At 39.8% G+C, this 144,179-nt stretch overlaps 1 protein-coding gene and 1 long non-coding RNA gene across 5 annotated transcripts; one reads left to right on the top strand and one right to left on the bottom strand.

Moving 5' to 3' along the window:
- Positions 1-35,895: 35,895 nt before the first annotated feature.
- On the top strand, positions 35,896-141,920 carry SGK1 (serum/glucocorticoid regulated kinase 1). Of its 4 annotated transcripts, XM_006188457.2 has the most exons (14): positions 35,896-36,362; positions 78,528-78,743; positions 112,881-112,956; positions 136,590-136,665; positions 137,105-137,180; positions 137,581-137,685; positions 137,789-137,872; positions 137,986-138,117; positions 138,388-138,500; positions 138,818-138,941; positions 139,381-139,476; positions 139,944-140,099; positions 140,204-140,293; positions 140,709-141,920. In XM_006188457.2, exons 1-14 carry the CDS (start codon positions 36,294-36,296, stop codon positions 140,874-140,876), a joined length of 1,581 nt encoding a protein of 526 aa, XP_006188519.1. In that variant the 5' UTR covers positions 35,896-36,293; the 3' UTR covers positions 140,877-141,920. The 4 variants fall into 4 exon arrangements, with proteins under 4 accessions (XP_006188519.1, XP_006188522.1, XP_006188520.1 ...); XM_006188460.3 differs by lacking the exons at positions 35,896-36,362; positions 78,528-78,743; positions 112,881-112,956 and adding an exon at positions 133,469-133,806; XM_006188458.3 differs by lacking the exons at positions 35,896-36,362; positions 78,528-78,743; positions 112,881-112,956 and adding an exon at positions 135,209-135,524.
- Positions 56,054-74,213, bottom strand: LOC116665412. The gene is made up of 3 exons (XR_004322008.1): positions 74,129-74,213; positions 56,919-56,922; positions 56,054-56,065 (listed from the first exon to the last, which is right to left on the bottom strand). It is a non-coding gene; the product is annotated as an uncharacterized LOC116665412 (long non-coding RNA).
- Positions 141,921-144,179: the final 2,259 nt, after the last annotated feature.

Raw genomic sequence — 144,179 nt, 5'->3', positions numbered from 1 at the left:
TAAAACACTGGGATTAAACGTCATTTCCTTGATGAAAATTATCTTCCTTGAAGTAGGAATCATTCGGTTTTATGATGTCTCTAAATCTAGATTCAAAACTCTCTAGGCTTGTAATATTTTATAGCTATTTTGTCCTTGGATAATTGACACAAAATCTTGTGGTGTTGGAAAATCAGCTTTTATGCTGAGACCATTTATTTCTGCTCATGTTCAAGGAAAGGGCTCTATGCTACAACCTCTAGGGAGGAGGGAGATTTCCAGTGGTCTGAATAGTAAACTGAAGACATGGAACTTTCTTTCTTTTAGACTTTTTTTTGGGGGGGGAGGGAGTAATTAGGTTTATTTACTTTTTAATGGAGATACTGTGGACTGAACCCAGGACTTCATGCATGCTAAGCACGCACTCTGCCACTGAGCTATACCCTCCCTGACACGGAACTTTCTTTAACATGAATATTTGCATCCATGTCCCCATGAAAAACAGTGAATACAGCTGTGGGATGGCAGATCAGCCTAGAAGTCAGCCACACGAGATTGGTATCATCATGCTGATTGATTCATTTTCAGAATGTTGTTCCCATGTCTCAGATACAAGTCTCCTAAACTGTCTTTTTTTCCTCCCCCTCCCAGTGACAAAAACAAAGGACAATAAAATGACAGTTGTCATCATCTCATTTTTCACCCTGATTTATACAACCCTTAGCAACCAGAGCCTACACGTTGCAATGGTTGTCTTAACTTCAAAGAAACCAAATCTCTGATCCTTTCCAGAAAGATGTGTCAATTCTTTGTTGGTTAAAAGCATTAAAACCTAAAACCAAAAGGCAAAATACACCATCTCCCACTAAAAACTTTGTGAGCCAGACAGTTTACGGTGCATAGAGTTGATAATGGTAATAATAACTAGTGACCACTGAGTGCCATGTGTTAAGACTTCTAAATATATAATTTTATTTAATCTTGCAATGATAAATGGTAATATAAGGGGAACTGTGTTTTGTTTTGATGTTACACATGTTTTTGCTTCACCCAACGTAAAAAGCTATTATTAATTCTTTAGCACAATGTCTATCACATAGGAGGCACTCAATGTATTCATTTATTCAAGCAAGTGTTCATAAATAAAAGTCTTATAGGTGTCTTTCAACTGAATTCCTTCTGATATGGCTATTTAGATGTCTCTAAAGAAAAAAGCAAATTTTGAGAAGCACTGCCAAGATGACGTTCTCCTTCCTGCTCTTAGAGGCCGCCACATTCACTATGACAAACTCGTCAAGAGGAAAGTCAATCATGGGAGGCATATGTGGTTGAGTGGAAACAACCAGAAGCACTGGCTTTGAAAGCCCCATCCACCTCCTGCTCTTGAGTCCTGGCCAGGAGCTGGTGGTTGGGTACAGGAAGGTGGGACAAGAAGATGTCCCCTCCCCCCAGGAAAATCCAGACAGATGCTAGGGTCACATTCCAGTGGACTGGGGTTGAGGGCAGAGCGGCAGGTCCCTGGGGGCACCCAGACAGTGCCTGTGGGTGTCTGTGCAGGATGTGACTCAGGGCAGCCAGGTGTTTGGAGCTTACCACAGGCACACTGAGTGCCACCTGTGGAAGGTGGAGCCAGACAGGGTATTCCCTGCTCTGGAAAGTCTGGGATCCATATCTCTTTGAACCTGGGCATCTAAACTCCTTAGCTTGACATCAGTTTGTTCTCAGGATCTTGCTCTCTTAGAACTTACTTCTCACTGGCTTCAGATGCATGCACCGTGTCACAACCAGCTAGTTTATGGTTCCAAAAGGTGCTCAGTATTTCCCTAGGGCTATGAATTTGCTCCTGCTACTTCCACCACCTGGGGCGCCCCACCTCCACCCACGCACCCACCATTGCTTGTTCAAACCCTCACCTTCAGAACCCAGTGCAAAAAGCATCTGCTCCATAGAACACGCCCTGACTGCCCCCAACCCAAGTGAGACATTATCTCACTGTCCTCAGAAAACTCACAGCACTTTCTTTACATTCCACATTTGGCACTTCCTACTTTGAATTAGTTTTTTGTATCTGTGGCTTAATCTCCTTTACTAGAATAGAAGCCCCTGGGAAAGGATGCAAGCCTTAAACATTTTTGTACTCACCCCCGTACCTGGGCTCAGTGCCTCCAACAAAGCTGTTACCCAGTAAACGCCTATTGCGTTGACATTGTCTATATCATTGCCTTGCTTGTTACACTGAGAGTGGATAAATATCTATAATTTAATGGTCACACGTTATTGGAGAAGAATGACAAAAATGGAGAAAGCAGACTATTATACTACGAAGAATAAATGGTGATATGTATGTGTATTTAAATTGATATAAAAATATATCCCCCAATAATATTGCTCTCCGTGGAAGGTAACCATAGATCAATGCATTATTAACTACATAGTACAGATTTTCTGACGATCTCAAAGCAATAAAAGGAGTGAGGTGAGCAGAGGGCTTGAAGGCAGTAATTTCAGACCTCCCTGGGAGTGGGCCCATGAGAAGCAAGAAAGCCTGGCTCCCTCCTGCAGTGGAAATCTACCCTATTATGAAATGCATTGTCCTGGGACTTCAGTCATTCCTCCTTTACTGAGAGCCAATGAGTGAAAGATTATGGGGAGGCAGGCTGCCTCCTTCAGCCTCTCCTGGGGCCTCCTCTGGGGCTCAGCAGGAACTGCCCCCTCCCTCCCCCTCAGCATTTCTTCACCAGCACAGGCTGCTCTGCCTGACTTCCTCCTTTAAGGGAAACACCACGGCCAAGGGATGTCCCAGTGTAGTTCAGAAGGAATCCACCCACCATGTCATCAACACAGCTAATGAGAGCTCTGACTAGTTGGTTCCATTTATCTGCTTTTTGTGGTTGGGAAGACAGTATCTTATTGCACCGCAAGACTGATTTTCGTTCTGGGAATGAACACTTAGTTCTCATGGGATATGTTGTCAGAGTCCCCATGGCTTTTGCCCCCGGGAGTGTTGGGTGCCCTTGAGAGGCTGTATCCTGCTGCACAGGCGATGCCGGCTCCCATGGCTACCGAACCCCCAGAGGCTCAGAAAGGGGAGCCTTCACACTGCTGCTCAGAGACATCAGGGCAGCACGAGAGCTTTCCAAGTCCATCCAGGAGCTCACACTCCATGACTCTACCAACAGTGCAGGGAAGAGAGCGCCTGTGACAGGACCTGGCTCAGTCACCTGGGCTCAGGGCGAGGGCACAGCAGGGCTTTGAAGGAGAGGTGAACAGACCTCCATTACTTTATATTAGGAAAACCTTGCCTTTTGAATGAAGGCCAGGGATTCAAAGTATAAATGGAAACACAGGCAATTTAAATGAGATAATCTGAAGTATAAGTTTAACTGAATTAGGTAAATCAAATCTTGTGCACTTTCATTCTAAAACTCCATTTCCATTAAATCCAATTACTTCCCTCTATGACTTTGGCTTTAAATGGATGTCAGCAATGATTACATTGAATTCCTGTACCGCCACCCCTCCCCTCCAGCTTTCATGGTCAAGGTGCAGTTATCTAATGATTGCAGCTGCCAAATGCAAGTGCCTTCTTTCCAACCTAAGGGCAGACACTAGCTAAGGACGCCATCTAAATGAATGCACTGACTTCTTTTGTTCGTCATGACCTCTTGTTCACTTTGCCCCCCACCCTCCAGGAAAGGTTTAGATGTGTGTGCTCCTCAGACTTTCTGAGGGGTAAGCAGCTTAGCTCTTGTACACTTTTTACAAGTATCTTTCACCAGCATCAGAGGCCAGTCATTCAGTTCATGAAATTCCTTCCATCAAATTGATGGGTGTATCATTAGGTAGAAAGGACACACCACTTGCCCCTTCTCAGCTGACTGGGCAGGTGTCCAGTGAACCTCCCTCTATCAAATAGAACCTGGTGGAATCATCTCAGACAGTCACTGTCCCCAGAAGCCAAGCCAGCCTTATTCTTGCCCACTATCGCTCTCATGAACATTATTAACCTTGCTTATGAATGGAGATAAACACATGTGACAAGACGGCAGTCTCACAACTTTGACTGGCTCTGTGGATGGAAATCTGCTCTGGAATGAAGTCCGCCAATCAATCAAATGTAAGGTAAATGCAAAGACATCACAGTTGATTTTGTTACACGTATTGGACTTTCTATGGATTAAATTCTCTAAAGCTTGGAGGTTAGACATTTTATGGACAAAAGGAGAAAACAAGTTTCGCTAGCAATTTTACTGACTGAATTTGACAGGGAGGTGTAGCAACACGTGGCCCTGCTAACATTGGGATCTTTAACTTTCATTAGCCTCCACGTGGGTCACAAACACATTGTTTAGACATTTTGTAATTTGCATTTTAAAAACCTTGTGTACACGCAAACTAGTTTAACTTAATGGAGATTATTATTATTGTTGTTGTTATCATCATAGTTAACTTTATTTATTTTACTTATTTATTTATTTTTTTTATCGAAGTACAGTCAATTACATTGGGCCAATTTCTGCACCGTTTATTTGTGCCCTCAGTGTGATTGTGAATTTGACAGCAGGGGTGCGGTAAGATGCACTTAACTTAGGACATTCCTATGTTGTGAGCTATCTTTTCTTCAGTTCTAAAGCAGAGTAGTTAAGCCCTCCCTGTTTCTGTCCCCCTCTGACTCTGTCTCTGTCTTTATTTCTTTATCTATCCAAACCCAGTTCCCTCAGACCAGGGGTGGGCTGAGAGAAGAGGTCCTCCTCCTGTCCTGACAGTGACCTTCAGGTGGCTTACACGGACCCAATTCTATTCCCTTTCCATTATGAAAAGCAGTCTTTTTGTTTGTTTATGGAACACCCTTAGCTTCCCGTTCGCATCTCTCCATGTCACAGATAACTGCTTCCTTGATGAACCTTTTCTTCACCACCACTGTTTTTTTTCTTCACGTCTCTGACCTTTTCTACAATCGGGTCCTGAACTTCATCTGCAGTCCCCTGTTCTCTACCAAGATTTTTCAGACGCCGCGCAAAACTTTTAGTCAAATCTCTTCTTTGACAAGCAATCAATTCACAAATATTTATAGGAGTGTCCTCATGTTCAAACCACCAAAAACTGCACTTCTTGTCTTCCTAAAACCAACATTTAAAGTCAACTATGTGAATATGTATGTATATTCATGACTGGGACATTGTGCTATACACTAGAAATTGGCACAATGTAATTGACTGTACTTCAATAAAAAAAATAAAATAAAATAAATAAAGTTAAATATGATGATTTGAAATTGGCAGTAAGGATCAAGAAGCAGCTACTTCCTCTTCAGACCAGGGGTACACAAGGTATGGGAAAAACCACTCCCACCTGAGCGAAATGCACGCACATCAATGTCCGGAGGAAAAGCGAAGTTTCAGTTAGAACTAGAGGATGACGTGTGGATCCTGAAAAGACGTCAAATATACAAGGTGTACAAGGTGTTTGGTTGATGACAGTGATTGATAAAGCACCAAGGAGAAGTGTTGAGAGGCAAGAAAGGGTAACAGGTTGGGTCAACCTCATTGTGTTGGACCAAAGAGGAAAATAAAACTCATATGTATGTGTGTGTGTGTTCACTAGTCAGTTCAAAGTTGGCTTAGGTATAGAGAATCTCATCTGTGGTAGAGTTCTATTCCTTAAATGTGCCTTTTGCTTGTTATCCTTCTACAGAATGATTGGGTCTCCAGGTAACTTTCAAGATGGTACCTGTCTCCCTTCATCATTCGCCATCACCATATTTGACAACAGTAAAGGCCCTGTCTGAATTTGCTCAGTTCTGCTAGAATGAAATTCCCCCTCCTCTCTGAGAATCCCCTCAGACTCTGGACACTTTCCCACATCCATAAAAAACTCCACCCAAGATACACCTACAGGACCAGCACTAGCCAACCAACATGCTATCTTACAGGACTGGAAACAAGTTCTAAAACCTTCAAGTCCTCTCCTCACCTGCTCCACCAAGCTTTTTATTTTCTGATGCTTCCGGATTGCTGAGAATGGGCAATTACCTGGCAAAAGTTAAAATATACCCTCTGGAATAGGAGTTACTCTTCCATATACAGAACTCTTCAAGCCACTCTTCAATTGGACAATAAACTACGTTGTCCGAAACTGCGGCTTGTACCGGGTAGCCTACAAAATAGATGACTCCATTCTTTTCAGGCTATCAGATTCACTTATCTTATTTGGTCCCCACAAGAATCCAGTGAAAGACACTGATATAGAAACTGAGGTCAGAGGGTTAAGTCACTGGCTCACAGTCACATCAGATCACAGGTGATTCATCATAAAGCTGATGAAGGTTAAACCTCAGGGCTCTCCTCTTGCCTGGGCTCCTTCTAAGATGCTGAAAGAGATAGAAGACTGCCAATATGTTCACATCCTCACAAATTTCTGTAAAATGTGTAAGAGCAAGACATTTTATTCACAATTGGTGAATAAATTACAATTGGTAAATACTACTCTTTCTTTCCACTCTAATTTTCCCTGCATCAGATTTCTCTTCATGTTGGACAGCCTTGAACATGTTTAAAGTCCAGCTAAAAAAATTGATTTGAGAATACATATATATTTTAAGTTTTATAGGATCCATTTATGTGATCCAAAGTCACTCATGTGTGTAGTTACATTACTGCAAGCCTTCCTGGTGTAGGACTGGCTTTGAGGCATCGCCTCTCCAACCCCCTACACAAACAGAGACATACACGGACACACACACACCCGTGCCTGGTTTCTACATAAGAGTATAAGGTTACAGGTTGTCCTATAGTAACTGACACTGGAAATATGAGGGTATGGGTATAGAATTAATTTTCACATTTAAATAAAGGATTAGTAGGGTAGGTAATAGCTCAGTGGTAAAGCACATGTTTAGCATGCACAAGGTCCTGGGTTTAATCCCCAGTATCTCCATTTAAAAAATAATAATAATAAATTATTCCATTCTTTATAGGAAATACTACAAAACTGTCATCTTTTGAAGAAGCAACTGAAGAGTATGCAGCCAAAAAATGTGGAAAAAAGAGCACTATAGGAGTGTGTCAGGCTAATAAAGATATTGTGTTGTTTTTATAGATTTCGTAACATACATGGCATTTGCCAACTTCTTAAAATTTGTAATCTTTAGTATTTCTTTTCTTATTATAAATAGATATGCACTTTCATACCTAATTTTGCATTTCTAATTCATATTCTTTTTCCTAAAGATCTTTGCCAAATTGTATAAGCCCTCAAAATACTTGCAAAGAAACTAAGAATTCTAACTAGTCTGACTAACCTTTCAGCCCCTCAGATCTACCCAGCCCATCCACATACACAGTGCAGAATCAGAAGTTACAGTGGAGAATCTGACCAGTGGTAATTTCCACTAAGAGTAGGTTTTTTTTTTTTTTTCCTAATGACTTATCCATGCTGAACATTTTGATGCCATAAAAACATTGAGAAACCCCTCTCCCCCACCCCTAAGCCTCCACCCCAGTAGTTTTCCTTTCCCCACATGCCTCTTCATTTCCTGATTCTAGTCTGGGCTTGAAGCAAAGGCACCTGAATCTAGCCAGAAAAGCTGTTATGATAATAGTTTTGGCCTCACAGGGGCAGGAAATACCAACAACCTTATGTGAGCTATTCCCCAATGAAGACCAATCTGAATGCATAATGTGGGACCCTGGCTTAAGTCAGATGATGCTCAGATAAGGTCCAGAGAGTTGGAAACACCTTTCCTCCTAACCCTTGGAGGCCACTGGGTAGGTATGGCTCTCTTACAATGAAATGCTGAAATAAAAGACTGTATTAACAATTTTTTTAAATGCAGGCCCCCAAGAAATAACAAGTAACATTTCTATTGGAAATATTGTTCTAAATATTAACTTGATTGTCAAATAAGTAGAAAAAAAAATAAGATTGTCAACAAAACCACCGAAGATTCAGTCTTATTCCTTGAGAAAAAAGGATTATTAGATTCACTGTTCAGTGCTTGCACAATTACGTATGTTCAGTTCAATCAGGCTTCAAGGTAAAACAAAACAGAGTTCCTTTCCCTGGTCCATTATCAGAAAGAAATAAGAGACAGAGGAAAAGAGAGAGCGATTACCCAGCAAACTGCCTGATCCTCCTGCAAAGACCACAAGCCAATATATAAAACATATAAAGCACACATAACATCTAATATATTCTACATCTTTCTTTCAGTGAAACATAAAACTAATAAACTGATGTTATCAATATCTGGATTGTAAAGTTTGCGACTTAAGCCTCCTCTTCAACTGTCCTTTAAATCCCTGAAGGTATTCATGCTAATCTCTCTCTCACTTCCACCTTGGGCACTTCTCAAATTTGTATTGTTTGCAGGACTTGTTCTGTAGTCCTGTTTACTACATTAGGAGCAGCATTCAAGCGAAACAAACATTTTAGAATTTGCACTATCCTTGCTATGACCCGCCCAATGACTCAGCCTTGGTCTACCTCCCCGCGGTTTCCCAGAACTGCCACAAGGCTCTACTTCCCCATTAATTGGAGAACCCTGTTTACACTGATTCAAATACATGTCCGGGCTGGGCTGTTTGAACCTCTTCAGGGAAGAGCACTGAGGCAAGGCCCATAGGTAGCTAGCCCTCTCTCTAAAGTCTAGTTGGTCGGAAGAGGGTATGATATGAGATTTTTCAAAACAACTCCCTCTGCAGAAAGCCTGAGGGTTCTTTGCTTTGAAAGGTTGGTTCTGAGCATTATTCCATGACTTCTATTTGCTTCGCTCCCAACTAATTTATGGCCGTTGAGGACGGGCACAAAACAGAGGAGGTGAGACTGGGCAGAAGGATGCTTGATGACTGAGACCCAGCTACTGCACATCTCCTGCAAAGTCCTTCACATAGAATAGGAGCTCAGGTCTGTGTCTGTCAATAGATAATTAAATAAATGAATGAACACACTAAGGAGTGAGCAGAAACAGAATACGTAGCTAAATTTTATGGGGAATGAGGTCCTGCCAACCCCTGAGGCTCACTTAGACAAGAGTTTGCTAATCCTAATGGCATGTGGTTTGATGAATTTCCTGGCGCTGATCAAGCCCCACCAACCAACCCAGGTCAGATGTTAAAGATGTGACCTTTATTCATTGTGTTACTGCTAAATCAATACGTATATCACTGATCATCAATTCTACTGAAATCTCTATTTTATGCTATTTTATTAATCATTCTTGCTTCTGGCCACTGTTCCTCCACTCACCCACCCACTCCCTACCTTTTAGCCTTTTGACTATTCATTTCAATCTCCTCCCAAATTAAAAGGATTAGGGAGGAGCCTTAAAACCAGTTTTTCTCGTAATTAAACACTCTGATGAAACTGAGACCAGGAAATGGGGGCGAAGAAAATGGTCGAGAGAAGAGGTTGAAAAGCAACTGTGATGTGGCTGTGGATTTAATCCCAATACTCTTACAACTAACACTCCAAACCTGGTGACGGGGGGGCAGGGTAAAAAGGAATACACACATTAACAAATGAACCTCAGCATATTACAAATGAATAACAAAACCACACTGAAAGGGGGGTGGGGAAGGACAGAATTACCCTGAATGATTCTGGGAACTAGTATTCTGTCTAAATGGCTCACAGGCTACAGATGAAAAGAACGGTGCACAAATATACTCAAGTACATTGTGTCTCTCACGGGCTGGCACTTCTGAAACCATCTTCTGTATGTGTTAGGACTGAACAAAAGGTAAGTCTATTGTGGATAATAAAAGAAAGGTCTCTCACTGTTGGAAAAAAAGAGTTAAAATTAGGAAAGGGAAGATTAGATAGAATACATCCTGTAGTGTTGGATCAGAAACAGAGGTATCAGTATGAACTCGTGTGTGTGTGTGTGTGTGTGTGTGTGTGTGTGTGTGTGTGTGTGTGTATGTGTGTGTGGGTGTGTGTGTGTATACACAAATGGGCTACTCTTAGGAGCGATGACCTAGAACTCTGGTCCCTCCTCTTTTTGTTTGTTTGTTTGCTTGTTTTTGATGGCTCATGCAGGGTCCTTAAAGAGAGAAGGAAAAAAAATTCTCAATGTTTTTAAGGGAAGTAAACACCAGGCTCACACTAAAAAATGCTATTCCGGATGGGGCCAACAAGAGTGTTAACCCCAAAGTAAAGAATTCGGGCAGAACTGAACTAGGGGTAGGGGAAGCAGTAAGAAAATACCAGTAACAGCTATGAAGGACCCTGTTCTCAAATGTCTTAATCCAAGAGCCATGTTCTAGGGACAGCAAACTCCATTTAGTCCTTTTAACTCTCATAAAATAGTCACACATTCAGAGGCTACAGCTTAATTTTAGGGTATCTGTAGAATTTCTTTAAAGGCAGAAGTTCTCTTGTTTAAAATTTGCAGAGGAGCAAATCTAAATTTTTAGGGCACTTTTAAGCCATTTTTGAATGAACAATGTCTGATCAAAATGGAAAGCACAACAATTCAAGAGCAGAGCTCAGGGATTCTTCAGACAGACTCAGGAAACTTCCAAGCAACCAGCTTACTTTCTCCAGAAAACTTTCCTTTCTGTTAGTCACCTGCACAACTTCAATGAGACATTAGTCAAACGAAAAGGCTTGACGCCACATGGAATGAATCACTCCCAGTTCAGTGAAGTCTCCGAGGGGGGACTGACAAACAATCCACTTCTCCGTTTCCAAGGAAAGATTTATTTATGCAGGAGATCAAGAAGGAGAGAAGCCGACTGTGTCACTTCACATCCAATAGAGACATGAATCAGAGAATTAACAGGTACCGAAAGACTTATGTTGATGGAGAGTGTGATGACAGCTACTCCACAACGTTCTCTGACCTAGGATTTTTTGTTTCTGTTTTACCACTGACTGTGTTGTAGTATCACTGTCTGTAAAAAACTTGTACCCCACTAAATCTCTCTGTCCTGTAACTTCTGTCTTAATCTGACCAGAAGACCCAAGAGACCAAGAAAGTTTACATCAGATTTCAATGTGTTTGCTTCCATTGCCTGATCAAGCTTCCTGAGAGGTTCACAATAGGAATATAATGGATTTGAAAGATATAACCATAAATAATTATAGGATCAAAGACCTACCTATCCAGAAGCCAAAATGATTGTGCAGTCCTGTTTTGACCCTCAAAGCTATGGATCTAGAAAGAGCACCTCTATTTACAAAGTTTATTCTACAGTGCAGCTGACAGTTCAGGCTTTTGAAATTTATTGAATAATTTATTTTAATTAAATGAATTGATATTTATTGAATATTGAATAATTGCTAAACCTAAAATCTAGGATTCATTCATCCAACAAATACTGATTGTTATGATGCACAAGACTCCATTTAGTTACTGGGAAAATAGAGACAGATAAAAAGATAGACACTGTTCTCCTCAAGCTGATGGATGAAAGAGGCTGTATGAAAAAAATGAACAATTAATCTGATGTAACATAAGATGTGAGAAGGATGCAGAAATAGCAAAAGGAGAGGGTTTTTAATCCTGGAAGTGTCAGGAGTCTTAAAGAGAGGGTCCTTCAGAAACTGACATTTCAGCTCATTCTGATGGAGAATCAGAAGGTCATCATGTAACTTTAGGGAAAGTTGAGGAAGAAGGAGTACAGGGCTTTCTTAGAAGCAAAGAAAACAGCAGGTGAAAATGAAAGCATGAAATAGGATCTTGTCCTATAAAACTCAAAGACAGCGTTACTGAGTTAGATGGACGAGGTGATAGGAGGCAGGCAGGTGCCTGGCCCAGTGGGAGCAGATCCTGGCAGAGGTCCTTAGCTGGCCAGGGCCACCTGCATCACACCCATTCTCATGCCAAGCCTTGAACCAACAGCCAACAGGATGCCAGGGAGAGATCTTCAGAAGAGATGTGGAGAGATACATTTCAGATGGATGTCTCTGGGTGAAAAAAAATGAGAGAAACTATGGTGGCAGCATATAGTTTACACAGTCTGGTTAGAAATGTTTCTCCCCAGGGTTGTCTTAATCTTCTAAGTCATGTTTACAGAGCACTAGCCTTTCTCTTCTGATCCTTCAGACTCCATTCCAACTGCTCATGACATCAGCAGCAATGGCATGGCGTGTGTGGGTGGGTGGGGAGGATTTAGACTGCCGCCACCATCCATTTGTTACCTGTTCCTTCAGCTACCCCAGATAAACATCCATCTAAGTAAAGACACTGGATTTGCTTTGAAAGGGCAGCTTCAAGACAAGGCTCTAAGCTACCCCTTTCCAGCCACCTGGAACCCTAAGAAACCTCTCAATCTACAAATCCTACAGCAGCTATTGAATATCAGCAAATGACTCACAAATGACCCTTTGGTTCTTCCAGACCTTAGAGATCTCATAGTGCCTTCTTGTATAGAGACCTATGGGAAACCTCTCTCAGAACCCCACTGGTCTACAAATGGTTGGGAGAGGCTTCTGCAGGTGGGGCCAAGGGAGAGAGTCTCCATTCCTTAACCATCAGTACCATTGCTCTTGGCAACAGATGGTTTTGCCATTGGCTAGATCCTCAGCAGAATCTTCCAAGAGTCTTTTCAGGTATGAGCTATCACAATCATATTCTATGTGAAAAGCCAAAAGCCTAGAACAGCCCCACAAAACACAATCAGTACTGATGATCATCTGCAAAACCAGAATGACTTTCCCACAGCACTTTCAAAACATCAAACTAATAGCTACTCATAAAAAACTTTTTTAATATACATTTTAATTTCTATTTATTTATTTTCTTAAATGGAGGCACTGGGGATTGAACCCAGGACCTTGTACATGCTAAGCATGAGCTCTACCATTGAGCTATACCCACCCCCACTCACCCCCTATTTTATACATTTTAGATAACCTTAGTTAGGTGCAATATGATTACTTCAATTTACCTTTTTAAGACTATTATGTACCTGTTTTTCTTTTCTTTCCTTCTTTCTTACTTATTTCTGTTATCACTTCTATTTTCTGCTTAGCTGTAAGCAAGTAATAGATTGTTCATAAGAAATTAAAGCTACTTTCTTTTTTGTAAAACATTAATATCCATTAGGCAGGGTAGACAGATCCTCTCCCTCTCGCTCATCTCACTCATAGAGTTGCCAGATTTAACAAATAGAAATGCAGATGGCCCAGTTAAATTTGAATTTCAGATAAACAACAAATAGATTTTAGTATAAATAAATTCCATGCAATGTTTGAGACATACTTACACCAAAACAAAGTCTTGTTATTTCTCTGAAATTCAGATTTAGCTAGGGATTCTGCAACCCATTCAAAAAGCCTTGAGCTCCATTTCATGATATTTTGGTTAGTAAATTTAGCCTGGGGAAAAAAAAATCTTCCACCTAGTTTTATGGAATGAAACATGGAAAGATGTCACTTCTCTCACTAAAAAATAATTTGACTCCACAGAATATTAAACACCCATTACAGAAGACATTTTGTGATAAGCGTATCGTAGCATGGGAAAATGCACATCATAGGCTAAGTAAAAAGAGCAGGATACACGATTATGGAACAGCAGTAAAATAATAACAACCTTTATAGAGTGCAAAGTATGTTCCAGCTGCTCTTTTATATTAACTTGTTCAACATTTACTACATTATGAGATAGGTTCTATGATTATTCCCAGTGTAAAGATAAAAACCTGGAGCCCCATAAAGGTTTACTTGCCCACTAAATATTATGTGTTCACACATATACATACATCACCATATGTATATATGTATATGCACAAGTATGTTACCAAAAACCTACATGGAAAAAAAAAAAAGACTAGAAGGAAATACATAAGCTGTAATGCTCATTATTTTGGGTAAGAATATAGTGACTTCTAAAATCTCATTCCTGTGTTTTTTTGTTTTCCATAAGAGCATACATTACTTTTCAAATAAAATAATTTACGTGGAAAATAAGACAATTTAAATGGAAAAATGCAGGCAATTGGAAAAACTCAAATCCCATTTTTAGTGCCCATGTTACTTGCCCACCTTGTACGTTACAAAGCTAGTCTCGGGGGGTTATGTCACTCCAAGTTTTAAAACATTCAAATCTTCACTGGGCCAATATGACCGTCTGTCTTTTCAGTTGAAGGCCAGTTTGTAATCAATTGACTAATTCAATCTCATGTTGCTAGTAGTCGGTACACATTTCAAAATTCTCTCAAATAGGACCTGCTGTAGAAGATGAACTAGGAAATGTATCTGGCAAATAAATGAATGAGTGAATGAATGAACAAATGAATGAATGGGGTTCCTGTGGCTTTTTGTAGACATTCCATTAGATGGGGAAATGCTGGCTTCAGAGCCAGCAAGGGAAAGCAGAAGCAATTTCGAAAGTAGAATCAACCCTTTCAGAAAATCGCAGACTCACACAAGGTGAGGTAGTTATGCTGGTGTTGGCACTTTTAGTGAGAGGTTTTGTCAGCCATGCACCAGAAAGAAGAGCTCAGGAGGACATGGGGCAGGCTCCAAGCTACCCATAAGCTGAGATTTCTCCCGTCGCTCTTACGTTATTACTAATAAGAAATTTATTTTTACAGGAAACTATCACTAGCAAAGTACAAACTTCTGGCTTTTACTTTAAAGCAAAGATGCCAGCTTTTAAGCTCATCCTTTAATTGCCTTATACGTAATAGAAGAGATTGTTAGTGTTGTGAACAAGCCAGAATGGGAATGCGGAAGCCAACAGTTCTCTAGTCCCGCCATGGAAAGTTCACTGGGACGTGTGGTATGAAGCCAATGCAGGAGGATGCAGGAGACAGGAGAAGAGCTCCCTTTCCTTTCAGGCCCACAGCGAAGTACACTGCCTTCTTTCCTTTGCAAAGCAACCACAGTCTTTCTCAGATGCTGCAAAGATGTTTCAGCCTAGAGCAAGAGTGAATCATGGTTTGTACAACTCCAAGGTGCTGCCAACCCGCCTCTGCTCTCCCTCACAGTTTTTGTTTTCTTGGTATGATAATTAGTTGTTGGCATTATGAATGTGTCTTCTGAGGAAAAAAAAAAATGCGGGCACCTGTTATTTCTAGAATGAGTGTTCTCTGCATCCAGTTGAGGTAAGTTATCCACTCAGGGTCCTAGGACTGGCCAAAATGTGGTCACCTAACCCGGAGCTCCACTTCCCTCACATCATGTTTGTACCAGGGAATGTGATTTCCAGCTGGTGCTCACTGGCTTCTGCTCAGTTACACAGACAGCAAACTCTCTGCAGGAGAAGCAGGAGTTCTAAAGTTACCCCAAACTTGAAATTTATCGTCTAGTGGTTCTCAACCTTGGCTACACACTAAAATCACCTTGAGAGCTTTATTTAAAAAATATCATTGCTAGGATCCTCCCCAGAGCAAGTTAGGCAGAATCTCTGGGACTGGAGCCAGCCATGGCATTTGTGTTCTTTCAAAGCCCCTCAAAGTGCTTCCGAAGGATAGCCAAGTTTGAGAAACATTGATATCCTCCATCCAGGCCCTTCCAGATGAAACTGAGATCCAGAGAGGCAGATGGACTGTCCCAAGGCCTGTAGCTTGTTAGTCAGCATGCCCTCATCTGTCTGTCTGTCTGTCTTCTGCTGGACTATGAAGTCCTTCAACACTAAAACCATGGTGCTGACATTTAAACCCGCAGTGCCAGTGCCTACTACACTAAACCCTGTTGAGGGCCCAGAGCCAGGGAGGACAGGAAGGACCAGAAGCTGTCCTTCCCTTTGTCTCACAGCCTCTCACTAAGAAAAACTGTCATTAGGATAAATTACTATGAGCTTCTTCACCCCCCCAAACTGAATCATTAAATATCAGATTCTCCAAATTTATGACCTATTCATTTCTGGAAAAATTCTCAGAGTCAGGTTGCCCCTAAAATCCCAAGCCAAATGATTGTACCTTAGCAAATCCAGCTGTTTAAAGCTAAGTGCTTGATCTTATTTAATACCCCGTGTCTCACTGAATTCTCATTTTGTGGGGTCTCATTTATTTGCCCAGTTAAACTTGACACTTTCCCATTAAGAGGCCACTCAAATGACATGTTTTCCTTCCATATCGTGACTCCAAAGTGAATAAAATTACAGGACACCTGTGCTGTGATTAAGGAGACGTAGCCCTAAAGCCTCAGAACTGCTAAGTTCTCAGCACAGAATTCCAGAGAGTTCTATGGCTTTGCTGCCTCTCTCCACTGCCAGCTGTACCTCTGTTACCTGCTAGTCAAGTGCAATTTCAAAAGAAATCCAGCCAGCGTGGTGTGGTCTAAGGGCTCAGAACTGGGGCAGAGGTGTCGGGGCCTTGGAACAGTGCAACGGTATTACGGTCCACCGCCCACGTCCTTGACCTTGAAACTTTGATGCATGCTGACCAGTTTCCAAATGCCAGCATCTCCACATTGTATTCCTTGGCCTGAAGCATCTCCACATTGTATTCCTTGGCCTGAAGGTGTTCTTTGGACCCTGAAGCCCACTCCGCCCACCCAGGTGATAGACCAGAAGCACCACAGAATGAACGCCTCCCCCAACTCCCACTGTGGCCTTCAACCCCAAACGGACAGAAATTGGGCTTTCCAGCTCCCATAACCCTCAGGCGTGTGCTGAGGCTCCCCCGCGGATTAAGGCCCAGTTGCCTAGTTGTTACCTGGCTTGGGAATGCACTTTTTATCAACAGCCTTCTCTTCTTACTCCCTTTCCCAGTTCCCTGCTGGTGTTTCCTCAGCTTATCCCTTAAATAAGGAAGCCCTGTGTCAAGGTCTGACCCTGGGGGAACCCAGAGAAGACACAGCAGCCTTGTCAATATATAGTCATTTGATTTTAGGAAAGCCATTTAAACTCTGAGAGTTGATGGCCTTGAATGGAAAATAAGAAAAGGATGATGTCCTACTTGGTCATAGCAGCAGGTAAAGGGCAGCTTCATTTGGCTGCCAAAGCCCTCCCTGACCCGCCCCGGTCCCCTTCCTGCTCTCATCCCCTCATCTCTAAGTGTCCCCATCCCCCATGCTCCTCTCCAGCCGGAGAGTGTCTTTGAATTCTTGCAAGTGGCACCCGGCCCACTTGCCTTCGGGACTCTTACTCATGCTGTCCCTCTGCCTGGAATACTCTTCTTCCTTCTGTTTGTTTGGCTCTTGCCTACACATCCTCCAGCTCTCCACTGAAATGTCAGTTCCCACAGGGAAGCCTTTTCTGACGCCCCGTCTAGGATCGTGCTCTTACGTGCTACCAAATATAGTGTTTCCATCGTCACATTTGGCATGCTTTATAGTAATTCCTATTTCCTTCTCCAAGTCTACCTCCCTCGCCAACCACCCCATCACTGGCCTTTATTATGCTCCTTGGGGGCAGAAACCCAATTTTTCTGGCTCCCCACTGCATCCCTGATACCAGCCCAGTGCCTGCACATAGTAGGTCCTCAATAAATAATTGTTAATTAAGATGCATACATGTTTACTAAACATTACAACTGATGAATAGGAGGATTTTGGAATAGAAGTTAAGGCAAAGTTTCCCAACCAGAGAGTCATGGTGCTGCCTCAAATAGTTTGCCCTCAAGATAGGACCTTTCCCTCAGCCCTCGCACTTGAAGCCTTGGGGGAAGGGAGTGTAAAGGACAGGGTTCCCTTCAGACGAGAGCAGCTTTATCTCTTTATCCTAGTGAAGACTGCCACCATTTTTAACATGAAAATTTAAGAAGTTGGAAAGCACTGTGTTAAAATAATGCAGCCCAGTACTCAGAAAAATGTGGAGTTGAAATTTGGAAAAGAAAATTTAGTAGGCAGATTTGTAGTTGAGCAACGTCTGGAAGTGGAAGGCACCCAGTTTCTCAGCCGTTAAGGTCAATGCAGCCTTCCTAGGTGTGGGCCTTTTTGACATTCTTTGACATTTGGTGGCCTGAGGGGCTTTATCTCAGAAATTCCTTGATCCTCCTGGGATGGGGCCAAGTACAGAGAGTCACTCCCAAGCCTTTCTCACCACCATCTGTCCTGAGTACAAACTAAATTCCCTCCTGGGACCCAGTTTTGCCTCCCTTCTCTCCAGGCTTATCTTCCTCCGTGTCCTGCCTCACACTTTCGTTGTGCATCTATTTCCAGGCATAATGTTGTTTCATGTGCTGTTGGCCCTGCTAGCCTCCAGCCGCAGACTCCTACCCTTCTTCTTGCCTCCTTGCCACTGCTATTCAACCTCGGAGATGCCACTCAAGCCCCAGGGCAGCCCTCTCTGAACTTGCACAGTGAAAGCTCCAGTCTTGGCTTCCACTGCCCCCTGAGCTTTCTTCCAGCACATTTACATATGCCAGCTCCACCCTCAACCACTTTCTAAGCTTTCTGAAGACCAGATCCATGTCATATTCTACCTAGTCGCCTCAATGCCACTCGCAGTGCCTGTAACTGAGCAGGCATTCCATAAGAGTTTGCTCAGAGGCTCTAAACAGGATGATTCTTTTTCATGTAACTAAGCCCTTGTCTGACCAACGGTAGGCAAACCTTAAATAAACTACAAATAATTTACATCCAAATTAGAATTTTAAAGAAGTTTTTGCCATGTGCAGTTTAAGGGCTGTTCAATACTTTGCACAGACTGGAAATAGCAAACATCTTGTCTTAAAAATAAAAACAAAAACCAAGTTCCTGTAACGTCTGCAATTCTCTAATTTTGAGTGCAGTGATGGCGGACAACCGTCCTGGTGTGAAACACCTGGGAGAAGGGACAGCATTGCGGGGTCGGGGGTGGGGGGTGGGGGGTGAGGCCTTGAACAGCAAAGAGTAACCCACTGTTCCTCAGATGTCTCACAGATGCAAATGTGTGGCAAATATGACTCTATGTTGATAATTCCTAAGAAGTCTGTTTTCTATTTTAACCAAGCTGAATAGAAGTAGTCAGTAGTCTTTTATTAAGATAAATGAAATCTGCAATTAGGCATTAGACCTCACTTCTGAGGGAGGGGTTAGCCTAGAAGCCTTGTTCCATCCAGTACCGACCTGGTGCCTGCCCTAAGCAGGAGGCCAGCTGTCCACATCTGGGCAGGAAAGGGAGGGGCTGCCTGCATGGGGTTGGAGGAGGAGGGGGAGAAACAAGGGGAGGGCGAAGGAGGAGGGGGAGGTGCCACCCCACTGCCCTATTCCAGGCTTTCAGCACAGCCTGAGATCTCTCAAGGTTGGGTTTGTGGGGTTCTGGCTCCTTCAAACATTTGACACACATGCCTTGCAAACCACAATACTCCTATTTATTGAGCTGTTATCAGATAATGTGTTGCATGTTTGCATAAGACCTATCTTCCTCTCACAGGTCGAGTAACTGAAATAATTTTTGAAATAAGCTTCCCAAAGCTGGTGAGTAGCAGCTAGGGGAGATGGGGGAAGGGCAGTAACTGATGTATTAAACCTGTGATAATACTTATAGTTTCTATGTTTTTCACATATCTCAACTCATTTTATTCCCACAAAAGCCCTTTTAAGCACAAGGTATCCTCCTTTTACTTATGAGGAACCTGAGACAGAGATTAAGTGAAGGATGGAGAAACGCACCAGTAACCATGTAGTGCGGGCGGGCAGAAGCCCACTTCCTGTCTTCCATTCAGAGCTCTGCCCACCCCCTTACATGCACACACAGACACACAGACACACAGACACACAGACACACAGACACACACACACACACACACACACACACACACACACACACACACACACACAGAAAGACTTCACTTCTGGGAAAAAGGAGACAGGTGGGAAAAGACCTCAAGGAACCAGATGTGTAATTTATATAACGCTGGTTCTTCGTAAACATTCCAGGCACCCTAAGAAATAAATTATGAGATCGTTCACGGATAATTTACAAGCTAGGAGGTCTGGTAGACCCCCAAAATTGGCTCGCAGTAAGGATGACTGAGTTCTTCCCTGTTTTCTATCCTACTTTGCCCTAAAGTATAGATTACAATTATGAAAATACAAATGTGTTTGCAATTTACCTCCACCAACAAAAGCATTCAAACTGAATTCCCTGCTAGCAACAGGAATGTGACTTCAGATGAAGACTGATCATCTCTTGCTGTGAAGTACGATATGCAGTCTCCAGATATCTGAAGATCTCAACCGTTCACTTAGTCTGAAGGCCGAACTATAACTGCACTGTAGTAGCAGGATTGAGGATGAGAATAGGGTTTGAAAGTGGCCCTTGTAAGAATGAGTTATTGGTTTCATGAGACCTGCGGAGGGCATAAAGTACATTAAGGCATAAATAAAACTTGCAATCAAAAGTGTCACCTTCAACCGTGAAACAATAATGTCGGTCCCTACCACTTGCCCTATTGTAATAGTTCTTCGTAAATTAACATCACATTGATAATACTAGTTAAAAGACAAAGCATGCTGAGTACTGACCTCCATGAAAGATGGCAAAACTATGTAAATCTTAAAGGGGACATGGGAAGAGAGCTTGACACTGGAAATAGTTTCCTTGTTGCTACAGTAGTCACAGATTTAGTCTAGAATGAGGTCAGATCATGACAATTTCTCATTTGTCAGTAGGCATCACGAATTGTAGGTGATCACAAATTGTAGTCATTGGCTGCCATCACCGCCGACTTCCTAGGTACCAGTATTAGAGAAACTGCCAATCCTGCTGGAATGACTTAATACTCTATTGCCAAAGTAGAACATAACATACTATATTTTTAAATAATTAGGTCAATATTTAGCTTAAATATCTTCTGGCAGTAGATGACTTCCCTGCTGTTCTTTTTAAATCTAAGCTTTCTCTCCACCAACCCTGGCACTTCCTGTGGCCCTATCACATTTTCTTTTTCTCCACAATCTGCTTTATTGTATACCGATTTATTTTGTTCCTTGTCTATCCACCTCCACTAAAATATAAGCACTGGGGAATTTTCTCTTTTCTCCCCACTGCTAAAATCCCTTCACTTAGATAAATTTCTAGTACATAGTTATTCAATTGGCCAGATGGGTGGGTGGGTGGAGGGATAGTTGGATGGAAGAATTGACTGGGTGGATGGATGGATGATCATTGGACCCATGAACTCTTTCAGTTGGCTGGAATGTGATACAGAAGATACAGGTCCATACGTAAATAAAGGACAAGATGCTGTCTCAGCTCTTCTCTTTCCGCTTGTTGGCAGTTGATAAACTATCTGCTCTACAAGCCACCTAACCTTACCCTAGTTTGTTTTATTGTTTTTTAATATGTTTTAAATTCAGTTTTTGTTTTGTCTTTCTAACTATATATTTTGCTCCTTCAGAGAAAGGAAAATTTCTAAAGATATTCTACGAACTGCTGGGCCTTACGCAGAGTGGGTATTCAGTAAAAATCTGCTGAGGCATTGATGGAGTCCCAGACTGGAAGCATCGGTGAGGTACACATGCCTGAGAGACGAGGAAAACTAGTCGGTATGAAGTGATATTCTGAAGCTTTGACGTAAACACTCCTGTCCTGGTGTCACTAGAGGTCCTGAGACAAAACGCAAGGTAGACATCACAGTCTATAAAAGCAAAGTAAAAAAACTCTAGAGGAAGTTTATGTTGATGATGACAATGATGTAAAAATTTAACTACTAGCTTTGAAATTTGCAGACACTACCTACTATACATAAAATAGACAAACAAGTTTCTACTGTACAGCACAGGGAACTATATATATTCAATAACTTTTAGTAACCTATAATGAAGAAGAATATGAAAAGGAATATACGTATGTATGTGTATGACTGAAACATTATGCTCTGCGTCAAAAATTGGCACAACGTTGTAAACTGACTATACTTCAATTTAAATATATATATATATGTATATATAAATTTGATTATTAGTTATATTCTGGATACTGTTCTAGGCCCTTTACATGTATGTACGAATTTAATCCTTACAATAAATAGTCTATGTGATCTACATTCATGTAGAAAACATTTGTGTGAGACATGAGAGAACGGACTCAATATGAAAGAGAAGAAGAGAAATTGTAAAAGATTAAGTTTTCGAATTAGTGTCACTTTCCCATTAAAAGTCTTAACACTCACCCCAGGGAAACAGCATATTGCATAATATTAAAGACATTTGCGTTTCTTGTCGTGCTCTAAAGCTCTCCATTACCAAGGAGAAGGATTTCCACTCAATTAGATGGTGAAGCAAAGGATTATGCAGGTTGAGTCCCAAGATGTAAAAGACTTGTGTAGAGAAAAACTAGTTGAGGACGAGAAGGACCGTTTGCCCTGGAGTGTCTATTGTGAACGGTTGGGTATTTCTCCCTCTTCCTTTGTCCCTGTGTGTGGCTGCCTTGAATGGTACAACTCATTTCCGGGAGAAATGAATCATGCATCCTCAAACTGGATGTGGCTAGCTGGGTCTAGAGGGTTTCTTTCAGTCCCTGAGTCTTATACTCTCTAATGTCAGCACTGTATTTACTTAGAATGTAAATTAAATTCCTGAGCTGGGACAAGCCAGAGGAGAGACAGCGAGCTGAAGTCGCTGCAGTAGGAAAGAGTAACACCCGGCACAACCTCAAAAAACATGTTAAAGATGTAAATTTGGGTAGGAGAGATGCTGTGTTGTTGTTGATTATCAAATGTAGTCTTTTAATTTGATTTTTCAGGAAATTTGAATTTATGGAGTTATAGGACTCCATGGAATCAGGAAAAGCTGAAGGAAGTAATGTTAAATTCTCAATTCAGTTTGGTTGTGGATTTCTTTTTTAGATGTGGGGTAAATGTAATAACCTCTTGGTGGTTTATTTTATTCTCTATTTGAACTATAGTAATAAAATTGTGGACAGTTTTGGTGGTTCGTTTTCCAAACGAGGTTTTGCTGATTGGATCTTTTAATAAAGTCATGGACTCATTAGATCAAAATTTCATGCCCCAAGATTCATGTGAGCCCCTTTGCCTTTGCTGTCCCACTTTGAACCCCCACATATAGTCGCACTGCTTGTCACAAGGAGAACCAGAGGAAAGACTATAAATAAGGGAGCATGTAGCTGATGCTCAATAAATAGTGGTAAAATGAATGTTGGTTGAAATCACAGCCTCAAATGCTACCTTTGACAGCAGTTATCAATAAATGTCAGCCCTTTTAGCTACATCTGGTTCTTCCATATTGTAGAGTACGTCTGAGGATGAAGCAATGAGTCTGAACGATACTAAAATTAGTCATTTACATGTGTGACCAATATGGGTTGTTCCTTGACACTTGAAATGCAATAAATTTCACCATCTGTGGGACATTCACACACACACACACACACACACACACACACACACACACACGCACGCGGAAGGTTCCAGATCTAGCTTGCACCCTACCCCAGGCTACACTGCTCGAGGGACCCAGACTTGAGAGAACCACAGCTCTTTTGAAATCATCTTCCCAGAGCCTAGCAATCTCTTTCTTTTTGTTGGAGAACTTGAAAGAAGAAGCTGTCATACATCCCCTGAAGCAACAGAGAACCTAGAAGGAAATTCAAAAGGCTATAGATCCAGCCTATAGACAATTTTTTGTATTATAGAAAATTTCAAAATTTAGAAAATTTTTTCATAAATATATGTTTGCATGGCTTCTCCAAAATTCTAAAGATCTGGCATCACTGGGCTGACATTTCCATGAGTGATCACTTGTTGGGGCTGAGCAGCCACTGCCCTTTTCAGATGGCCCTGTTCACTTCAGTTTCCAACCATACCCAACTGTCTCACTCATTTCCGTAGCCCACCTGGCCCCTAACAAGTTTTAAGTTTTTGACCTGGCCTAAACATTGAGGGTGAGGGTGGGAGGTCTAAAACAGGGAGAGAAACCTCAAAAATATAAATTCATTTATCAATATGATTGTAGAGCTGACTCCTTGCCTATTTCACTCATAACTTCCATCCTGCAACTTCCCATAGCAACAGGCAAATAATTACACAGACCTTATCGTGGGTCAGGAAATATTTTCAAATTCATAGATTAACTCATTTCAATCTTCACAAAAACTCTATGAGATAGTTCTAATTTTACCTCCATTTTTAGATGAGGAAACTAAGAAACCGAAGTTAAGTGACACGTTCAAGATCACATTGCTAGAACACAGTGCCAAGTGAAGAAATAAACCCAAGTAGTCTGACACCAGAGTCTTTGTTTTTAGTCACTATAATATGCTCTCATACCCTGAATCCACTCAGTTAAAAATTCTGTTCTTGAAAACATCTTCCCATGTCTACAAAAGGTACTCTGGCTAGTTATGCCTCCTATGGGCTCCCAGACACCCTGGGTGTATTACCACCAGAATCTCCATGACACAGCACTGGAATTGCCACATGAACTTTCTGTCTAGCTTTGAAATAAGGATGGTGTCTTAATCACCATTATCAAATATATAGCAGATATTTAAAATGTGTTTGCTGAATCATAAAATAGAATACGTGCTTTTAAAACTTTATCTTGGCTACCCTCCTGGATCAAATGATCATCATGTCAAAATTGGACCCATTAACATTCTACTGAATTGTCTCATTGCCTCTGGGCTCCCATCTTTCCATTGCAAGTTTCTCCTCCACAAAGGCAGACATTAACGGCTTAAGCTCAGGGGTATTGTGAGGATTAAATGAGATGTTTATAAAGTGCCTAACCCAGTGTCTGGCAGTTAAAAAACACTCACAATATAATACCTGCTGTTGTAATGCTGCTAGAATATTTCATTTGACATCCTTTTTATAAAGTTACCCCCAAGTCCAACTTAAACTCATGCCTCCAGCCTGCATGTGACATCTTTCTCATCTTCCCCTTGTGTTTCTCCATCTGGCATAAAGGACAGAGTGCCAGAAGCCACAAAATAAGTAGGTCTCAGCCCCCAGGAGCAGAAATTGTACTTGAGGACTTGGGATGCAAGGTGAAGGAAGGACATTACTCTAATATTAACACCTATGAATATATTATGGAATATAATATATATTATGGAATATAATACAAAAGTCACATGCATTTTTCAAAAAATAAAACGTAAGACTTAAAGAAAATTTCTACTTGCTGGTGATTGCTTTAGATTAATACCCTCAGACCCCTCTAGAAACTAGGTTCACAGTCTTATGAAAGTATTGTCCAGCACCCAACAGAACACTCATAACACTTCCTGTCTTCTGTGTTCTGAATAATCTTGTAGCCACTGGTTTCAATGACAACCTCTTCTGTGAATGTTTTCAGGTAATAACAGCAGTAGCCAACACTTACTGATCTCCTAGAGTTTGCCATTGCCAAGCACCCTGTTAAACAACTCACATTTGTGTTTTTTTGATGATTAAAAAAAATTTTTATTGAAGTACAGTTGGTTTACAATGTTGTGTTAATTTTTATTGTATAGCATAGTGATTCAGTTGTACATATATATATATGTGTGTTCCTTTTCATATTCTTTTTCATTATAGGCCATTTTAAGATATTGAGTATAGTTCCCTGTGCTATACAGTAGGAACATGCTGTTTATCTATTTTACATATGGCCGTGTGTAGCTATTATGTCTTTTAATTAGTCTAAGAACTCAAAGAGATAGGTACAACTATGATCTCATCTTTAAAGACCAGAAACAGCCTCGGAAGGCTTAAATCATGTGTCCCAAGTCACACAGCTAGGAAATGGTGAAGACATTCAAGCCCAGGCTTCTCACTCTTAGCCATTAGGTCACACTGCTTCTCGCACAATAACCCGTTGTTTCATTATTACTCTGTTGTTGATTTAAATGTGCATATTGAATTCTTGAGCTAAAGAGGTGAAGCTTATTTATTTGGACCTTCATTTAGTCCTTTATTTAGGCTGTTTCTCCTTCCTCAGCCAAACTGTGGTGATACATATCTAGTAGACAAAGTAAATGCAGCTTAGTGCATAGACCCTTAAAAATAGTTTTATTTTCCTTGAGAGTTCACATTTGTGCTCTATCTAGAATGACTTGCAATAAAATAGAAATCTACACTACATTTTAAACGCCTTTTTTAATGGTCCATTTTATTATAAAAATAGCACACAGTGAGTCAAATAAGAATATTCTACTGAAAGTAAACTTTAAGTCCTTCCAGAAAAGCTAAAATATTGGTATTTTGTTCAGCCAAAGCTGAGAAGAGATTCTAGGCAGAAGTCTCCAGTAAAACCCTATATTAAAAATTAAAAATAGAAGTATAAAATGATAGGCTAGATAAGGAAGAAGTATTTTTAATTTATAAATAAATAAATAGGGGAATTTTAAAAGAACATATTGGTCTTTCCCCACCCCACTCAACAGCTTCTGTCCAAATGTCAAGTCTGTGCTTCACTGACAAGGTGGTATGCAAAGAAAGGCCAAATCAAACGAGAAACACAGTCACTAAAATGTATTTAACCATTTACAATATCCGACCTTTCACAATTCAAGTGATTTTTGATCGCACATAACTTGCCAAAATAGCCAGCTTCTCTTCAGAATTTGTTACTATATTTTGAACTAACCACTATTTTTTCCCATTCCATCTGAAAAAGTCTAGACCATCCACTCAACTTCTTACAGATCTCTTTACTTTAGGAACTTAGGGAAAATTTCTTGAAAATCTTATGACGCAAATTCAATCAAATTCTCAGTCAGTTACCAGAATCCTGTTTGTCTGCGTTTATCTCTTTTGATTACGAAGGTTACTTACAGGGAGAGGTTGTTTGATTTTGTAATCAGTAATGAAAAAAGAAAAAGAATAGTTACTAAAAGGAGGAGCTACACCTTCTCATGCAAATTTTGTTACAGAGTCCGTTATAACAATAGGCATTGGTAGCTGAAGGCTAGGTCTAGAGAAATGAGACAGAGCCTAAGGAAATGTGACAGATACTCAACCCTGAACCAGTGCCCAATGAATGATTGGACTGTCAACAAGTACTTGCTGTCCTATTGCTTGATGGATACATTTTACTATATTTTCTATCCTCTTTTGTATAGATTTCGTATATTCCTGTGATCCTATGGCTAGATTCAAAATGGGAGTATCATTAACTATCTTGCGACTTTGGGCAAGTCAGTCTTTCTCTGGGCCTCACTGTCATCATCCAGAGAATGAAGGGCTTGATTAGAAGATCTCTAAGGCCCCTTTCAGCTCTAAGGTATAGTCCACAATTCTAGGTGCTGGCTGTGATCAAATGCTATTCTTTACAAATATCCTAGCAACAAGCATAGCACTTAAAAATTACAAAGTACATAGTCAGAGATGAGGGTATGGAAGCTTTCAAAGGAAGGCAGTAAAGTATCTGATAAAAATGAGATGATCTGTGTACATCTGGTAAGCCATAGGATTTTTAATGATTTTCAACCTGATTGTAAGAAGTGCTTGTTGTAATAAGTATAATATTGTAGAGGTTTATAAAGAAAAAGGCTAATTTTCTCCCCAGTTTATCTCCTAAAGTAACCAATTTCAATTTTTTTGGTGTGTAACTATCTATCCCTTTCTGTACGTGCATACAAAAAAAAGAGGTTTTTTTTCCTTTAGAAAACATTAGAATTATACTTTCCTTTTACTTTCTTTTTTTTACTGAAGTATAGTTGACTTAGAATATTGTTAGTTTCTGGTGTACAGCATAGTGATCACATATATATATATATATATATATATATATATATATTCTTTTTCATATCCTTTTCCATTATGGTTTATTTTAGGATATTGAATATAGTTCCCTGGGCTATACAGTAAGACCTTGTTGTTTATCTATTTTATATATACTAGTTTGTATCTGCTAATCCCAAACTTCTAATTTATCCTTCCCCTACTCGCTTTTCCCTTTGGTAACCATAAGTTTGTTTTCTAGGTCTGTGAATCTGTATCTGTTTTGTAAATAAGTTCATTTGTAACAATTTTTGGATTCCACATATAAGTGATATCATATGACATTTGTCTTTCTCTGTCTGCTTTACATTACTGAGTGTGATAATCTCCAGGTCCATGCATGTTGCTGCAAATGGCATTATTTCATTCTTTTTTATGACTGAGTAGTATTCCATTATATACCATCCCACATCTCCTTTACCCATTAGGATTATACATTTTTTAATTTGACAATATATTAAGCATGTTTTTTATTAACTGTGTAATACTCTTTAATATGTTTGTATAAAGCATTTAATTATGTCCCTATATCCTCCAATTTTTGTTACTATAAGCACTCTCATAATAAACATCCCTATACATAGAGTCTTGCATACTGGGTGTGTATATTTTCAAAAAGTTTATTCTCAGAAGAAAGATTGCTAAGGCAGTGGATAGGTACATTGTAAGTTTGTACAAATATTGCTAAATTATTTTCAAAAATATTCATACTCTCCCTAACTATCTGAAAGTACCTATTTCCCCAGAGTCTTGCCTAGTTTGACTACACAACTTCTTTTTAATATTTTCCAGTCTGATAAGTGAAAAATAGTATTTTTTTATTTTAAATTGCATTTTCCTAATTACCAGGAATTTTAGCATCTTTACATACATTTATTTGCATATGTTTCGGGGTTTTTGTTTTTTTTTTTTTTTTTTTTTTTTTTGCACTATACCTTTACTAATTTGCTTTCTGTATCCTAAGCATCTTTTCTATTAAGTTTATTGTCTTTCTTATAAATGTATAGTTGCTTTTTTGTACAGAAGTTATATCAACTCTTTGTCACACACATTGACATGAATTTTGGAAAATTTCCCCATCTATTACTTAATAAGAAATGTCATAATATTCATCTTTTAGAATTGTTATGGAAATTGAGAGTGCATCAGTACCAGAAGTAATTTTACATCTCAAAAGAATTGCTTTGGACTGAATTGTGTGTCCCCAAAATTCATATGTTAAAGTCTAACCTCCAATGTGATGGTATTTGGAAGTGGGGCCTTTGGGAGATAATCAGGTTTAGATAAGACCATGAAGGTGGGGCCCTCACCATAAGATGAGCACCCTTAGAAGAAAAGATACCAAAGAGCTTGCTCTTTCTCTCTCTCCTCTTACCAAATGAGGACACAGCAAGAAGGCAGCCAGCTACAAACCAAGAGAAGAGATCTCACCAGAAATTGACCATCCTGGCAACTTGATCTCGGACTTGTAGCCTTCAGGACTGTGAGGAAATAAGTTTCTCTTGTTTAAGCTACCCAGTCTATGGTATTTTGCTAGAGCAGTTTAAGCTGATCAAGACAAAAACATTATACAAAACTCAAAGGATAATGTTTCCTAAAAGAGAGCATTATCCTTCAGCATCACCAATTATTGATGTATATTTAAACATTTTCCATCCAAATTGTTAACCATTACTAATTGAACTTTTTTTTAGCATTAAGGGTTTCCTTGTGCTCTAACTTTATTAAGAATGGACCATGTTCCCAGAGGTGAGGCGATGGGTGCGGGGAATATATATCTAGAGCTGCATAACGAACTACCTCAAACTTAGTTACATTAAACCACACTATTTTGTTATGCTCACAGAGTCTATCTCTGCTCCACAAAGTCTGGGACCTCAGCTGAAAAATCTCAAACAGCTGAGGTGACTCAGACACTTTAGGGCTGGAATTATCTGAAGCATTTCCACTCCCATGTCTGGCTCCTGGACTGGGATGACCCAAAGGCTGGGCTCAGTTGGGACCACCCACCAGAGTGCCTACTCCTGTCCTCTTTATGTAGCTTGGGCTTCCTCACATCATCATGGTCTTTGGGTCATAGTCAAACTTCTTACATGGCAGCTCAGGGCTCCAAGTGAGGCAGTTTCAGTGAACAAAGCAAAGCAACTTGGCTTTATGACCTAACCTCAGAAGTCATAACATCACTTCCACTGTAACATATTGGCTAAAGCAGTCACAAGCCCACTCAGATTCAAAGTGGGAAGTCATAAATACCACTCATCAGTGAGAGCAGAATGGAAGAATTAGCAACCATGTTTTAAAATTGTCATCTATAAACATATTAATAGATACAGATATATGTACACATGTGTGAGTATTAAATCTCCTTTAATTTTCACAACCAATCAATTAGATAGGTAGTATGAAGTCTAGTTTTAGCTTGCCAGGTGTCATATAACTAGTAAGTTTCAGAGGCAGGCTTCAAATCCATCTACACAAAGCCATGCTAATTCTACTAAAGCCATTTTAACTGGAGGGGAGATCCCATTCATTTCAGTGCTTGTTATCTCCACTCCAATAATTTTGAGTTGACAGTATATTCGTGGTGGCTGATTTCCCTTGAAAACAAAATAAATCAGATGAGATGAAATTGTGTTCAATTTAAATAAGTATAGAGGGGAGGGTATAGTGCAGTGGTAGAATGTGTGCCTAGCATGCACAAGGTCCTGGGTTCAATCCCCAGTACCTCCATTAAAATGAATAAAACTTAATCACCCTCAAAAAGAATAAAAGATAAATTCAAAAAAAATTTTAAGCATAATCTGCAAAGCATAAACCCCAGGCAAACTTGGAAAGAGTTTCAAATTGAAGCCGGTCACATTCAGGGATCAATTCACCCTAAAGCACGGCATTTTCTAGAATACTGGGATGTGAAGCTTCGGTTCTTTGTCTCAGCCGGAGCCGTTCCTGCCACTGGACCTATCTACCCAGCTCACACTCTTGCCTCTGCAAGCCTCAGCTATTTGAATTATCTGAGAAACTGACTCAGCTTTTCATTTCCCAGCGCAGGTAGAGATGAAGCCAAAGATCATGGTTATAAAATGGAGAAAATAGGACTGTGGTACAGGCTACTAATTTCCCTCTAGCGTCTTCTCAATCAATACCAATCCCAATAGCCTACTGCATCACATACACAGCAGGGTGAGATGGCTGACAGGAGCAGCCCTCCATGCCGCAGTTCATTTGTGCTCTACGTAGGTAAGTGGCTGGTGAACATCTTTCGGACGAGTCAAGTTGAGACTATGACTTCTGACCTCAGTGAAGGAGTTATGTTGAACCTGATCGCAAAGGTTGAAATGTTGAAAAAAAAGAAAAGAGGAATCACTGAAAACACCCCTGCCCCAAAATAACATCTTATTAAAAGGCTATAAAATCCATTACCATCTAGAGTTTCTACTTCATTTCTCAAAGTCATTCAGAGGGCAATCTAATTCATAGAGGATAATGACCTTTGCAGAACGCTCTGCTGATCTGCTCTATTTATTCCCCCTGAGTGTGTACATGTGTGGGGGCGGAAGTGTGTATGCCTATGTTTTCCAGGTCTCCATCAATGTGATTTACACAATGACCAAGTCTTGCTACACGTGGAAAATATCCTGATTGAGGAGACAAGAGATCACTGTAATTAGGACTGTCAAGTCTAAAGGAGTTCAAAGGAATATATTGTCTTTAAATAATCTTTGTATGGTTTAAAGGAGGAAGCAGAGATCAATGCATACATTTGAAATCTGGGAGAGCTGTGAAATTCACTGTTTATGTGGAATGGATTATCATGAATACTCAAATGATCAATTAGTAATAAATTGATTTGTCCCATTGGACTACATATTGTCACTTTTTTCACAAGGGAAGAGATGATTTTTTTATGCCTTTGTGTCAAAAGAGGCTATGTCATAAATATGTTTGAATACCATTTTATTATATCAAAACAATGAGAGAAAAAGCAGAGAAAGAGAGGTCTGTGGGGGGGCAGTGCCTGCGCGGGTGAGCAGGCTCAGGTAAAAAACAAGTGACAGAGAAATATGGGGAGGTGGCTTGAATTTTCCATCAGCTTTCTCTCGAACTAAGGAGCTCAATTTTGTAATTCCACCTGAAAATGCTTCAAATAGCAGAGATAAATAAAAGTCCAGTTTATTTGGTGAGCTGGCTAAAACTATATCCCTAGGGAAAAAATCTTAAATGTGAATTAACTACGAGATTTGCCAAGACAAATACAGGTCTTTTTAGTGGTTTGTTCTTTTTCTTAGAAGTGTAATGACTAGCACATACTTGACATTCAATAAATAGTGTCAAATCAATTAACACTGAAAATATTTTTTGACCTTTTTGCCAATTAGAAGAACATAGCTGCTAAGTACTGTCTGTATAAGGAAGCTGTATATCTGTAAACTGCATGACTTTTTGGTTTTTTTAACATAGTAAAAACGAAAACCAACTGCAAAAATGCAGCTCTTAGTCTCTTATCTATAAAAGGGAGAGCAATCCTTAGCTACTGGCATCTCTTCTGCAAAATTCCGTGAATCCATTCTGGTATTGATTTTTTTATACGTACATAATTCTTCCTTTCAAAGAAAAATACAATGAATTGATAGTCTAGGTCTGGGTTTTCTTTTGTAACTTTTCCTTTGATATATGTATGAATTAAATGAAAAGAAATCTAATGTGGTGAAACCAAAGAATTCTAATTTAAAAAACAAGTTCTTTCATAGGTACAAAAACAAACCCATAAAATTCCCAACAGGCTTTCGTAATTCTTAATTGCATACATCACTTCCGCTGCGGCTGGTGTTTTAAGCATATGATCAAGTCATCTGGGCCAAAGAGGAATGTAAAACATTTCTCATGATGTAGTCTGTGTCCTTGTCTCCTTAGGGACATTTGTCATTAGATAGATATTTTGTTGTTTTTCACCTTTTGTGTTTTCCAGGTTGCTATAGAAAAAAAAATCACATTCCATTTAACAACTAATGGTGTGACACAAAAAAAAAAACACTTTAATCTATGGGAAGAGCAACTTTCTGAAAAGTACTACAGCAGCATGTGTCTCTTGCTTTAGTGAAACCAAAAATGTAGGATTATTTACCATTTTGCAAGGCCCTTTTACATGAAGTTTGATACTGACAATTGCCTTATGAGGTAAATGGGGAGCATTTTGTTATTATTTTAAAGATGAGGAAACCGAGGCTCAGTGAGTTGAAGGGATTTGTTCAGGGTCACACAATTAGAGAAGGGAGGTACCAGATCTTCCAAATCAGCATAGCCTCTCTCCATGTCATATGCATATTGGTAATCAGTCCTACCTAGTTACTTGTTTATTCTTTGTATTATGGTTTAAACATAATTCTTGGGAGGAAAAGTAAATATGCTACAAAAAAAAAAAAGCAAATAGAGGTTCAAGGGATTCTTTTTAATATGATAGCTTTTATAAAAAAAAAAAAAAAAAAAAAAAAAAAAAAAAAAGATGTGTCATCCCAGGATAGCAATGTCACTGAAGCTTAAAGAAGAAATGAGACTTAAAGGTCATCGGCTCTAACTAGAGCTCAGCACCTTAGTTATGATGGGAGTTTACTTAATGGTTTAAGAATCTCAAAGATATTTAACAATTCTTACACACAGCCTGGTGCCAGGGTCACGGCTGTTAGCTTTACAAAATTTTTTATTTAATTCATTTAAAAACCATTCCCTGAAAGCCTCACAAGGCCCAGGCTCCACTGTGTGTTGGGGCTACAGAAGTGAATAAGCATGTTTAATAAGAGAAAAAAAAAAAAAAAGGTAAGTAAGTAAATTATTGACATTAAAACAAGTCACCTGTGTAAACAGGATATTATAAGAGTCCAGGAGTTGGTTTCCTTTCTCCCATCAGCAGTGGTCTGTGCTCCTTTGTAAGTATTAACGAGCCTAGTAAAGGAGACATTTAGTAAAGATTAGTTACTCTGAGCCTTCCTGCAAGCAGCCTTATTTATGAAAATAGAGGAAATAGAGAGATCAGAGATGCTTTCCTATCCCTGGGAAGCCAACACAGTGCATTTAACCGATTGCTGTTTTATTACAGTTACCAAAATACAGTCCCAATGATAGGCTACCTGGTCAGACCAGAACCCCTGCCCTGTACTTCTTCTCCTCCTTCTGGCCAGCCTCTATTCATTCTTAAAGACTCTACTCTAAGCTACTCTGCCACGCCTCCAAACTAAGATGAGGTTCATACTTGTACATATATAATGATCTATAATATATCATTCTTCCAACAGTGTGTGTTTCTCCACTAGGCTGTGACTTCCTTACGGACAAAAATTACTGATATTTGTATTCACAGGGCCTTCCATAGGATCTAGCAGAGACTCAGTGACAGTGATAGCATGTCCAAGGGGTGGCATATAGTGGGGAGGAGGGCTCGGATTTAACTTTATCTTCATCTCCTCCTCAATGGTTTCTATTAACCATCCCTCCTTCATCCCAAATAGACATACAGTGCACTTCAAACCAGTATGCATGCTGGACCAGTGGAACCAAGGCAAGGCCCCTACCTTCCACTTCCAATAGGATAGAGGCCCTCCTATTTTTGACTGAAACTTGAGCTGCTAAAATACTTTTAGGGGAGAGGCAAGGTGAGAAACAGGAAAGAACCTGAATGGTCATGATTTTTTTTTTAAATCAAGTTTAAACTGTAATTTACCTATAGCAAAATTTGCCTTATTGTATATAGAGTCTGATGAGTTTTGACAAATGCATGGACTTATAACAGAGGGGACACTTCCCCCATCCTCAAAAATTCTGTTCGAACTACCAGAATTTTACATGAACTCTTTAGAAGAACCACAAAAAGCTATCAAGATTGGAGATTAAGTAATGTAGCCTTGCATCTTGAACAACTTAACATATCTCTTCAAAATGAATTGCTTATTTTCCCTCGATCATAATGCCATCATTTGGTTGTGTTGCATTTTTCTTATGAGAATCTCAAAGCATTTAGCTATCAAGATTTCATTCTTATTCCCCCCAAACCTGGTCCAGCTATAAAGATTTATACTCCAGTTCAATGAAATAGGTGTATCTCTTCCCCAGTTAACCTGTATGTTTCTCTTCTTGCCATAGACTGCCCTGTAAATATGTTAACAGTGGTTAGGAGTATTGTTTTTGATGAGCTAGCCATTGGTTTTATCGTGGACATTGTGCCTTTCCCTTATTCCTCATTATATTCCTTTGTGGTGACATTGAAAAGACTCTGCATCCTGGGGACACTTGCTACATTTGGACTTGATTTAATGCATACGTGGAATGACACAGGAAACAGGTGAACGACTAAATAAAGGCATGAGTGAAAGAATGAGTGAGTGAGTGCCTCCATTTCATGGACAGGCACCGTGAGGCCAGGAGACTGGCGGGAAGCTGCACACGGATGTTGCCGCAGTGCCCAATGGGATGCCAAGATTATTTTCTTTACTCTGTTTAGCTATCAACTCTAATTTTTAAAAATCCCCATGAGTATCAACATAGAAAAGTAAAAATGGGAAAATAGGCCAAAAACAAATTACATTGCTTTTTGAAGTGAATTTAATTTGCAAAGAATAACATTGAGTAAAACTGGGGGGGGGGGGGGGCGGGAGTAGATTTTCACTTTTTAGGAAAGAAACGCTCTCCTTTCTTATTCACTGTGAGTCCTTCCTCTCCATCAAATGGATTCACTAATACTTTTTGGTAATGCTCCTTGTATTTTTTTTGCATAAAATACTTCGTATATGTGCCCATTGTGTTCTTTTTTCAACAGACTTCTTTAACGGAACACACACACACACAATTACCTTCAGTTGCCCACTGTATTCTGACAAGTAGGAAGAGGAGGCTAGAAGAGGTCCTACGTAGTGAGGGAGCACCCGTTGTTATACCTGCACTTGCGCTTTATTTCATTTTTTCCACATTTGAACAGATCAGGAATAAATTTGATTAAATTTCCATTGAGAGGCGTTTTCCCCCCTCATTCTGTATCAACAGAATTTCAATGAGCATAAAATAAAAACGTTCTACATTTTATACGAAAGTCTGATTTCAGTGGTCCTAACAAGAAAAACAAAAGAAAAAAGCTCTTGAAGTGACCCTCCCAAGGGGCGTCAACTGCTTTTCGGTGCGTCCTGAGCTGCTGCCTTCTCTCCATCCGCTGCTCAGATTATTCATGAATTGCGTCTTCAGCCCAGCTTTCTCTCTCCCTCCGCTTTTCTGGCGCGGCTCTCCCTCCCTCCCTCTGGCTTCTGCTCTTTCTTACTCCTCTCAGCTGCTTAACTACAGCTCCCATTGGAACTTGCACAGTCAAAACCAGCTCTCCGCTGGAGCAGCCTCCAGAAGCGCATCACCTGGAGCGGAGAGACTCTGCCGGCGCACCCGCCGCAGAGCCGCCAGGTAGCTGGGGGCGCGCAGAGGGTGCCCTTCTCCCGCTCGGCAGCAGCAGGAGCCTCTCCCGGGAATCCGCTGCATCCCGGGGTCCTGCAGCGGTGATGCCTGCGCTTCGGAGCAACGATGGAAAAAGAAAAGCCGCTGCTCGCGGCAACTGAGAGTGGGAATCGGTTGCTGCAGTAGCCGGTGCTGCAGAATGTGTGGGTGAAGACCTGAGCCCCGCTAGATTCTCCATCCCGCTCTTCGTTAACTATCTCCAGGAGGCAAACCGGGAACCAGATGCACTGACCAGGCGGGTGCCACCCTGGATCTATAACTGTGAACTCCCCACTGTGGAAAATGGTAAACAAAGACATGAATGGATTCCCAGTCAAGAAGTGCTCAGCCTTCCAGTTTTTTAAGAAGCGGGTAAGGACAGGTTTTTGTTTGTTTCTTTTGTTTTCTGCTCTTCTCTCAAATGCCTTTGATTGCTTGCCCGAGGTAAGCCTACGATTTTGTTGCAGAACCCTGAATGGAAACCGTGCTTCTGGTAGCAGTGGTCCGGCTGGGAAATCTACCTGCCTTGATGCAAATTTGTGGGTGGGGGCGCCTAGGAAGAGCCGCTTTGGGAGGAGGGGGTTGGGCTGGGATGTCTTGAGGGTTTGAGCTGGGAATGGGAGTTCCTCAGTCAAAGCCACAAGATTACAAGCAGTTTCCAAGAGAATTAGCCTGGGTACAGTTACCGCTGGTAATTCAGTCAGGGACTAATTCAGTAGCGCGCTCTCGCTCTTATCTTTGAAGGGTTCAACTTTTCCCACATCTTTCATTCACTCAGTCTCAAGTGCTGCATTATCATCTTCCTTCGTCAAAATCAGCAGCGTCTGGCTTCCCAAAGCCATCTAGCCAATAACTTACTGGGTAAAAATAGCAAAGGACTAGAATGACCTTTTCCAGAAATGGTGGAATCAAGCATTTTTAAATCCTTCTCTTTCAAGTTGCCTCAATGTTCCTCAGTATGACCGCCTTTATTTTAGTGGGCGGTCTGAATTCAAGTGATAATGTGAGGTTATGCTGCTGTATATGTTTATTTCTTAAATGCCTGTTCTATTCACAGCATGAAAGTCACATTGCTTGTAAATGAGAAGAAAAGGTTGAGGTCCTTTTTTGTGTGTGTCTCAAAATGAACTCAGTTCATTGTAGTGGTCACACCGGTGGTCTGCGTAAATCTGCAAATTTATACACAACTGGGAGAGACAAAATGAATGATTAAGTGACTGATGACTGACACCCTCTGGAGAGTTTCTTAAGTCACAGAAGCTTCCTCCAGCCCCCAGCTATCCCAGCCTGTTTAATGGACTTTAGGGCAAGTCCATCAAAAGGTCTCTCTCCATTCATTCTTCTGTCCCTTCATTCAGGTCCATTCTGAAGCCCAGCCCTTCATTTTATCCACCAGCAGAACACAATGAATGACACTCTGGGCTGGACTCCCTCCTGCACCAAATGGGCAAGCTGGGAATGGGAAGGCTGGGCTAGACCCAGCATGCCAGGTCCAGCCAGAGGGCTAACACGGGTTTCCACTTGCCTGTGATTGAGTTCTCATCTGTAACGCAAAATCCTCCCTGAAGTCCAGGAGCCAAAACATAAGCATTAAAACCAAAGCCAGACCTACCGAGTCCTGGCCACTCCTCCTGGAGCCCAACTAGAGGGGACTCCAGCTAAATCAAAGTAAGTCACTGCAGCCTTTCAGAGTCCACCATGTTTCTTGGTTTCCCCTGTAGCCAAAATATTTCTTTCCAAGGAAAGGGCCTTTTGTGAATACTAATTTCCAACAGTAAACAAATGTTTTGCTAATAAAAAAAAAAAGTGCCATAGACCATAATTCAGTATTTAAACTCTTTACTCTCTTTTAATTAATTAATTTATTTGGTGGTACCAGGGGAAATAGGGGCAAGGGTGAGACTTAAAAACTCCTTAGTCAGGTATCTTTAACAACCAAGTAGCTGTCAAGTCAATTTTTTTTAAGGTTTTCTCTTATTTTCCTTGCTATGGAAATATACTAATAACTGTATTAATTTACCATCTGGTTTCTTTTTGCTTAAAACCATAATTTACCAATAGCTTTTTCTTGGTGCCTCTGTTGATGCCTCCTTAGACCTGGGTTTTGCAAAGAACTAGCCAGGGTACTGATGTCTAATCTGAGTACTTGCAGAGAGAGAGAACTTTACACCAAGATATCTGGCTGGCAGTTTCATCTGCCTTCGAACCTGGGTCTGTCACTTACTGGAGATAAGATCAGAAATCCCCCATCCTCCTGTCCTGACTGCTCAAGGATGGAAACTAAGCAGAATATTACTTTGTGTCAAGTTTGGATTGCCCCAAGGGATAAATTCCTTGATTCTTGTCCATGAGTTCTCTTTTCTGAAAGTTCATTCCAGTTTGTACCATGACTTTGCTTTGGCTTTTGCTTGTTCATTTGTTTGGAGTTTTTAATTACACAGCTAATAGGTAAATGTGTAAAACATCAAGACAATACCCAGGTAACCCCCACCTCCTCACTAATCTCCCTTCCTTCCCCAGAGGTTGTTAACCCTGTTGGTATCTATACTTTCCAGACCTTTTCTATATATTTGCATACACACTCATATACTAGAATGTCTTTGTTTTCAGCTAAGAATAATCCATTTTCTCTCTATTCTATTGTTGAAGTTCCACACATTTCTGCATATTTTTATTTTTAACCTAGCTAGAGAGTCTCACAAAGTGAACCTTTGTTGGGTGCCCACATTAAATTAATGAATAGATCTTGGGGGAAAAAAAAGAACACACACACACACATAGGTTTTTTAGGGCTTACTAAAAATATGGAGGTTAGGACCCAGATTTTGATTACACAAAGCTTAACTAGTGTTTCCTGTGCCTCTGAGAAAATTCAAAATGTTGCTGACAGAGGATGTGGATGATCTGCCCTATGATGCATTTAGCAGAATAAGTGTAGCCACCATTTATTGAGTGCTGTGTTCTAGAAGTTATGGGTCAAGTGCTTTACATGTATTATCTTATTTAATTCTCACAGTCTCCCTATGAAGTAAGAAAAGTTATTAAATGTACAAAGTGTGGCTTAGAGAGATTAAACAACCAGCCCAACATCCCTTAGCTAAAAAGTAACAGAGCCAACATTTAAACTTTCTTTGACCCAAAGCCTATATTCTAAATCCAGAATGTCTATTTCAACACACACTCCCCCCACTTTTTTTTCTCCCCTATAGCAGTATCTTTTTCTCCTCAAGTGAAATCTTGATGCCATTACCCAATTTACAAAAGCTACGAAGGCAGCCAGTCCTCAGCAGACAAGCATCTCAAAGCTCCTTTCCAACCCTCAGTGGTGACTGAGGCAGCTCTGGGAACCCAGCTTCTAGGAACATGATCTGAAGAAAGACAGTCCCTGTGCTTGTTCTCCAAATCCTCTGGACTAATGCATTCTACCCTCACGTCTTAAAAGCTCAACTAAATCAGCTTAATTTCATTTAGTTGAGGATTGCTCAGCCAAACTCGATAAGAGTTCTACTTTCGTTCTCTACGTGTTAACGTGTTAACGTGTTAACGATAAGTTAACATTAGATGCCTATGGATTATGTTTTATTCTTAAAGTCTCTGAAAATTCATTTAAGATGAATGGGAAAATGTCCTTATCAGTCTTACACTCTCACAATCCCAGAGCTTTAAAAAGTTATCAATTGTGCCAAAGATAATCCATTTTCATGGATTTAAAGATTTGTTCCATGGTTCAGATTCTTGCACTATGACTCAGAAAACACCAACAAATGACATTATCTTTGACTTGATAATCCATTTTGGAAATTCCTTAAGTAGGTTAAAAAAAAAAAAGATTTCTATGGACATAATTAAGTTATCTTTTGTAAAATTTCTAAGGAAAACTAGCCAGTATGGAATTTTGGATTTGAAATGAACCTTAGAAATCCTCTCGTCGACCTCCCTATGTTAAAGATGAGGAAACTGAGTGTCTGGCAGGTAAAGCACCTACTCAGACTTCAAGGAGGCTAAGCCATCCCTCACTGGTAGAATTTTCACATCCAGATGAAATGTGCTGTCCTCTTTATTATGTTCTCAAACAAGTTCAGTGCTTCATGCCTCATTCATTCATTTCTTTTTTTTAGCAGATAGAGTAGGAACAAAACCCAGTTCTTGTCTTCATAGAGCTAACTGCCTCATGACCACCAACTTCGACATCTCCTGTCAAACTTGTCTCGACCCAGATATGTCATGATTTTGCACATTTGCACAATTCCTTGTGCTGTTCCTTACTAACAATACATTTCATATTAACTGTCACTTATGCAGCACTAGATTGCTGAACACTGTTTTAAGAGGCTTCAGTCTATTACATATTTAAATTCTCAAACATGAAAATCCTAAGGAAGATGCTACTGTTATCCCGATTTCACAGATGAAAAAGGAAAGGTGAACCGAGGTGAAGGAAGTCCAAAGTCACACAGCTAGCTTGTGGCAAAGTCAGGGGTGGGATCAAAGTGTGTGGCTGCAGAGTCTGTATCCTTAACCACTGCACATCCTCTCTGTGTCTTTAAACAACCCAACATGGTCAGAGGAGACTTGGAGAGGTCTGACAGCCTTAGGGTTCTCCTTTCTCTAAAACTCATCAGGAACAAAGCAAAGGCTTTCAACCTGGTTATGATGTTTACTCTAGCAGAGCTGAGAAGTGAAATTAACCTCCTCCGAAGTGGTTATTCTCCACAACTGTCCCATAAACTGCTCCCTTTATGTTTTATTTCCCTTTACTGTTCTATTATGTCTGCTTAAAGCATCTGAATTGGGATGATAACAAAGGTTCTTTTCTTAGGTGAAGCCCTCGATGTCTTCTCAGAGGGCTGGCATTTACTGCGTGTTTACTAAGGGTCCAGCCTTACTATGGTAGCACTTTACTAGAGTCATCCTCACATCGCTCCATCATGCCCATTTTACAGCCAAGGAAACTGAGGGTCAGAGAGGTTAAGGAACTGGTCCAAGGTCATGGTGCTAGGAAGAGGTGTAGCCAGAATCCAACTCAGGCAGTCAACTTTAGTATTTCCATTTGCATCACTGGAGTGCTCTGCTAAGAGTTGAACACTGCTGCAGGGTTGGCTCTCCCCACTGGAAATTACCTGTGAAGACGATTCAGAGAGGATTACACACGTGTGTGGTGGGGTGGTCATGTGGTCATCGCTACGGAATTGTTTCCCACATGACTCCTGAGGGAGGTAGGAATACTTCCCAACAAATCAGAAGTGTGTCTCTGATTTCTCCAAGACTTATTTGATCATACTTCCTGGAACCATAGTGATGATTCCAATGGCTTCTACTCTGCTTTCTTTAGAAGTTGCTAAAATCTGATCTGTTTGAGTCCCTCCTGTGTTCACTCAACAGCATAGTACATGGCCCCAGTCACACTGTGCTGTAATATTAGGACCCACCTGAAGCTCCGATACGGCAGGAAGGTCCTTGAGGACAGAGAATCTGTTACCTTGTTCACTAGATCCTCTACTGGTCACCATATTTGTTCAATGAAATTATGAAAAAAAACAAATGAACAAGTCCCTTATTAACTTGTCCCAAAATCTTTGCCTTGTCCTCCTCCTCCCCACTTCTTCTGTCTTGATTAATAGCTTAGGAATCAAATGCTTTCTAATTATGTGTTTGAATATGGATTATATATAAATAAAGACTTTGAAAAATAACTTAAATCTTGTTCAAAGACAAGTTGTTGCTACCCTTAACAGCTGGCAGCTGCTTAGGGAAACTTGACCTCAGCTCATTCAGTGATCACTGCCCACCTCACAACATCTTTTCTGTAATTCTTTTCCTATCAGGACTAACAAGACAGATGTAGTCATGATTCACTCATCTCTTTTGGTTTGATTTTAACAGAAATCACTGACTTCAGTACAATACAGTTCTGCATCATGTACTCTCCCACCTAGAATCCTTAAAACATTTATTCAATTATTGTTTTTCCTCATTTTTCAGTGTGGTCTGGGAGCCACTGAGTGTGAAGAAAAATTGAACTCAAGGTCTGATAGCTGAGTCTTAGAGGGTTTAGACTGGAGAAGAGAGTGGCTAGATTTGGCTAGGCTAGAGGATTACACTTGGGTACCACAGAACGCAGGTGAGGAGTATCAGATGTTTGTCACCCCAGCAGCTCTCAGGAAAGCCCTAGGACAGTTAGGCTCTCATCCTGCTACAATACAGCGCTTGGAAAATATTTTGAATGGAAAGTGTAGCAGGGTTCCTTGAAAGTTTCATTTTTTGATAAACTGGTGCTAACGTGTCAGTGCCGTATATAACACTGGAGTCAGCAACGTCCTGAGCACACCCATATTTTATAACCTGTAAATGCGTAACAAGATAAAGGAAGTCTACAGTGGGGCGTGGAGAGAGCCACTGAAACACAGGTCCTCAGCTGAAGATTTCTGATTAGAAAAGCATACGGGGAAGAACTGTACGGGAATTGAATCAACAGAAAAGCTTAATCAGTAATTTAGGTAAAGCTAAAGATATTTCTTTAGAGGAAATACTGTGAAGGCATCTTTTTAAAGTGTGATTTTATTTTTAATGCACACTAGTTAATTTTTTAGAAGTAAGTCCAAAAAGTTAAATAGTAGATATCAACATTCTTAACATTTTTGGGTAAGAAGTCTCCTGACGTGCAGTGGGAGGCTGCTTCCTGCCTGCTGAATAGAGCCTTAGTTCCTAGCTTGGAGCCTGGAATCATTGGCTCCCCACCAAGCAGGGGATAAGGACTTTTATGCCTTCCATGGGGTTTAAGAAGGTTAAATTCACAGGGCAAACAGCTTCCCAAAGAGCTTTAACTGAAGCCGTGTGCACCAGCTCTCTGGAGATCTGCATCCCTCCCAGCAGGAAGGCAGGCTGCTCTGGCCCTTAGTTTCAATGCCTCTGCCCTGTCCAGGACGTGAAGGGCACTTGCAGTGACCTCCCCAAGTCCTTGGTCTAAGGGCAGGCGGATCCAGAAACTGGCCAGGTTTCTCTGGCAGGCGGCACAGTGAGCTGGCAAATCTTTAGAGATGATATGTGGGAGGAAGAAGAGAAGGAGGTGGGAGGAGGACCACGAGGGAGAGCAGACAGCCCAGCGAGTTAGGTGCTGCTCGGGATCGCTTCTGCAGCGGCTCCGGCTTTGCAGACAGGGTTGCTGTTAGAGTTTGTTTTCTTTCACACCTATTTCTTCGCAGCATTCTCAAATGATTTCATAAGTATTTACAACAAAGGGAAGTGAAACTCAAGGCTGTAACTAGGGCGGTAGGAGAGTCTTCCCCTTGGTGGTGCAAGATGCCAAAATATTGCTCTAATTGCTTTCCAGAGCCTGCTGTGGCATTTTTCTGGGAAGAGTTGGCTTAGCTATTTTTATAGCATCAGGGTCACCTTGGTCTCTTTTCTCTTCCTAGGTCAGGGCACTCACCAAAAATGCCTTTGTTTGGGGAATGACTGGTCACATTGTTCTTTCCTTTTCTCTTCTTTCTTCCTCTGTCTCCTCCTCCTCTTTCCCTTTTTCTTTTTCTTTTCTCTCTTTCTCTTCTCCTCTCCCTGTATCCCTCTCCCCCATCTCTTTCTCCTGTCTTTGGAGGATAAGCTCACATCAAGGTCAAAGAGAGAAAAGCCTGACATGAGACACTCCTAGACGCATGTTCCATGGAACCTACTAACTCAGTGGCTTCAGGAATATCTTGTCATCTCTGAGTCCGTGAGAGTGAAATCGGCCAGGATGGAAGACACTGACAGCTCAGATTTTAGTTTCTAGAAATAGCAAGATAAAAAGGGCCCCAAAATAGTTAAAACATTTTAATGCTCAAGTTTCTGTAGAACCAACATGAAACTATACCAAGAAGGAAAAAAAAAAATTAAGTGACTTGTTTGAGAATTAAGAATAAATAAGAAGATATATTTTCCATCTTTTTTAGTCACAAATACCATCTTTTCCATAGAATGATCTTTCTGAAAACTGACTGAATTTCCTTTGAATCCTGAATCTTTGTAGACCAGTATAAATTGGGTTATACGGTAGGAGAAAAATATAAAAAAAAAAAAAACTGTGAGTATATAGCTTCTAGAGTGGTTAAAAAGATCTAAGTAAAGCTAAGTAGCAAAACAGTAGAAAGGTAGTGTAAAAGCAAAGACATTAAACACTGAACTCTGTTTACAGTCTCATATAGCTTCTCTGAAACCTAGAATATAAGCTCCCTGAGGGCAAAGATCTTGTCTGTGTTGTTCACAGCTTGGTCCAAGTGCCTGGAACATGGTACTACAATATCTATGTGTAGTAAACATATATCAATAATATATGTTTAACAAATCAATACAAACAATTAAATCAAAGGGCTTGGGAGGAGGTATCGTGTAATTGTGATGTCATTATTTGGTTAAATAGAGAGGATACTGATAAAGAGAGGAAGTAAGACTTTAAAGAAAATCTTGATGTGATTTCCACTGCTTTCAGGTAGTGCCGTCCGGCATTCCAATAAGTAAGACTGAGGGAAAACTAGAACCCAAGACCTTGATGAATAAAATATGCTAATGCAGGTAACGAAATGATGTGTTTGTTTGCTCAGGCTTGGTAGGAACTAGATTTGAGCACTGAGCTTTCTAAACTGGGTTCTAGTGTTTGGCTTTTTTTTTTTTCTCCTTTTTTTTTTCTTTTTTCAGTTTTATTAGATAGAATTGTTACAATTTGACTGCACAGATACAATGTATTGCATATAAATACATATACACAATATACTGCACATATTTTTTAATTTACATATATGTACTGTTCATTGTTTCTAAGAACGTTTAGAGCTTCAGCTTTTTAAACTTACGTAGTTATTAAGGGAATAAATCGAACCACAAAATAAGAATTCAGAAAGATACATACACCCTGCTATTAACAACAGTATTTATAATTGCCAAGATATGGAAGCATCATAAATGCATATCAATAGATGAATGGATAAAGAAAATGCAGCGTAAGCCACAAAAGGTCAAAGAGTGGGAAATGGCCAACTTTCTGGGAATCCCAGCCCCTTCCCTAGGCTAGTTAGACTGGTCCTTCCACTTATTAGCATATGAAGCTACCCAGCCCATAAAAACTGGCAACACGGTGCCTTCCGCCATCCCTCACTCTCTCCCTCTTCGGAGACAGCCCTCACTCTGTCTATGGAGTGTGTACCTACTTTTACTCTAATCTGAGCACCCAACCCCATCACCTTGTGGCCTTTCTCTTGCCCTTTGATGTATCTCTCTAAATAAATCAACCTTTACTCAAAAAAAGAAAAAGAAAAAGAAGATACAGTATATACAGTTTCGCATTTTTATGGTGCTAGATGTAAATGATTTTTTTAAATCCTTGTAACAAGTTGAGGGCTTGATTTATGAATACCCATAACTTGTACATCAGTTTTACAGTGATTAACAAGAAAAGATTAATGCATCTATCAGTAGTTTTCTGAAGATGTTTATAATGGAATGACGAAGCTTAAGGAGATAAGAGATCACAAAGACATTTATGGCACTGAAATTTCTAATTCATCTCTGAGTGAGTTTTGAGAGAAGCTTCCAGAAACTCTCTTCAATTTTCATGGGGACCTAGAGTTTGTATTAATTTGTTAGGGCTGCCATAATAAAGTACCACAAACTGAGTGGCTTAACAATAGAAATGTATTGCCTGACATTTCTGGAAGCAGCAAGTTTCAGAGGAAGGTGTCAGCAGAGTTGGTTCCTCTTAAGGGCTGTGGGGAATGAGGGATCTAGGTCCAGGCCTCTCTCCTGGGCTGGTAGATGGCTGTCTTTGCTATGTATCTCCCCTCTGTATCTATCTGTCCAAATTTTCCCTTCTCATAAGGACACTAGTATGTTGGATTGGGGCCCACCTCATTTTAACTTGGTTACCTCTATAAAGATTATCTCCAAATAAATTCACGTTCTGAGATTCTGGGATTAGGATTTCAATATATTAATTTGGGCCAGGGGAACACAGTTCAACCCATCAGAGGTTTTTCTCCTTACCATTGAAGCTTCAGTTATATCTGAAATGGAAGAGCCTCCCTAATAAGATGGGCTCCGAGGTACAATGTTGAAGTTATTAGTAAATTCTAGGAAACATAAGATATTACAGAAAAGCTATAACACTGGAGAGTACCAGGTGAGACAGAGAGGCTGGGTACACAGGAATATGTTTTTAAAAAGATAGTAATGTGTTGGATGTGGGAACTGAGTAGTAATTGGGGGGAAAAGTGCTGCTAAATATTACGTAGTAGAGCTTGAGGAGCTACGTGGTTGATAAGATGCCCAACATAGCATTTAAGAGCTGGCAACTAAGTAATAATGACCTGTAAATGAATGTCTCCAAAGAACATCAATATACTTGCTTTCTCTCCCAACCACTTAGCCTCAAAGATTAAATGTTACATAGTAAGAACTAGGACCTGGAACTTACTGTATACAGGGCCTTGGTTATCAGCTTCGGCAAAGCAGTCATATCTAATTTATTTGTCTATTAGTCTGCTTTTACGTAAAAGGGGCGTATCTTCTCACCTTGCCACTCAATAAGGTGGTGAAGCCATGGCTAATAATTAGTTTTCCAGGACAAAACAAACACATTAAATCGGACATTTGAGAGTAACCCTTCAGACTTAATCTCAGTTAGACGGAATTTCAGAATGTGTAATTTTTTTTTAATCTAGCATCTTACAGTTAACTCTTATGTTATCCAAAAATCAGAGCAATGAAAATTTCTAATGGTGCCTTTCTTTCTAAAGTCATCATCCTTCAAGCAATAGATTCAAAATTAGCGTTGAAGCTCTCCTTTTTTTTCCCCTTGTATTATCATCATCAACAGCCAACACGAATTGAGCACCTGTATGTTTTAGGCATTGTGGTAGGAATGCAGATATAAGAAATTACATTTTCTTGTTTTTCGGGGTTTTTTTGAAATTATATTTTCTTTCAGTCTCCCCATCCTAACCCATTCCCAGGAACTTGGATCACATCTCCTGGTTACATACTCTTTATAACTTCCTGTACTTTTTTTTTTCTTTAATGGCAACTGTCAATCTGTAATCACATATCTGTGTAGCTATTTAATTAATGTCCTTAACGTTAATTAATATCCTCCTGGACTATGATCTCTATAAGGGTAGGAACCTTCCCTCTCTTTGGCTTCCAGTTATATCCTCAGTGCTTGGTTCCTGGAGAGTTATCAATAAATCCTGTTGAAACAAATAAAAAGATAGGATATTATGAAATTCTGATTATGAGGAAGAAGAGAAAGGAGTTAACCTGAAAGCCCACATTGAAATTAAAAGTCCTTTACATTTTATTCTTCTTTGTTTTAAATGGAGGCTTATGTTAAGACTCCATGTCTGAGATGCATTTGTATTCTCAGTGACATCTCTTTCAAAACCGTCTTCTTTTCTATCATTTACTGTTCCCTGGGAGAAGAACCACATAATAAATTGCCCTTATAATTTAGCAGTAGGTTAAGGATTTTTCTTTTCTGAAGGAAATCACAGTTAGCATGATATAATCCCACAGGTTTGCCTCAGTTGCCAGGAAACTCAAAGCTAAATTTAAAAGTAAATTTCAGTGAACAAATTAGAGAAATCTTTACCAATGATTTCTCAGTTACTGAATTTGGTTTTGATCTTGTGTTTTTATTTTAACTCTCTTGCTTCGTGTATCTCATTGTCAATCTGTCTCAGGTGGTCTTAATAGTGAGATAGAAGGCATGTAATATAAATAAATAAACAAAGGGACCTATCAAGGACAAGTTCCAAATATTAAAAGTGGATAATGATTACATAAACGCATTACTATGATGATACACAGCACACACAGAAGAAATGTAGTTCTAAACCATGAAGTGCTTGTTTACTAGCTTTTCATCTTGAAAATACTGCTTGCCTCAGTCCTAATGAAATTAACCATTGGACCACAGAGCTAACTTTTAAACTGTTGATTTATTATCTCAGATATATAGCATAAGCTACTTGGTCTCAACGTAGAAGAGAAAAAGCCTAGGAATGTTTACTCTCTGTCCCACCAAACTAGATTATATTTTTCCAAATTGTACCAAACTGTACTAAATTTATTTATCTATTGTTGCATAATAAAATACCTCTAAATAATTTAGTGACTTAGTGATCAAAACAACATTTTTTTTTTTTTGCTTATGATTCTATGGAATAAGAATTCACGTTGACTCATTAGGATGGCCCTTCTCCATGATGTTGGCTGGATCATTCCTCAGCTGCGTTCAGCTGCTGGCTTAGCGGGGCTGGAAAGTCCAAGAAAGCGTCACTCTCCTGACTGGTGCCTCATTGCTTCTCTGTTGGCCTCTTTCTTTCTCCAATAGCGTGGCACTCCTCACAGTCTCATGGGCTTGAGACAGCCAGACTTCTTATAGGGCTGCTGGCTTCTAAGAGGATGTGATTCAAGAGAGTAGCGGGATCTGCCCATCTTGTTAGGCCCATCCTTGAAGGTTCTACAGTGTCACTTCCACTGCATTTGATTTGTTAAAAAAAGCCACAGGGCCACCTCATGTTCAAGATGGGGAGGAATAAACTCCACCTTTCAGTGGAAAGAGTGACAATTTACTTTTACTACAATTGAATGTTTCTGTTTATTCCACTGAAGCATAGCATAATTTTCCAAATTGAATCCAATTGTACTGAATGCATCTAAAAAACTTTTAAAATCAAAACATTTTCAGTTACACTTAAAAGTCAAAGAAACACCCATGGGTGAAAGCTATTAAGGACTCCTAATAGGGATCAGACAAACCCAGTTGGATTCTTAGCTGCATTTTTACAAGCTTTGTAACACTGGGCAAGCTATTTAATGTTCTAAGCCTACTGGCTTATCCGTAAAAGGGGTTTCATGACAACCCTTACCTCTTAGAACTGTTACGAGGATTAAATGACAAAATGCGTGGAAAGCATTTAGCTGCAGTGCCTGGGACATACTAAGCACTCTAAACATATTAGATATTATCAAGACAGACCTCAAAATCATGACCTACCTTTCCAGCCTACCTTTCTATGCTTTTCATTATAGTATAAGTTGTGATTTTACTCATGAGTCTACTTATAGACATGCTACTATAAAACCTCTTTGCTTTTGGATTTTATTGCTTAAAGGTCATTTCTCAAAAGACCTCTGATGGTCAGCAGGTTCACAGTTTTACTGGGTTATTTAGACGTTTCCAGGGGGTTAGGAACTAGTGAACACAATTAATTATCTTCTATAGAAACTTCTCCCTGGAGCAACTGCAGTTGTCCGGCTTCTTTGCTGAAATAATATTTCATTCGCACAGGGTCTCATTAAATCAAGTGACACCAAATTACTCTGCTTTTTTAGCTTTATGTGCAGAAGGCACTGAAGGAAGAACAGAAACTCAAACCCTTACGTCCAACAGATAATCACTTATTAATGACATTCGATCCAAATTTAATGCCAGATTTTACTTTCTAATCTGCCTTGCATTGCCAAATCAAGACTTGACATGCATCTGAAATTCTGAATCATAACCCATGTAACTCGTGAGCACTCAGATGATCTTTAAAATTCATTTTATCACTCCCCTCCATGAAAATATTTCTTATAAAAGGCTAAAAAACTTGAATTGCCAGGCATTTTCATCCCTCTGCCTGACTTCTGAGATTAAACTCTTCCATAGCACTTCTGTCATGTGGACTCTCATCCATCATCTTAATTTCCGCTTTCTCGGTTTGCCTCCCTGTGGACCACTCCTCCATGAACGCCTGCCTGGCACAGCGCTGTCCAGGCTCTCCTCTTACCTCTGGGTTATTTCTTAGTTTCCTTTCAGGCTTCTCCTCTCTATCCTACGGGACCCTGTGGGCATATGGGAGTAGCCCAGGCACAGTCATTGGCTAATTAGCCGGTCTCCCGCTCTCACCATCTCTTTCTCTTTTCTCTCTCACTCTGGTTCGCCATCCTCTCACTTTCCCATACCCTCCACCACCTCTCCCCTTCCTCCTTCTCTTGCAACATACAAATTTATTCATTCCTGTGGTTTAAATACAACCCATATGTCTTCCTGAAATGTATCAGTTCTCTAAATGCCTGTTCCTATTCCCACTTGGCTGCTTAATATTCCCAATCAGATGTCTTATAGGCACCTTGAATTAATCATGTTCAAAAATTGAACTCTGGATTTTCCTTCTTACCTAATTTTATTCTTTCCCAATTCTCCCCAGCTCAGTAAATGTAATTGCCATCTATTCATTTGTTAGAGCCAGAAATCTCAGAATTATTCCTCTTTCTTTTCTTCTGTCATCAATGTAATGAATTCATCAGCACATCCTACTGAGTTTACCTCTAAAACAATTTTTTTTTTTAATTCCCCGTCTCTTAATCTCCAGAGCCTTGGTGTAAACCACCACCCACCATCTTTTGGACTCTTTAATAAAGCCTTTTTACTCTCATGTCCAAATCTACTCTTCCTTGCCCTTCATCTCCTTGACTGTCCCATGAAGAAGTCACAGGACTTTAGTCAGATTATAGCAGTGAGGTTTTCCTGAGGGGAAAAAAAAGGCAGTGAAAGAGGAGAGAACTTCCCTAGAGTCTTAAAGAGAAATGCCCAACTTGACATTAGAAGTCGAGTTCCTTCTTTGGGGCAATAAATTCTGTTACCCTCTCGGATATTTACTGTTATGGCTTGTTTTTCTCCTTTTCTTGATTTACTTTCTTTTTTTGAATTAAAGAAGCATTTACTTCTGTAAAGAATTGAGGTATTTTGACCCTCTGGGGAACGGCCAATGCTAATTTGCTTTAGCTTAAATTATGTTATTCACACCCACCTACCTCAAAGCAGAAAAAAAATTACAGGGGTTGGAAAAGCTACCAGAGGCTCCAAAACCCTATCAGAAGGAAACAGCCTAATTCTTTCTTTGAAACTAGAATTAACAAATGTATCCCAACACTGAGTATTTCCAAATTGGAAATCTTTTTTTTTCCCATATCAAGTAACCTTTTGAAAGTGGCTTATTAAACAAGTATAAAATAATGTTAGAGACCATCTTTTTTACAGGTTTTACTGTGATGTCAGCTGACCACTTTGGATGGTGTTCAAATTCCTCCATATTCTGGACACATTCAGAATACTTTATACCTGATAACCCACACTCCTTGGTTTAACCCTCCACCTTTATTACCTCAGGAATACATTGGACCTCCATCTCTTCATTTTTATCATTCTTCCACCCAAAAAGTCCTACTTTTGCCCACCCCTCACCCTTACCCTACACTTAGCTAAATTCTACATTTTTTTTCCAGGACCAAACGTATTTCCACGTGATCTGTGACACTTAACCAGCTGCTAGGAATTACACAGGTTACTTTCTTCAAATGCTTCTTCAACTGTTAGTAAATACTGACTTATAGTAATTACCCTCTACTGATTGATTATAACATACTAGCACAGGTAGCATTTTCATAGCACTCAATTTAGAACATGTTCAGTGATTTCTTTCTCCCTTGTGTCTTACAACTCAGGAATGCAGGTATCCTTAGCCTTGCTTTACCAACAGAAATAGTGGGCATCAGAAAGGTTAAGTAACTTCCTCATGGTCACACATATAAGAAGGGCCATATCAGTTGATGAGATTTGAGATTCTCTTTCCATTACACCACATCACTTCTCTAGCAACGGTTGTGTTTTTTCACTGGGCATTCTATGCTCACCATCTCTTACTGCAGGAATTTCAAAAAATTGAAACGGAGTTCTTTATTATCACCCTAGCATTGTAAGATTCTTTAGTCTAGGAGTAGAAGAGAATCCACTTTTCTCAATTCTTTTTTTTTTTAGCATGGAAAAAATTTTAAAGAGAAAACACTGCCTCTTTTCACATTCCTGCTGTCCTCTTAACTAAGATCCACCCCCGCCCCCACTTTTTTTATTGAAGTATAGTCAGTGTACAATGTTGTGTCAATTTCTGGTGTACAGCATAAAGTTTCAGTCAGACATATACATACACATATTCCTTTTCATATGTTCCATCTTCTAAATAGCTTTTGCCTCCCACTTGCCTTGCATACTGAGAGTCTGCACTGCCATTTCCCTAGCTCACGCCACTTCCATCCTTCTCTGAAGAAATGACACCACCCCCTAATTGGCCTCCTGCTGCTGGTCTTGCCTGATGGAACCGTCCCAGCTGCAGTCTAGAAGAATTTTCTAAAATACGAGTTGATACTTGATATTTCCTGAATTCTTTAGTGTTTGTGTATAAAGTTTACTAAGATGGGGCTCTTGCTTGCCTCCCTCACCCCTCATCTCTTTCCCTTTCTTCTCCCCCTTCCTCATCCACTGAATTCCGTTCTCCAAGCATGTTGAGTAACTTCATTTTCTCCATCCACATGATCCTGCCACCAGTCCCGGGGTTCTTTGCCTAGCGTTTACAGATCCCTTACAGAGAGAGATGTCTATGAATAGAATTCAGAAACGTGGGTGGAAAAACTTACATGTTTATTTTCATTAACCTCCAACTGAAATTTTGTTCTTCCTCCAATTATGAATGTAACCAATAACTACCAGGACTTGTAACTTCATCACTGAAAGAAATCACATGTATTTTCATATCACATGACAATTGATGAAAATATCACAATATATCACATATGATTATCATTACAGTAGTTATGAGCTTTTATCTAGACCTCGTTTTCTAACACATTAAGAAATAATCACATATAGTACTGAATATTTATACAGTACTAAAATTTTTTATTTTGCTGTTGTTTAATGTAATCAATTGCCTTTGTAATCCTATGTATTTTATTTTATTCATTAGAAACTTATTCTCGGAAGGGACCTTTAGGCTTCAACAGACTCTGAGAAGGGCTCAAGGCTCAAAATGTCAAGAGCCCCTATAGTTGTTCCCCTTCCTTAGAATGTTCCTCTAACCTTGAACTCCGCACTCTTGAACTGGCCAACACTCACTCGTCCTTAGGGTGGGATTTAAAGTTAGCACTCGAAAGTCCTTTCCCTTATCCTCCAAGACTGGGAGCACTTCCTGTCTGTCTCATTAACAGTGGACTTTCCTCCGTTTTGGGTTGATTTCACTATGGTAAAATTACCTTTCAACCATTTGACTCTAACACACATGAAAGCTCTTTGAGGCCAGCCCTATGGCTTTGTCCCTTTTTTACCCACCGTGCCCAACATGTGGAAGTGTTCAGTAGTCCTCTGTTCAACGTTGTCTGATTCTCACCCCATTTTAGCAGCATGCCATCCTGAACCATTCCTTCATACAAACATTTATTCTGACTCTACTAGGTCCCAAGGATTCTCTAGACACTGGAAATAAAGCAGAGAATAACACACAAAGAAATTCCTGACCCAGATGCTTACACACTCGTGAAATGAGCTAGTCATTAAACAAAATTTAGAAAGTAAAACACTTCAGTCACAACAGAACAATACTATGTGATTCCTCCTACAAGTGACGTAGAGTAGGCAAATTCAGAGACAGCAAGTAGAATGGTGGTTGCCAGGGGCTGGGGTGGGAGGACTGGAGGATGAGGAATTACTGTTTAATATGGACAGAGTTTCAGTTTAGGAAGACGCATCTGGAGATGGATGGTGGTGATGATCACACAACAATGCGAATGAACTGAACTGTGCACTTAGAAATGGTGAAAATGGTCAATTCTATTTTATATATATTTCATCCCAATTTGAAAAAGTTAAACACACGATATTAGATGGGAAATGTGCTGGAGCAAAGTAACAGTGTGAAGGAGGGAAGAGGAAGGACTAGTAAGTAAGAGGCTGAGCTAGACCTCACCACTACAGGATTTCTCACTAGTTTCTGCTCAGGACCTGAGCTACAGGCACAAATCACATGTTTGGAGGAAGATTCAGGAAGACATAAATCTTCCATTTGATCATCCGTGGGTACCAAGGTAAATGAGTTGCTAAATTCCCAAGAGCTGGACACCTTTCATTCCCCTCGTGCCTCCGGGAAAAGCACACAGTCCATTGGGGAAGTCCTCAGGAAGACCACCGGCTTCTCAGATTGTCACTTGGACCATTTATCTTTCTGTGCCCACTTTCAGCATGACATAAGCACTGCTCTGCCGTGCGTCATCGAAGAATTTATGAGGCCATTTGAGGAGGTGACTATGATTCGTTTTTGAAAATCAGATAATTATATCTGATTTATGTCTCTAATGGCCTCATAAATCATCTTAATATCCATGCTTCCCAGAGTTTAGCTTTATCCTATTTACCTTTCTGGACTCACAAAAGATAATCAATGGGGAGTCTAAGTCTAATTGTAATCTTTTAGGAAGTCGTCTCACTTCTATTCTTTTTTTTTTTATTAAAATACAAGGTTTTATTAAAGTAAATGTTATCAAATCTTGAAGTTTAAAGGTTTGATATCAAAGTTTGATTCATGAAACATCAAAACAATCGATTATAAAGTGAAATTTCTATCCAATCAAGGCTGTTTTGGCTTTGCAATGTCAACCATACAGCCTAGTTGGGCTTTTTTTTTCTTTTTGAAGGTAGTTTGACTAATAAACAAACAGACCTTCTAATACTCTTGTTTGCCTCTAACCTAAAGGTTTCATCATTAAGGGATACTATGACCAGCAAAGCCTCATGAAATATTCAGTCTGTTACTCCTTTGTAATGTTAGCTTAGATAGTCATAACTGTTTGAGACTTTTAAAATTTACAAATCTTTCTCAATGAAATAGTGAGACTTTTACAGCTTATTGGAAACCAGTAAATTATGAGTCATCTTGTATTGTCTAGATCCTAAAGCATAGATTCTCGAACCTTACTTCTTTGAATATTAAAAATAGTCTCTCCTGAGGGAGGGTATAGCTTAATGGTAGTGTGTGCTTAGCATGCATGAGATCCTGGGTTCAATCCCCAGTACTTCCATCAAAAATAAATAAAGAAAACCTAACTATTCCCCCAATTTTTCTTAATTTAAAAAGTAAATAAATAAAAATATCCTCTCCCTCTTTTCACCATCTTCTGAGACACACAGAAAAAAAAAAAGAGTTTAGCTGAGAACACAGCCTAGAAACAAGCGAGTTATCTAATTATAAAGATGACATATGACTTAGAAAATAAGTTTCCGTGACCATGGTGTGCCATTAATTTCCCTCTTCGGGTCTTTTTTAATTCTGTCAAAGAGGACACTTCGATCACTGTGAAGATGGATTAGTAGCACTTCTAACATTCTTAGAAAATGGAAATATTTAAGTGACTGAGGAGTTAGAGCCCTTGACTGAGTATGGTATCAGCTGCTGGGTTTTAAGGTCAGTGAGCACTAGTGTCAAAAGCTTTTAAAAGTCATTTCTTCCATAATTCAGATGCATTTTGGATCCTTTTCTCCACTTTTCTGTATCTACTTAATTTCATGTTTGAAAAATGATCCGTCCTCCTATACCATGTAATCTATTCCCAGGCTGTATTTTAATAATGAAATTCATTTGTGCCAAGAAATGAGTTCTAAGGTAGAATTAAAGGCAAGTGATTTAACTTACCTGAGTCTTGCTTTCCTCATCTGTAAAATGCCAAAAGCTCTTTTCACCTCTAAGAGTAAGATTTCCATGAAATGATTTGCTCTCTTGGTGCGCTTTGTAACTAATGCATACACCCACCGGTCTCCTGCAGTCCAATGAATTCTCATCTGGACTCTTTCAAAAGGCTCCTTACAGGGCACTCCGCTACCCGTCTCTCCTCACTCCAGGCTATCCCGGGCACGGCTGAGCTGCAGACGAACGCGCAATATGCAAGTGACAGGTGTGGTGCTGACTTGCTCCAGAATGCGTTACAAACCCTTAAGCCCAAGGTCCTCAGCGACATGCCACCATCAGACCTGTCCCACTTTCTCTTCTTCCTCTTCTTTATGTCTCCAGCAATCATTCATTTGTTTATTCCAGTGTACTTACTGACGACTGACTCTCTGCTGAGCCCTAAGCTAGGTGCTAGAAGCCAAACCAGATGTGTTCAGGCAGGGCACTGCTTATGTAAAGATCTGGGTGGGAAGAAGTGGGGAATGCATGAGAAGAGGGATACAGACTGTGTGCCTGGGACAGAGAGCTCGAAAGAAGGAGATCAATTTGGGAAGTAAAGTGAGAAAACTCCACAGACCCTCACAAACCTCCTTAAGGAGTTATGTCATTAATCTCAGCACAATGAGAAATTCCATTGATTGAACAGAGTTGCAATTTTCTACAATTTTCCTCCCCAGGCTGCTGCTTCTGCAGTTTCTTCGGTGTGAACTACACTCTTCATCTCTCCAGCTCATAACCATTATCTACAACATCAATTTCAAATGCCATCTCTTCCATGGAAAAGTCCCTCCCCTCCCTAAAACTGATAGAGCTTGTATGAAAGTCATTTATGCCCTTATCTTTTCCAAGGACGAGACCTGTAGGGTCTGATATGGTGGCTGTATGTGGGTATTGAGCCCCTGAAATGTGACGAATCTGAATTGAGATGTGCTATAAGTGTCACACACATCCAAGCTTCAACTCAGTTTGAAAAAAAATGAATATAAAATTTAAAAAACTAAAAAAGAGAGAGAAAATAAATATAAAATACCTCATTGATAGTTTCATGTTGATTACATTTTGAAATGGTAATATTTGGATATATAGGATTAAATCATATTATTGAAGTTACTTTTCTTGTCTTTCTTTTTTTTTTTTTTTTTTTTTTTTACACTTTATTCAGTGTAGCTAGTGGAACTTTTTTTGGCTTATTTGTTTATTTGGGAACTCTTTTGCTTTTTTGTTTTTTTGAGTGGAGATACTGGGCATTGAACCCATGACCTCATGCATGCTAAGCACACACTTTACCACTGAGCTGTTTCCTTCCTCTGAGTGGAACATTTTAAATTACTTATGTGGGTTACATTATATGTCTGTTGAACAACACTCTTCTAGACTATATGCTTCTTCAATAGTGAATATTTATTCAATTTTGCATCTTTTTATGCCCCTAAGAAACATGCTAGATTTTCCATAGTAAAGATTTAATAAATGTTGTTTAAATGCATTGCCATTCTCTGAAGTATTTTTTTTAAAGTACTTTGCAATTTTAGCACACTGCCTACTTTCCATCTGAGATGTGTAGTCAAAACTCCACAGTGAAAATCACAGGTGGGGAGGGGGACAGTTCTCCCGCTCGGCTCTGAGAACGGCTAATGTACCAGACACGGTGTGACCATGGCAGACACACTGGGCCACGACAGCTGATTCAGACGATTTCTTTGTTTCCAAAACAAGAGCCTGTATTGCAGTGTGTGGAAAGAGCATGAAGACAAGAGGATCTTTGTGGTTTCTCGCTGTTATCTGTGGAAAAAATCTGCGGTTAAGGTTTAAATTAAATTGACATTAAAAGAGCCTTTGTAGTTACTATGTGTGTTTTAACATCTGTTGCTATAGGTATCCTGACACTGAGCATTACGAATGATGGTTTAGGAGTGATGGAATAAAGTGTGATTTCCTGCCTCTGGACAGTGTCTAGAATTGATGTGGTCTTCCTTAATGATGAGACATGGACTGAGGAAAATTGTTAAGAGCATAGAAAACATAACAGAAAGAAAAAATGATTAAGATACCAAGCATTTCTGGTATAAAGCAAAAAAGTATTTAGGACTTCCCAGTCCCACATCTGTAATTTTACAAATTATTTTGTGTTGGCGGGTTTCTGGTTTAGAGCACTTCTTCTTACAGTTCGTGGAGGTTCCCCCATGGCAACTCTGCATCCACATTCTCCTTTCCTGTGACGGGAACTTTGAGGATGAACAAACGTATTTTTCATCATAAAATGGTTTGCAGCAACTCTTTGCCAATTTAAAAACCGATTTCCAGGATATTATGGTTTATACCTGGGAAAGGTGGTTCGTTTTGGACTTCTCCTCTGGGCTCATTTTCTCTCTGCCTCCCTTAGGCACCTTCTGCTTTGACCAAACTCAGCTCCTCATTGTCCCTTCAAATGCCTGCTGCTGATCTAGGTTCCTCTCAGTCTCCACCCTCGCCCCACCCAAGGGTTCTCTCTGAATGTCTCCAGTCAAACTCCCCTCAAAAGCGTGTCAGCTTGTCAAGTTGCTATTGAAGATTCAGTATGAAATGAATTCTCACCCCAGTCTCTCTCCTGAGATGACATCAGCCTATGGCAGGCTGGTTCCAACCCATGTGCCTTGTTTGGGTTTAATCGATTGTGGCCAGTTTGACAAAGTCACATTACTGGTTTTTCCTCAGAAGGAAGCAGAGGGTGTGACTGACACCCAGAACTAATAACCTCCTTTCTAATATACCATGTATTATATGTATTAGTGGAGTGTTCTTTCTGTTTATTTCTCAATAAATTTAAGTAAGCTCAAAGAAATTTTGTTAGAAATAATTTATTTAATTATACCAAGCATAGTGAATATGGCAGGTGCTAGAATGAAAATGTGTTTGTGTATTTGTTGTTGAGCTCCAGCACATTCTGTGGAGAGGCAGCAGGAGGTGATAGAGAGGACTCTGAAAAAAGTCAGACCTGGATTCTGCATCTTATTTGCTGTGTGACTTTAAGCAAGTCAAGTGACTTCTCTGAGCCTCAGTATTTTTTATCTATAAAATAGTGATGATGTTGACCTCGTGGGGTATTATGTGTAAGAGGTGATAATTACCCAGTGCCCTGAACCCAGCAGGCCTTCAGTAATAGAAAGCTGCTTTCAGTGTATTGGGACATTACTGATGGAATCATTGATAGAAATTTGACAGCATTTTTACTGAAACTAAGTCCTTATTTTACTGAGTCCTGAACGCTTGTGAATCTAGAATGGAGAAAAACATCAAACTCAGGTTCTGTAACCTCAGATATTGCATCACTCATAGATTATTATGTTTTCCATAGTCGTTGATAATATATGGCACCAAAAATTCAATGAAAACAAATAAAAACGTCTCAGTCAATCATTAGGATTTTAGCATATTTGATAGCCAGTGTGACAGTCTTATTACAAAACAGTGTCATCTTTAATAAAAATGGAAATTTGTATAAACCTTTATACAGTTTGCAAAGTGTTTCATAAACATTAGCTTCACCAATCCTCACAATAACTATTCTGTTCTGGAGGTAGGTGATAATGATGATGGTGGTGAGTGTTGGTGGTGATGATGATTTGGGAAAGGCAATAACAACCTCACCCAGGTGGAGGAGAGGTTGCATATATAAGAAAACACAAGCCGAGAAGGTCAGAGTTCTTAATTCTAATTCTCAATCTGGATCAAAAAAGTGAAGTTATAAACATTCATTAGGAGCATATTAAACTGTCACACATTTTTTATTTGGTCTTTGCAATGGTCCTATCAATTAGATAATATTTCCATTTGGTAAATGCGGATGTTGGGCTCGAAGAGTTTAGTAACATGATCAAGTTTAAAGCAAGTGTTCCAGTCAGAATTTAAATCCCAGCTTGCCATGTGCTTTTCACTATAACCAAGGATTTAATTTGGGCAAGTTATTTAACTTAATTAGCCTTTATTTTCACAGCTACAAGAAGGGTCTAAGTAAGCCCTTGGGACCTTTTCACCTCTGACCTTCTAGTCTGGGTCAGATGTCCCCTCTTGCAGACTAGTTTTCAGCCTGAATGATCTGAAGACACCCCAAGAGGCCTCTTGTTTACCTTCCTTACTGTTTTATGCATTAGAGTCCACCCTGAGTCTGGTGAAGTATGCAGCATCCTTGTCTTAAGAAAATGGCTGGTGAAGTGAGACAGTCCATTTTGGAAGGCCACCCCTTCAGCAACTCCTTGCTCTCAGCCAGTCTGAATCCATTGCTCCTAATATGTGTTTCTCAGCAAATTTGGTCTCTGTATCACTTAAAAGAAATGACTAGCCTTTAGTATAGTTCATTGTCTCCCATTTAGTTGTACATTTTTTTTGCCTCCACAGCACCTAACACATAATAGCCTTCAAAAATGTTTGAACATATAAAGGAATGGATCTGCATTGAAAATACAGCACAATGACCCAGACGAACCCTAAGCTGGAAATCCGGATCCAGCCATAGAACTGGGTGCCCAGTTTACACTAAATGACACGCATGTGTGCATTTACTTTTTGGAGAAGCAGGCCCTATACAGGGACAGGAGAGTAGTAGTGGGGTACAGGCCCTCGAGAATGCAGAAGGTAAAAACCGGAGGGGATTATACAGTACCTGCTTTCCTGCTCACCTCAAGGGACAGGTCTGAGCAGTGGTGGAGAATGGATGTCAGGACAGGATGCTGAAGGGTGGTGTTCTCCAGTGGCTTTGAAACTCTGAGCGTGAATTATGCCACTGGGGCCTCTGGTGATGCTCAGATAAGACAAAAAGCTTGGCAAAGGAGTGTTTTCCACCCCGCTAAGCCCCCACCCCCATCCTTGCCCTTTCATGCTGGCACTGACACAGAGAGGCTAGGACATCACAAGGATGCCAGTCACCAGGAAAAGTGGCTGTGCAGAGCCCAGACAACACAAGTGGGGCTGGAGGCCCAGATGAGGTTAAACTTGCACAGACACACACACACAGACACACACACACACACACATCTGGATTCATTTCTGGGGACACTCTGAGGGGAGACTAAGAGACATAATTTGGCTGTTACCTTTAAACTGACCTCATTTGCCAAAAAAGGCTCCTGAGGGCTGGGACACATTCAAAGGAGCTAATCAGGTTAATAAACAGTTACTTGAGAAAGTTCTTACCAGTTGACCCTGTGGCAAAGAGATAAGATGTGTTTTCCTTGTGAGGAAAGAAAAGATACAAGGGCTGCAAAAACTCCTCCTTGATTTGAAGGGAAAGAGCAGGAACCCTGAAGGCCTGGAGCAGTGGTTCTCAAAGTAGGATCCCCGGAACAGCAGCAGCAGCTTCCCCTGGGAACTTGATAGAAATGCAAATCCTGCTCCCCATCCTAGATCTACTGAATCGGAAACTCTGGAGATGAGGTTCAGAAATCTGTATTTCAACAAGCCATCTATGTGGTTCTGATGCAGGCTGAAATTTGAGAACCATGTACCCAGTGGAATTTGAGAAAAAAATGGGGCTGGCCTGTGAGGTGGGAGGAAGCCCTGGCATTTGTACTGCCCCTCAGTGGGCCCCATTTATGTAATGCCTCTGCCGCTGGCCTCCCCTCAACCCCAACAAAGGATGAGGAGCCCAGCCCAAACCCGTCAGAGCACTGCCCCCCAGACCACGCCCCTCTTGGCCACACCCCAGTGTCTGTCCAACTGGGGTTTCCTGTACAAAAGGCCGCAAGCCCTCTTCATGCTGAGCATGTGCTCTGCCACTGAGCTGTGTCCTCCCCCTGCCATGATGCTTCCTTGCCAAGGCTACTATATGTAGAATTCAGAAAAAAGTTCTGAAATCCTAGGTCAACTAGAAAATCGATATCAGTTGAACTTGAATAACTCCAAATTCCAAATGAATGAACTTTTCTTCTAGTCAAGGACTAAAAATATTTTTTCCACCACATGCCAGCTCTGGAAATTTTTAAATATGTTTGTTAAAAATGTCTTCATTTCCAGGAAAACGAGAGACAGCAAATAATTAAGAGCACCATGGAGATTTTAGGAGCTGGAAAGTCATGAAAAACATACTCAACTCTGTGATTTATTATTTCTCTTTAGATCAGTATAGAATATTACCTTTCCCTTTTCAGAAATTCATTTTTAAATAGCTCAAAGTCTACATCCTGTTGAATTAATGTAATTGTATATAATTTAATGAAATAAAAGAGAGCAGAAACACGATTATGTTAACCACTACCAGACACATACTATATCCTTCAAGATAACCAGACATAGGGACTTAAATCAGGCATAATTTCCATCTAGGAGAACTAACGATTAGAGTTAAAAGGTGTCTCATTCTAAATGAGGAAATCCATTATATTCATCTCCAGTGGTAAGGGATGATTATTATATTATAATTATATTCTGTAATGGCTCAGTATTTCAGCTAAAGTTGCTGAAGAGTAGAAAAAATAATTATAGCAAGCAATTCCATGAAGTGTACATCAGGGAAGATAAAACTCAAGGGACAAGTCTTCCGTGAGTATGACTTGCAGAGTTGAGCACACAGGGCACACTTTTTTTTTTAAAGAAAGTAAAGTGATGATTTATTAAGGGATGGATAGTACAATCTCAAGGGGAGAGCGGGCAGGCTCAGGTGAGTGGCTGCCCTGAGTTTTTTTGGCAAGGTGGTTACATAGGGTGTAAAAATGAATGGGCAGAATATTCATTGGGGAGGGAAGGATTTGGGGTTATATTCCCTGATTTTTACCCCAACTCCACCCTCCTGAAGAGAGGAGGGATTTTTGTTCTTATTTAGTCTGGATCAGAAGTGTCATGGCATCTGTGCATGATGGGTACTTCTAATCTGCAAGGCTATGGAGAAATGATGGAGATGTGGAGAGACTGGGTCCCTGAGTTCACTGGTGGTGATGTAAAATAGTATAGCCATTCTGGACAAGTGTGTCTGGCTCCGGGGAGGAAATTTCTCCTGGGCACACTTTAAATATGTGTTTTGTGGACAGTGTTGGCTGATTTCTAAGTCACCTCCTAGCTTTGAAGTTATTTTCATGAGAGCCACTCAGTAGTTTTAAGACATGCAGACAGTAGCATTAGGCATTACAACATAAGGCCATTTGTGCATTTCAAAAATAGCCTTTAAAAAATAAATTCAGTTCTTGATTCTATGCTTATCTAGCATAGAATTTGTTTTTCTGGCTATAATCTCACAGAAAACTTTGTGGGAATTGTACATTACTAAAGCCATTTGGCCTAGAGATGCTGCCTCATTTGGTAAGAAAAGCCCTGGCAGTAAGTTTATAAGCTGGCTAGCCTTCCCCAAGTTCTGATCTGCTACAGAATGGTTGGACAACTTCAGAGAAGCATCAGCTTTATCTTTTGGAAAATGAAAACCATGTGAGAAGTTTTACTCAGTGGATGAATATGCAGAGAGGAGCTCTGGGCTAAATGCAATGGTCCACAAATTAGAAATATTGTTTATATGAACCACAGTGAAGTTCTAGGAAGAACAGTTATAACAACAAATAAAATTTCAAAGAGTAATGAAAGAGCTGTAAAGAAGGGACTCATTTAGTGCCTAGAATAACAACAACAACAAAACATTATTTGGGCACTTCACTTTACAGAATGAAATACTGGTCTGATTTCCTCTTTGATGTGCCCTTTGATGGACAGCTGCCTTCTTGAAGAGAAAGCATCATTTAACTTCAGTTACATGAGAAGCTCAAATATGCCTTGCTGTTACCTCCAACCATTGGTTCATCTTTCACATAATAGCTATTCAAATGCTGGGAAACTGTAGCCATGGCCTTCCTAAGTTTTTCATATCCATCTTTCTTATTTGATCTCTCTATCAGAGTTTCTCTAGAGAAACAGAGCCATTAGAAGATACATAAGAAGAGAGTTATCTCAATGAATTAATTTATACAATTGTGGAAATGGCAAGTCTGAAATGTATAGAGCAGGCTGGAAGGTTGATACAATCTTGAGGCAGAATTTCTTCCTTCTCAGGGAAATTTCAGCTTTATTCTTAAGGGCTTTCAACTGATTGGGCGAGGCCCACCCAGATTTTCATTAAAGTCAACTGACTGCAGATATTGATAACATCCACAAAACCCCTTCACAGCAAATCATAGATTAGTGTTTAATTTTATAACCAGGTATATAACCCAGCCACATTGATACATGTAACTAACCATCACAATCTCCTCTCCCCTTGCACCTGCTCTTATTTGGGTGGTAGCTTGTCAATACTATTAAATTCCGAAGAACAAGTCTAGAACCAGTGCTCCTGATTTGATTTATCAGGACAGAGGTCAATGGATCACCTCCCTTGTTCTGGCCTCAGTGTTTCTACTGATATAGCCTCATTCCAACAGTCCAGAAGATGGATTAGATGATTCCTATAAAGTTTAGTGTGAACCAAAATCCCTAGGACTTTTTCCACTTGAAATGTTTTTAAGCCAGTCTCTCTTATTCCACACCTAGGAGAAAAATAGTGAGTTGACCTGTCGTAGCTCAAGTGTAAGAAAGCTCAAGTACATAGTTAAACTTGATTAACTGTGAGTGACTTTCTTGGTACAAGTTATATGGGGGATTATAGTATGTCAGAATTGACAAGGTCATAAACATCTTGATTTCCCTCTGCCCCTACTTGCCAAGTGCCTGCAAATTTCTCTGAAGTAACTAGTGACTCTGTCTCTTCTGAGAACCAGTTTCATCTTTGGAAAGCTAATTGTGAATAATCACAAAATTAATCACCCTTATTCATGTATGTGCATTATATGTACTCACAGAGGGCTCACGTGCCTTCCTGTTACTACCCCCTGTTTATCTTCTGATTCTCACCAATTTTTAGGTAAGTATGATCACTGCGTCTTAACGGATGAGAAAATACTTAGAGTTTAACTTAGTCGTTCAAAATCACACCTTTAATAAGTTCAAGAAACAACTCTTGAAATCAGACCTTCTAACAGTCCTAAGATATTGAGACAAACATCAAAACAGACAGAAGCTAAACCTATGAATGGGTAGGTGGATGAAAAAGTTTGATTAGGCCTTAAAAATACGGTTCTGGGCTAGATTCAAAGAAGCTGGAACAAAAAATGAGGCTGTGAAGTTTCCAAAGATTGGGTCTGCTACTTCATTCAGACCCCAAGAGGTGACAGGTACACACTTAGCAACTAATACAAAAAATATTTGTTAAACTTGATCCATGCAAGACACTGCTTGGGGTGACAAGATGTCTAAAGTGAAACCTGGCATTTATCAATACCAGTGGATGGAAAGGTGAGAAACACCTGGTGATGAAATTATAAGTAAATCACCAGCCACTCAAGTTCAAAATACGTCAAAATTACAAAAATCCTATGAAAAAAAAATAAATACATACATGCATACATAAATCCATAAATAAATAAATGCATGCTATGGAAATCACTGGTCCAAGGACATGTTAGAAATTTTACGATAGCCCTCAAGGTCTCATACACTTCTTACAAAAAAGAATAGCAACAGTAATGGCCAAGAAATCAGTCTTACAGACCGAACCCTCAGGGGAATTCACAGGGTATAAATGGAGTCTTCCTATTTCATATATACATCATGAGTTATTTTCTCCTAACCCTTCTAGCATGACATTATGGCAAAAAAATTCTTTTGTATTTCTCATAACTCCAGGAAGGGAATATACCTCATGGTAATCATCCATGAAAATAAACACTAGCTGGAATCATTAAAGAATGCACGAATCATGGGGCTATACAATATAACAGATTTACACGAGAAATCTGAAGTAAAAATGGGAGGGGGTGTCCAAGGAGGAAGATACTTCATGGAGTTGTAATAAGACTTCATGAAGATATTTTTAGAGTCAGGTTTTCAAGCTTGGGTAAGATTTGACCTAGCAAAACTGAGATGAGCTGAAGAGTAAAAGTCATCCCTATTGACAAGAACCCATGAGAACCCAGACGTTCAATGGTCAAAAAATGAAGGATTAGTTAAGAAAAGACTAAATAATCTGTTCTGGCTGGTATATGGCCCAAAGGGAGGCGAGTCATGGGGAATAAGATGTAAGTGGAGAGATTCCAGGTAAACAAAGTGCTTGGCCCTTAATCAGTAGAAAATACAAGTCATTGAAGGTACCAAGCAAGGAAGTGATATAATCAAAACCATGTTTTAGGAAGCTAGATCTAGCCGGAAAGTGTAGGGTGGATTGGAAGAGGCAAAAGAAGAAAGGGAAGTGAGTAGGCTGCTGTGATGGTGTTCAATCACCACTTAACCTGTGACTCTTGGGTGCTTAAAGAATGTTCCCTCTGGGACTGAGAAGGGAAAATGTACTACTGAGCTTGTTGTCTGCTGGCCATAGTTCTTAGTTCAATCAACAACATTCCCCTAATATTCAATTCACTAGAGACAGGCCTGGCATTCAAATCCTTTGTTTTCATACACTCTAAGTTTTTGTTTTGTTTTGTTTTAGTGGCTTTATTAGCCAAAGTACCCATAAAAATTCATTTGAATAATTTTGTTCCACGTTTTTGGAAAATTCTTTCCTATTTTTTGATTAGTGAGAATTAGTTTCCCTTATGTTCAGAATATTTGCTCTCTATTTCTTTATAAAATGCAAGTTCTTATTTTATTTAACACTAGACATGGACAAATGATCCTTTAAAAAAAAAACACCTTTTATTATCTTCTAGCACTTGGTGGAAGGCTCAGGGACATCTGGATTGTGGAAAGAAATGAAATTTTGGTCATTATCAATTTGGGATGTAAACAAAGATCGTAAAATCCAAACTTGTAAGAACAATTTGAGTTCAAGCAATCTGACAGCTTTTATTCTTGGGTGAATCTTCATCACACAGTCTACTCTGTCGTTTCCACAAAAAACAACCCCAATTCTATCTCCTCTTTTCCCAAACTGGGGCTGGTGTTCAGTTGGCATGTAGGATAAGTTACACTGATTTTGAAATATTGGAATCCTTCTATATAAGGGTTAATAAATACCCACTGTCCAGAACCTTCTGAGTGTCCTCTGCCTCCAACCAACCCAGTGGTCCAAAAAGGGCTGTCCCAAGGGACTCGACAAGAACTCTTCACAGTCTAACACACAAAAGGGTGAAAGCAAGACAGCAGGGGCCCTAAGCAATCCTGTCTGTGTGCTACAGACAATATCTGGGCTCTGTGCCCCTGCTATTCAGCTGGTGAAATATTTTGAATTATCACAACTAACTAAAAGCAACTTTTTTTTCCCAGATAATTTTACTCCTTGCATCTAATTAGACTATGAGCTACATGAAAAAAATTATGTGTATTCTTTCTGAAGTCTGGGTTAAGAGGCGTCTCTGCCTCTCACTAGGTAGACTATTATCTCAGGTTTTTCCACAAGAGAAAAATATTTCCTCAGGGCGCATCCCTGGAGCTTGCAATCCAAAAAAGGAGAAAGCTCTATCTCCTTGCTTCAGTATGAAAAGAGACTGCAGAGAAACACCCTGATTGGTTCTGATTGGGTCACATGCCAACTCTTGGCCCAATAACCATGGCCAATGGCATGAGGTCCCACAATTGTCTTTGCCTAATGTTTTATATGAAGCTCTCCCCATAAAGCTGAAAGGTTTGCTGTTTTCTTTTGAGGTTATATGAGGGCCATACTAATGAAATGCATTAAATACGTATTTGTGGACACCCGTTGGCAGATTTCACTGTTTCAAGGCGGAGGGATCACCAGGGATAATGTTGCTTCTGGGATCTTTCGTTGATTCTAATTCTTTACCTTTAATATTATTAGGTTTTTTTCACATCTCCAAAATGCTTCTGTCCTGAAAAATATCTTTTTTTCCTTCTCCATTTACATATATTCATAGTAATGGTAATTTTCCTCTGTCTCAGTTGTCCTGAGGTCGCAGTGAGCTTTCCAGTTTCAGCACTTTCCATAGGATTTTCAAACAACGGCAGTTCATTCCTGCTCCCTTCTCCCATCTCCCACATGTTCAGTACCTCACACACTCCTTGGACATCGCAGGTACTTGGTAGATATCTATTGATTAGTTTTGACTCCCTTCTTGTGTTCAGGGAACAATTGCATTTTACGATTTTCTTTATAAAACATGAAGTGAGAAAAAGAATAGAATATTGAAATAGAAACCATTACCAACACAGCACAAGCATCATTTAGAGGAAAATCTTTTTTGCATAAAATTGAAACTGGCTGTGCTGTGCAGCTTCTTTTACAAGAAGACTCAACGAAGGAGCAGAAACATCAGGGAGTCGTAATAAGCCCCTATTTTGGAGGTTAATAATCTTCTCTTTCATTTAGCACCTTCAGTTTAATTAAGTAATGTACACTGTTCACATAAGGAGACTTTAATTCAGTCTTATCATTACAATTTAAATGGATTTTTCTAACAACTGCCCTAAAACCATAAGATTATTTTAAGAGCCTTGTGAGTTTTTTCACAGTTTATCTAATGGAAGTAATACATAGTTATAGAAGAATGTGACTGGTGTGGCAAGCGGGGAGAACATGCAGTGGATAAACCAAGTGTTATTTGATCACTGTTCATTCAACAGCGCTGGGCGTGACAACACCATAGAAGTCGGGGCACTGAATTGTCCCAGCAGAACCCAGGCTATGTGAAGACATAGCTTGGAATCTGTAACGTGGCTGGAAGGGACTGCAAGGCTTACCTGCTTCGAGCCTTTCATTTCACAGATAAGGGCAGTGAAGTTCAAATGGGTTAAGTGACTTGCTCAAGATGGTTGCAAAGCCAGAACTAGGATCCATTTCTCTTAATCCCGGTCACTCATTTCTGTAGAAAATCATTTTTCTCTTTTAAATGTTTTTTGGTTCAGTAAATTAGAAATCCAAATCACTTGTAAACTGGCTGTTTCATCCCAGAATAACATAAAAGCTAGATTATATTTGCTGTTTAGGAAGTTTTCATGTGCCATGCCTGACCCTACCCTAAACCGTAAGAATCTAATAAATTCATAATAGGCCTAGATTATTAATGAATTCAACAGCTACATGAAATAATAAATGACATTGTATTCGATTCAGGGTGGGGAGGAGGAAGACGGGAATGAAGCGGTCTCTGAAGGGCAATACGGTAGAACTCCAACAAAGGACGCAGAGTGGCGCTTCCGCTCTGTGTTATCCTCAGGGATAACCCCTCCCAGTGCCCCACCCCCACCCCCGTCCACCCGGCGGCCTCCTACCCAACCTACTCAACCCACCCCCAGACCTCCAAGACCCCACTTTTTTCATGCTTCATTCTGTCTTCCCTGACCTTCATCCAGGACACACAGAGCTTGAAAATAAAATTTAAAAAATTTAAAAACTGTGGGTGAACCTTCATTTTTTTAAAGCGCCCAGGTTTAGAAATGCATGGAGAGAGATATGCCTTCTTGAGACCACCTGTGTACACAGTGCTCGTTCCCCTGGTCTAGGCTGCCTTTCCCCTGAGCATATTCCAGTTCACCCCGAGTACAGCTAATCTGATCACTCGAAAGCTTAAAATCCTTAAGTTTTCCCCCCCTGTGATTGAAGGATAACATTTCAGCATCCAGGCATTCAAGTCCCTTTGATACCTGACCCCCTTACTTCCCTGGCTTTCTGTCTTGCCCTCTGCTGTCTTACCCCCAATGTCGGCTCAGGACAAGTCCATCATGCTCTCCACCCAAAAGCCATCCCCATCACCTCCCTTTCCTGGTTGTCCCCAAAGGTGAACTCCTACTGGCTTAAACACTATTTTACAGCTGTTGATTTCCTTGTAGGTTTCTTAAGGACAGTTGTCCCTTATTTTTTATTCTCTGTGCTTTGACTAGTACCTGGCTTTAAGCCAGTCAACAAATATTTCTTTATCACTTGCTATAGGCTGGGAGCTGTGTTCTGGGGATAGAATCGTGAGCCTGTTGGGAGTTTCGGCTCAATGTGAAGGCAGACAGGAAATGGGAAGGGATGGGCTAGGAAGAGGGAACACACAAAAGAAACTTTGTAAATGTCCCGTTGATGAATAAATGAGAGAAAATAGTGTCTTTCTCCTTGTGAAACTCACATTCTAATAGGGAAACAGACAAGTAAATTAGGGTGAATGGGTGTTCTCATTTGCACAAATAAATACTCTAATGGGTCAAGGGGTAGTGGGAAGTCAGACAACAGTAGTCTGTCCCAAGTATGCGACACTTAGCAAAAGTTCCCAGATAGAAAAGAGAAGTCAGAGGAAAGAGTTTGTATTCAATCAAAGACATAGGAGAAAAGTCTTTAATACAACTGCAAATTAAATGATATGGTGGAAGATTTGGATGCATTGGGGGCACAATGGGAGAGGACAATGCAGATTCTAAGGGAACTGGTGTCCCAGGCCAAGGAGTTTAGACTTGACCAGTTAGATAAGTGTTCTTCAACTGGTGTGTTACCTGTTAGTGGGTCGTGAAATCAAGTCAGTGGATTGAAATAAGCATTTTAAAGGAATAGATTAAAATAGGAAACAGTGCATTTCATGGAAAAAGAATAAACTTGGAAGTAGAACCAGTCATTTCAGTTGTATCTCTTTATATCATCATAAATGCACATCTGCACAGGGCTTTCTGACAGCACATCCATCCTCATCAAGCAGGTTTGAAGGCCACCGCTGCCATGGATGGAAAACCACTGAAGAGTTTAAAGCTGGGACAAGATCAGCTTTTGCATTTGGAAAGATGCTGTGGTTTCAGTGGGAATAGATGAAAGGGTCAAGGCCATTTAGGGGTTGGCTTTAAGAATCCAGATAAACGACAATAAAATAGCGATTCTCGGGTGGAGAAAAGAAGATGGACTTGAGAGCTGCAAGACAGATAGAAGTGCTGATTCATCCCTCCTTTCCACCTCCACTGCGACTATTCTTTTTCAGCCCTTATTATTTCTTTTATAATCAAAGATTCCTGACTCATCCAGCTCCTTGTGTTCCTGACCCACTTCAATCCATTCTTCATACTGAATTTTTGAGCTCACGCTTTTAACTGTTTGCTATGTTAACACTTACGATGTGGAAAGACACATCTGCCCATCCCACTCTCCTGCTTAGGACACATTAATGACCAGGCATTGCCCCACCACCCAACCTCTCTACCCAGCTTCAGCTCTTGTCTCTCTTCTTTGGGCTCATTTTCTATACATCCCATGCAGATTCTTGTCTTTGTATTTTAGCTTCTGCCATCCTCTCTGCTGGAAATGTCTTTCCCATTTCAATTCGCCTGGCTTCCTTTAACTCAATGTTCAAGACTCAGGTTAACTGTCACTTCCTCCAGGAAGCCTTCCCTGACTTCTCCCAACTGGACCAAATACCTCCCATCTTTTCTGCCACAGCAGTTTGTACAAACATCTCTTATGGCTTGGAGCCATAACTATATTAGCAAATATTAACCAGGCGTTCACCCAGTACCAAGAACTGGGCTTACTTGTATCGTCTCACTTTGTCCTCACAAAGCCCTGATGAAGTTAGTATTATCATTAACTCCATTTTACAAGTGTAGGAACTGCTCTGAGAAGTTTCCCAAACAGTGATGCTGGACATGCAGCCAGGCAGAGTGGTTCTTGAGCTCACGGTTTTAACTGGTTGCTACATTAACACTTACGAGGTAGTAATAACCCACAGGCTCATGGGGCAGTCCCCCCTGAAGCGCAAGCAACCTTCCTCAAAGGTCACTTAAGCAATCCTATTTCTTTGTGTCTCCACCACCCAGCATAATGCCAGGCAGAGAGTTGTTGATCTTTTGCTGAAACCTTGAAATGCTGCAGAGTATGCAAGCCAGGTGTCAACAAAAAATTAATCAGTCAATCTAAGAAAGAAGTGGAATATTTTATCTGAGCCAAATTTGAGGATTACAACCTGAGAAGAGCATCTCAAAAAGCTCTGAGAATGTCCCGCTGGTTAGAAATCAAGGTCCAGGTTTGTACATTTTTTGAGACAGAAGGCTATACGTCAAATGATGTATTATTGACAGTTTACATAATCCAGATCTAAGCGACATGTGACCCCTTACAGGATCAAGGAGGGATATTACCTTTTAAGGAGCTGTGTTGTTGATGCTGGAATGTTACTCCTTATGGGTGAGCAGGTACTCCTGCCCATGGGGGATATTTGGTCCATGCGTAATGCCAATAAATACACAATGCACAGTGTGGGGAGAGGAGGTCAAAGGGCAGAGAAGAATTTTTTTTGTGTTTAAATTTTTCTTGTCTTGCCATAAAATATAAATCTTAGTTCACTCAGGTAAGTACTGAGAAGTGTCCAATGGATTTGACCATGAGGTTTATGGGTATCTCAGTGTGAACTTGTTTCAGTGGAGACTCTTTTTGTCCCAGAAAATATTTGGCAATCCATAAATATTGTTTAATAAATAAATTGCAATGGACTGAGGAGTAAATGTGAGGTGAAGAAACAGAGATCATGGCTTTATAAAGTTTAGCTAAGAAGGAAAAGGGTTGAGGTGGTGGTGAGGAGGGTTTCTGGAATGAGGAAGTTGGTGGGTGAAAAGGGGGTGTTATGTGTTTGGTTAGTTTGCTGGCTTTTTAAAGAAAGTTCAAGAACAATGTGTGGACTGTGCTAGGAGGCAGTAGCCAAGAGAGAGGGAGAAGTTAAAGATCCTGGAACAGGGGATTTCTTGGAGAAGACAGAAGGGGAAAGTTCCAAAGCGGGTGTGGGTGGCTTTCCTGTGGCCAGCCGGCCAGGGTTTTTCCCAGGGGCCAGCCCAACACTGCCAGTTTCCCTGAGCTTCGTTTTTCAATTCCAAAAGCAAATCACACATACTGCCCCTTAGAGATCTTACCTGAAATCATTCTCTCCTACTTTTTTTTTTTAACTTTCTAAATCCAGGAAAGACTAATTCAAACTAAAAGGTTCATTCCCAGAATTTAAAGCACCAAGAAAAACTTTACTTCCATTTCCAGAGAGAGACTTGTGTCAGTAAATTCTAAGCTTTTTCTACGTAAAGCTTGGTAGGGTGGGTCCCTCAGTGGGGAGGAGGGGGAGGGGGATTTACAGAACAAAAGCACAAGGACTGTGTTTAGTGTTGAATCCTCACAAACTCTTGCGGAGGTAAAGCGGGAAGAGGGGGTCAGCTGCAGGGGGAGATGGGGTTGGGGATGTCGGCCACTTTGAGCAGCACCATAGAAAAGGATGGAGCCATGTGGGCTCTCTCCTTCCTGTCTCTGCCCACTGTTCCTCCCCAGCACCCCATCCCCCAGACCAGGTCTGAGGAAACACAGGGTTAGACCCTGAGATTCTAGAACAGGATGCAACTACCTTGGTCAAGGCTGAGAAGAAAGGACCGGAAAATCCCAAGGGCAATGAATGGCATGAAAGGATGGGGAATTCCAGGAGTCAGCCTGTCTTCTCAGGGTGCCTGCTCCTGGGAGGTATTGCTGTGTAAGGCAAATAGTTCTACAGAGAATACTTATTACCTTGATAAAGAATGGTAGCAAAGCACGTTCAGATCTATAAGCGAACAATTACAGTGATTGTCAAAAATAATCAAGCAATTGCTGTTTTTATTGCCTACTATTTGTAAGACCTAATGCTAGCTTCTGAGGAATAAAAACAAAAACAAAAGCCTAAGAAGCTGTCCTCATTCTTATGTTCCAGTTGGAGAGAGGATGTGGGCATAATAACAACCGGTGAGCATCCAAGTGCCAGGGTTGCAGACAAGTACTAAACACTACAGATGCTCAGAGAAGAGACGGCTGGACGATGAGCACATACAGCTGGGGTGGAGAAGTCAGACGGACATCACTGACCTTGTATGGTGGCACTGCTATATTTCAGGAGTCAGGCTAGGAAGCAGCTCCAGGCACCAGTGTGAGAGGACTTTGCTTCCAGGAGCCTTTTCCTGAATTACATTAATGTTTAGAGCCAGCTTGCTGACAGGCCGCCTCTGGAAAAGGAATAAGTGTGGAGGTCTTTTTTTAATCATCAGTTGAATTATTCAAATAATTGAATTCTAAAAAACTCACTTGACTAGATCTGAATGGAAAGTTATTGTGGCAGCCTAGAAACAAAGTCAGTTTTCTATGATAAAAAATGCCCGTCTGGCAGAGGGGAAGGTATAGCTCAGTGGTAGAGTGCATGCCTAGCATGCACAAGGTCCTTGGTTCAATCCCCAGTACCTCCATTAAAAATAAATAAATAAATACCTGATTATCTCCTCCCTCAAAGTAAAAAAAAATAACAATTTTTTTAAAATGCCTCTCTGGGAATTGCTGAAGTTGTGTTCAACATCAAGTTCACTTGGATTTTAAGGGAAAAAATAGCTCTTTACTCCTGGAAAACAAAAGGAAAGATGAGAGGAGCAGGCACTACCTTCTGAGTTCACAAATAAGTACCTGAACGCTCTCTAATTTTTCTGCATCAGCTGATATCATTATCAGCTAGACCATATTAAATTAAGAATAATATTTGTTTACTCTTACATAATAGGAAAAAAACCACCAGCGGAAAATCCCTCGAAGCTGGCCAATCTCTTCAAATCACATCTGGTGATTCTCTGGTCTGAAGGATTATTGCTTTTGGATTTTTGTTTTTTTTTAAACAAAGAAATTAATCAAACCGGAGCAGGCTGCTTTAGCAAAGAAATTGGCTTAGTATTTGGCAGGCACACTGCTCGGTGAGAATAGCTGTACAGTTAAAAGAAGGGCCTTACTGTTTGACCCTATGTCTAGGGAGGTAATTGCTCCTTAAAAAGTCTGAGGCTGTTAGGAGAACAGGCTTCTATAAGCCCCAAGTGAGGGAGTTCTCAATTTGCTCGGGGTGAGGAGGATGTCCTGCCCCAGTCTGTGTTTGTTTACCAGGCTCTCCACAAATGGGTACGTAGCTCTGGATACAGGAGGCCCAGGTGGCCGAGGAGCCAGGCCTGCGGCTTGTATCCGGGCATTCATTTTTCTCACACACGCAGCTGCTCTGGTTTTCCGAGAGCCATTGTGACTGGTCCCTGAGGGGCTCCCAAAGCCACTGGCTGTCAGCTACTCCCTCCAGCACAGCAGCTCACCGCCTGGAGGGACACAATAGGCTTGCATTCCCTCTGGGGCAGAGGGAGCCTTGTGCACTCAGCAGTTTTGGAGGGCACCTTGCCGGAGTCCCGGGCCAGAGGGAGAGCCCTGGTACTCACTCCCAGTCCAGCCTCTCGCCCAAGATCAAGTACACATCCTCAACCCTGTCATGAATCAGACCTATAAAAACCACCTGGGAGGCTGGGAAGCAGTGAAATGCGTAAAGGAGTAGCAGGCAGGGACAGACTGAAGCCAGCGTGAGGACTTAGCCAAAGGAAAGAAAGCCTTTCAAGAGGCAGCAGGCAATTAATGCCGCCCTGTTACAAAATGTATTACCCTATCTATTTTTACAACACCTTTCTCCCTGATGCTTCTGGAAAAATGAGTATTTCTAAATTTCCCTTGCCACCACATTCTCTGTGGAAAGAGAGGCAGTACCCTTACTCCCATGACCGGAGGCCTCAGAATGGGTTCATTCATTGAAGGTTATTTGGAATCCTGGGCTTTTCTAGTGAAATCTCACCCCACCCACAACTTGCCCCCAGTGGGAGGTGTGAAGGCACAAAACACATACTCGCTCTTAGAAGACTTCACTAAATCACGCATTTCAGTAAATTCACATGCACTGTAATATATTCTAAAAACCAAGGCCCCAGAAACAACAGTTTAACACCTAGACACATACTTTACAAGAACATTCAGGCAAGTTTTCTGGAAGACTTCAGAAGAATGTGGCTATTTGTTTCAAGTTTCCAATTCATCTTCACAGCTTAAATCTTTCCCTGGAAATCTAGACTCAATCCAGCTGCCTATTTGATAGCACTCTTGGATGTCTTACAGCCTTATCACCTCGCAGGTCTTGACTGGAAAGCCACCTTCTCAGGGAAGCTTTCCTTTCTTATAAAATTAAAATTGAGCCCTCCCACCCTCAATGAGCCTGATCACTCTTCTCTGTCTTCTTTCCCCCTTACTTATTATAATTTACTTATTGTATTAAATAATTTATTAACTCCCTTAATAAATTAATGTATTCCCTTAGTCATAAGTCAAGCTCCATGTGGGCAGGTTTTAGGGGAATCTATCCTGTAAACGGCTGTATTCTCAATGCCTGACACACAGCTGGTCTTCAGGAATAAGCGGTGAATGAATGAATGAAAGTTAAAATGTCGAAAGCATTGGATTTTTTTTTTAAGATAGAAGATAGCAAATCATTTTATTTCTTCTTCATAGAATTCTGCTTCATACTTTTTCTACTTGGTAGAATAACTTTAAAGGTTAAGCAGTGACTCTTGAAGGCATAGGGTAGACTTGACTAGGGTTTTATTTGGCCAGCATTGTTTGTGTGCTTGGGGATTTTATTTGTTTGTTTGTTTTAATTTAAATTTAGAAGCCCTTAGTAAGCGAGCACTCCCAGTTTGCCACAATCCCTACTGCTCCCTAGTTTTATACTTGGGTCATAGGGCTGTACACATTTCCTATTCCTACCAGCCCCTGAAGGCATTGAGTGTGCCCGCTTACCCCTTAGTAGAAGCTAGTTCAATGATTTGCTTAAACCAAGAGGTGTAGTTTTTTTTCCCACATAATAATTTACAGTGTGACTTTGGGCAAATTACTGACATCTTTGGCTATCTTCTGACTCTGAAATTCTTCAAAAACATCTGTGGGTTGTTTGACAGCCTATGCTCAAGGTCATCCAAACTATTTGGAGAATTTCCAGCTGGATAGCAAATAAAATGACAACTCTATATGATTTTTTTGTGTATTTTAAAATCCTTAATCCCTATGGTTTCTAATATTCAACAGATCATTTAAGTTCATAGGTCATTTGTATTCTTTGAAGTGAGATATAATATCTTTATATTCTTCTTCCTTAATAAAATCAGTTTATTTTTTTCTATAACCTAATGAAAGGACATGTTTCCACTATAAATTGAATAATTGTAAGACAATATTACATGAGTTTTGCTCTACATATAGTGGTCCATGAATATAAGATTTACATTTAAATACATCAAAATTCTTAATCAGTCAGGCCATACAAATTCATCTGATGAAATTTGTTTAAAATCTATTCGTAGTCACCCCAAAGTTAAGTCTATGGCAAAAGAGACATTGAAAGTAATCCAGAATAAAAGATTGATTTTAAAACACAAGGTTGGTGACTAATCAGGAAAAATTACCAAACTTCAAACTCAAAACCCTCTGAAGAAGAAGAATAAAAAACTTTTCCATCTCTAATGAAATTTAGTACTTTTTAGGTTGATCAAAAACACATTTGGTACGGCCGTCAGGAAGAATTTCCATTGTCATCTCAAACTTTTAGACTTTCTTTTAGACTTTCATTAATGAATCAAGTAAACACTTTGAATGCACCTTCTAACATGCTTATGGGGCCACAGAGTGCAAAGAATACTGTTGGAAACCTCCCATGTTAACATTAGGATAGTAAATACAAAAAAAGATGATTTTCAACAGCCTGGAAAAGAATACATATAAATAAAGCAATTAAAAGATACATATGTAATCAAAGAAAGAAATATGATGATTTTAACTGCTTGAGATTCTTATAAACTTTAAAAGAAATTATTCTTTAAAAAATTAAACAAGACACTGTAAAAAGAGGGAGAACTAAGACATCCGTGTTCCTAACAATGGCTGCAATAGTTTCTATTTTGCCTGTTACTGTCTTGCTTTGCCTATAGATAGTGCACATATTTTTACATTTGCAATGACAGTGATTGAACAATTCTGTATTTGGATCTCTTTCATATAATTATGTTCTAAACATTTTCCATATTGCTACAGTCTTCACAATATTTATTTTTAGTGATGGCATAATATTCCATCAAATTGCTTAAACATTCTTTTGCTGTTGCAATTTTAGTTTATTCTCGGTGTATTTTTAAAAATCTAATTGTCAGCATTACTAACTAAAATTCAGTACTGTGATTTTATCTTTTCATCCTTTTAGTATACACTAATTTCACCAATTGGTTAACTATAAAAGAACCCTCAGGAGTTTCAAAGACCATGGACAAGACATACTAGATCAGGATAAATTTTAAGCATTTGATGACAAGTCTTACAGCACCCCAACACTTGCTAAAACTGCATGCTTGTAAAGGAATAGATGTTGGATTCAAGGTGCCTGGGTCCTGCCTTTGCTTGATACCAGCATTGTGTCTTGGGGACTTTTGCTTCACTTCTCTGTGCCTCTGTTTTCTCATCTGCAAAGTGGGACTCATAATAGTGCATATCTTATAAGACTGTTCTCAGGATTAAACAAAATGATGTATGTTAAACACTTAGAACAGTGTGTTTCATATTAAAATGCTATGTAAATGTTATCCTTTTAATATTAGAATAGCTTTACATTTTTTTTTTTCTATCTTACAGGAATTCTACATGCAAGCAAGACAAGTGGAAAGTTTTCACTTTAAAGTAAAAGTGAGATAATTTCTTAGGCAGAAGCAACTTCTTTTATAATCAAGTTTTTGCAATAGTAAAATATATGTTAATTCATTTAGCAGCAATTAGAACCTAAGCTATGTGGTTAGTATTTTCTCTGGTTAGAATAACTGGCAATCCACCTTAGACGTTTGTGAACTGCCATGCTAACAACAAAATCATAAGAGTCAAAGTAAAATAGGGACCATCTACTAACACTATGTGCAGGCAAACACTTGGACATTAACAAATACTGCAAAATCTGCACAGGAAATATTATTACCCCAATCTTACCGATGGGGAGACAGATTCAGTGAGGTGAAATGACCAGCCAAAAAACATATGTTCCTGGAAAATGAGTGGCCAGCACTGATCGATTCAGGTTATGTTAAGGTTTAACAGATAGGGACATTGTGAGACTCTTTCCATGAGTGTCCATTCCACCATATTTTATCACCAAATCCCCATTAAACATCAAAGGAGATAAAATGCATTTTTTTTTGCACGTTTTAGGTACGAAGATGGATCAAGAGCCCAATGGTCAGTGTGGACAAGCATCAGAGTCCCAGCCTGAAGTACTCGGGCCCCTCAGTGGTCCACATCCCACCAGGAGAGCCAGACTTCGAGCCTTCCTTGTGTCAGACGTGCCTGGGAGACCACGCTTTCCAAAGAGGGGTTCTCCCTCCGGAGAAGGAGTCATGCTCATGGGAAACTCAATCCGGGTGTGAAGTAAGTGCATTTTTGCTCTGGTTCCATTCTCCTGAAAGGATTCTAGGCCTTTGTTTTTCTTGTATTCATGCCATAGTATGTCCCCTCAAAATGTATTTATATATATTTATTTTTGAGGTTGGGGTGGTGGTAATTAGGTTTATTTATTTATTTTTTAAGTGGAAGCACTGTGGATTGACCTCAAGACCTCATGCACGCTAAACATACACTCTACCACTGAGCTATACCCTCCCCCACAAAATTTATTTTTTAATGCACATTTATAAAGCTTCTAAGGAGGATAATAGAATTGTGGCCTTTGTTAGCCCATTGTACTAATTTTTAAAAAATAATTCTTATTTTTTATTGACATGTAATTGATTTACAATGTTAGTTTCAAGTGTACAGCAAAGCAATTCAGTTTTACATATATATATATATTTATTCAGATTCTTTTCCATTACAGTTCATTACAAGGACTTGAATATGGTTCCCTGTGCTACCTAGTAGGTCCTTGCTGTATATCTATTTTATATATAGTAATATTGTACTAATTTTTTTTAAATGGACTTCATTTTTTAGAGCTCAATTCACAACAAAACTGAGAGGAAGGTACAGAAATTTCCCATACCTCCTCTGCCCCAACACATACATAGCCTCCTCCACTACCAACATCCCCACCAGAGTGATGGGTTTGTTACAACTGATGAACCTACATTGACACAGCATCACCCAAAATCCATAGTTTACGTAAGGATTAACTCTGGATGGTGTACATTCTACAGGTTTGGACAAATGTGTAATGACACGTATCCATCATTAGGGTATCATACAGAACCGTTTCACTGCCCTAAAAACCCATCTATTCATCCTTCTCATCCCCTAACCCCTGGTAACAGCTGATATTTCACTGCCTTCATAGTTTCGCTTTTCCAGATGCCATATTAGTTGGAATCATACAGTGTGCTGTCCTAAGTTTTTATGCTGTTCCAAGATGGATACAGCAATGTTTTGGACAACTAGAAATTCCTCATAAGTTTTTTGATCACATAGAGATCAATTCTTGTATGATGCAAGAAATATAACAGTGGTCTAAAGTTTGTAACCTCCACTGAAATATTTAGTGCAACATGACCTGACCTGTAACAGAAAATTATATCAATCTTTCACTACTTTTCCCATATGTACTCATATTTTTGATATACACTTATATTTTTACTGACTTATTTTTCTCTGTTACTACAAGAGATTTAGGGGGTTTTGTTTGTTTGTTTTTTAACTTTGCTAATCCAAGAAAATCAGGTAACTGACTTACCTTGCGATAAGTTCTAAGATTTAAAGAATTTAAAATTGTATTTTTAACTTATAACTCATTTAGGCTTATTTATTTTGACTTGTAAACCATCAGATTAAATGTTCATCTTATTTTTGTTACCAACTTATTGACATAAAAACATGACTTGAAGACAACAAGACATATTATTACAAAGTACAATTGATTGCAAGTGATCTTCCAATATATTATCTCAAATTAGTGCATCATAAGATGATAAATGTTAATAACGCTACACACCGTCCTTTTTTTTTCAAAGTCAGCATTTTCCAGAGATGAAGGGATCATTTTAGCTGCTAAAAGAAAAGATAAAAACACTTGAATGTGAATTCTTTTTAACCCTGAGATATGCAGTGTATAATACCTGCCGGCTTACTTTCCAGGGTTATTGGCAACATCAAATGAAACAACATTTATGAAATATGTTGTAATCTATAAAGTGCCAGGCAAATATAAATCATCCTCACTTACGTTTGCTAACTTACATATTGGCCAAGCCTGTGAATCTGTAACACTGAATTAGACTTCCATGACCAGGCGAGCAGTTGCTGATCTATGAACATTTGTTATGGGCATCTGTTATTTAACTAGACACTAGCTTAACTCCACGTTGGTCATAAAAGGCAATACATAGATTCTAAATGCAGGGATGGACATCCTTTCTCTGTAAAGGGCCCGAGAGCAAATATTTTAGGCTTTGCAGGCCGTACGGTCTGTCATGTCTATTCAGCTCTGACCTTGTAGGGAAAGCAGCCATAGATAACATACAAATGAATGGACCTGACTGTGTTCAAATGAAACTTTGATTCACAAAAACACGTGGCCGGTCCACCAGTCATAGTTTGCAGATTCCTGGACTCAGTCTAAAGGAGTCTGCCAACTTCTAAAGAGTCAAAAGAACTATTCATGACTCACAGGCAGAGAGAGGGCTCTGAAAACCTTATACAGAGCACCAATGCCTGGTACTAAATGTTTACTTGAGGGCCTACTATATGCCTGTCTGCTGGGGAGAGGGGGTGGATTAATGAGTAAATGGAATTTCACTCAGGAGGAAACAATAAACAAAGAGCTGGAAGGAATTTAAAACAACATTGTGATTCATCCTTTTACTTTATCCAGGATTATAGGTGAATCTGTCTCCAATTTACAATGGATTACCTGGTTCTGCCTTAGCTGAGGCTTTTTCTTAAGGTCACCACAAAACAAGAAGACACTTACATTTTAACAGTTTAAAAATGAATCTATATTTTGTGGTCCTTTAGGGGGTTAAACCATGAAAAATTTCCTTGATAAGGCACTTCTACCCTTTTAGGAAATGGAGTTGTGTGCTGAGGAGGTGGAGAGGCTGTTAGACACGGGGGCCTAGTAGTGAAGACCTCAGGTTGTCTCTCTGACAACTCCTCATGTGGATTATTTTAAGCAACTCATTAATCCATCCTTCCTGCTCAGTGTTCCCTCCTATGAAAATTGAGATTATTCATGCTTGCCATCGGGTTTCTTTCCAGGAGTCCTTTAGTGCTTTGCAGATGAGATAGGATTTTTAAAATCTTTTGTAAATGTAAAATTGATGTATAAACAGTGTTCTGGGGTCAGGCAACCCACATTCTGGTGCCAGCTCTGTCACAAGGTCAATATATGAACTCGAGCATGTCACAAAAGCTCTCAAACGTCAGATGATGGGAATAACCTAATTAACTCTCAAACCCTTTTTAGTCTGAAATCCTGTGGTTGGAATTTGATGACCTATAAATGAAAATAAACTCTGTATTCGATGTACAAAGATAAAGCATAGAAAATGAAGTGAGAATGTTTTAAATAAGATAAGAAAGCAAACAAAGTACAAGTCCTTTATAAATAATTGTAGAGGTTTTTTTTTTTCCCTGACTTTAAGAATAGTACATTCTAAATGTTACCTTGAATGGCAAAAAAAAATCTCTAAGAGTTCTGTTGCAGTTAGTTTGTGCTTGGCCTTGTCAATTGTCTAGTTAGTAGCCTTTAAACATGTTTCTCCCTTGGAAGAAACTGGGATATTATACATATTGCCAACAAATCACCCAGAAGAATAGCAATACCTTGATGTTACTAGCAGTGCTGTCTAAAATGGACTGTTTATTAAACAGACTTTTCTGGAAATGAGATGGGAAGAGGATAACAGAGCTGAGTAAACTGTTACTGAATAGTGCATGCCAGTGGAACTCAAGTTGAATCAACTTTTAGGCCATAAAGAGGTAGTAATCAAAGTAGTTTTTTGATGGGTGCATGCTGATTAAAGATATTCACAAACTCTGTCCTGCAGTATATCTCTCACTGCACCTTCCATATCCAGATCAACCAAGCTGGAAGGAAGGGCAAGGAGTGTTTTGGAGTGGGAGTGAGGCAGGAAATCCAGTGTGAGGGAAAGCATAAAGTCAGATCAAGATGGCAGCCTGAACATTTAATGTCATCTCTTCTTCTTGCCTTAAATGACAGAAAACACACACATGGCCACTCACGTTTTAATTTATAGTAGTGCCAGAAAATGAGGCATACTGCTGGATAGAGAAGGGGTAAGTAAGGATCTCTGAAAAACAGAAGGCAGGTAGGATTATGAGGCTGATGAGAAAACCACAGTCCAAAATGATGACATCAAAGAACAGATGTAATAGACGGGGACACTGCAAGCTCATGTACTCAAAAGGACCTCGTCGGTCAGCTGGAAAAGAAAGATGTTCCAGGAAAGACCTAATAAAAGGGAAGTAATGTGAACAATATTACTGTCAGAAAAATTATCATGTAAGACAAAAAAAATTTGAAAGGAACACAGGGGACTATTTCACATTGATGAAAGAGCTACTACGAAGATACAACATTCACCAACCTTTGTGCACTTAACAGCATAGCATGGAAATATTTAAAGTGCCAAATAATAGAAATACAAAGAAAAATTGAAAATTCATATCACAGAAGGATATTTTTGTCTTAGTTCTCCCAGAAATTGCCAGGTCAAGAAGACTAACAATATGTGAGGATTGAGGGTTTTAATAAAACAATGAACCAAATCTGATTTGTGTTGAGACTTGTATCTAGTCAACGAAGAGTATACTTTAAGCACACATGGAACAGTTACAAAAACTGACCAAGAATTAGCTCATCAAATTCCAAAAAGCAGAGATCACACTAGCTGATTACAACTTGATAAAATTAGAAACTGAAAACAGTGTGAGAGCCAAACACCATCCTTGGCCAATTCACCCACCTGGTATTCCTAAACACTCGTCCTACAACTCTCGACTTACGTAGGAAATTAAAAAAAGAAAATTAAAAACCATTTTAAGCGATTACACCACCATCTGGGAAATGCAAATTGGAACATTGAAATCCCATTTGTTTTTAACCCATCTGATTATTAGAGGTGGAAAAGATTGATGATGTCATATTGGTAAAAGTAAGGGCCAAACACTACTGGTGGGACGATGTGGGGACAATGTTCCTCTATTACAAATGTTTACATCCCGTGCCTTTTAACTTAGCAAATCTATATTTCTACCTTCACCTTAGATACATACTTGCTTCTGTTGATAGTGGGGACAGGTACAATGATACTCAGTTAGAAAAGCAAACTGAAGATTGGTATGTGGATAGCAGCATCACATTTTTTTTTAACTTCGGATTTCTCTTTTCATGTCTGTGTGTGTGTGCGTGTGTATGTGTGTATCAGTGAGTGTATCTGTGTGTCTGTATAAATGCAAATAAAAAGATCTGGAAGTATACACTTCAAACTTTTGAAATGGTGATTACACCTTTCCAAGGATTCAAATGGAGAAATGATGAGGTGGGGGAGAAAAATCAAGAAGGACTTTAGGGGGAGGGTATAGGTCAGAGCACATGCTTAGCATCCACAAGGTCATGGGTTCAATCTCCAGTATTCCTTTTTTAAAATAATAATAATGATGATAATAAATAAACCTAATTACTTCGCCCAAAAAAACAAATAAAAAAAATACAAAAATAAAGGAACTTTAGTTTTGCCTATAATGGTTGAATCTCTCAAGATATATTAATATATTACTTGTAGGTTTGGGGAAAATATTATGCCCACCAGGAAGCTCACTTGTAGAAAATGAAGGTACACTCAGTCTCACTGGTGGAAAGTCAGGCACCATCACAAAGATGGCTTCGCACCATGAGAGCATCTTATCTCTATGCTATAAAGAAAGGCAAGAGGAAACACATGGTATTTGTGCTCCCACAGCACCTTGCTTATCCTGCCGTCAGTCATTTTACCCTGCCGCATGTGGTGGCTGTGTGCACACCCATTCATTCCTCAAGCTCCTTGTGGTTTTTAAATCCAGCATGTTCGTTTCTTATCTCCCCCAGAGCCTTGCCTACATGCTAAAAGTTAATGTGCCCCTTTTCTTTCCATTTGCCTTTATTAGCTGAAATCAAAATTTTGTTCATGCAATTTTTTTTTTAAAACATGAAAAGGAGAGACTAGGAAAACACTGTAGCCTGTGCACGCTGGTTATAAATCACACGCGTTCCAGACGCGCTGCCTGCCTAGGGCTCATGACTGATTCTTGTTAACTTTGCCCTCTCATCTGGGATAGATTTGGCTGAGTGAGGATTTCCTCAGACTCCTCTGTCTGTCTTTCAATTGAAGACAGCTCGAAAAGTGCTTAGTCAGCGGCCAAAAACTGGAGCCAGGACCCTGCGTGCTGACTTTAAGGCCTGGTGGAGTCAGTCCCCTGGAAAGAGCTGCCAACTTGGAGGAATTATTAACCACGCTACTACAGACCCAAGAATTAATGTTGAGCTCTTGACGTGATTAAATATAAGGTCACTGCCTCTTCATCCTCCTCAGCAAATCACCACAGACAATAATAGAAGGCACTTTTAATTAAGCCAACTTGACACAGTTCTGGGAGGGCATCCTCCCCCCTGCGGCTTGCTCAGCACTTTGGGTGTCTCCTCTCCACCTGCAAAGCCACAACAGCTCAAGGAGGTGCACTGTTACCTTCGTTTTCCTTCTCAAAGCTGTTGAGCTGTTCCTTTGATGCCCAGGAAGCCTGGTAGTAAAATGGTCAGCTGAGGAATAGTTTCCATACCGATTTACTTTCACATCGTCTGGAGTTCTTCTGATCTTTCTTAAGAAAAGGCTATAAAAGACAGACGTAAGTCAGCCAGATGGCTTTGTAGATTTCTGGTTTCTTTCAATTTACATAGTAAAAATGGGTTTTTGTGAAGGCTCATGGGGAATAAAATAATCGTGTTTCAAATCACCATCTTCCTCCAGTTTTCTGCTCTTGGCATGACGTATCATGGTCTCTAGGGGAACGTCTGGTGATTTCTAAGCTTATCACCCGCAAGAGTCCTTGTTCTGCACCAGATTTTAAGCCATGTGATTTTTGAGAAGGCACTTACCACATAAAACAAAAGATCAGGCACTGAGGGAGGGACAGGAAGATGCCCTTTTCTTCCGCTTGGTGTACTTAGGATGTGGCAAAGTGGATGACATTCTATCCAGAACCAGAAAACCTGGGCTCTGCATCCAGCTCTGCCATTGGTGGGTCACGTGACCATCTGCCTGTTCCTTGATCTCCAGAGGCTGACCTGCAAGCACCGCCCACCTCAACTGGCTGATGAGAGGATGGGTGTCAAATGAGAAAGCATGTGTGGAAACTCCTAAAAAAAAAAAAAAAACCCATAAACAGCATTTGAAATATTATTAGTTGGCAAATACACTTAAGGGTGACAAAAGCTGAAAAGACTTTAAAGCAAAAAAATCAGTCTTAAGCAAAACATTCATCACATTTCTAAGCTTTCCTAACTATGGTAATAGTAATAATAACAGAGAATACTACCTGGGAAATAATATGTTTTGGGAAACATTAAGTTGCCCTCTTAGGAGAGTGAAAACCCCTATAATCACTATTGCCAGTAATATCTGAATATTATTGTTCTAAGAGTGAGGTAGAATTAGAAAAAAAGATAGTTTTATTCCCCCCAAAACTTGGAATTTTTTCCCCTAGAAAAGCATTAAAAAAAAAAAGGGGGGGCATTAAAAAAATTATTTCAGGCAGGAGTATGGAAAACAGAGGAAACTCTATTGGTTTTTCTTGGAAGTTTTCAATATTTTTTCTCTTTATTCTACAGTAATTTGAAGTGTCCTAAGTAACTTACAATCCAAGCATTTCTCTTTGTCTAAGTGCCAGCGGAAAGATCACCTTGTTATCTTATAGCTCTTGTTGAGAGCTACCAGTTAGCTGAAATTTCCATTTTTAGATTTCATATGTCTTTTAACGTAACTCTTATCTCCTTCCTGACTTTTCCCCATAATTTTCAAAAACTATACAAGAATGACCATAACAGCATTATTGAGATTTTTCTTTACATGCCGACTGTTTTTATTTTTTGTGTGTGCTATCTTTTTAGTACCCCAGCCCCGTATTCCTAATTTTGTCCATGATTGTATCACAGTGTGTATATATGACAATGAAGCTGCCTTTTTTCCACTTATCATTTATTGAAAACATGTGTATGTTGCAACATAAATTTAATCATTATTATGGTTAACGTTGCATCAAACTGGTATCATTTAATGTAACCTTAGACTTTAGTTGGCCCTTTCATTTTATTGATTTTTTTCTCTCTTTTGGATAAGGCAGCAAATGATTTTTCCCCTCAACTTGAATAACCTTAGACTAAATTGAACCTTAGAATAAATTCCCAGTAATGGAGTAGTGCTTAAAGATAATTGTGGTTCTTGTCAAAATACTTTCAAGACCAATTTAGAAACAGTCAAGTCAATAAAAATGCCACCAGCACCATACGAATAAATCTACTCCACTAGCATTTTATCCCTTGAAGATAGTGGCATGTTTTAATTTTTGCTCAGTGAATTAAATGATACTTCAGTGATGTGATATGCCTTTCTTTGATTACCAAAAATGTAAGCAATTTTTCTGTTTTTTAACTAATTACTTGCAATTCTTCATGGGAACTTTTTTGTTCTGTCCTTGCTTCTTTATCTGCCAGAATTTTGCATTTATTTTTGTCAGTTTAAATGAATTACTTCTATGTAGACTTACATTCTGTTTCAATGTCTTTCAAGTCTATCTGTGGCAGGTTTTTTCCCCAATCTAAGTCTTGGTTATTATAGTCACAAGAATGAACCAAGTCTGCTTTTCGTAGTATTAGAAAGGGGACAGCCACGTCAGCTTAAAGCTAAAAGAAGCACACTCCCTTCCACCCAGAAAGGTATAGGGCAGGACCCTGTTGCCAACAGAAAGCCTGCATGTGAAAAAATGCCAGGTCCTGGCTGATTATGGCTTTCTGTCTGCCACGTGCACATTTTGTGTCTGGCCAGAAAGCTCGATAACTAGGAAGCTGGCTCCTCCTCTTCCAAGAGGACTTCTGTGTTTCCAGCCCATGTATCCAGGTCTCAGAGCCAGGAGGCCACCTCCATCCAAGTCAGTGCCGCCCCTTTCTTCCAGAGGCGAGGGCCGGGAGTCTGGAGGGGAGTTCTGCCAGGATCAGGGCACCGGAGGAGGCAGCGTGGCCTCCCAGTCACTGCCTCTCCCGCTAGGCACTGACCAAAGGATTGCTTTATCCACAACTTGGCAGACACTTCTGCAGTATTTAAAGACATGATTCAAGTCACAGAAATTAAATTTGAGAGTCAGACGACTGTGGAATAAAACAAGTTTATGCTTGCATTCATAGCTCACTGCATTTTGATTACCTAAGCTCTTCTATGAGTTACATCCCACCAGTGTGCCTCGTTCCCAGGAGATAAGTCTGGAAAGGGAGAAGGGAACTGATCCAGCCTAGTCAGAACATGAAATATTCCAGGAAATTTACTCCCTGTCCTCTCCTGAAAATCTCTAGCCAGTGGTTACACTTACCCTTGGTTTGGAGCATGTTTTGTTGGCTCTTGCTGTATGTAACCAAACCTATCCTACTTCTAATTAAACTTACTCCTTTTAGTATAATCCTTCCCAGAAACCGTATGACTATTTTCCACTATAATAATATCCCTGCTTAGTAGTTTTGAGACTTTAAACATTTTAAAAGGCTTTTTACAAACTACTAAAATTCCACAGGCAACATCAGAATTTAAGAAATAAAGCAAAGTCTAATAATAGTATGTCATTTGATTTTTTTATCATTATTTCTCTTTTTTTCTCAAAGTTTACAGCTATATATTTTTTTATTGGATTGCTTATTAAAATGACAGAATTTAACCCATCAAGTAGTGTAAACTACTCTATACAGAACAAGTTAAACAAAATTTTGAGAAAGATTTAATGATAATTACTTGAAACAGTATAATTTATCTCTAAACTTTATCTCTGGGGATCTGAAAAGATTCTTCTTATAAACCTTCTAAAGAAAAAGTAACTAAAAATGATGACTATCACCTTGAAACTTCCTATTCACATCAAGTAATTTGCTTCTTGTTCATTCTGCTTACACACAGAGATTTGGATAAACACCTAAATGTGTCCAGAAACACATTTGCCCATGGTGTTCATGATAAATAAGTCATTCTATTTTCACTTGTCTTTGTGAGCTAGTAAATAAATCAATCTATTTCTAGGCAAGATTCTAGCAAACCTCAATTTGGGTGACATCAGCTCTTTAGAGAATCATTACAACTGATATTATGTAAGTGACTCAGCTGTATTCCATAAGGAGATTAAACTTTTCTTATTGACCTTGAGTAGCAGGCATTGGTGTAAGAACATATTAAAAATCTCTTCGATAGATAAACAACAAAATCCTACTATATAGCACAGGAAACTATATTCAATACTTTGTAAGGTCTATAATGAAAAAGAATATGAAAAGGAATATATATATGTAAATGATTCACTATGCTGTATATCAGAAATTAACACAATATTGTAAATCAACTATGCTTCAAAATTAAAAAAAAAAAAACCTTTTGAAGTCTAGTCAAACTTTACAGCTTGCTATCTATAATTTTAGTGTACTTTCCAATGCCCATCAGCCTTGATAACTATAAATACACAATTCTACCCTCAATTCACTTTTCTCTCTTGTGCCAGTAGATGGTTTTCCTTTTGAGCTGATTTTAAAATGACCTTTTAAGAGATTCACCTAGATTTCTACTTGAGGGAAAATGCAAGAATCCAACACCTCAGGCAGAGTTAGATAAGTAGCAGACAGGTGGCTCCCTAGTTAAGTAAAACAGGGAGCTGGGGTTATAGATCTACGTAGATGAGAAAATGCTAAATGCATTAAATTGGTAGCACCAAAAAAGAAAGAGAGAGAGAGAGAGAAAGAAAGAAAGAGAGAGAGAAAGAAAGAAAAAGAAAGAAAGAAACAAACAAACAAAGAAAGAAAGAGAGGAAGGAAGGAAGGAAGGAAGGAAGAAGAGAAGAGAAGAGAAGAGAAGAGAAGAGAAGAGAAGAGAAGAGAAGAGAAGAGAAGAGAAGAAACGAAAAGAAAAGAAAAGAAAAGAAAAGAAAAGGAAGAAAAGAAAAGGAAGGAAGGAAGGAAGGAAGAAAGAGAGAAAGAAAAGAGAGAAGTGAATGACCATTACAATTCTTTTCTTGGTTTAGCATTGCTTGTTTCAGCAGCTCTGAGTTATTTTTAAAACAAGCAATTTGATACTAGCATGAAGACAGACCTTTCAGGTAGGGATCACCTATGCAAATGGTGAGAGGGACACCAGAATGTGGAATCTCCTCTGAGCTCATGACAGAGTTTTGTTTTTTTCTCTCAACTAGTGTTTACTGATGGGCCAGGCAGTAGTAGTAAGTCATGCAGTGCTTCCAGGAAATGGGAAAATACTGACAAGTAACCAGGCAGTTCTAATAGACTGTGATGCGTGCTACCATCGGGGAAGGGAGAGACTGCGCATAATAGGGTCCCATAGCCCACTATTGGTGGGGGTGGGGGCAGTCAATGAAGGTTCACCAGAATAGAAATCTAAATTTAAAAATAAGGGATGAGTAAATTAGACAGGTAGGGAAAGGTGGGAAAGAGAAACCCAGGCAGATGGGACAAACAACCCAGAGCCTGGAGCACCGAAGTGACATAGTAAATTCGGAGCAAGGGAAAGGAAGCTAAACCTGGACACAAAGAGGTCAGATCATTAAGGCTTTTTACAAGGCATTTTAAATAATGTACAACTATCCTCAAGAAACAAAGATCCATTTAAATGTTTCAATCACAGCAGTTTTATCATTGGGCATAAAGAATGGATAGGAGAAAGTCAAATTCCAGAAATTCTTCCACTGGAGATTTATGGCTTTGGATTAAGGTTTATGGCTCTGACTCTGTTGAGGCTAAATATGCTTGAGATTTAATACAATAAGCCTGATTCTTGTTTTGCAAAGAAAAACAAGGAGTCCAGATTTAGAAAAGGGTAACATTAACCAAATTACTAAAAATGCCCTCATTATCAAAATGGGGAAGGTGAGTATAGCTCAGTGGCAAAACACATGCTTAGCATGTACAAGGTCCTGGGTCCAATCCCCAGTGCCTCCATTAAAAAATAATAATAATTTTTTTTAGTGGAAAGATGGGGGAAAGGAAGAAAAAGGGGAGTCTGAAACCATGAACAAAATTTGTCATTTGCCAAGCTTGTCATTATTTAGTGACTGAGGAGAAAAGGTGAAATTAAGATGTGGGAGAATTGAGAAGTTTCAAAGAGGATGGTAGTTGGAGGGATGGGGGGACAAGGAGGAAGAGAGGAGACACAAATGAGCACAGGCTCTTCACCATCTTGTGTTTGACTTGAGGAATCTAGTGGAGTCTTGCAGAGGCAGCACTCACGTGGAGCGGAGTCAGGGAGTCCTCTCTGTTGGGATTGATTGTACATGAGTAAGCAAAAAGCTGAAAAGGCCAAGGAGAGCAGATGTCTGGAAAATGCTTCTGCACACACGTCATCTGTCTTTGTATGGGAAGACGACGCTACTGACCTTGTACCAATGTTGAGTGTCAGCCCCAGTATTAAAGACTGGATTTGTACCGATCTGTTTCTGTCCTCTTGCCTAATCTCATGGAAGACACATAGAACAAATTTTCTGTAGACTTGGAGGGTTAACCTGGATGACCTTCCCTGGACTTAAACAAGGGGCCTTGGTCCTTTAGCACAATAATCAGCTACACTAATCAGACCCATGGTTGGCAATATATACAAGGAAAAGAAAAATCACAGAATTTGAAGAAGTGGGTTTTTTTCTTAAGTCATTTTTAGCCACCAACGAATACAAAAGTTGCAATTTTCTTCATAATTGAAATCATAACAGCTGTGAGAACTCGGCTGTTTATCAAACTGTAAGGAGAAGTCATAAGGCTTTATTTCATGGATTAAGTCTAAAAGCTGTATGTACTTTCATGAAGTCTATAATGGATTTGTAATGGTTCTTATAGTTGATAATATTTATTTCGACAAGCCAGAAATACCAAGTACAAAAGATGTTTAAAGCAAAAATGGCATGGACTATTTCACAAACACACAGGCTGAAATTATCTATAATTGCAGTGAATGACATAAATTGTATGACATAAAGTTGGCTCTGGCTTTCATTTTCATGGTAAGGACAGCTTGTAAATCAGTGACGTGACTCATGGGTCTCAGAGATGGCGCATCAGTCCAGCACCTGCTTTCCCAATCAGTCAAGTCGCGTTCTTACCCAAACACAAATAACCGTGGTATGATTAACCTCAGCCCCCAAAATTAATCTTTCAGTATTGAAAGGCTGTGCAAGTTTAAGCTTATAGGGTTCATTTCCTCCTCGTTGTGTATACCATGAACTTCATTCATTAAAGACAGTGTAATTTCTTTCTGCAGAGCATCTCAGTGGTGAATGCCATTTTGGGTTCTGTGTTTGTGGCTTTGTGTGGGCCACACGTAGGTAAATTTTACAAAAGGCCACAGCAGATGTGGCTGTGAACTGAGGCCATGTGACAAGCAGCAGCATGTCACCCTCACCTCACTTTGGGGAAATCCAAGCTTGGCAGTTGCCACACAGGATGTCTCATCAAAAGGGGGGACTTTCCCCTCTGCTCTGCAACACATTACTTCCTTCCCCTTCCTCAACTCTGTGGTACAAAAATAGTCTCAAAACAGTTAACGATTTTCCCTACAGTCATGAGTGAATGTACTGGTGGTGGGGGGGTGGGGGGATGAGGGAATGAGAGGTGAGTGTTCAAGTGCTGGGGGAAAGGAGAGGCAGTGAAAAAAAGATCCCCCAAACACTCTGGTCAGCCCACCATATCTCCGAGGGGGCTACTTGATAGTAACTAATATCAAAAAAAAAAAAAAAAATCTTTGGCCCACATATGAACCAAGCATGGTTTTGGTGTTAGATCTTAGTTCAAAGCCCAGCACTGACCCTTACCAGCTGTAACTTGGAGTTTCCCCATCTATAAAGTAGATAATCATACAAACTAAACAGGGTTGCTGGAAGGTTTCCAAGAGAGAATGCAGAGACATTTATTTCATTTCTCTCTGCTTCCATTCTCCTCCAAACCCACCCTGGTTTCCCAGGCCTAAAAGAAATCAAACAGGTCTGCACAATGAGAATTACATGGTGACTGAACAATGTGTCATGTGCCCGATCGGCAGTCAACTACTTCTCTTTACTTTGTGATCTGTATCCATAGGATGCTACACTTATTACTCATAAGCCTGTGTCCTATGTCTTTTTGTTTAGCAAAAGGAGAATTAAAAGAGGAAGTAGAGGTTGCAAAACAGGTACATTAGTCAATGAGCTTATGTTAGTGTAACTTTTGTAAAACAAGTGAGCTTTTTACTCATCAACGTATTTTGTCAACGTTATTTCTAGTCTCATTTCCAAACTCCTTGAACTAAACCAGTGGGAAAACTGGAGGAAAGATCTTTTGAGTTTGCCTTTCTCTAGGGCAAAATTTTTAGTATTTCATCCTGAATTCTGAAGGTTAGATCCCGCCTGAACTCCTATTATGGACAAAACCACACAGATTGTTTGCTCAACCCACACTGTGACCTGAAATGTTATCACAGAAAAATAATTCCACTGACATTTTTTCCCCATTGAACCACAGTCACCTCTGGCAGGTCAGATTCTCTGTATAATCTCGAGATCATCTTTAGCAGGTATGTCTTTACCTTTAATTCTAGGAGATATTTGCCACCTGAGAGACTAAATTATTAGGACCTAAAATATAAGTAAAACACGACTCTTAGAGTTTTTTGTTGTTGTTCAGAGTTTTCTCAAACTCAATTTTATTATTTTAAACTTTAATCTCATCAAAACTTAATTTTTCTTTGCCTGTAAGGAAAAATGCAATCAAGTTTTTAAAACATAAATAATAATTATCTACATATTGATGAACAACATTTTAAGCTTTCTGAGAACAAAGCCACGCAGTATAATTCCTCTGTGCAGGGTGAGTGAATGATATAGATTAGAAAACCACTAGCAATTTAACTTCTTCAATGATTGTACTTTAAAATTGTAAATTAGAATAAAAATAACAAGACCATAACTTGGTATATAATGAATTGCCCCAATTATACTTTTATAATTTACTTTTAATTTACCTCCATGCAGGCAATTTAGAAATAAAACTTAATCATTAGTATATTAAAGATGGCATATATTCTTTATTATCCTCATATTAATCTATTATGTTTTTAATTTTTTTATTGAGGTATAGTTGATTTACAATATTGTGTTAGTTTCTGGTGTACAGCAAAGTGATTTAGTTATACATACATATGTATATGTATAGACTCTTTTTCATATTCTTTTCCATTATGTTTTATTACAAGATATTGAATATAGTTCCCTGTGCTGTACAGTAGGATGTTGTTGCTTATCTATTTTATATGTAGTAGTTTGTATCTGCTAATCCCAAAATTCTAATTTACCCCTCCCTCCCCTCCTTTCCCCTTTGGTAACCATTGGTTTGTTCTCTATGTCTTCCTATGTCAGAAGATACAACATGTATTAAAAAGGGTTTGTTGGCCAACTGTGTTTTGGAAAAGCCCAGCTGGATTTCTCAGCACCTCCATTTGGGCAATAAGCTCTGTGCATCCCCAAGAGGGAAGAGCCTAAACATTACCCGGATACACTGGACCAAAAATCTCCTATAAAGAAACATCGTTAGGAAAAGGCTGCCTTGGTTGAGATTTGGCTTTCTGCCGACGATGCCACAGCTTCTCCCACAGCCTCAAACAGAAATGGCCTCTTCTCCAGCCTCCCCTGCCTGGAGGCCAAGAGCTGGGCGGGCACTCTCTTCCGTAGCCTCCGAGAACTTCACCATGTTGACTCAAACACAGCCTTTATTGCCATCATCTGCTAACCTCCAAGACACTGCTTCCTATTCTTTAATCACTTTGGTGGCTGATGTATTAATTTTCTTCTTGACTCTTTCACAAACAATCATTCTGGGCAAATTCAATATTCACTCACCTGATTCAGCTAATAATAACAATAGTAGTAGTGACAGTGATAACTAATATGTTATTTTTGAATGTCTGCTGTGCATCCATAAGTATCTTTCACACTTGGCATGCATTATCTCGTTTCACCTCCACAAGCGCGATAAGAAAGAGCCATCATCACTTCCAATTTACTGATGAGGATAATAACATTATTTAACAAGTGCAAGGATGTACAGGATATTGAGGGGCAGAACCAGGGTTCAGAGCCATATTTAGCTGATCCACAATATCTTTCCTGCCTTATAGCTATTCAGACTCTGTCCTCCTACCTCTGTACCTCCACACCACATCAGCCTGTGGGCACGGCTGTTTGTTGACTCTTATGATTATCCTAAATGACTTCTCCAAGTCTTTATACTCTGAAGTTTCCTTTCGACCTTTCACCACTGTACATCCCCTTCTCCTGCATCAAGCCCTCCAGTCATGTCCCTTGTACCAATGCTGTCACTGCAGAGACCCCCCTCCTTATCTGTTGAAGCAGCACATCCTCTCTTCATCTACTGGAGATTCTTATAGTGTGTTTAATGTCGGGAGGACCTAACAAGCTGAGCATAGTTGGTAGATAGTTTAGAGCAAAGATGACACCGGCTTAATTTGCTGGCCAGATCTATCATCATTTGAGAGGTCATCTTTGAGTGCACCCTTCTTCCCCAGCGATCTGGAGCCATCAGGCAACTGCTCTCCCAGCAGCACCTTCACATGTTGGCTGTCATTCCTCGTTCCTCAGTGGTCCTTTCTCTCTATGCCCGGCATGTATTCTATAAAATCACAAACTGATGGGATGTTAAGATTAGAAGAGGCCATAAAATTCCTAGAGCCCAACCCCTTCATTTTACAGATAAAGAACAGAGGCCTGAAGAAGGCCATAAACTGACATTATCAAAAGAAATTGCAGAAAGATTAGATAAAAGTAACCAAATCTGCTGATGCCCTTTCAAAAGGGATTTATTTCACAAATGTATCTCTATCTCTTTCTTATCTGCCACACTGTCATGGTTTTAGATCCACGTCTATTAATGAACCCCCTGTGCACATCTATTTCTCTTGCTCACTTGCTGGTTGAGAAGCTTGTGTGTTACCAGAGGGCAGGAGGACCAACAGCTTTTCACAGCAGCGCAAGGAGGCTCTTTCTGTTGGGTGGGACGCTTAATGCAGATTTTGTTTGCACCAGATGGCTGTCCCCCAAAGGCCCCAAAGCTCCTGGGATCATTAGGATTCCAGATGTGCTTGCTACCATCAATCTGGGGTGATGTGACCACAGCTCTCTTCTTGCCAATTATGTTCTCAGTTGTTAGACTCTATTCAGATATGTTGTTTGGCATGCTCCTAATATTTTTGGTAATTTTCACTTTCAATTTTGACCCTCAAAAGAGGCATTATGCAGTATTTAAAGACATTTAGAGTTTAGGTAGTTTAATGTGGTAGTGTGATCTAGAAACGTGTTAGTGAGCATCTGAGAAAATCTAATTCCCAGGTCCCACAGTTCCAAGGCGTCTCCTTTCTTAATACATCAAACTTGTTCTGAATTCAATTATACTCTTTCCATTTTGCAAAATAACTCATCTTGTGTGTTCGTCAGTGGGATATTCTTTGATATTAGGGAAAAAAAATTTTTACTTTAATGTTCTCCAGATTGAAGATTCTTATTAAGGCTGGTCTGCCTTGTTTCCCAGTTGTGCTAATTAAAAGTACTAATTATTTCCATGCTAGTATCTCAGGAGCATCTTTTGATGCATGAAAGATTTTGAGGGAATTAAAAAGACAACTGACTGACTTTGGGAATCATGTGAGAGAACTGATATTCTTTAGTCTCAATTAAAAAAAATAGTTTTCATGTCAGTTCATTTGACTTTCATTCTTACTTCTTTGGTTTTAGGTCTGTTCTGGATTTCTGCCATGTGGGAAGTAGTTGCCAGAATCCCCTTTCTTTATATAGCGGTTAGTCTATAGCTTCACTCCTGAAGCTAATAGGCTTCTCAAATGCAGTTTTCATATCTAATTCTTGTCATTTATGAAGGAGTAAAAACAGGTTTCCAAGGTCCTTCTTGCACCTAAATTCATTGATTCTCTAAGACCTTATGGTCAATTTCCTAATTTTTAAATCCAACCCATTTGCTATTCTCCTGAAAAATAATCCAGGTGTGCTTAGGCAGGAAGTCAGTTATTTACTTTTCTATACAAAAAAAGTGGGAGAATGGAAGAAAGATTATCTTTCCAGCTGGAAGGCAATCCTTTCCCAAAGATACAGACAATTCCTTTCAATTTTTTTCTAGCTTCCAGAACAATTATACTCTAAATAAAGAATTACTAAGACACATAAACTGAGGGAGCCTTCATATGGGGAGTAAGATTTCTATTCACACATTTACTGACACAAAATTTTGTGAGCTATGTGAATTATCTAAGTATAGTATTCTCAATGGCAAGTTTATTCTATTTTAGATCCTCTGGGATTGCAAACATGTAACTTATTTACTCCCTTCAGTAGACCTTTGCTTTAGAGAAGAGAATATTTTGGTGACAAGCTACCCCAGTGGAGTCAGACTATGCAATAGGACATAAAAAAAGCAAAGCAAGCAGGAAACAAAATAGTTTTTTTTTAAGTCTATTTAAAAAGTAAGTATATATATAACTGGATTTGAGTTTATTTTATAAAAATAAGGCCAATGAAAATGAATTCTACAAGTGGAATGCATTCACTCAACAATGAATTTACTTGATAAATAACAGTGCCACTGTTGGAGATGCTCGCTGTGGGTGCTTTGTTGTTTAACTGTAATGTTGGTGGGAGGCACAGGGACACTGAAAAAAGCAGCAGTGGCTTCTACCTGAATCCCATTAGCACTTGGGAGTTAATATCCTCCTGATTTTTGAAAAAGAAGAGAATTGGAACTCAAAAGGTAGCAAATTATTCCATCCTGCAATTAGTGTAATTATCTCGAAAACCTTTAACATTCAATACTTAGAATAAGGCTATTTTGGGTATTTGAGTTGCTGGCAAGCTACCCTAAAACAGTCATTTCTTAATGATTTTTCAAAAATCACTTATCTAAGGCTATTGACAGAAACAACGAACTCCAGGGATGAAGCGAAGAATCTATTATAAGAAGAGAAAGTACCCCGTAGTATGTGAGGTGTTGGAACTGAGTCATACATAAATTTTTCTTAATTTCTTCACTTTCAAATTCTAGTTCCTGGAATAACTCCTTCATAACTGACTCACAATCTATTTTGGGACAAACCTGCCAGTACTACAACCCTTTCACTGTACATTACAATTCACACAGAAAAGTCAGAGGCTGTTGGAATAATCAGATAACGCTGACTAAGGAGCCTCACATACATGTGGCCCTGTGTTAACACTGAGCACACAACCTCCCAGGCAAGGCTGACCTGAATTCTCTATATTCTGAAGATCTGTTTCCTAATGCTGTGTCTGGAAAAATGATTTGGTTAGAAATACCTAGGTCATAATTTAGGTGAAACACTTGATCTTGTACTTTATTTAAAATAGCTATTTTTCCTACTTCTTTCCCATCAAAACCCTTCTGAACCTTTAATAACAAATGTTATTATTTTAAAGTAATCCCTTTTCTGTTTTCCAAAAAGGGCATGGAGCTACATTTTCATCTTCATCTTAGTTGCTTTCTCCCCTTTTGTTTACCATGTCCAGCTAAATTGGTTTTAGGGTTTACAGTAACTCCCTGACTTTCAGAAAATTCTCTTCAGCCACCTGAATCTGAGGCCCAGAAGGGACGTTAGGACATTCCCTCACCTTCAGGAAGAGCCACCCAAAGAAGATACCACACAATGATTATTTTTCATGGTTCTGGAGAAGACTGCACAATCCCAACCTGCATCGCATTTCAATATAGAACTATTCTTATTCTGTCTAACCAAGCCTTCATACTTCATAGCCAGCCTGTTTTCTCTTGCTTCATAAGTAATGCAGATAGCCCACCATTGTTTTATAAAAAGTTCTCCATACACTCAAAGAATGTAGTCAATTGCAATCTGGACTTCTCTTCAAGAGAATGAATAACAGTCCTGTTTACCTCTCCTCATGGGTCTTATTTTCCAATGCTTGAATCATCTTGCTGTCTTCATGATTACCTTCTGAATAATTTCCAAGTTTTCCAATCGAGTCTTCAGGCCTGGACTCCGGGAGTTCATCTTCCAGAACAATATTAAGTTGAGATCATCTAACTGCTCCTTCACATCATATCCTCATTCTACATTTATTTACTTTTATATCAGTCTTTCTGAATGTCTTCTTAAAAAAATAATTTTTTTTAATTTAGATTTAAATTTTTTTATTCTTTTATTTTTTTTGAAGTGTAGTCAATTTAGAATGTTAGTTTTAGGTGTACAGCAAAGTGGTTCAGTTACACATACACATACATATATATTTCCAGTTTCTTTTCCATGACATCTCATTATAAGAAATTGAATGTAGTTCCTTGTGCTATACAGCAAATTCTTGTTATTTATCTATTTTATATATAGTAATGTGTATCTGTTACACATTAAACTCCTAATCTAGATTTGTTTTTAATGCAACTGATTGGTTTCAGGTAAGGGTGTCTATATAAGAGTAAACATTTTAATGCAACACTGATGACATACATAAAATTTCTCTAAGAAACATCCATAGATATTATAACTATGGCTAAAATGGCTTTATGGTTTCTCTATTTAAGTTTTGTTTCTAATATTTTTCCTCTATTTAATCTTGGATGATTTTCCAGTTCTGTGTTTTTCCAGCAAGTTTCTGGCCAGAAAAAAAAAAAAAATGAGAAACTAGCTGTATGATACTACTACAATAAATAGGCCAATTTAGTTTGGCATCAGTGTGATTATGAACAAATTTAGAGCCTTTAGGAATGTTTTGGGCTATTTCTGCATGAATTATATTTGAATCCCAGGTTTATTGTTTTCCTTTTTTGGAAAGCAGGCTGAAAATGATTATAGCAGATGCAAGCACTCAATTTGTAGTTCATTAATTTCATGAATCCCTCTGAAATTTTGGGCCTTCAGAAATGGTAACCTTGACTGGCATATTCAGTATGGGTCTTTGGGAAGTTCAGTAACATCTTGCCTCAGCATGTGGATTTTCATTTATCTTGGGAGAGAACCAGGTCCATGGGGAAAGCAGGCAATGGAAATAATGACTGAGGCTCTAGGGCTTAAAGGAAAATCTTCCTTCCCCATTCCCCCTTTTCCCAATGACACAAAATAGTCCTGTCAGGAATTAGTGCTAGAGAGCCCCATCTTTGCACAAGTCCAGAGAAACTTGAGAGCACCAGATTAGAACAGAAGACTGGGGGTGGTGTACATGTGCATTCATGCTCATCACTAATTCTGTGCTTATACCTCAAAATCGTATCATTTGTTTATTGATCGTTTTTATAGTAACATTTTGAATCAGGGACTTTTCTAATCATTAGGATATTCATCCTTACAATCCATTTCCTAGATATGGACAGAGCAGTTCTGTTTGCATTAAGATAGGTAGGTAGGTAGGTAGGTAGGTAGATAGATAGATAGATAGATAGATTGATTGATTGATTGATTTATAGATACAGATGGTAGATAATTTTTAAATTATGAAGAAAATATAAAATATTATTAAAAATCAAAGAAATAAGAGACAAAAGAAAAGCATCCATAATCTCACTAGCGTAAAACAACAAACATTTCTTCATGCATTGATTCGTCTGTCCTTCTATACACAATTGAAGTACAATTTTATATTGTGATGTCTTTTATGTAACATAATGTGGCAACATTTCTCTATATAAAAACACTTCAGAGGCACCATGTGAATAGTGGCTATGTCTTTACTCAATCATTTCCCCATTAAATATTAGGTTGCTTCCAGTGTTTTGTAACTATGAACAGTATTAAGACAGCTTTGTGCCTATAGATTTATGAATTGTTTATTGAGGATAAATGACCTAAAATTAAGTAAATGGAATCAAAGTATTGAGGATCTTAAAGCTCTTTATATATAATCACTTTCAGAAAATGTTTAAAAATTAAAATACAATGAACAACCTGTAAGAATACCAGTTTTACTATACCTTTGCTAGGATTGAATATTGCCATTTAAAAATTTAATTCTATCTATTATTACGAGTATAACCTTCTTTTCAAACATGAGTATTCTAACCAAATACCACTATTGCTAACTTCATCTTTTTACCTGGGGAAGAGTCAAATATCTATTTTTTAAAATATGTAGGTAGGTGACGGCTCAGTGTTAGAATGCTTGCTTAGCAAGCATGAGGTCCAGGATTCAATGCCCAGTACCTTCATTTAAAAAAAAAAATTTAATAAATAAAATATATGGGCAGGCATTTTCCACTTAGGTTTCCAATGAGTAGCTTGAATTATTTGAGGAACATGGTAATTAACCAGTGCATGGTCTTCAGTTATAATCTACCTGAGTATCCTTGAGGCAGACTTTCCATAACACCGAGGACTAAAGTCTAACTTAGCTCAAGGAGAGTTATATAAACCGTTGTGTTCTGAGAAGCCGTCCTGCAGCCTTACTCAGCAGCTATACTGCAAGGTCAGGTCCTGTTAATTATCACATCAAACTCTTATGCCCTGAACTAAATGCCCTTTTGCGTACATATAGACTTTTTAGTGGCTAACATTGGGCAGCAAGGTTTTGATAAAAGAAATGTTTGAGTTCAGGAAAGAAATCACAGAGATTCTAAGCAAGCCTTTTTCTTTTCTTTTTACCTGATTTCCCCATTTCTGACCCTGAGGCCTCATTCTTGCTCTTTTCTACAGAAAGCAAAGTTCAGAGATGTTTGTGTGAGCATGCACGCACACACACACAGAGGAAATCATTGCAGATAGAGATTCGTGCACGTATGCGTGGGCATTTTCTGTATAGCTCTATGAGAAATCATGGGTGGTGATTATGGGACTGGAGATAGACAATCAGGAATAATCTTTCTCCTTAATATTCAACTTAGTTAAATGATTATAAATCAATAAAAAATGTTAAAAAAAAATCAACTTAGTTAAAAAAATGGATAACTTCCATGAATGTTCAGAAAAGATATTCTTCCATCTCCTTTTAAAAAAACTAAGCACATGTGACCAATATTAATGGAGTTGGCACTTTTGTGATTATAGAGCAAATGAAACAGGATGGAGTGACTTTAGCAGATGTTGAAGTAATAGACTGTTCAGATTCAGTTTCTATTATGCACTTGAATACTGCAAGTTTACTCTTGTTAGGTTAAAATACTCAGTGGAAAGAGTAAGGGAGGTTTGGGGACCAAGTCGAGATAAGTAACAAGCACAGCATACGTGAGACAAAGCCTTGCCATAAGTCTACCCCTGAGTATCTGTCTTCTGCAGCCCCAGTGATTTATAACCTGCAGCCACAGCAGGTACGAGACCAGAATTGTCATTCTCTTTGTAAACAGTTTTTGTAACTCCCCATGGGAGAAAATGAAGTAACGTAAGCAATCACCTACCCCTGTTTGCCTAGAACACACTTCTGTTTCGAGCAGAACTGAATAGGAAGATATGTATAAAAACAAAACCATGGTTTATCATTTATTTATACGCCAAGTCTTTATTGATTGACTGCTAAGGTTGATGCCAGTCTGCTACCATGCTAAGACACTGGAAATTGGTGAATAATTCAGAACACTGTCCCTTTTCTACAGAATGCTGGTCTAGGAATAATTACAAATAATAAGCAATAGAAAGACTTTGTTTTATTCAGGAAGTATATATTTTTTGTGCCTTTTTTGCTTTCTCCTTCCTCCTTCTTTTATTTCTATTTCCTTGAAATGGAGAATTTTCCTTAATTTTTTACCTTTAGTTTCTGAAAAGGTATCTTATTTAATCATCTTCATTTCCTCACAACAAACTAACAGTTGAAACAGTAATATATTTTACACCATCTGGGAAGAAAGTGAATACCAATGCTATCAAGAATGAATTCCACTTGCTCTTGTCTTTCAAATGAGTTTAAAAAAAAAAGGTAGATATAAGCTCTAAAGTTCAAAAGAGTAAACTCCAGATAAAATTTTCAAATAAGATTTTATTAATATCCTCACATATAATAGTTATATTCTAAGTCATTTGACTTCAAGTGTGATTGTATCGGGAGGCACTATAGTGTAGCAATTAAACACCAGGGCTTACTAGCTACATTTACCATTTCCAAGGTACCTCAGTTTCCTCATCTGTAAAATGGGGATCATGATAATAATACCTTTCTCTTAGGAACATGGTGAGCATAAAGTGAGTTAGTTAATGTGAAGCACGTAGAACAATATGTGTTTCCTCCTTGGTTTAAGAGTAGTCCTTTGCTGCAGCTTATTTATTGCCTTACAAGTGTTTCCAGCAATGCCTGCTGCTCTTCTGGCCTGGATGAGTGATGATCCCCTTGCTTCGGTCCTTAGGTATCTCTCAGGCATCACTATGGGACCAGGGACTAAGGAGGCAGTTGTAGGGAGGGTGAGTGTTAACTCTTCAAGACTGCCACCAAGTAGGGAGGGGGTGGGAACAGGCACCTAAAAACATTACGAAGGTTTCCTACAAGGTTGCCCTCTCCTTTCTTATTTTATTCTGCCTTTGCTTGTTTGTTGTAAACCTTCAACTCTTTTCCAGAGTTGTAAAAAATTTAGTTCTGATGATTTTTGCTTGCTTTTTGATGTTTCTGTCAGGGCACAGCAAGTTGGAGTTGCCTCCTCTGCCTTTTGCTGATGTCACCTCCCTGGATAAGACTGTAAAGGCTAACTTGTCCACACTTCCTTTGTCCCCAAAAGGGGACAAGAGTCCCCAGAGATTCGTTCTAAGGATTCACTGAGTAATAAAAATAATTAATGTGTCTGGCCCATTATAAACACTCTATAAAAATATTTTTAGTAATTATTATGCTGAAATAGAGTGTGACTTGAAATGCTTGATATTCTAAGTCTCAGAAAATTTCCATACTGGATTGCAGTGGCATTTTTTTTCCTTTTTAAGACAGCTAAGGGTGGCACTATTCCCTCCTCGGTAGCCATCTCTTGCCTTTAAGTCTCTGGAATGTCTATGTGATCCTTGGCCAAACTCTGGATCCAGAATTCTATTTCATAAATATTATAGGATCTCTAAAAGGAATGATAAAATGCAAACTCCGTTCACTTAAGGATTTTCTAGAGCCCACTGAGAAGTAAATAGAAAAGAAAACATAGAAAGAAAAGGCCAAAGTAAAACTGGGTATGGAAAATACCTGCAGAGGAAAACAACTAATGCAGGATCTTCTTGGAACTTGCACAGACTCACATGGTTATTCTGCTTACTTCCCAGAAGTCAGGAGCTCAAGTGATCTGGCTGGGATCAGACCCTGCACCTCTTAAAATTGAAATTTAGTATTAAGGAAAACTCTCCACTTCTCCACATGTTATATAGATGTTTTTCATTCTCTGGACATTCTCCCACTTATTTCTCCATGAGCCTAATGACTTACCCACTGAAAACCAAAGAGCTGTTGGATAAAGAATCATTGTCAAGATGGATGATTAACTTGGCTAACTGCTAGCAAAGTTTCACAATGAAAACCTTCCATCCCTGCCATACGAACCTTTGTAAAAGATGCATTCATGGTGGTTTTTCTTATGCAAAAAATGCATTTCGTAATTGTCAGGTATTGTTTTTAACATGTGTTTCATATCAGATACAAGAAAGGTCAGATGACGCTTAAAAAAAAAAATGTTGGCCAGACTGGCTGTGAGTGAGTCTTCCAGCACATCTGGGAACCTCTGTAAAAAATTAACTCAACATTCTCAACTCTTGGGATGGCCAGATTATTAACTGTTTTTGCAGAAGCACTCTGCAAGCCAAAGCATATAAGAAGTATTTTTAGACCTGTAGACCATTAAATACTGTACGGCTAGCCTGCTGCAAAAGAAAAACAGCAGGTATTTAAATGGAGATGTCTAGTTCCATTCACAGAGGGAAAAATAAACCATACATTTGTTGGCAATGGCATTTGACAATTTAGACTCTATGGCTAAAGTGTTATTGGAAGATTGAGTATCAGACGTTTTTTATTAAAAGAAAATTGAACATTAAGAGTTATAGCACATAGCAAATTATAATCACATTGGCCTTGAATCTGACATAGCTTCTGTGCAGAGAAGCAGTAGAAATATTTCTCCTAGAACCCTACACAAAATCCAGATCCAGATTTCTGGTTTTTTTCCCCCTCCTGTCAAATACCTTTTTGGAGGTAAGTTCAAGGAGAAGAATACTAAGAAATATATTGTCATTGGCAGTTCGAGATAGTCAAGGCATTTCTCTTTTCCCCATAAAGCTTAGGAGTGTGATGTTTGTTCATCGATTATCTTAGGCCTGGGAATCATTCTTTATATTACCTTTAGATAGTACAGTAACCTTGAAATTGCCACATTTAGTTTCTACCCTGTACCCAGTGGATAAATACCATTTAATCCATATTACTTCTGTTTGAGAGAAGTTGGTTTAAGCATGTTAGAGATTCTTGGGGAGTTTAAAAATAAACTAACACCCCAGTCCCCTCTCTTCGTGCACGGCGTCCTGGCATTGGTACTTATTTTTTAAGTTCCTCATTGCAATGTGTAGCCATGATTGAAAACCACTGGAAAGCAATGAGAGTTATGCAGATAACTGAGCAAAGAAAGTGCCAGTCTGCACGCTCAGCAAGCACAACGCCTGTAAAGATGTCTTTTTATTTTCACTGATATTACTTGCACACAGATAACTCAATTAACAGAGCAAGCTTTTTGTATCAAAAGATTCTATTTCTCCCAGCCTCTTCTAAGTCATGATACTCCTGTTAACACATATGATTTCATGGCCATGAATAATAATAACTCTTACAAATTATTGAGCCCTAGAGGATTAACTTCTAACCCTAACAACTCTAACTTTGCCATTTTTTCCAATAAGGGGACTTAGGTGAAGAGAGATCGTGTAATTGCCCAGGGTCACATGCAGAGCCAAGTGTGGGGCTGCCATATTTTGTTCCAGGTCTGTCTGACTCCAGAGCCCAAGCTCCTAACAGGTGTATAATTCTTTCTATGTAAATGATTTAAAGTAAGTGGTAAATGCAAGGATGCTTCTCTTAATCACAATGGATGGATTATAAACAAAATAAATAACTTCTGTCTCTCCATGTGACCTTCTGTGAGTCACTCTACCTCCTTCTGAATCCATTTTCCCATCTATTAAATAAGGGGCTGAGCTAAGTCATCTGTTAAATCCATTCTACCCGCAAAATACTTTTATTCAGTGACATATTCACTTTGGCCACTTTCACATCTTTTGAGTTCTACCAAATCAATGGCATAGTCAATAAACATGCATTGATTTCCTTTTCTGAGCCAGGAACAATCTACAAACACCATGGCCCGAAATAATTTTTACTTAAGAATTTAATTATGTGATTTGGTATAAAATACATAAAAGTTTGACCTGGATTCCAGTCAAACCAATTCCATGTGCCTACTTTGTGCTTTAGTTTATACATGCAGATGTGTGATTGTTGATTCTGGCAATATCATTGAAAGAATATGAAAGAAGGTGGACTCCCTTAAAGCACCTAAAATGACCTCATATGGCCCCACTCCCTACTCGTGTCACCCTGTTTATTGTCTCCACAGTGCTCATTTCAATCACCAGCATTAGAAAATAATTTCCATGAAGGCAGTGACACATCCGTCTGGTTCCCATCCACATTGTGGCTCCTAGCACTGTACCTACTAAATAATGTCATCCACAAGTATTGAATTAAATGTATCATAGAATTAATTTCAAAATTGAGGATAGATCCAAGTCTTAAGAAACCAGTATCAGTTCTCATCTGGCATCTTGAAATATAACTGTGGAGACTTGAACTTTAGCCCTCAATCAGTCACTAACTTAAGCTACACTTCCCTCTAGACTTCAGTTTCCTCGTCCATAAAGCAAAGAAGATCTCTTCCAGCTCCCCTAATCTCTGATCCTCTGAACTCTACTACTGGTGTAGAATACAGAAAACATCTGATTTAATAGAGGTTTAACCTGGATATCTTGACCTTGTGAAACTGAAACCCTTGCTGGGCCAAGTAGGAAACATAAATAAGCAAAGTGGGTTGGGTGGTAAATTGCCTTAAGCAATTCATAGTCACAAGGGCCAAATTGAAAAATATCAGACCCCAACAAGAATGCAAATGAAATAAAGCCACAAAAGGAAGAGCAGTTGTCTACTTGCTTGGAATCACAATCTATTCAGGGGCCAAGAATAGTCCCTATGCTCCATATTATATGGATGTAATTAATGTTAAGCAACTGAAGGAGGATAAATCATTGGCTAGCAGAGACTGAAATGATAAGATTTGTGATCTCTGATGAGATTCCTTGATAATCTCTTGATCAGACTCCTGCTGTCCCCATCCAAACTCTATATGAGGCTGGAGTTTAGTGATATGAAATGAGTGAAACAGTGTGGGTAGATTCTCATCCTGTCCTGTATAAGGTAGAGGATTGTAGCCCAGAGGTGAAGACGAGAGAAACTCACCTGCCACGACTATCTAAGTGAAGCCTCACCACTAGGCACCCAGAGGGGATATGATCTGGGTAGCTCAGAGATGGAGTCAGCCCTCCTAGGAGGCCTGAAGACCCAGCACATGAACAGGGGCCCATGTGTGCTCTGTGAGCCAGCCATGCTGGCTTAAGCACAGTGCAGAGTGATGGACAGCTGTGACCCCAAATGACCATCCTCTTGGTCACTAAGTTCCAAAGCTCTGAAGTATTTCAGACTCCTCCATCTTCCCTCATTTTCAGCCATTCATCAAATCTCCCCAAGTCATCCCAGCTGCCCTTCACATCCATCCCTTCCTTTCCATTTTCACAGTCCCCATGCTCATTCTGCTCTCATCAACTACCCTCTGATGGTACAGCAGCCTCCAAATCTCCTCGGTTTTGGTTTTTGAGGACTCTGGCCTCTCACACAAACTGCCAAGGCTCTTGAATTCCCTCAGAGTGAAGGACTTATTAACATTCAAAGCCTTCTACTATCTGGGTTATAGTTTTCAATCATTTCTCCCAGGAGCCTTCTAGTCCCATGAAATTGTTCACCCAATGGTTGCTTAAACATACCTTGTTAAGTTTTGCTCCCACACCCTTGTTTGTTTTCTCCTGCCCAATTTGGATACTTTTCTACTGCCTGCCCACCAGTCCAAATGTTTTTTGTATTTTGAAAACCTGTCAAATCCTCCCTCCTCTTTGAAACCTTGCTCCACAGTTTTACCCACACTATTGCTTCCTCCTTTAAACCCTGACCAAACTGCATAGCTGTACACATTCTTCACTTTGGGTTTGGAGGTGCTTAATATCAGGTTTCACTTGGCTTTGTGAATGTCTAAGTTCTGTTCCAAAATCAGAATATAAAGTCCAAGCAATCAATACGTTTCCTCTGTGTTCTTATAACAATCTTGGATTTAAACAAATGCTTAATAAATACATTTGGATGTAATAAACCCATCCAAGAGAAAAAAGTCAAGGAAGGCCTTTCTTCCTTCCAGATACACAGAACTGAATTCAAAATTAATGTTTGCAGGATGGTTTTACACCCTGTGATAGTGTCCAAGGGGCATTTCTAAAACTTTACAAAAGCAGCTTGAGGAGGAAAATTTCATTTCTCTAGATATGAAGTGTCCTTGCTTACTTTTGAATATCATGTAACTTGAGATGCAAAAGAATCAACTCCCCTGGCTAACAAGAGACAAGCATTTTGAGAATTTCTGTTGTACTTTAGGAAGAACTAATGACTATAGCATACTGCTAAAGTGATTTATAAAAAGTCATAAGTAAGTTGTTATGAATAAGTGAAAAATAAACCAAAGAGAAATTCATATATTCTGATTTATTTTCCTATATCATCATCACAGACTTTTTTTTTTCAATTTTTAGATTATTTATATATATTTGTATGTTATTTTGGATCAATGTTTTAAAATCAGGGTGAGATGGAATGGAGAAAGATGATCATAACTCTTTTCTTTTTAGCAATCCTACAAATATTCCAACTTGCCATTAATTGGATACATTTTGTGTAGCTAAGACATTGGCTCATTTCTCACATCAGCAGAACTTTTAATGTCCAGGTTCATTCCCCAGAGCTTGTCCAAAATTTCTAAACACCTAACATATCTCCCTAAATGTGATATTCTAATACCACATCCTGTCCCATAATGTTAAAATCCTTCTATCCTCATTCAAATACCCCTGTCTTTCTAATGCTCTAATGTTATAGTAACTTATGAAAGTCTTAGATTTCAAAACTATAAGGATTAAGCATTTGGCAATGACCTAGAGATGATCCTCTCCCCTTCACCTTCACACTCAACACTTTAAGTCCTCTCAAGCAAGGAGATTTTCCCTCATTCCCTCCAGGGATGCACTGGAAATAAGTTGAAAAATTATAACACTCTATTAGAAAAATAATTTTATAAGATGACATCCCCACCTAAAAAAAACCAAAAACCTATAGGGATTTAAATAAGTGAAGATCAGTTCCTTTGACATTGTAGAGCTCACAAGTTTAAAGGCTCTATTTCCTAATCATCAGCTCCAAATTGCTCTGCATGCAAAATAATCCAAGTACTTATTCTGTTTTTCAGAACGTGCTTGCTGTCATTTATTAAATAAATACTTTAATAACCTTCATTGAACTTTAATAAATCCAGCTGTTGTTGAAATTGTTAGTTGTGAAAATGGCATATGGTTATGCAAAAAAAAATGACATCAGTTAAAAACACATTCTAAAGAAATTACAGATGAAATATCATGATGTCTGGTGTTTACTTTAAAATTTTCCAGCCTAAAAAAGGGGGGATGGATGAAATGAGACTGGCAAAATGTTAATAATTGTTAAAGCTGGATAATAGGTACACAGGTTTATTCTACTGTTTACATTTGTGTCTGCTTGGAATTTTCTCTAATAAAATGTTTAAAAACTTTACACTGTTGTTCTGCTGTTCTTACATCATCACCTTTTCACTTTGCCCCAATCAGACTTCCAGAGTGTACACCCTCTGGTATATCTTTTCCCAGGGAAAGAAGGAAAGAACCACAGAGCCCACTGTGGATGTATCACAACTTCAGCCACAAGGGTCTTGTGAAGACTCAGTTAAGACTGACATCCAATACAGAATTTTAGGTGGGGAAGGTGGAAGGATAAATTGGAAGTTTGGGATTTGCAGATACTAATTACTGTATATAAAATAGGTAAACAACAAGGTCCTACTGTATAGAACAGGGACTATATTCAGTATCTCATAATGATATAATGAAAAAGAATACAAAAAGGAATATGTATATAACTGAAACTCTATGCTGCACACTAGAAATTAACATAGCACAGTAACTTGACTAAACTTCAATAAAAAATAAATAAATATTTTTTTAAAAGATAAAATTTGGAAGAAAAATATTTTTTTCTCATTTCTGTGAAGTACCTCAAACTATGCAAGTGAGTTTTAGGGCACTGCTTACAAACAGTTGCAATATGTATAATTATTAAGGAATTTGGGTAAACGTGTGTTAAAATACACTCTACAAGCTCTAGAGATAACTTGCCGTAGGTACTTTGGGAATCATGAAAACTAGCATGTTCTACTTGCATGGCAACAACACAGAGAGCAAGAAGGAATTCTTGATGACTGAATTTAACAAGAGCAATGTAGAAGATGTCTCAAACAAATAGTGATACAGAATTATTCATAAGTAAATGAGATCTGAAAGAATGATGCTTGTTTGGCACAAACACCACAAAAACACAAGGTAATTAGAGCTTAACGCAGGAAGAACTGTTCATACATGACCATTTTCCCAAATGGGTCTACAGTTATAAAATCAATTAGGATTTTTTGGAATAAAAAAGTATTAAATAATGGTTAAGTAGCAGAGCATTCTTTATTGCCACAATATGTTAGATTTATAGGTTCTTGGAAACATTGTAATTACTCACATCTGGAAATAACACTTGTGTAGTTCTTCCCGACTTATTCTTCAAAACCAGTTCCTTACTTCAGTGGCTAATATCTGGATCCTGGCCTGGGAGCCCCCAGGGAGTTAGCTCACACATCAGATAAAATGTCTTCTAGGGGAGAGTGATCTCAGTAAAGAGACTTAAAACCATTTCATGAGGCACGTGGAAGGAAAGAAGGCCAGCTCATCTGGGAATGGAAGGCTAAGGTGAGACATAATTGCTACTTTCAAATATTTTAGGTATTATTTTATCAACGAAAGAGTAGAGCTCTTCCACATAATTCAGGGACGAGCTAGAACTAGTGAGGAAACTTTCAAGGATCCAGATTTCAGTTCAACTTACAAAGACCTTTCTGACAATTGGAGGTAAGACTTTAATGGAATAGGTAATTCCTTTGAAGGAACTTCTCCTGAGGCCGCTTAGTAAAGTTTGGGGGATGTTTTTGTTTTGCTGCTCAAAATGTTATCCACAGATTGGTGCTGGTCTACACATTCATTCTTTTTTCCCTTGAGATTTATATTTGAATGATTTTTTAACAATAATTTTACTCTAAAATTATGTTTCCTATCAATTAAAGGCATATTATATTACCAGAAAATTCTATTAAAATGTAAACCACTTATAGATTTATGTATCAAATATTTTATGTGTTTATCTGACATACTAACAGGCATAGGGTGATGACATATTCCTAGACATTTCTGTGTGTGGGAAGGGTAGGAACACTTAACATGAAATCTGCCCTCTTACAGAATACTGAATTGTGCAATATTGTAATGTTAACTACAGGCACAATGTTGTTTAGCAGATCTCTGGAACTTAATCTTCTTGCATAACTAAAATTTTATTTTTTATATAATTTTTACAGTTCTTTTTTTTTAATTATTATTATTATTATTATTATTTAATAGAGATACTGGAGATTGAACACAAGACCTGAAGCATGCTAAACATGCATTATAGCACTGAGCTTTACCCAGTCCTCCAACTAAAACTTCATACTCACCATATAGTAACTCCTCATGTCCCCCTCTTCCAGCTCCTGACAACCACCATTCTACTTTCTGCTTTTATGTGTTTTGCTACTTTAGATACCACTTATAAGTAGTCTCAGGCAGTCTCTTTGTTCTTCTGTGTCTGGCTTGTTTCACGTAGCATAACATCCTCGAGTTTCATCCATGTTGTTGCATATGGCAGGATTTCCTTCTTTTTTAAGGCAGAATAATATTTCATTGTCTATATATACAACATTTTCTTTATCCATTCATCTGTCCATAAGCATTTAGGTTGTTTCTACCTGTTGGTGAATTGAATAACACTGCAGTAAACATGGGGGTGCAGATAACCCTATGAGATTCTGATTTTCACACATTCTCTGAAGCTAGTTCACAACAAGAGAAAGAGCTTGTGCCAGATTATAAACTGACACACTGCATCAATAAAGACTTGCTGTGGAAAGAAAATGCCAACAGGACTAGACAATGTACTTAGTGACAAACCTGAGTACTTTGACTATCACTGCAATAGAAGGAATTTATCCACCAAATAGTAAATCCTAGAGACTTTTCACAGTAATCAAATATCACACTACAATGTATATAAATGGAACATCCTTTTTAACACTAAGACTTACACTTCCCTGATTGAAAATATGTTTGAAAGCCACACATCACAGTCATATAAAATTGAAAAAAAAAAAGGATTACTGTTCTCTGGAATTTATTGTTAGGAATCTATTAGTTGGATGTGCCCTAGGCCAAGTCTTCAGGTTGAATAAATAACGCATATTGCATATATGCATAGACTTCTATTTATAAATATAGATTCTGCTATAATTATAAATGAGAATTCATTTTAAAGTACACCTTATGTGTTTTCCCAAGTACATATACTACAAGTTCTATCTCTGTATTGTAGAAGTCCCAAATGCTTTTTATGTGATGAATATTCTTACACTAATATGTTTGCTAATCATGCAGGGCCCATGCAACCAGCTGTGCAGTTTGCATCCTGCAAAAAGCATGGGATAAAGGAGCAGGTAGAGGCTGAACTCCATCCCCCTGCGCTTACCCAGCCATGAGCCCTGGTAGTGAGATCGCATCAGGCCTTGGGTCACCAATCAGCCGTTTGTCCGGGATGGAAGGGTTTCCCAGGATAAATGCCTTTCAGTGCCAGAGCCAGTATAGTCCTGGACAAACCAGGATGGCTAGTCGCCGTAATCAGGGCACAGATGTGCCGTCTGTGCTAGCCTCAGCTTCGGAAGCTTGCCTGTAGAACAGTAAGCTTGAAACAATGGAAACGGTAAAGCCATCCTCACATCGTTTCTTTTCTCCTTATGTTTTCAAGGTAAAAGAGCCAAGTAACCATGCCAACATCCTGACCAAGCCTGACCCAAGAACCTTCTGGACTAATGATGATTCAGGTATTATTGGAGAAATACACTCTGGCCCTGTGATGTACAGGAAGCATTCTGCAGTAAAGTCCTGCACCAAGGCCAGGTTTGGGGGAAATTTTTGGTTTTGCTTGTTTGTTTCTTTATACCTAGTTCCACACTTGAATATACTTCATAATCACTTTTTTAATAATACAAGTTCCCTTAGTTTCTCTCCTGTTTCAGTATCTTAAGTACATATGCCATCAGGTGCAGCTTGATGAATTGTGAAGTATATTCAAGTGTTGGAAGAACAAAGCAATGAGTCTCCTTCCTGGAGGGAGAGACAGAGGAATAGGATACGGTGGGCAAATACACTGGTCCAAGTCTCTCTTCCAGGGGAAGAAAAGGATTAAAAAACCTAAGGTGAGTCGTATTCAGAATCCTGGGTGGAGGGCAGGTGTGACTTGTGCCATCATCCCGGAGTATAAATCTAATCAGATCAGAGGGATGCCCCTTTTGGAGATCAGAGAATATGCTTCACGTTGTATAATTAAACATGACACTCAGATCAAGGATAGGGTAAGCTCTGCTAGGAAATGGAAGACATCTTTTCATTCTTTTTCACATACACATTGAGCCATGAGGCCTCATTACATGAAGTAAAGACACTAGAGATGAGAAGGGAAGGTTAAACAAAAGAGCAAAATAATTAAGAGAATGATACCAGAGCTTTCACCTTCTCTGATTAAATAGGGTCTAATTAAATGGAGAACAGTGGTGATAGCTAATATTTGTATTAGGCCTCATGGTTTTACAGGGTGTGTTCACAAAAATCCAGCTTAGTGTTTGGGCCACACCTGTGACATGGGAGGGGCAGCCCATCCTCACTGTCCCCGTGGGAGAGATGAGATCAGACGCTGAAGGAGGTGACCTGACATCCAAAGCTCACGACCAGAGGACACCAGGGCTGGGAGGAAGACAGAGAGCCTGCGCGCTCAGGTCTGTATCACTCTTCCTCGGAGGAAGAAGCTCTCCTTTGAGAAGCAGCATGAGCTAAATTGGTGCTTTAATCTTTTCTTCATAAAAGAGAGAGGCTGTGCCTATTAGCAGAAGCGGGAGGGATTGAAGAGGAGAGTGAAAAACACTCGACTGCCTTTTGTTCAAAGTCCAGGCTTATGGTCTAAACGTATTATCAATTTCATCTGTCAAAAAAAAAACTGTTCTGTCTTGTTTTATGTCTTTCGAAGAAAGATGAAGTAACACGAAAGTGAACTGGACTATTTACGCCGTCACTGTGGTCCCTGAGTAGTACAACCACAAAACGAACAAGTGTCCACTGGCTAATACTGCCATTAAGACCTACAGGGCGTATGCTGTGAAGAAGTTATGTAGAACCAGACATTACAATTCAAAAATAAATGATCCTTATATCTGAAATTATATTATTTGAAGGTAGACTTAAACTGGAAAGTTTAAGATTCGTTGTGTAAATCTTAGAGTAATCGAAAAATAAAACAAGCAGTATAGCTAATAAACACCCCCCTCAAAAAAAAAAAAATTCTTAAAGTTCTGTAAGGAGAATGGAATGAGAGGGAAGTCTGTACAGGCCAGGTCCAGAAAATGACGCTCAGGTACTTCTTGGAGCTGGAGAAATTATGGTACAAGACAAGCGAACACAGAACATGTACAGAAATAGTAACAGGAAAGCTTCAGATCTACTCATCTTAAAAACTTTTTTAAAAAATTATCTTTGTGTCATCAGTAGGGTTACAAAGAGATAGGGCTCCTTCTGTAGCATCTCACCTAATGAAGACCCTCCCTGATAGTCAATTCCTAGACTAAGCTCTACGTCTAAGGGTTTGGTGGAGGGAGGTAGCTGTTCAATTTCTGAGACGTGGGTATTAAAATCTCCACCTGTGGTGGGAGAATTATCTTTTACTTTTTAAAATTTAATTTTTGCTTCATATATTTTGAAGCTCTGATATTAAGCACATACAGTCTTATCATTGTTATAACTTCCTGATGAATTTGTAGTGTTCCTCTATCTCTGGTACAAGTCTCGGTTTGAAGTCTTTTTCTCCGATATTAAGATAGCCAAGCCAGTCTTCTGAGGCCACTCTTCACATGGTATATCTTTTCTATCCATTTACTTTCAATCCATCTGTGTCTTATAGTTAAAGTGCTTCTCTTAATCTACCTCATATAGTTAGATTTTCCTTTTAAAGACTATCTGACGATCTCTGCTTCTACTTGGAATGTCGAGACCACTTACACTCAATGTACTTGTTAGATCAAACTTGGGATTCGTTTTCCTCATGTCCTTTCTCTTCTTCATTTGCTCTTCTTCCTTTTATGACTTCTCTAGAATTATTTGAATATTTTTGAGGACTCAGTATTTATTTGTCTGTTGACTTAGCAGTGGCTCTAGGGGTTACAAAAAGTAAGTAAGTTTTCACAGACCATTGCAAAACCTTGTAACAGTTTCTTTTCCCATCCTTTATGTTATGGTTGACATATATATTGCTTCTACTTATGAAATTAAACCTACAGTATAAGCTATTTAAAGGAAAATCATCTTTTGTATTTTCCAAGATGTTTATCATTTCTGATGTTCTATGTTTCTTCTTGAAGGTGAAGTTTTCCTCAAGAATAATTTTCATTTAGCCTGGGAAAACTTCATTTATCATTTCTTATGATGCAGTAATTCTCTGGCATTGATGTCTCAATTTTCTTTTATCTTTGCAATGTGCCTTTTTAAATAAAAATATTTTAATTTAATTCTTGAAGGGTATTTTTTCTAGATGTGGAACTCTGAGTGGATGCCTTTTTTTTTTTCTTTTTTAATTACTTCAAAGATGTTAGGGAATGAGGGGAGCAGCTCAGTGGTAGGTGCACATGCTCAGCAGGCACCAGGTCCTGGGTTTAATCCCTGGTACCTCCATTAAATAAAAAAAAAGAAGAAGAAGAAAAAGAAGAAGAAGAAGATGTTTGTTCATGGTCTTCTGGCCTCTATAGTTTCTAATGAGAACCTAGTGATATTTAAATTATTGCTACCCTGAATGTAATGTGTTGTTTTTCAATGGCTGCTTACATTTTTTTAACCTTTGTTTTTTATCAGTTTTGTGTCTAGCCTAGAATCAATGTTCTTTTAGATATAGACTCCTGAGGTTTGGGAAGTTAAACATCCTTCTAGTCTATTAGTAGTTTTCTTAGAATTTGAATCTGAGGAATGCAACTGTTTCTGCTGTGGTTTCTATAATGCAGCGTGCCCTTTCTTCCTCAGGACATCAGCATTCTAACTAAAATTTTCCTGCTTTCAATTCTGTTAAGTGTAAGCACAAGCTAAAGCAACTCCACAGCCACCTTCTGCAACATGCAAATTTATGAGCCTTCAAATAGAGTCTTTACAAAAGCGCAGTATGAATTTTATTATGGTAACTTTTACCAATCCCTGAAATTATTGTGATGAAATGGTTCCATCAATTCCTACAGAAAATATGTATCAGTGAATGGAATATTTCCATTCAAAGCCAACAATCATCAGAGAGTATTTTACTCATTCTAATGTATAGCCTCTTGATACAGAGTTTAAGTAGAGTTGACTATTAGAGGTAACTATTTCAGACTGCTTACTAGAAATCAAAGGTAAATTTTAAAGTATTTTGCTTTGAAGTGGAGAATTACCGAGGGTTGGCTCACCCTGAAATCCAATGATTTTCCTGGATTTTCCTACCCATTATCTTTTTGCTTAACTACCAGAGATGGGACTGGCAAACTCAGTTGCCATATGCAGATATGGTAGTTGGAGAGACAAAGGTAATTTTTTAAAAGCTTTCTTTTAACACATAATGGAAAAGTAGCATATGTTCATCCTAGGAAAGAAATGGAAAATTAATCACCCATAATCCTACCACCCATACTTTTTTAACTGGATTTGAGTCTCGTGCATTCCCAGCATTTGTTCTGATGATAAGTAAACAGGCTGCCCAAGTTTAGGCTTTTTCCTATTATCTTTGTTTTTAGACTTTGAAACCTGAGTTGTTTGTTTTTTGCATACCTTTGTCTTTCAATTGCTTGTCCTGCAGTAGCCAGTAACATCCTCTTAAATGAGAATTTCAAGGTAGAAGGAGTTTCCCCACACTTTCAGAATGTGTATTTTTCCAAGTACTATTATTGGTGACACAGATAATGGTCTTTACTTAGATAAAGTCAGATAACAAACTAGTTAAACAATAAGGTTTCTTTTGCAAGGGCCATGGTTTTAACTGGACACCTGTTTTGCCAGGTAGGAAAATGTAATTCCTTGATGCTCTCCCTGGGCTTTTACTTGAAGTCACCTTTTAACAAAATGCAGTTCTACCCTTGGAATTTTCAAACTGTCCAGATTTCTTTCAAATGAAAATTAAAGATCAAGATTCATTATTGTGCAAATTTTTCCCAGAGGGAAAATTTAATTTTCCCTTATATTTTCAGGATTATGCATTATTTCTTTATAGTTTTTAATCATTCACCACATTTTAAAATTTAGCCTAAATTCCTGGGGTAAAATGATATATTCATATTTATTCAGCAGCAGTAAGAATTTATGTATCAAATGTAGAAACGAAATGATTCATAGTTTGAAAACATACGGACTGCAGAAATATTTCAGTATTTCAGAAAATACATAAAATTAGATCACTGAATTAATATAAGGAGAGGAAGAACTTTTATATAGTTTTTTTTAATGAAGAAAACATAATTTCTAGATTTTTTTCTTAAAAAGCAAAACACTCTCATATTTGATATCTAGAAAACAGTTGCTTCATCCCTCAAAATATGGCATTATCTAACAAAAAAAAAATGTGATAAAAGTTAAACACAGTCTGCTTACACAGAAATTTTCCATCTGACGCTTGTTGGCCAGTGCAGACTTTGCCTCTTGCTGTTATAGATAAACCCGTTTAGTAAAAATCTATGCACACATGAAGATCTCTTAAGTGGACTGACCTCATTTACTCAGATCCTAACTTAAAAAAGTAGCTATCTCAGTAATAAAGTCACCTTGCCCACAGGAGGAATTCCCAGCATCACAGAGTGCCACCAACGGGAGCCGAGACGGAGCTAGGCTTTGGAAAGGTCAGGGCACAGTCACAAGAACCCTGCACCCTGGTCTGCTTCTGACTTCCCTACTTCTGCCAACTCCAACTTTTCAAAATCAAACTTGGTATTTATTCCCTCTACATTAGATCAGGAAGCCACAACCATCCTCAGTTTCCCGAACCACATCTCTTTCAACCGTTTCCGTGGTGTAGTGGTTATCACATTCGCCTCACCCATCTCTTTCAGCCAACTGGACTCACCTCAGACCTGACTAGCGGGCCACCTGGCCACGTTTGCCAGCTAGCCATGCGAGGAGCAGCAGGAAACCGCCCCACACAGCACATTCTGCTGTGGTTAGTGCTGTGAGCGCTTGAGTCAGGCTCCCTGAGTTAGCCGCCAAGTTCTCTGCTTATTACCTGCGTGATTTTGGACAAATGATTTCACCCTTCTGTGCTTCCATTTCTTTTACCTGCAAAAATGGAATTTTATAATAGATCATAGAGTTTGGTGAGGGTTAAAGAGCTAATGCAGGTAAAGGTACTTACTGTATCTAATGTTTAGTTAGTGGCCAGTTAATGTTAGCTCTTACTTAAAGACTTATGTCATTTATACAAACATGAACACAGAGCCTCTGCCTTGTATAGGATTTACAAACCATGGGTTGAAAGAATACATTTTACTGTTACTATTTCATCCTTTTCTGAACCTATAGCTTGTTTGGGTTTTGGGGGTTTTTTTTGTTTGTTTCCCTTGAACCATGAAGCTTGTCATTCTCTGTCTGTCTTCTGTTATCTGGGTCCCCATACACAGGACTGATAAGCTTCTTGAAAATAAACATATGGCTGGACATGAAACCCTCGAACTGGAAAGAATCTTAGACATCGCCTAGCCATTTTGATAAAAGATCGCCTTCTTAAGCAAGGATCCATAAAGTCAAAAAAAAAAAAAAAACTTAGTTTTGCATGACCTTAACCATTTACAATGGTAGAAGTTTCCCAGTTCAAGGACAGATTGTTTATTCCTGTAAGTAGCAAAATGTCATTTCAAAACTTTTCTGTTTAAAGATACGTAGACTCATGTTCATCTAGCATTTAAGTTACGTTTGGCAGCAGAATTTTATCAAATCCTCTCCTCACGATGGTCCTGCTGCCTAGTGTGTGAATGTGTGAATGTGTGAATGTATGACTATAGACTCAGCACACAGAAGCCCCCTCCCTCTCCCTCGGGCTGTGTCAATGAAGAGCTTAGCTTTCTGAAGTTTTACAACTGGAGCAAATTCTGTTTCTCCCTTTGTTAAACTCACAGTTTTCTCTTCCTCTTAGTTATGACTGAAATTACTTGTTATTTCTGATGTTTAACTCAAGGCTAAACCAGCAATGTTTCACAATGGCTGATTTTTTCTGATACCCCAGCATTCTTTTTAAATATTTTCACAGTATTTCCTTCTGCCCATTTTATCCAGATCATTCATTTCATGTCTGACATTGTTGATTTCCATAGTATTAAAAGACATTTTATCACAACTGAAATGGTACCAGGAAATTCTCTCACTTAAAAAATGCAAAGAAAATAGATTAAATGCAACTTCACAATTTTAGAAGTTATTTTTCTCCTATTTTAATGAATCTTTTCTTGTTTTATTTGTTTTTATCAGACTAATATGACAACAGATTTTTTAAAAATCTAGTAGATTTTAGTTACAGTTAAAGTTAAAATGCCCAAATGTATTTTAAACATGTTGAAATATTCAGCTTTTGACAGCCTTCTTTTGGCCCAAGAAAAGTGTCCCATAATACAGAATACATAATACATTCAGACAATAATTCAGGAGGTCATATGTGTATCCTAGGAAAAATAAATGAAAAAAGGCTTTTGGATTGTAGCTTTAATAACAAAAATAGTTAATCTGGTCAAATATAAACACAGTTTTCAAAATTTGAAGAAAAATTATTTTACAACTTTAAAATTGTATGTAATAAGGAGAATAGACCAATGACTAATAAAAACAGGCATTCCCAAGGATGAAATGGCCCACAGAGAGCAGTGAGTGCAAGACAGAAAGTGAGAGGTTAGGAGTGGAGGTGGGGGATGCATGGTGTGGGGGGGCCATAGGGAGATGGAGTTTTGTATAAACCCAGAATGCTCAAAGATGAGAACAGAATTAAAATTTAGAGTGCAGGAGGGATAATTTGGGGTTTGAGATTAGCAGATATAAATTACTGTATACAAAATAGATAAATAACAAGGTCCTACTATAGAGCACAGGGAACTATATTCAATAGCTTGTAATAAACTACAATGAAAAAGAATATATATATATGTAGGTGTGACTGAATATGTGCTACACTAGAAACTAACACAACATTGTAAATCAACTGTACTTCAATAAAAATTAATTAATTAAAAAAAGAAGGAATCCAGCAAAAAAAAAAAAAAAAAAAAAAAATTTAGGGCAGGGAGCCCCCAGCAAACTCATTTACAAAATGAGAGTTGACTGAAGTAGATCAACTCTAAGATTCTTTCTTACTCTGAAACTCTTTTATTCTATGAAGGTGTAAATTGACAATAAAAAGAAAATGCAAAAGGATTTAGGGGAAAAAATGGGCCCAAGCCCCTGGAATAGACTTAAATGAAGAATGTAACTCTGTGAACCCTGACCCTTCCTCCTCAGAAACACATGGCAATCAGCTCTTTCCACCGATTAAAATTCTGGCTCTTAGAGGAACATTTTATACAAATAGTTCAGCTGCACTTTTCTTGTAAGGATTAAATTACCTAACACGCTTGAGTTTTCAACTTGTCCTCCCATACCTAATCTCAGCTGATCTTCCCAGTCGCCCTGAGGGATTAAGTAAATGGGTGTTAACCCCGAGGACAGTTAAGGAAGTTAAGTGCTTTTTGCCCAAAGCTAAATATTTAGTCATAAATTCTAAAACACAGAACTGGAAGGTCAGATCTGCTGGAAACTCCTCTGGTTCTCCTTCTACAGCTTCAGAAAGGTAAGAGTGAAGCTTTGTGATCAAAGTAGCTTGAATGTGGACACGCGCATTTGGGGAAAGGCAGTAAGTAGAGGATGAAATTCAAACCGAGATGTGATGTTGCCATTGGGCGGGGGAGCTGGGAAAGGGGGAAATTAAGGCAAATGCAGGGTTTGTTTTACAGAAATGAAATATATTGTATACCCTTCTGCCCAGCACTCTGCTAGTTTCTATGGACAAGGAAGAAACAGTTTTCTCTTTCAAAAGCTTAGACAAACTGGACAGATACAGGTAGACTATGAATAAAATAGTGTAAAGACAAGTTAAAATCATGGCAGTTGCCTACAGACATGTGAAAGATCGGTCTTTAAAACAGATCAGGAGGCAGACAATGTTTTACTCGTTAAAAGCAGAGCTTTTGGTATCAGAAGAAAACCTAAATTTGCATCCTGGTTTTGCCATTACTAGCTATGTCACTTCACACAACTAATGTTTATCTCTTTAAGTGGCAGATCTTAAGAATGTATAAAGGGATTTTTCCATAAAGGTCATTATGAGGATTGAATTGAGAAACTGCACAAAAAGCACTAAAGCATAGTGTCTGGCACTTAGTAAAATCAAGCAATGTTAGCTATTATAATAGATGCACGAAACTACGGAAGTTAGACAGAGGAACATATCATTGTGTCCTTAGCATCACCAAAGTGCCTGGCTTTAAAACATACAGAAGAGCTCTTCCTTAAAAATCTTTCATGAGGCTGTTTGAATATAAGCTAAGAAAAAACTTTACCAATTAATGCTAGTTGACAATGGTAGAGATAGCTTTGGAAGCAGGGGTGACTCCAGTGAAAAGTGAAAGAGAAAACTCAATAGATGGATATCAGGAACATAGTAGGGAGGCTGATAGTCCCTAAGGTCCTTTTAACACCAACGGAATCTGTTCACAATTCTATGAATAGCATAAAGTAAGGCTGGCAGTGCTGTTCAAATGAAAACCCCAACTTTCATATCTATACACACACAATGGTTTCAAACTTTAAAACAAAGATAAAAAGAACATTTAGTGTGCTGGCTCTGAACTGTCCTCCTGTCCCTCATACACATGACACATGAATAGAGTAGAACTAAGGTGAGCAGAACGGTTGGGTTATTTTGGGAAATGGTAGTGGGTCTACAGTGGTCCGGCCACATGCCTTCACCTGGTCCCTTTGTGGGATAAATTATCAGGAAGCAGTCTGTGAAAATCTGAAAGAATTGCTCCGTGAGAGAAAATTATTGGCTCTTATGTGGAGGATAAGATGTTAGATCCAGCAGTACCGTGTTCTAACAAGCCTACTTGTGTTAGACACTTTTACTAGTATTCCCAGAAGTGCTCCAGCTACGGCTAGTATATTTGTTCCTCTTTGACCTCTTTATGTAAATGTACTTTCTAATATTTTTAAATATTTTAAAATTTAATATGAATGTGGTATGTAATGTATATTATATATACTGTGTGTATATTACATGATATACACACAGTGTATATGTGTAATGTGTAATATTACTTGTGTAATATGTGTAATATTGTGTAATGTGTGTAATATTACTTCTAACCTTCTGTAACTGTTTTAAGAAAAGAAATGGAAAAAGAAAGCAGCCCTGGGGGAATCTTAAAAGGTCCCTGTTAACCTTACAAAAACCGATGATCTTAAATGAAATGAACGTCCTAAGAAAAGAACATGGGAAATGGAAAGAGCTAGGAAGAAGGAGGCAGAGGAAAGTAGCAAGTGGGGCTTAGACAGAAACTGGGTACCTTGGGCTCATTTCTGCTCTTTGGTTATCTGTTCCCTTTATAAAAGGAAAAGTCAGAAGGCAGCGGTCCATCAGTGATGCTTACAAGAGCAGCTTGTGGATATAACATCACAGTATTTACAAGGTGGTAAAGAGAAAATGCTTTTACTTTAAAAGGTGAAGTCAAGGCTTATTACACAGAACTTGCCAAGCTGGATTTATGTTGGTACCGAAAAAGGTATTTAAACAGCATGATTTGAAGAATGAATTTCCAATAGTTCTACCACGATGATCTATGTTTGCGTTCTAAAGCTCTAGATTTTTAAACAATATTTTATGAATTGTGAAATGGAAGCATTGTAGATTCTAATGATAGTAATAGTCTTATCTGTTTGGAATATTCATTTGCTCTAAATGTGTATAGAGTACGATACAGTTTTAAGCAGAAAGTTTTACAAACAAAGAACATTATAGTAACTTCTTTAAGTGACCGTATTTATTTAGTGTAGAGAGGGAGGTCTTATTCATGATTCCTTCTTTTGCTCACATCTGTTTAATTTCTTCTGTGTAATTTTCTTGTGGTCTTTAAAAAAAAGCTTATTTTCATTCTTTTAGATGTCATTTATATCTTTTGTGAAGTGGTGATTATGAGACAAAATAGAAAAATAAATAACAGAAAGGTAGTTAATATATCTGAAACTCCTAGTTTAACCATCAGGTTTTTTTGTTGACAACTAATCTTGTTAAAGAGTCTATAATCCCAGTTCAGAAACAAATAGAACTATCAAAAGAATCTGATGGGATAACCATGTGCTCTTACATAACTAGGCTATAACAGCTAATCATGGAAGCTCTGATCATGGATGTAATAATAAAAACAAAAATGAATTTATTCATGTTAACTAGTCTAGGCTAAACGTCTTCCACAGAAATGTGTCACCTGAGCGAAGGATTGAGGCTTTGAATATTCATCTTAGGGTTTTAAAGGTGAGAAATAAAGATACGTAAGAGAAATTATGGTGGGCCCTACAGGGAGATTTATTCATCAAATCCATCCAATGTTTACTGAACATCAATTATAAGCAAGGCATATGTTCAAAGTGAGGAAAGATATTTGCACAAAATAATCCTTCTCTTTAATGTCTCAAATTACTAAAAAGGTGTAAATATATGCATAGATTCCTAAAATCCCTGCTCAGCTGAGGGAATCGTTGCTAGTGGTGATGAGACCAACGAGGTTATTGGTGGTCTTCAGAGTTGGGGATGAGCTTCAAAACTTCAAGAAAAACTGGGATGAAGATGGGGTTCCTGCTCTAGCTCCTGAAATTCTAGGAGTAGCCAATTACAGAGGCTCAATCAACGCCTCCCCGAGTAACAGATGTCAAGATGTCATGTTTTTTCAAGGCCTTTTTAGGCATCAGAAAGCCTAAGCTGCCTGACATATGGGGTGGCTGGCTCCTTCCCACTGTCAAGTTGTGATGCTACCGTGTAAAATATAGGTGACCCTCTGAATTGCCCACAAAAAATTGTCTAATGCCACGACAATGCCTTCCATACTTTCACTCAATATTTCCAATATATGAAGTGGACGGTCCTATAGTGTAGTTGGAGCATCACAGTAATCTTTCTTTGCTTGGTAAACTGATGCAGTACCCAGTGTTCATAGGGTTACAAAGAATGTTGTGAATTATTAGCTAAAAAGAGAGTGGGAGGACTAGAAAACAATAGTACCCAAATAGGAAAGCTGGCCAGCAATGTTCTAAAAATAATGAAACATGCTCAAATCTACTAAGCACCAAGAAAAAAGTAACTGGAGATGTGGAATCTCCAGGGAATAAAAATCCAAGGGGTTAGTATCAAGTCTGTGGATTATTGCACTTTCATATCCCTGTGTGAGAGGAAGCTCGTGTGTCATACCCTCATGTGATGGATGACACCACTGAGTTACTGATACGATCACAGAAGTGGACAGCTGCAATACCACAGCCCCTTTCTGGGACATAGCTGGAGGCCACCAGTGAGGGAGAATCCTCTCTGTGGGCAGAATTTAAAAGCAGTGCACCTGGTTGTTCAATTTACTTGTAAGGAGAACTGGCCAGACGTGTGATTATAATACCAATTAATGGACAAGAAGAACAGTAAACATCTGACAAGGACTTTGCATCCTCTTCTAGGCAAGGGTTAGTAGGTTTTTGTTGGTCTGCAGGATAGTTGTATCATGTTAGATAGAAATATGACCTTGTCACTGTCCTTTCATGGAGATGAAGTGTGATTTAAGGAGATGCATTTGGGTCCAAGTTGACAAAGGGTGGGCTTGTGATCGTTCATTTTATTCATCAATTTGGCTGGGCCATAGTCCCCAGATATTTGGTCAAACAGTATTCTAGATGTTTCTGTGAGAGTGTTTTTTTGTGGGACATCAGCATTTACATAAGTGGGCTTTGAGTAAAGCAGGTTGTCACCCAGAATGTGGGTGGGCCTCATCCAATCAGTTGAAAGCCTTAATAGAGCAAAACCTGACCCTCCCCCCACCCCCCAACCCCCACCCAAGTAAGAAGGAATTCTGCTGCTAGTAAATGGCCTTCAGGCTTGAACTGCAACAGTGCTTCCCTGCGTCTCCAGCCTGCTGACCACACCACCCTACCCGAGCCCACCCCCCAGATTTTGGACTTGACAGCTTCCATAAGACCATGAACCAATTACTTAAAATCTCTCTCTCTCTCTCAATTCCCTTGCTCTAGAGAACTTTCTCTGGAGGACTAATCCACATGTACGTGTATATAATCACAGAGGATGAGAATACAATTACCCACCAACTTGGTACTAAGCATTTGCCCCACTTGCCCACAGACTATGGCTCTTGCCACTTCTGGCAACCTAACAGTCTTTCTGCGACAGCTGTAAAACTCCTTTGTCCAAGGTGGCACTGCATAATAGGGGCCCTTTTATCAAGACCTTATCACAATGGGGAGAAGGATATTTTTAAAAGATATAAAGTAGAAGGGTTTAGAATTAAAAGTTCATTCATGCTTTCTGGCAATATGAAAGTTGTGGAAGAACTTTATGATTGCAGGACATGAAGGAAAGATTCTGTGAGGTGGCTGTGTTACTCCCTGTGTCCTCAGGCTGGACAAGAGTCCTGAAGCTCTTGGGGAAAATTGACTGAATAATGTAAGTCAAACAGGTTAAGACAACATTCTTTTCTAGAAACCAAATCCAGGTGGTATCGTTAATGAAGAGGGTCTTCCCTCCCTTTATTTCTACATATCTACGAATCCAGCATGACATTTTGCTACCACCATCTACTGAGGGTACCTCTACTTTTCAAGATGATGCGAGGCAGTCACAGAATGCCAGGAAGAGGCTTTGAGAGTACCAGGCAGTCTTCCTGATTATGATACTCTTAGAGAGACAGCTTGTTATCTCTTTCTTTAAATTCTAAGGAAAGAATGGTTCTCCTTCGTTAATTGCCAGTGTCTCATGACTATGAGCAGTGCAGCACCTACAAAACGGGGGAGGTTCATAATGGGAACAGGTCAGAGGGCCTGCAGCTCCAAACAGAAGTAAATGGGATTCTCATTTTTAAATTCTGTCTTTATAGACAGTAAAGAATTTGGGGGCAAAGGAGACTTCGAGGGGCAATGTAACAAAAGAAAAAAGAAGCTACATTTTTCTAACTCTTTGGAAGATTCATCTCTGGTCTTGGAAACAAGAGGCTAAACTGATGTTTTCCCAAGCTGGGCAGGTGAAAACTGAGATGGCCGCCCTCCCAGTGGCTTGATACTCTGAACCTGACAAAGTATCCATTGAATGTTGTCTGTAGAAAAGAGCATCTCCTTGAGTTTTTTGAAACATGGTTATTCAGTATAATCATTTAATGATCCTATTGGCCCAAAAGCCTTGTTTTCAATACCTTCATAGTACTTCATTTATAAAATTTAGCCCTTCTGTTTTTTTGAAGTAACTGAGAAGCATTAATATGTGATATGTAATGAAATAGTTAAAGCTAAAGGTTTTGGGGTTTGGCTTGATTTTGTTTTGCTTTTTATAGTGAGGTGTCACATGGCTGTTTGGAAATGTACCCTTGATTATTTGCTGACAAGAGGAAAACTAAATTTGGTTGAGAACAATTCATGTGCCCAACAATATATCAGGGGCATATTATTAAACCTTTTTTATTAAGCACTTCCTAAGGGGTCAGGCACTCTGCGAGGCACCAGGTATACTCTGGAGAATGAGACAGATAGAGACTACTTTTTAGTTGGGAGAGACAACCACAAGTACCAAAAAAGTCAGATAATGAAACAATATGCAGGTAATTGAAACAGCGATGTTTTCTCTGAGAGCTGGATGGCAAGAAGGATCCAACCACGTGAGCACCAGGGGGAAGCATTCCAGGTGGAGGCTACAGCACAGAATCATCTGAGTCAGCCCCAGGTTTGGCTGCAGAAGGAACAGGGAGCCGAGGGGAGGGGGAGGGGAGAGTGGAAAGAAAGGGAGTTGAAGAGTGATCTGGTGGGAGATTGTCAGGCAGAAGAGAAACGTGAACTGTTCGTGTTGTCTGGTCTTCAATGAACTCGAAGTCTAGAGAGGGACCTGAGATTTCAAAAACTAACAGCCCCCAAATCCCTGACAATGGAGAAGGGTGAAAGCATGGAAAGGATGAGCTGGGGGCAGAGCGTTTTTGCAGGAAGTCCCCTGAGGTGGCTCTGGGCCTTCCCAAGTGTCTTTGTAGATGACCTTTCCCCAGCTATCTCAGAACTGTGCGGTATCAGAGCTACAGGAGAACTTCCAGCACATTCACTTGAGAAAGTGAATATTCTAAATGGTTCACCAACATACTCAAGTCTGGATTTTAATGGCGTGACGGCATAGCTGGGCCTTTGGGAAAGTAGAAATATCTGTAAGCCTGCCTTTGCTTTTGGGGGAGCGCTGTTCGATTTGACAGAATAAATATAGGCCCTGCCCTCCCTGAGAATGGCAACTCTGCCCACCTTGGGCAGCCTTGTTAGATTCGTGACTTAGCACGGTGCCTGGCACAAAAGAGGCACTCCACGGAGGACGGAAGGATTAAAAATAACAGGCCACCATCCGTTGGAGCTTGTATCTCTTTCCTTAACTGGAGGACAAGCTAAATGACCTAGAAGACGTGCCTTCTGTGCTAACTGGCCTTCTCTGACCTGCTTTCAATGACTCTACCCTCTCAATGGGCCCTGTTTACATTCCAGTATTTCCCATCTACCTTGAGCAATGAAAAACTCCTTTGGTTTAGCTTTTGGCTTACTCTCTACTTCTTCACCTTAAACTTTAGCTTTTACTTCAAACACTTAGTAAATAAGCATTTACTCCGTTATCATGGCATTCAGCTCTTTGATACTGCGTCTTCTGGAACATTGTCTATGTGGAGACCAAGGGAGGAGGAGGGAGTTTGAAAACCAAAAAAGATCACCGTTTCAGGCCTTTATAAGAATTTCCATCCAATTGGCCTAAACTTGACCCAGCAGATTAAGTGACCCATACTGTTTCTATTTTTTAAACACAGCACATAACCATTCCTATTTTGATTTCTTGGAGCCCTTTGTGTTATACAATGTGTTCTGTTTGAGGCTGTGATACACGTGGGGTGGGGGTTAAGGAACACAGACACGTCATGTTTTCTATGTGAGATTCCAAGTTGAGCAAGGCACTTAACTAAATTCTTTATTTGTTACTTTTCTCAATTTATATTAAGTATTAGTATGCTCATTGTACAGATTAAGAGATGAAGATTTGGGGGTTGGGTACAGCTCAGTGGTAGAGCACATGCTTAGCATGCATGAAGCCCTGGGTTCAATCCCCAGTACCTCCATTAAAAACAAAGAGAGAGAGAGAAAGATTTAGAGAAACCCTGTCTAAGGTCTCACAAGTGAAGAGCCTCAATTGTAGCCGACTTAAGGGTTCTGCAAAGATTCCTTTCCTCATCATGTGACTGACACTCCTGAGCTTGCTATAGGAGGTGACATCAGAATTTATGAAGCTTACATTCAGGGTTGAAATCAAAAGCAAGCTCACTAAATTCTTTACAGTAAAATGATGCTGGTCCACCTTCTGCCAGCCATCTCGTCCCTCCTGGTTTTCCCGCTGCTAGTTACTGTCACATTTTTCTTACTACATTGCTAGAATGTGTAGGCAGGGTTTACAGGAAACAGTCCGTAGCGGTGGCCCGACCTTCTGTTGCTTCTTGCTAGACTGATTATAGGGTCAGAAATGGCCGCTAACCCATCCAAGACTAGCACCTTAGCTACTGGGGAGTTTCAGATGGACTAATTTTGTTTATTAAAGGATTGGTTTGAAAACAAAAAATGAGGGAGGGATTCACCCTGAGCAAATGAAAGCTTCACCTTTTGAGTTTCACTTTAGTTTAGCAAAAGATGTCTGCCAGAAATCCAGGCTTTTTATTTACTATCAGCACTTTGTAAGTAAAGTTGGGGTGCAAGGGAGCCCTTTATACTGTCTTCGTGTCGGTTACAACTTTAATATGTGTGCCCCAAGAAGGGCTCGCCCTGCAAAGAAATTCCAAGCCCTGTGCTGCCTGAACTCTGAGGCTGGGCTGCAGGACACGCAGGGGACGCAGGTGCAGACGTGGGGTCACTCTGGACAGAGTAAGTCGAGAGGCCCTGAAGCCCGAAGCCCTCTGGCCTGATCCTCACCACAGTGCCTGACATTTTATCACTGCAAATTAATTTTTCAATCAACAAAGGCCTTTTAAGATGGAAATGCCTAGCAGTAAACAAATGCCTACCCAAAAATGCCTAATAATAAAGCAACGTCAGTAATACGTAAGACTTCAGGGAAAGCCATGGTCTTTTTGTGTTTAGAAAGTCACAGATAGTATTGAATTTTGACTTCAAAAATTTTCCAACTTGTTCTTGAATTATTTTTCATAATCATGTAGAAATTTCCTTGGATGTCATTTTCCAGGGCCATCCTGAGAGCCAACTATAAAGCTGTTGAATAAGTTCTGTGCCTCACCCACAGAACTCACAGTGTATTCTCATCGACAGTTATTTTGTGTTTTTATTTCTTGTTCGTTGGATTACGCTACATCAGATGTTGACAGCGTTACAGAGAAGGTGAGCTTTCAGCCCAGCACAGACCCACTGGCTTGTTGCTCTCTGGATTTCTATTCCGGCCATGTCCAGAGCTACCACTGGCCTCCCTCCTTTAATTTATCCCCTGATTGAAGTCCAAAAGTTACTATAAAACTATCCCCCTCCCCCAACTTTCTTGTGGTCCGACTTTCTAGAAAGGATGGGCAGAGAACATTGGTGTTATCACCTCTGACAGATCGCTAATCCCTGTGCTAGATTATAACCACGCTTGTCTGAACTTTCACTCATCTTCCATCCATACATAAATGCCCTCATTCCAACTTCCAACACTTCCTTATATGTTTGTGTATGCAAATTTGTTCATTTTTTAATGAGATAAGGCTAGTATAAAAAAAAAAGCAAATGTCCTTCGAAGGAGTAACAGTTAAATGATCAATCACATTTTATTTTGAATTAACTTTTCAAAATATATTGGAACATTTCCCTTTTTGAAAGGGATTTTCCTGGGTGGCTTTTAGATCTCTTCACAAGAAGGTTCAATTCACCTTTGTGGGTAATTCCCCCACCTGTCCCCTCACTATGCAAGGTCATTTTTACCACTGTCTCTTGCATCTCATACAATCTTTGATGCATAGTTCTAGAAGAACCTCTGGATGAATGGATGAATGAATTCCACCATGCCTAGAGCTATGTCAGACATGGAGATGCCAATGCAGGATAGTAATCAGCAGTCCTTCAAATGGGTATATTTTTTAAGACATTATTTGGTGGAGGGGAGAGGATTAGGTTTTTTTATTTTATTATTATTATTTTTAATGGAGGTACTGGGGATTGAACCCAGGACCTTGTGCATGCTAAGCACGCACTCTACCACTGAGCTATACCCTTCCCTGCAAGGCATTATCAATTCCATATTTACTGGGGGGAGATGGACAGGCAGTGGGGGGGGGGCAGATTTGTGCCAGCTAAGATCTTTTTCATTTCACTTGAAAGTGCTGCCTTCAGCAGCAGCAGCAAGAGGGCCATATACATTTGCTTGCCTGTAAAGTCCCAGTCAGGACCATATTTCCAAATTATTCCAGAGATGCTACATAGCACGTTAAAGTTTGGTGCTCATGCTATTTCCTCTGCCTACAATGCCTTTCCTCTTCTGTACCTAGCTCGTCTTTCCAGGATCAGACCAAATATTATTTCTTTGTGGAGACTTTCCTCAATAATACCACATCGGCTGCCTCTCCCCAGTAGAAAATTCCTCTCTGTTGTTCCATGGCAGATGGCTCAGGCCTTTAACACTCCTCGTGCTGGATTATAATGTACATGTGTGTTTCCCCACTTAGAATGAGTACTTCTGTGAAGTCAGATAACTGGATTACTCATCTGTGTCCCTTGATCTTAATATTTGTGCTTACCTAATGAAAGCGTGTTAAATGCTTGCACAAATTAATAAATAGTGGAAAAGGAGGGAAAGAGGGAGGAAGGAAAGAAGGAAGGACAGAATGAAGGATGGATTGGTCCAACATCTCCTACGGTAATTAGCTGAGAGCTGGGTTTTGAGTCAGTCAGCATTACTGGGAAGAGAGATAGGAGGCAATATTTCAGCATTTGAGGGACCACAGAGTATGTCACTGCCATGGTGGAGGGGGGAGTGGGAGAGGCATAGGAGTCAACTTCAGGGACAAAGAAATGTTACTTGAAGGAGAGAAATCTGATCCTAAAAGCAAGCTTTGATACCTCACGATTTTGCCTATCATCCGTCCAACCCAGAAGAAAAATAACAATAATTGCTTAATCCTTAATCATTAAAAAATGTTGTTAGAGAAAACAACCTAAGGTCTCCAGACCAGACAGCTACATGTACATTATTTAACAAAACCCTATTCCAAAGTTTTTACAGTGTATAGTCATGTTTATTCAAAACGATTGTCTTGGGGAAAAAAAGAATAAGATCTGTATAAGTAAAGCATGTAGTTTTGTGGGTTTTAATAACTCTTAATACCATTATTCTAGATAATGAGTTCTCTTACTTATCTACTGTATCACATTCCTAACTCCTTTGTGCATGTCAATTTTGACAATTATGAATACGAAGGTAATAATCACTATAGAACCTGTGTTCTATAAATAGACATTTATTTAACCACCATTGCTAGTTACTTATCTATAATAGCTATGCTGAATAAGCTCGTTTGTCATCACCATTTTCTATTTGATGAATACTGGAAAAAAGACATGCACTTGGTGTCAACCTCCAACAAAAACTGATCCATTTCTTTGCTCTCTGGAGTAATAATTATATTTTCTGGCATTTCTATGCACTTTTTTTGTTGATGCTCCAGGGAAACAAGTTTCTATGCATTAACCAATAAGCATGGGAACCTAAACTGTGCACAGGATTGCTCTAGGATTTATGACACTTTGAGCAATACAAAATAATTATATTGCCCTGTTATCAATAAAAGATATTGTATCTAAGGAATGAAGACTAACACAGCTGACACATTAATTAAAGAAGTAGTCCAAGGGGGTGATAAGTTCTTATAAAAATATTTTTCAAAGTATTTCCCCTAATATGTTGAGAAATACCAGGAATTGGTTTTCTAAATCTTTACTTTAAATGGAAAGAATAATACCTTAATAAAGCTTTCAGGTTGTTGTATTTATAGTTCATTATTAAGGAGAGATAAAGTGGAAAATCGAAAATGATTTTCGTATTAAAATACACTTGCATTGGAAAATGCTTTGTTTCAGTGCAAACATTACAACTTGGTGATTAATTCCCATTTGAAAGTTTTGATTGCAATTTTCCCAGTATAAGGCATAAATGAGACGATTGGCTTGGAGGAGTAATTAACGTATCTCATATCAAGCCGCCTTTACATTTTCTTTGCACAAGGTGGTGTAGAGAAATTACCTGGAACTGATTAAACCTCAGGAGAGAAGTGGGGGAAAGCATGCATTTGGGAGCAGTTCTCCCGGAGAACGCGAGCGCCCTCTAGGTTGTATTTATAAGCAGAGTCTTGTGACGCAACTCCGGTCCCTTCACCAGCAGGGAGTAAGAGGGAAGGGGCCGGATTCCTCCCGGTGGGAGCATTATCTAGACCAAAGAAAGAGGCTGGCGACGGGAAGGAAGAACCGATCAGGCGTCTGAATAGCGGCCACAGGACAACCTAAAGCCTGTCCAGAGTTAACGGGAGCGGGTCATACACAGTTCCCCCGCCTACTTCCCCCTACCCCATCCACCCGCCGCCATGTGTCACCTTCCTGTTCGGAAGTCTTAGTAGGTTGCCTGGACAGAACAGGGGGCGCCTGCTCCACCCATCAGGTATCCGGTTGGAAGAAAAGCTAGTCTCAACAACTGGATTCCCTCCGTTAAATGATAAGTTTAGCAGACCATCCGTCTCCAACTGCTGAACATTAGGGTAGGGGGAGGAGGGCGCACATCAGACGTTCCTCTTCTGTTCCAACCACAAATCATATGGTTGTGCCTCTTCTCTATTCCACTTAGAGCCCTCTAACTTAAATTCCACGTTCCTCCTGGAATGCCGGCAGAGCTTCTTTGAGAAAATGAACCCTGTGCATGTGTTTTGAATTTTTTCCGTGATGATAATCAGTCAAGTTACATTTCTTGTGTGTCTTGCTGGGGGTGTAATAAACCCAGGACACTGATGACTGTAATTTTCTGGGTGATGTTGCAATGAAGGGAATAAGTGGCCCAGTGTTGAACTTTGCAGCTTGCTCCCTTCCTGTATGTAAATTGCCTTCATATAAAGTGGGGTTCATAACAGGGCTGGGACAGCTGCCTCTGACTCGTGCTGTCTTGTCATCTCAGTTTCCAACCTTATCAGGCACATAGCAGGGAGGCTGCTCCAAGCATAACTAACCTCTCCCTCCAGCCTCCAGAAAGGAATCCCCAACCTTCATATCCTAGGCAACTTGAAGAATGAAAGAGGAGGCTATAAAATCCCCTTTGAAAGGTTTGTCTGCTTTTACTACTATAATTTGGATGGAATGAGTAAAACAAAGATGTTTCAGAGGATTGGGGGTTGCTTGGCATGGGGAGGAGACAGGAGATGGGGAGTAGGGGAGGATCTCTGATGGAGATTTCTTGATGTTTAAAAACCGAACAAGCAGAAATCTTGGTGCAGATTGGTGTTTCTGGGCATCCTTTGAAAAATCTGCTCTCTCAAAAGGGGAAGGAACCATGTGGGAGCAGGGCTAGGCTAGGCTTGTTGATTAAGGGGGCACTGGCAATAACAAAGTCATATTCTAGGAAAAACCCATGCAAGAGGAAGCAGAAATGGGCCAGTTACTGTGATTTGGAGTTTCCTCAACATTGCTTTAGGTTGAAGTGTCAGTTTCAGGCAATCCTTAGTGCTTTTTTAAGAGTGGGAAATTTCCCAGCCAGTCTCCAGGAGAGAGGATGTGTGTTCTCTTATGCCAGTTTGGGGCTGTTGTAACTGAGCAAACCAAGAAGCAGTTGAGGCTACAGATGGCATTGGGGCAAATGAGGTGGTTGTGAGTGCAAAACAAGTTCTTGTCCAGAACCAGAGAAAAAACTTTACATGCTAGTCTTGGTTTTGACATCTGGTATTTCGGAGTGTGTCAGATCCAGTAGGCAACTTTAAAATGGCAGGGCCAGCAACGGGTCATGGCAGGGCAGTCACCGCAGACAGCACCAGCGAGCGCCAGGTATCCGGCCCTGCAAATCTTAGTAACTTGCAGCTCTCTCCCCTCCTGGCCCAGCTGGCAATCAGACTGCAGCTCCCAGGCATCTCCCAGCGGCCGGGTTACTGGCAGGCACCGCACCGCTACTTTGCAGAGCTTTCCTCCTGGCTTTGCTTTCTGGAGCGGAGGAGGCACCCGGCTAATCTCTCAGGATTTAAGGAGTCAGTTTATCTGGGACTTGAGAGAAAGAGCAAAGTGGTAAAACTTTTAAGTCTCCTGGGTCAGCCCTGAAATAAACCCAAGGAAGGGTAGGGAAAACACAGACTAAGGGATCTGAAGACAATGGGATGCGACCCGGCGGAGTTTTCAGGTCGGGGAGCGGGAGAGGGAACCTCCGGAGTCGATGATGCCCGGAGTGTCGACACCGCACCGCCCCGGGGTCAAGCCAGGTCGGTCCCCTAACTTGCCACCTCTTCACGTGTTCTTGGCATGGCAGGGATTAAAAATGCAAGGGAAAAAAATTACATGCGCTACGGACAGAATGTTCTCAAAGATTACTTTAGGGGGAAAAAAAAATAGAGAAATGCAGTTTTTTTTTCCTTTAGTGCAGAGACGAATTTTATTTCCGCCCCCTCCCCTCCACATTCCTGACCTCTCCCTCCCCCTTCCCTCTTTCTTTCCTTCCTTCCTCCTCTTCCAAGTTCTGGGATTTTTCAGTCTTGCTTGGCTTTGGCCGAAAGCACAAAAAAGGCGTTTTCGGAAGCGGCTCGGCCGTGCACAAGGGCCATTTGTTTGTTTTGGGACTCGGGGCAGGAAATCTTGCCCGGCCTGAGTCACGGCGGCTCCTTCAAGGAAACGTCAGTGTTCTCTTGTCGCCCTCGCCCGCTGCGCGCCGGGCCTCCGCTGCCCATGGGGGAGATGCAGGGCGCGCTGGCCAGGGCCCGGCTCGAGTCCCTGCTCCGGCCCCGCCACAAAAAGAGGGCCGAGGCGCAGAAAAGGAGCGAGTCCTTCCTGCTGACCGGACTGGGTAAGCGCCGCTGCTGGCACGCCGGGGACTTGTCTCCCCTACTTCCCCACTCGTTGCTGGGATCCCGCCAGAGGGGCTGGGGGTGTACTGAGGATGGAGGAATGGGGCCGGGGTTGGAGGGAGGCGGGAGCGGGGGATCGGCCGGGCGCCCTGGCTCCATGCTGACCCCGAAGATAAGGACAACAGGGGCCACCCTCCCCCGGCGCTGCCGCTCTGTGCCCCAAAGATAACTCCGGCTGGCGGTGCGCGGCCACCCGGCAAGGGCTGCGGAGGCTGCCGCATGAATTAGGGGAGAGGATCAGGGTCTGCGCCGGGGTCGCGAGTGAATCCGAGCTGAGGGTTTGAGAAACCACGGTGGGCACACAGCCACCCCGACCGCCGCGCACTGGGCAGAAAGCGCTCAGATTTCCTGATCTGCCGCGACTCTGATTTCCCTCGCTGGGCGGAATAAATGAGAAAGGTGGAAAATTACCCCGGCCGCTCCCTCCCTCCCTCCCCGCCCCCTCTGCCTGCGGTTTCCCTGTCTCCGGCCCGGGAGCAGAGGGAGGCCGATAACAGCCCCGCGCCCGGACCTCCCCGGGAGGTCCCCGCGCCCCCTCCCCGCCCCGGGCTGGCCCTCTCGCCAGGGGCGGAGCCGTCCGCCGCCTGCCGCTTTGCCGCCAGCCGAGCCGCGCGGCGGCCGGGGGCGGGGCCGGGGGAGGGGCCGCGCCGAGCCGCTTCCTCATTGTCGCGTGGGATCCGCCCCCGCGGCCGCACAACGCTTATAAAGGCGGCGGCGCGGCCCCGGCGCAGAGTTGGCAGAGCCGGTCTCCCATCGCTAACGACTCCCTGCGCCCTGTCTGTGGCGATGACGGTGAAAACCGAGGCGGCTAGGGACACCCTCACTTACTCCAGAATGAGGGGAATGGTAGCAATTCTCATCGGTGAGTGTAGGAGTCCGACTGGACTTCTTTCTCGGTTACGCGGAGTGGAAATTTTTGAAAGTCCCGGATCAGATTAGTGTTTGCGGCGTCGTCGGACGTTACAAAACCGTCTAGACATTTATTTCTCCTCTCTAATTCACAGCTTTCATGAAACAGAGAAGGATGGGCCTGAACGACTTTATTCAGAAGATTGCCAATAACTCCTATGCATGCAAACAGTAAGTTCGGGGGGATTTGGGAAAATAAAAAAGTAGTAAATTTCCATCTACCAGCAGCACAGACGCATTCTCATCTGTAAATTGATCAGGAAGCCGAAGACTTCCAGGGGATGGGGAACCCCTTTTCTCTTTAAGTTCTAACTATTGGAAACATTTAAAACATTAAAGTTAATTTGCTCATTTGGCTTGTTCTAAAGATGCAAAATAAAGTTTTCGTGTGCCTAACTCACCCCCAGTCTCCATGAGAAACAACGCTTATCTCTGTATTTAATTGGGTTTATTACTTTCTTTAACTAGTATTTTCTTTATCTGAGTGATTGATTTTGGGTGTTCTTAAACACTGAAATCTCCGGAAAAGTTAAGCCAGTAACTCACTATTGGTGTTGGTCTGCCCCCTTGTGGCGAGTTAGGAGATTCTAAATTGTTCCTTTCTTTGCAGCCCTGAAGTTCAGTCCATTCTGAAAATCTCCCAGCCTCAGGAACCTGAGCTTATGAATGCCAACCCTTCTCCTCCGGTAAGTGTTCTCTATTCATGATGCATCAGTGGTGGAATCTTGTAAATGAGTCAGCCAGTCTCCTACACTGATGAATTAAAATAGCATTTCTAAAATGCCTCTTCAGTTCATGGCATAACAAGTGACATAATCACTTAAATATTGAATCAGTGGAGTAATCTAAAAGGCATATTCTATAACAGTGCTTTCTACTTAACAGCACCTTGATTGTGTACAATTTCCATACCCTCATTTGCAATATTAGTGACATGTATGGAAGAAAAGTAGTTTTGAATGTGCTTATAGATGTATGGGGACTTGCCTCAGTTATCTGCAGATGTAATACCTTTTACGTTGACTGTACTTTATTATCGATATCTTCCTTTGAAGCATGGATATTAAAAGAAATTTTATTTTCCAGCCAAGTCCTTCTCAGCAAATCAACCTTGGCCCATCATCCAATCCTCATGCTAAACCATCTGACTTTCACTTCTTGAAAGTGATTGGGAAGGGCAGTTTTGGAAAGGTAATTTTACTTCTGATGCTCTCATTATTTACAGTCTTTCGTACACTTTTTTCACATTCTCCCTGGATGAGAATAGCAAAATGATTTATACTTTAAATTGCAGGTTCTTCTAGCAAGACACAAAGCAGAAGAAGCATTCTATGCAGTCAAAGTTTTACAGAAGAAAGCAATCCTGAAAAAGAAGGAGGTATGAGATGTGTCTGCTGGTTGGGGTTGGCGAGGAGACAGGCATAGACATTATCTTGGAATCTTGATGCCAAGTTGAAATTTGCCACTAAATCTTAATTGTCCTTTTTCTAGGAAAAGCATATTATGTCCGAGCGGAATGTCCTACTGAAGAATGTGAAACACCCTTTCCTGGTGGGCCTTCACTTCTCTTTCCAGACTGCTGACAAATTGTACTTTGTCCTCGACTACATTAATGGTGGAGAGGTGAGCAGAAGGGATGGGAGCCCCGATCCTTGCGCGTCTGTGCACAGTCTCCATCATTTTAATTTGAGAGGAAAGTTTTTAAAAGAGACTTAGTAGGGGGAAAAGTTACCAGAATTAGCATTTCCTTTAACCTGCCAGCTTTCAAATGGTTAATAGACTATTTAGGGCACTTCCTGCAATTGTTCTCTTTAGCTGTCTGTGTCCAGACTAATTCAGTGCATTGTGCTCAGGCTCTGGTGACCAAGGCTAACTCCGTTCTGTCTCCCGCAGTTGTTCTACCATCTCCAGAGGGAGCGTTGCTTCCTGGAACCACGGGCCCGGTTCTATGCTGCTGAAATAGCCAGTGCCTTGGGTTACCTGCACTCTCTGAACATCGTTTATAGGTGAGCCGAAGAGCTCTTAAGGCTACCTTCCCAGGTGTAGCCTTTGATGGGCCTTAAAATAATTTGTGTTCAGGCACAACTTGGTCACCTAAAACCAGCATGTGAGCTGCCTTGACTCCATGCCACTAGGAAACTGGCCAACTAGGATTGTGCCTAATCCTGAATAGATTAACAGAACAAGGACTCCCTTTTTATTTTCACTAACACAACCATACTGAATGTAGAATGCCTCTAATACCCCTAGCAATGATCTTTACACAGGATCGCTTATGCGGTGAAATTAACTTACACGACTGTCTGTCCATTTTTTTTTACAGAGACTTGAAACCAGAAAATATTTTGCTAGATTCGCAGGGACACATTGTCCTTACTGACTTCGGACTCTGCAAGGAGAACATTGAACACAATGGCACAACATCCACTTTCTGCGGCACCCCTGAGGTAGGAGTGCTCCTGATTTGGACTGGTCTGCCCCCTCCTCCAGGAAGAAAGAATGCAGAAGTGATTTAACTACAGAAAGAGTAAATGGTTCCTGCAGATTTTTTAGTCCAGTTCAGTGCAAGTAAGATACATTTGCTGCTTGAGGCATGAGAAATTCCAAGGCCTCATGTTGCTTTAATTAAAACTAGCTGTTTGCAAGATCCATGTCATAAAAGGTTTCTAAATCCCCAAGTAAGATCTGTGGGATGCCCAATAGCTTCCTAAACATATACATGGCCAGTCAGTCTCAAAGTCCAGCAGTTTTACCAGGAAGTAAGCCAAAGAGACAGATCCTCCGAGTGGACCCAAGGTCTCTTAGCCCTTTCAAAGTGCACACCTGGTCTTGGGATTGCGGGTTTCGGGGGCTCTAAACTCTCTCTTTTCCTGGTCTGTCTTTCAGTATCTTGCACCTGAGGTGCTTCATAAGCAGCCTTATGACAGGACCGTGGACTGGTGGTGCCTGGGGGCCGTCTTATATGAGATGCTCTATGGCCTGGTGAGTAGCCCGTGGAAGACCGTGGAGTATTGCTCCTGGTTGATGTATGCTCCCTAGAATGCAGTCTGCAAATCCAGGCTTATCTGGGGACACAGGCTCCAGTGCAGACCTGTTCATTGTGTCTTGCCCTTTGTCAGTTAACTTATCAAATGCTGATAAGACAGGTCTGTAGGTTATTCTCTAAGTGTCTTAGGGTAAATGCTTACCTCCCTGGTGGATTTTTCTTATGTAAATTCAGCTTACTATATATGGGCCGCACTTAAACCTATGTGAGAATGAAAAACATGGCTTATTGGCATCTACGCCCTGATAAGAGTTGCAAAGTAGACACTTAAAACTCCAGGGCAAAGAAAACCTATTAAGGGAAAGACTTAGTCCAATCCAGTTTCCAGTTTAAGACTTAATCGGTAATGGATTCTCTACAGAACTTCCAATTAAGTATTAAGTAGCCTTCCCCCTTCTTTCAGCCTCCCTTTTATAGCCGAAACACAGCTGAGATGTACGACAACATTCTGAACAAGCCCCTCCAGTTGAAGCCAAATATTACAAACTCTGCAAGACACGTCCTAGAGGGCCTCCTGCAGAAGGACAGGACGAAGAGGCTGGGTGCCAAGGATGACTTTGTGAGTAATGTGTTCCTGTTCTCCTGGGCTGTCTGGGCCAAGCACTAGACCTCACCGCCTTTCTTGAATGTCGCCTGTCTAAACTCGTGTTTCTTCCTCAACAGATGGAGATTAAGAATCACGTCTTCTTCTCCCTCATTAACTGGGATGATCTCATTAATAAGAAGATTACTCCCCCTTTTAACCCAAATGTGGTGAGTAGCTCTCTCTCTCCTGATGTAGCGAGGCCCAAAGGGCATTTCTTTAAGTCAGAGTTGGGAGGGGTGGGGAAGGGTAGCCCTCCAGGAATAAATTGGCAGATATTTGATTCATAAACCATTATCTATTTTACCTACAAAAAAAGTAGAACTTTTGTTTCAACAAAGCTCACATGATTTTTCAACACACTTATAAATTAAAGCACCGAGAGGCCCAAAGTAAGCCTGAGCCCCATAGTGTGAATGTGGTGTGGCTTTGGACTCTGTACCTGAAGTGGTGGGGGATGGGAGGCTTCCGTGTAGTGCCCTGAAGACTTAGCGCCAGTACTTAAAGCCGGCCTGGGGATCTCAGGACTTCTGCCCTGTCTGCACAGTGAATTCTTGACACCGAGTGTGTTTTCTCCCTCGACAGAGTGGACCCAGTGACCTACGGCACTTTGACCCCGAGTTCACTGAAGAGCCGGTCCCCAACTCCATCGGCCGGTCTCCCGACAGCATCCTCCTCACAGCCAGTGTCAAGGAGGCGGCCGAGGCCTTCCTGGGCTTTTCCTATGCGCCCCCTGTGGACTCTTTCCTCTGAACAGTCTTGGGGTTGGTTGCAGAGGATTTTTCCATGTGTTTTGGGAACGTTTTAGTTAGCCTCTTGGCGGAGCCGCCCGCTGACAGGACATCTTAAAAGAGAATTTGCACATCCCCGGAAGCTTGCACCTCTTGGCAGTCTTATTGCACACTGTTTGCTGGAAGCTTTTCGAAAAGCACATCCTCCTCAGTGAGCTAATGAGGTTTTTCCTTCCTTCCAATGTGGTGCTATCTCTGAAATGAGCATTAGCGTGCCGCCCGAGACAGAGGCAGTGGTCTCGTTAGAAGGAGGGCGCTGTTCTAAGAAGGAGCTTCTGAAGGTCTGTCTGGGCTGTGATAACGAATCTTATGAAATGTGCCTTTTCTGATGAGATCGCGTTAGCTCCAAAGCTTTTCCTAGTGCCGAGTGTTTCTGTTCTCTGTTTCCCCTCGTGGACTTCCTGTGTGATCAGCTGTATGAGTGTGGTGTGCTTGCTCACAGAAGGACTCAGTTCTAAGCATCAATGTGACACTTGCAGGACACTACAACGTGGGACATTGTTTGTTTCTTCCATATTTGGAAGATCAATTTATGTGTAGACTGTTTTTTTTTTTTGTAAGATATAGTTAATAACTAAAATTTATTGAAAATGGTCTTGCAATGACTTGTATCCAGATGCTTAAAGAAAGCATTGCTGCTACAAATATTTCTATTTTTAGAAAGGGTTTTTATGGACCAATGCCCCAGTTGTCAGTCAGAGCCTGGTGTTTTCATTGTTTAAAATGTCACCTGTAAAATGGGCATTATTTATGTGTTTGGTTTTTTTTTTTTTTGCATTCCTGATAATTGTATGTATTGTATAAAGGAAGTCTGTACATTGGGTTGTAACACTAGTATATTTAAACTTACAGGCTTATTTGTAATGTAAACCACCATTTTAATGTACTGTAATTAACATGGTTATAATATGTACAATTCTTCCCCCCTCCACCACCACACACCTTTTTTTGTGTGTGATAAACCAACTTTGGTTTGCAATAAAACCTTGAAAAATATTTACATAAATTGTGTTAGTGTATTTTTGTCTATTTCAGTTGAGGGGGAAAATAGTAGACTCACTTGAAACTTAAAACCAGAGCAATGGCTGTTGCCAGTTCCAGCTCAATGGGCTTCCTTCCTCCAATAGCATCAGCTTCTGACTCAGGAGAGAATAGGATGGTCTCAGAGCCAGTTTACACTTCGGGGCTTCTAGCAGCATTTTATGACGTCAGTCATCATCCATAAATCCATCCGAACAAACCATTGTCAATTTACCTGTCTCACAAGGACAGCCATGGGCAAATCTCTGCCCTTACAGAGTCTGATGAGAAAGGCAGACTTTTATTTTTAGTTAGTTTTTTTTTTTTTTTTGGTGGAAGCAGGGAGGTAATTAGGTTTATTTGTTTTTTAATGGCGGTACTGGGATTGAACCCAGGACCTCATGCATACTAGGCATGAACTCTACCACTAAGCTATACCCTCCCCCAAGGCAGATTTTTTTTAAAAAAGCAGCTTGTTGAAATGGACATCAAGATAATCTGCAGGTATAGGAGAATGCCCCTGAAGAAGGTGAGGATGTTTTTCATAAATGGCTTTGCTCCAAAAACACTGAGCTGGCAGGACTCCTGGTTTCTGAGAGTAACCAGAGCTGGGTCCAATGTCAGCTTAGAGAAGGATCCTGAAGGCACACATCTCTGGTTTGAACCAGAAGCCTCTTGAGCTGGTATGTACCCAGCACTGCATGGGCCCACCTGACTCTGGGTCCCACTGGAAAATTTCTTGTAAGAGAGGGGAAGGTGGCATATTAAGAGATCATTATTTTGCATCCAAGTTGTTTGGACTTTTTTACTTTTCTAAGCCTTTAACTAATTTCTAGCACACACCGGCTCCTCCAGTGTTTGGTCTTGCTGCTGCTTTAACCTCTAAGCCAGCTGCACTCTCTCTACCCTGACCTCTCAGTTTGCACAAAGGTTTCCCTGGGGAAAGTAGTGATCATTCTCCCATTTATCACGGCTCTTAGATCTCACCTCCCCATCAAGGCTTCTAAGACTGGTTCAACAGGTGTTTGGAGATCGCTTAGTCCTTCTCCCTCAAGTCGATGATTTCTTGCTGAACGTGAGCCCCAGATCAAGCTCTGCATTTCAGTTACTGCTCTACCCGTACAGCGATTAGCTACGTATTAAATCCACTACCAAACCCAAAAGCAAAACCAACTAGAGTGATGAAGAAAGTCCAAAGTCCGAACTTTCCTAGTAAAGGCGGAGGCTAGCCCTGACGGGGAGGCTTTCTTCATGTTTCCCCCTCGTTCTCATGATCAATAACAGTGATGAATTCCTCCTTGAACAGCAAGTGCTTAAATCACATTTTTATCTGAACACAGGTCTTGCAGCTGGGACTCTCATCTAATTATAGATCACTCAGAGGGGCTAGTCACAGATCACAAAGCTTTTTAATTTTTTATGGGTGGAAATTTGGTTTATGGCTTTAGCCAATCTAGTAGGTATGATCTGATTTACACTGTGGAGAGCTGATGAGCCAGAGGCATCCCAGGTGTTGACACTCAAATGGGAAGAGCTTAGGTCAAACACAAGTGGGTGGGAAGTGAACAAGATGAGAATACGGAAGTCCAGAAAGAACAAGGGTCAATTAAAAAAAAAAGGCAAATATTTACTAAACACTATGACATCAAATAGCATAGGTGCAGAGGTATCTTTTATCTAGGGGTGTGGAGCACATCCCCGGCAGCATTTGAAACTTCATTTGAGCAGGATGGTTGGTCAAAGGGACAATTCCCTTGTCCATACTTCATCTGTGGAGCTGCTCAAATGTGGTCTGGAGGAACGCAGTCAGCTAAGATTTGCACTAGTTAAAATGGGACTCTGAAACCACTGCTACCATGGAGATAAGTCAAATACTACTCTTTAGGGAATTTGCCATCTACTTGGGGAGACATGGCACACATTCATGGTACAAAGCAGGTGGTAAATTATGGGTAAAGGGAACCTCAGAAGCCCAGAGGCTCTCTGTGGGTTTGGCTGCCTAGAGTAGGCTTTACAGGGGGATGCCAAAGACTCTTACCAACCAATTCTGCTTCTGGAGAGCCTAACAGGATGCAGGCCCTGAGGGTGAGATAACGCTAATAGTTACTACTACAGAGCTCCTACTAGACATGAGGCATTGGTCTACGCATTTTAGACAAAACTTACCTAATCTTCAGAATAAACTTGTGATGTCAAAAGTGAAGAAACTAGCACAGAAAGGTAATTTGCTGGAATGTGGTGAGGT

Source organism: Camelus ferus, chromosome 8 (genome assembly GCF_009834535.1).
Source record: "Camelus ferus isolate YT-003-E chromosome 8, BCGSAC_Cfer_1.0, whole genome shotgun sequence".
Lineage (NCBI taxonomy): Eukaryota > Metazoa > Chordata > Mammalia > Artiodactyla > Camelidae > Camelus > Camelus ferus.
This window is presented reverse-complemented; position numbering and strand designations above follow the sequence as displayed.

What these genes read in the sequence shown, in the direction of transcription:
- SGK1 (XM_006188457.2), top strand. Translation starts at nt 36,294, where the DNA reads ATGGTAAACAAAGACATGAATGGATTCCCAGTCAAGAAGTGCTCAGCC. An exon ending in TCTCTGAACATCGTTTATAG is followed by an intron (nt 138,501 to 138,817) that starts GTGAGCCGAAGA and finishes TTTTTTTTACAG; the next exon opens with AGACTTGAAACCAGAAAATA. An exon ending in ATGAGATGCTCTATGGCCTG is followed by an intron (nt 139,477 to 139,943) that starts GTGAGTAGCCCG and finishes CCCTTCTTTCAG; the next exon opens with CCTCCCTTTTATAGCCGAAA.